Here is a 144,179-nt window from a genome sequence, read left to right as displayed (position 1 = left end):
ATTGATTAATTGCAGTTACTCATTTTGATAGAAAATGTAGCTTAGTCCGGCGAGGTTTGAATATAAACCAAATGTGATATAATTTACATTCTCACATACAAATGGGCTATAGGCTAAATATACAATATTTCCGCTTAATTTACACTTGCCAGAAGGACAGGGCGCATAGTAGGCTTGATCAACTCCGGTCCTCCAGGACCACCAACAGGCGCACCTGATTCTACTTGTCAGGTAATCATCAACCCCTTTAAGTTTAATCAGGTGTTTTTGTCTTTGGCTAAATTTAGGCTGCTACATTTATGTAAGAGTTTTTGCATGTCTGTCGGGAGTGATTTGTTATCATGCTTGCTAAATAAATACCGGAAGAAAGTGGCAAGCTCGACTTGCATGTTGTGCCCGGCCCGCGCAACAGGCAAAGAGCCTGCAGCAGCACTCCGATGTGAAAGACATATACATTGTGCGTGAGTTGACGAATCTATATAAATAAAATAGCACGTGTTTTATGGTGATTAAAAAATGCTGTGGCAAATGCCGCCTCGCGAAACGTTTTCTGGCGGCAATGCTCTGACATGACAGAATTGATGATTGAGACATGGGCTGTTTTTAGTGTCTTACACCATTTAAGCTGAAGTACTTTACCCCACTGCTGAAGCTTTGGCTTCCACCATTTTATTCATTTTAAACCATGTAACTTTTGATGCAAATCAGCTATTTTGACAATGTTCCCAACATAACTTAATGCTGTGCAGTACTTAATCTAGTTAGAACACTATGTTGAGACCGGTCATGCCAAATAGTGTTCGCCAGCCAAATAGTGTGTTGTCGTCATATCAGAGCACACAATGTTTCAATTTGTCACTTTTTGCTTAAAAAGCTCATTACCCTGTTTGGCCTGCCAGAAGTTTGAGACTGTGGCCCTGGAGTTGAAGCTCATCAAATCAAATGTATTTATATAGCCCTTTGTACATCAGCTGATATCTCAAAGTGCTGTACAGAAACCCAGCCTAAAACCCCAAACAGCAAGCAATGCAGGCGTAGAAGCACAGTGGCTAGGAAAAACTCCCTAGAAAGGCCAAAACCTAGGAAGAAACCTAGAGAGGAACCAGGCTATGTGGGGTGGCCAGTCCTCTTCTGGCTGTGCCGGGTGGAGATTATAACAGAACATGGCCAAGATGTTCAAATGTTCATAAATGACCAGCATGGTCCAATAATAATAAGGCAGAACAGTTGAAACTGGAGCAGCAGCACGGCCAGGTGGACTGGGGACAGCAAGGAGTCATCATGTCAGGTAGTCCTGGGGCATGGTCCTAGGGCTCAGGTCCTCCGAGAGAGAGAAGGAGAGAATTAGAGAACGCACACTTAGATTCACACAGGACACCGAATAGGACAGGAGAAGTACTCCAGATATAACAGGGGTCAGGAGACACTGTGGCCCCATCCGAGGACACCCCTGGACAGGGCCAAACAGGAAGGATATAACCCCACCCACTTTGCCAAAGCACAGCCCCCACACCACTAGAGGGATATCTTCAACCACCAACTTACCATCCTGAGACAAGGCTGAGTATAGCCCACAAAGACCTCCGCCACGGCACAACCCAAGGGGGGGGAGGGGGGGGGGGGGCAACCCAGACAGGATGACCACATCAGTGAATCAACCCACTCAGGTGACGCACCCCCTCCAGGGACGGCATGAGAGAGCCCCAGTAAGCCAGTGACTCAGCCCCTGTAATGGGGTTAGAGGCAGAGAATCCCAGTGGAAAGAGGGGAACCGGCCAGGCAGAGACAGCAAGGGCGGTTCGTTGCTCATGGTAAAACAACAGTTGTTTCACCATGGCACATGATCGGTAAGTGTCCCAATTCAAATTTTTCCCTGATATGTTGTTTTGTAATGGTTTCTTTATGATTAACGAGATGTGGTGTGATCATAACAACCTACAGGAACTCAAGTCCTTTTGTTCACCTGACTGAGAATTCATCGCAATCAAATGCCGACCTCATTATCTACCAAGATAATTATCTTCGATCAAAATCACAGTCGTGTATATTGCTTGCTTTGAGGACAATACAGTGACACTGACATGGCCCGCTAACAAAACCTGCGGGCTCTCCTTCACTGTAGCCAACGTGAGTAAAACATTTAAGCGTGTTAACCCTCGCAAGGCTGCAGGCCCATATGGCATCCCCGGCCGTGTCCTCAGAGCATGCGCAGACCAGCTGGTTGGTGTGTTTTAGAGGTCGACCGATAATGATTTTTCAACGCCGACATCGATTATTGGAGGACCAAAAAAAGCCTATACCGATTAATTGGACGATTTTTATTTTATTTGTAATAATGACAATTACAACAATACTGAATGAACACTTATTTTAACTTAATACATCAATAAAAATCCATTTAGCCTCAAATAAATAATGAAACATGTTCAATTTGGTTTAAATAATGCAAAAACAAAGTGTTGGAGAAGAAAGTAAAAGTGCAATATGTGCCATGAAAAAAAGCTAACGTTTATGTTCCTTGCTCAGAACATGAGAACATATGAAAGCTGGTGGTTCCTTTTAACATGAGACTTCAATATTCCCAGGTAAGAAGTTTTAGGTTGTAGTTAATATAGTATTTATAGGACTTTCTCTCTATACCATTTGTATTCCATATACCTTTGACTATTCAATGTTCTTATAGGCACTTTAGTATTGCCAGTGTAACAGTATAGCTTCTGTCCCTCTCCTCGCTCCTACCTGGGCTCGAACGAGGAACACATCGACAACAGCCACCCTCGAAGCAGCGTTACCCATGCAGAGCAAGGGGAACAACTACTCCAAGTCTCAGAGCGAGTGGTGTTTGAAACGCTATTGGCGCGCACCCTATTGGCGTGCAACCCTGATAGGCTTGAAGTCATAAACAGCGCAATGCTTGAATGCACAGTGAAGAGCTGCTGACAAAACGCACAAAAATGCTGTTTGAATGAAGGCTTACGAGCCTGCTACTGCCTACCACCGCTCAGTCGGACTGCTCTGTCAAATATCAAATCATAGACTTAATTATAACATAACACACAGAAATAGAAGCCTTTGGTCATTAATATGGTCGAATCCGGAAACGTTGAAACGTTGAATCAAAACGTTGATTATTATCGCATATACCCTGACTTTGCATGCAATGAACGCAAGAGAAGTGACAATTTTTCACCTGGTTAATATTGCCTGCTAACCTGGATTTCTTTTAGCTAAATATGCAGGTTTAAAAATATATACTTCTGTGTATTGACTTTAAGAAAGGCATGGGTGTTTATGGTTAGGTACAGTCGTGCAACGATTGTGCTTCTTTCGCAAATGCGCTTTTGTTAAATCGTCCCCCTGCGTTGCATGGATTATATGCAACGTAGGACACGCTAGATAACTACACATGGTTGATGATACTACTAGTTTAACTAGTGATTATGATTGATTTTATCTTATAAAAAACAGTTTAATGCTAGCTAGCAACTTACCTTGGCTTCGTACTGCATTTGCGTAACAGGCAGGCTCCTCGTGGAGTGCAATGAGGCAGGTGGTTAGAGCGTTGGACTAGTTAACTGTAAGGTTGCAAGATTGAATCCCAGAGCTGACCAGGTAAAAATCTGTTCTGCCCCTGAACAAGGCAGTTAACCCACCATTCCTAGGCCGTCATTGAAAATAAGAACGTGTTCTTAACTGACTTGCCAGGTTAAATAAAGGTGTGTTAAAGAAAAAAAATCAGGCCAAATCGGTGTCCAAAAATACTGATTTCCGATTGTTATGAAAACTTGAAGTCGACACTAATTAAATCGGCAATTCCGCTTAATCGGTCGACCTCTAGTGTGTTTACAGACATATTCAATCAATCCTTATCCCAGTCTGCTGTCCCCACATGCTTCAAGAGGGCCACCATTGTTCCTGTTCCCAAGAAAGCTAAGGTAACTGAGCTAAATGACTACGGCCCTGTAGCACTAACTTTCGTCATCATGAAGTGCTTTAAGAGACTAGTCAAGGACCATATCACCTCCACCCTAGACCCAGGTGGTGAGGGTACGTAACATCTCCACCCCGCTGATCCTCAACACTGGTTCCCCACAAGGGTGCGTTCTCAGCCCTCTCCTGTACTCCCTGTTCACCCACGACTGCGTGGCCATGCACGCCTCCAACTCAATCATCAAGTTTGCAAACAACGCTGCAATGGTAGGCTTGATTACCAACAACGACGAGACGGCCTACAGGGAGGAGGTGAGGGCCCTCGGAGTGTGGTGTCAGGAAAATAACCTCACACACAATGTCAACAAAACAAAGGAGATGATAGTGGACTTCAGGAAACAGCAGAGGGAGCACCCCCCTATCCACATCGACGGGGACAGTAGTGGCGAGGGAAGTACATTTTAAGTTCCTCGGCGTACACATCACGGACAAACGGAATAGGTCCACCCACACAGACAGCGTGTGTACACATCACGGACAACCTCAGGAGGCTGAAGAAATTTGGCTTGTCGCCAAAAACGCTCTCAAACTTTTACAGACGCACAATCGAGAGCATCCTGTCGGGCAGTATCACCGCCTGGTACGGCAGCTGCTCCGCCCATAACCGGAAGTCTTTCCAGAGGGTAGTGAGGTCTGCACAACGCATCACCGGGTGCAAACTACCTAACCTCCAGGACACCTACACCACCCGATGTCACAGGAAGGCCAAAAAGATCATCAAGGACAACAACCACCCGAACCACTGCCTGTTCACCCCACTATCATTCAGAAGGCGAGGTCAGTACAGGTGCATCAAAGCGGGGACCGAGAGACTGAAAAACAGCTTCTATCGCAAGGCCATCAGACTGTTAAACAGCCATCACTAACATTGAGTGGCTGCTGCCAACATACTGACTCAACTCTAGCCACTTTAATAATGGAAGAATTGATGTAATCAATTTATGACTAGCCACTTTATATAATGTTTACATACCCTACATTACTCATCTCATATGTATATACTGTACGCTATACCATCTACTGCATCTTGCCTATGCCGTTCGGCCATCACTCATTTATATATTTTTATGTACATATTCGTATTCATTCCTTTACACTTGTGTATAAGGTAATTATTGTGAAATGTTAGGTTATATTACTTGTTAGATATTACTGCATGGTGGGAACTAGAAGCACAAGCATTTCGCTACACTTGTATTAACATCTGCTAACCATGTGTATGTGAGACATACATTTTATTTGATAACCACATGTCACTGTCCAGAGCCGCCGGAGTCTCCCGTCCGTCCAGAGCCGCCGGAGTCTCCCGTACGTCCGTCCAGAGCCGCCGGAGTCTCCCGTACGTCCGTCCAGAGCCGCCGGAGTCTCCCCTCCGTCCGTCCAGAGCCGCCGGAGTCTCACCTCCGTCCGTCCAGAGCCGCCGGAGTCTCCCCTCCGTCCGTCCAGAGCCTGGACTGAGGGACGGGAGACTCCGGCGTCTCTGGACTGAGGGGCGGAAGCTCTGGCGGCGCCGGACAGGCGCGGCGCACTGTAGGCCTGGTGCGTGGTGCCGGCACTGGTGGTACTGGGCCGAGGACACGCACCTCAGGGCGAGTGCGGGGAGCTGCCACCGGAGGGCTGATGCTTGGAGGTGGTACTGGATAAACCGAACCGAACCGATGCACCCGCACTGGGGACACCGTGCGCTCCACAGCATAACACGGTGCCTGCCCGGTCTCTCTAGCCCCCCGGTAAGCACAGGAAGTTGCCGCAGGTCTCCTACCTGGCTTCACCATACTTCCTGTGTGCCTCCGCCCAATACATTTTTGGGGCTGACTCTCGGGCTTCCTTGCCAGCCGTGTTCCCTCGTATCGCCGGCTCCTCTCTCCGGCTGCCTCTGCTCTCCTAGCTGCCTCCACCTGTTCCCATGGGAGGCGATCCTTTCCCGCCAGGATCTCCTCCCAAGTGTAGCAACCCTTGCCGTCCAACACATCATCCCATGTCCATTCCTCCTTGTGCTGCTCCTGCTGCCGCTGCTTGTCACCACACCGCTTGGTCCTGTTGTGGTGGGTGATTCTGTAACGGTTTTCTTCCTGGGAAGGAGAGGAGGACCAAAATGCAGCGTGGTTATTTATAAACATCTTTAATGAAAGATGAAAACGTGAACACTATACAAAATAAGAAAACGTGGAAAAACCGAAACAGTCCTAACTGGTGCAAAACACAGAGACAGGAACAATCACCCACAAGATACCTAAAGAATATGGCTGCCTAAATATGGTTCCCAATCAGAGATGACGATAAACACCTGCCTCTGATTGAGAACCACTCCAGGCAACCATAGACTTACCTAGAACACTCAACTGAACACAACCCCATAGACTACAAAACCCCTAAACAAAACACATAAATCACCCATGTCACACCCTGGCCTAACCAACATAATAAAGAAAATACAGAATACTAAGGCCAGGGCGTGACACTGTTCCCTCCATGTCTGTGTGGAGTATTGTTTATTTTGTCAAGGTTGGCACGCTTCCGGCTGGTTTGCGCCTGGTTTTGTTTTATGCCCGTGCTTTGTGGCAGCTGGTACTTTACTTGGGTTTTGTACTTTGTGCTGCCTCACTTGTTCCTTGGGCCTTTGTTTGGTGATGCGGTTGCATTCTGTATTATGATTGCGTAAGTGCTTTGTCCATTCATTTCTGCTCTCCTGCGCCTGACTTCCATGCACCAGCTACACCCACCGTTGACACTACAGCAGAGTTCAATATTATTGTGTGTCAGTCGGTATCCTTACGAATATGAAAATCTGCGTACTGTATGACAGAGATTACTTTATTTTTACCCCTAACGCTTTAAATGTTAGGGGTGGACCTCATTGAACCCTTCACGAAATCCAGGAATGGTAACAGCTGGTGTCTGATGGCAACTGATCACTTCACAAATTGGGTGGAGGCAGTACCCATTAAGGTCAGTAAAGGAAGAGTACGTGCTTAACTCTAAATTCCCTTTTGTAACTCTTTTTAAAAGAGTGCTTGGAACCAAAAATAGATTTTCGTTTTGTATGATACCCATCAAGGACGAGATTAGCGAGGCCACCTCCCAAGGCTATGGTGAACATCTTCAACACCTTCCCCCCCAGGAGGTATCCCGTCCACCAGAACCAGTGAGTTTGGATCAGACTGATGCTCTGAGTCGGCGGGGGACCCGCTATCATCCAGAAGGCGAGGTCAGTACAGGTGCATCAAAGCAGGGACCGAGAGACTGAAAAACAGCTTCTTTCTCAAGGCCATCAGACTGTTAAACAGCCACCACTAACATTGAGTGGCTGCTGCCAACACACTGACTCAACTCCAGCTCACTTTAATAATGGGAATTGATGGAAATTGATGTAAAAAATGAATCACTAGCCACTTTAAACAATGCCACTTAATATAATGTTTACATACCCTACATTACTCATCTCATATGTATATACTATACTCGATACCATCTACTGCATCTTGCCTATGCCGTCCTGTACCATCACTCATTCATAACTTTATGTACATATTCTTTATCCCTTTACGCGTGTGTGTGTGTATAAGGTTGTGAAATTGTTAGGTTATATTACTCGTTGGTTATTACTGCATTGTCAGAACTAGACGGACAAGCATTTCGCTACACTCGCATTAACATCTGCTAACCATGTGTATGGGACAAATCAGATTTGATATAAGGTAGGCTATACCTTCCAAAAGTGTTAAAGTACATATCCCATTTATAACACTGCACTAATCATCACATTTTCTCACAGTAAAGTGTAACCTGTGTGTTTGATTGTTTACGTCTGTCTCCTACCCTGTTCCCTTTAACTCTGCTCCTGTTCTGCATGAGCTAGGGCTTCTGCCCAACACCAGACGTGGATCCACCTGCCTAGTGAAATAAAGGTGAAATAGAACATATATTTTTAAAAACTGATGTCCACAGTTACCAACCACCCTACAACTTTGCATTACATCAGCTACTGTTGTCATTATCAGCTAATAGTTAGTAGTTGTGGATAGGTGCTTTTATACTGATAACAAGTTCAAACAGGTGCCATTAATACAGGTAACAAGTGGAGGACAGATGAGCCTCTTAAATAAGAAGTTACAGGTCTGTGAGAGCCAGAAATCTTGCTTGTTTGTAGGTGACCAAATACTTATTTTCCACCATAATTTGCATATAAAATAATAAAAAATCCTACAATGTGATTTTCTGCATTTTTTTTTTCTTCTCATTTTGTCTGTCATAGTTGAAGTGACCTATGATGAAAATTACAGGCCTCATCTCATTAAGTGGGAGAACTTGCACAATTGGTGGCTGACTAAATACTTTTTTGCCCCACTGTATGTAAAATTATGCGATTCTATGATTTGTAGTAAAAAAGATTGGTCAAAATCACACGATGCGCACCAATTGTGAGTATGCATTGCTTACTAGTTGCCTACTAATTGGTTGATGATTTAATTGGAAACACTTATCTTTCTATCTGTTTTACTGCAAAACATAGAAACGTGCCATTTTCACATATGTTGTTGATGTTGGACTGGTGCTGGAAATGATGAATATGTTGTTGCATTTTTTAGAAATGTCCCTTTTTTTAATTGTTACAACCACACACACATGGACATAGTTGCTTCCATTGAATGGTTTTATATCGGTGTGTTTTTGTCAATGGATGTACAACACTTCAGTTAAGAACAGCATGTGAAAATCTGTCAACAAAACAACTCTTTGCTTCTTCTCTTGCCAAGGCAAAAGGTTGAGAAGGACCGCCTTTTTTAAAAACTTACAGCATATTGTTGTCTGGCATCATTAAAGTGAAGACTTATTTTATCAAATCAATTCTCTGTAATTATTATTACGTGATTAAACTAATCATGTAAATGTAATTAACTAGGAAGTCAGGGCACCAAGGAAAATCTTCAGATTACAAAATTATAATTTTCCTAATATAACTTCTCATATTTTATTGGATCAAATAGTCTTTTAATTAATTATTCTTCACCTAGTTAGTCTCATTACAAACGCCATAAAATGTTGGTTATCTGCACGAACCCAGCCTTTACTAAGAATCGTCCATACATCAATTGTCTTAATCATTTATTTACTAACTAAATAATCACAGAAATGCATAAACAAACACAGATCTGGTTACAAGGAAATGATAGGGGAGGTACACTAGTGGGCTAAGCCGATATGACGGTTTGATGGACAAAGGGAAGTGGGTGTGGACTGAAGGGCGGGAAAGACAAAGTCACTACACAGTTGATAATTATATTAATTGAAATGCTAATCTATTGCACATGAACGCTCACTCATTTGGGAATAATTGCAATCAATATATATTTACGCCCAGTGTGTCGTCATTATCTCTGTTGGAATCGTCAGTCCTTCTGTTGGAAAGTTCATCTGAGCGCCTCTGCTTTCCTGAAGTCTTATGGTGAGAATGGATACTTCAGAGTACCATTCAGAAATATTTTATAGATGTTTCGGCGGTTGTCGGTCTTCTCATCCCAGGTTGACATCTTTTCTAGCTGCAGACAGATTTGCTCTTATTCTGCCGGGATCAATAGTCTCAGAGTTTAACCATTTCCCACCGTGTAGCCAATGCTCCACATGGTATGGTTAGGAATTCAACAACCATTACAACCTTAGCCTATACTGAGGTTTTTGTGGTCTGAACTCAACCTGTGCCCCCTCCGTGTCCATTGAGGTACGCGTGGTCTGAAGAGGATTTCTTCAGGAGGAGGTTTTATTCGTAACAGAAAAGGGCTGTCCCATGAGCCAGATCATGTCTGTGCTCATGGGAGCGGGCCAATGACTTAGTTAAACTTTTAAAGGGAATACAATTCTCTCACATTAACAGTTTAACATCACATTACACCATTTCACAAATAGTTTAATCTTTATTCATTCATTTTATACAACAATTAGACGCAAACCTCATAACAGAGGCACTTATGTATAAACATAACATAAACATAAACTCTGTATAAACAGAGGTCAGGTAATGTGGCTGTATTGTCTTTCATGGGGTCACAAACACGAAGACCGTTTACACATTCTCCAAAACATGGATATTGTTCAGTTCTCAAGTTCTGTGATGTAGAAGAAGTTCCTTTGTTCTACTGTGAAACTCTCTCTCTCTATATACTTCATAGCCAGGAGGAGAGAGTCTCCTCCAGGAATTTACGACCTGAGATAACAGAACCTGGGTGTAGGAGAGAGAGAGAGGGGGGAGCCACTAGCTATACCCAAAGAGGGCCACGTCATGACAATATGATGTCATGGTCTACTTCTCTGCCATGTAAATCTGAATTCAGATCAGGAATAGCTTGTACCAATCAATAGGTAGAGCTGTTTTAGTAACTACATAAGATGGTGTTTTTTTACTTTATTTTCACAAAATGTTTCCGTTATCATTTCTTACAACCGACAAGAACTTTTGAACATCAGATCGGTAGTTATCTCAATTCCGGCTTCAACTTCGACTCATCTGCCCTGGGATCTTTTTGTAATTCCAGGACAGTGGCGTCAGGGAAATTGAGAGGGGGAGGGGTTTCCCTCTTCATCAATAACAACTGGTGTGCTGACTCAAGCGGTGGAAGTGTCGACCCATTATTCACCAGTCTTGGAATACCTGATGGTCAAATGTCAACCCTTCTACCTCCCAAGGGAGTTTTCAGCTGGAATTGTGACTGTTGTATAAATTCCACCTCAGGACAAGAAAAATAACAAGCTAGCACTTAACAATCTGTACAAACCAGCAGGAAAATGTACATCCAGAGGCTGCTTTTCTAGTTGCCGGCTATTTTAATTCCACATCATTAAGACTCTTGATGCCCAACTTCCATCAGCACATCTCCTTCCCGACTAGGTGCGATAAAGTCCTAGACAACTGTTATTCTATCCACAAGCAAGCATACAAGGCCGTCCCTCAGCCGCCATTCGGCAAATCAGATCATGACTCCTTACTCCTGCTTCCTGTTTAAAAGCAGAAGCTCAAACAGGAAGTATCTGTGACTCGCTCCGTTGAGAAATGGTCACCAGAATAAGAGATTATGTTACAGAACTGCTTTTCTGGCACTGATTGGAATATGTTTTGAGACTCTGCCGATAACACTGTCACCGGCTTCATTTGGAATTGCACCGCAACGTTGTCCCCACAGTGAAGGTTTGCTGCTTTCAATCAAAAACCCTGGATTAACACAGAGGTTGGCCCTAAACTAAAGGTCAGTGCTACCGCACACAGGGCTATCTCAAACAACCCTGAGGCTACGTTGAGGACAGGAACAAGTACAAGAAGTCCCACTATTACCTCTGCAGAGTCATCAAACGAGCAAAAGGACAATTTAGGAATTATATTACACAGGCTCCGACGTCCGCAGTATGTGGTAGTCCGTTATGGATTACAAAGGAAGACCGAACCATGATCTGCCCAATGATGCCTCTCTACCAGATGAACTCAATGCATTTTATGCACGCTTCGACAATAATAACATCGTGCCGGGTGTGAGGGCCATCACCAACCCAGAGGACTGGGTGATCTCACTCTCCGAGGCCGACGTGAGAAAGGTCTTTAATCAGGTCGCAAGGCCACGGGCCCGACGGTATTCCAGGGCGTGTTCTCAGAGCGCAGGCATATTCAGTCATTTCAACCTCTACTTTCCTAGGCATCCTCATGTTTTTTTATTTAACTAGGCAAGTCAGTTAAGAACAAATTCTTATTTAAAATCACGGCCTACCCCGGACGACGCTGGACCAATTGTTTTCCGTCCTATTGGACTCCCAATCACGGCCAGATGTGATACAGCCTGGATTCGAACCAGGGACTGTAGCGATGCTTCTTGCACTGAGATGCAGTGCCTTAGACCGCTGTGCCACTCGGGAGCACAGTCATTTTAAAATGACCACCATCATTCCTGTTCCTAAGAACTCTAAGGCTTCATGCCACAATGACTACCACCCTGTAGCACTCACATCTGTAATCATGAAGTGCTTTGAGAGGCTGGTTATGGCACACATCAACTCCATCATCCCAGACACCCTAGACCCACCCTAAACCCACTCCAATTTACATACCACCCCAGCAGAGGAAACGGGGGTCGATACACGGTAGCGGTGCATCTGGCACCAACAGGCTCCTGGACAGCTTCTATCCCCAAGCCATAATACTGCTAAATAGCTAACTATTTAGCTAACAAAATGGGTACCCAGACTGAGTTGACCCTTATCTTTGCACTGTCTCTATGCACACTCACAGGGCCCTACAAACTCATTAACACTGACACTCCAACACACACACAAACAATAATTTCATCATTTGCTCCCACACATAATACATTGATACTAACTCTACACACAGCCACTCACAAACAATCATAATATACGTTGCTGCTACTCTGTTTATAGTATATCCTGATGCCTCGTCACCTTAACCCTATACATATCTACCTCTATCTCTCCAGTATCCCTGCACATTGTAAATATGTAACTGGAGCTGACTGACATTGTATATACAGTTGATGTCAGAAATGTACATACACCTTAGCCAAATACATTTAAACTCAGTTTTTCACAATTCCTGACATTTAATCCTAGTAAATTCCCTGTTTTAGGTCAGTTAAGATCACCACTTTATTTTAAGAATGTGAAATGTCAGAATAATAGTAGAGTGATTTATTTCAGATTTTATTTATTTCATGACATTCCCAGTGGGTCAGAAGTTTACATACACTCAATTAGTATTTGGTAGCATTGCCTTGAAATGATTTAACTTGGGTCAAACGTTTCGGGTAGCCTTCCACAAGCTGCCCACAATACTGAGTCAGGTTTGTAGGCCTCCTTGCTCACACACGCTTTTTCAGTTCTGCCCACAAATATTCTATAGAATTGAGGTCAGGGCTTTGTGGTGGCCACTCCAATACCTTGACTTGGTTGTCCTTAAGCCATTTTGCCACAAATTTGGAAGTATGCTTGCGGTCATTGTCCATTTGGAAGACCCATTTGCGAAATAGCTTTAACTCCCTGATGTCTCCCTGATGTCTTGAGATGTTGCTTCAATATTTCCACATCATTTTCCTCCTTCATGATGCCATCTATTTTGTGAAGTGCACCAGTCCCTCCTGCAGCAATTCACCCCCACAACATGATGCTGCCATCCCCGTGCTTCACGGTTGGGATGGTGTTCTTCGGCTTGCAAGCCTCCCCCCCTTTTTTTCTCCAAACATAACGATGGTCATTATGGCCAAACATTTCTATTTTTTGTTTCGTCAGACCAGAGGATATTTCTCCAAAAAGTACAATCTTTGTCCCCATGTGCAGTTGCAAACCATAGTCTGGCATTTTTATGCCGGTTTTGGAGCAGTGGCTTCTTCCTTGCTCAGGTTATGTTGATCTTGGACTCGTTTTACTGTGAATATAGATACTTTTGTACCTGTTTCCTCCAGCATCTTTACATGGTCCTTTGGTGTTCTGAGATTGATTTGTACTTTTCGCACCAAAGTACGTTCATCTCCAGAAGACAGAACGCGTCTCATTCCAGAGCGGTATGATGGCTGCGTGGTCCCATGGTGTTTATACTTGCGTACTATTGTTTGTACAGATGAACGTGGTACCTTCAGGCGTTTGGAAATTGCTCCCAAGGATGAACCAGACTTGTGGAGGTCTACAATTTTTTTTCCTGAGGTCTTGGCTGATTTATTCAGATTTTTCCATGATGTCAAGCAAAGAGGCACTGAGTTTGAAGGTAGGCCTTGAAATACATCCACAGGTACACCTCCAATTGACTCAAATGATGTCAATTAGCCTATTAGAAGCTTCTAAAGCCATGACATCATTTTCTGGAATTTACCAGAAAACTTCTGACCCACTGGAATTGTGATACAATACTTCTTTAAAAATTATCTCCTAACCGACTTGCTAAAACTATTGTTTGTTAACAAGAAATTTGTGGAGTGGTTGAAAAACTAGTTTTAATGACTCCAACCTATGTGTATGTAAACTTACGACTTCAACAGTATATATACCGTACACTGAACAAAAATATAAACGTTACATGTAAAGTTTTGGTCCCATTTTTCATGAGCTGAAACAAAAGATCCCAGAAATGTTCCATGCGCTCAAAAGGCTTATTTCTCTCTAATTTGTTTGCATCCCTGTTAGTGAGCATTTCTCCTTTGCCAAGATAATCCATCCACCTGACAGATGTGCAATATCAAATCTGATTAAACAGCATGATCATTACACAGGTGAACCTTGTGCTGGAACATAAATGGCCACTCTAAAATGTGCAGTTTTGTCACACAACACAATGCCAGAGATGTCTCAAGTTTTACGGGAGTGTGCATTTGGCATGCTGACGGCAGGAATGTATACCAGAGCTGTTATCAGAGAATTGAGACCAGCCACCTGGACAGCTGATGAAACTGTGGGTTTGCACAAGTGAAGAATTTCTGCACAAACTGTCAGAAATCATCTCAGGGAAGCTCGTCGTCCTCCCCAGGGTCTTCACTTGAATACAGTTTTGCATTGTAACTGACTTCAGTGGGAAAATGCTCACCTTTGATGGCCACTGGCACGCTGGAGAAGTGTGCTCTTCACGGATGAATCCCGGTTTCAACTGTACCGGGCAGATGGCAGATAACGCACATGTCGTTGTTTGGGTGAGCTGTTTGCTAATGTCAGCGTTGTGAACAGAGTACACCATGGTGGTGGTGGGGTTATGGTATGGGCAGGCATAAGCTACAGACATCGAACACAATTTCATTTTATTGATGGCAATTTGAATGAACAGAGATACCGTGACGAGATCCTGAGGTCCATTTTCGCAGAGGTGGTACCAAGTCTTTGTTTTACAAGTCACAAGTCAGTCAAGTCTTAGCACTCAAGTCCCAAGTCAAGACCGTCAAGTATCAAGTCAAGTCTCAAGTCCTAAACTTTGAGTCATAATGTGCTCTTCACCAAATGTAATACCATTTCATATTTTTAACAATAGTAATAGTATATAACATTTACACAAATCATGAACGCTTTTAAAATATCTATATATTTATTACTTTCCAAATCAGTGTTATATTTCCATGGAAATACATGGGTAGCCATGAGAAAGTGATCGACTATCGAGGAGCGCACTCAGGCGATGTAGGCTTGTACACAATCGCCCAACCTTAACACACACACACACTCTCTCTCCTTTGTGTGGTTACAGTAGGCTAACATATGCCAATGGTTTTAGGAACAGCAGTAACATCAGGCAGGATTTAGGCTACCAACTGCCTAGCCAGTTGTAGCTCAATCTTGGATGCAATGATCGTGTTCCCGCACTGACTGACTGTGTGGAGGCTCATTGATTTAACGTTACGTTGCCTACATGATACACTAGTAAAGTAATAAAATATATAGCTGTCTGCTATATTAGCCACTTCTTACCGTTCTTTGTGCAGCTTCAAATGTCGAACAAAGTTGGAAATTGTTGCGCCTCCGTCTGTCATTTTCTTCCCGCATGTTTTGCAAGTTGCAATCCGTTTTTTTGTTGATACAGAGTCGTCTTTATATCCAGAAATAATTATTTTGGGTATCATCTTTCCAAGGGCTCCATCTGAATTCACCCGCCGACATTCCTCTGCACTGCCACGCACAACTTTTTCTCAGCTGGCACAATTTGATTGGCTGCTGTCCGATTCAAACTGTAATCTGTTAAATGAAGAGTTGATGCACTGCACACTTTTTTAATAGCATAATTTTAAATATTTGGGCTTGGGGGGTATCAAGTCAGGTCGAGTCATAAGACTCAAGTCACGAGTCATTGGTGTTAAAGTCAAAGTCGAGTTGCAAGTCATCATATTTCACGGACTCAAGTCCACACCTCTGCATTTTCGGGCCATCACCTCATGTTTCAGCGTGATAATGCACAGTCCTACAGTATGTCACAAGGATCTGTACACAATTTCTGGAAGCTGAACATGTCCCAGTTGGCTCATTCATTGGCTCATTCATCCCCCTCCTCTCCCCTGCAACTATTCCCCAGGTCAATGCTGTAAATGAGAATGTGTTCTCAGTCAACTTACCTGGTAAAATAACAGATAAATAAATAATAAAGTTCTTCCATGGCCTACATAATCACCAGACATGTCACCCATTGAGTATGTTGGGGATGCTCTGGATCGACGTGTACAACAGCATCTTCCAGTTCCCACCAATATCCAGCAACTTCGCATAGCCATTGAAGATGAGTGGGACAGCACTTCACAGGCCACAGCCTGATCAACTTCGGAAAGTATTCAGACCCCTTTCCTTTTACCACATTGTGTTACGTTACAGCCTTATTCTAAAACTAATTAAATAATACATGTTCCTCATCGATCTACATATAATACTAGATAATAACAAAGCAAAAATAGGTTTTTTGATTGTATTAAAAAGCAGAAATACATTTATTTACATATGTATTCAGACCCTTTGCTATAAAACTCGAAATTGAGCTCAAGTGCAAGTCAGGATCGAGGGAAAGATGAACGGACCAAAGTACAGAGAGATCCATGATGAAAACCTTCTCCAGAGAGCTCAGGACCTCAGACTGGGGTGAAGGGTCACCTTCCAACAGGACAACGACCCTAAGCACACAGCCAAGACAACAGAGTAGTGGCTTTGGGACAAGTCTCTGAATGTCCTTGAGTGGTCCAGCCAGAGTGTGGACTTGAACCCGATCAAACATCTGGAGAGACCTGAAAATAGTTGTGCAGCGACGCTCCCCATCCAACCTGACAGAGCTTGAGGATCTGCAGAGAAGAATGGGAGAAACTGCCCAAATACAGATGTGCCAAGCTTGTCGTGTCATACCCAAGAAGACTGGAGGCTATAATCACTGCCAAAGGTGCTTCAACAAAGTACTGAGTGCAGGGTCTGAATACTTATGTAAATGTCATTCTTCATTTTTATAAATTAGCAGTTTTTGCTTTGTCATTCAGCAGAAATAACTTACTGTTTGGCTCTGTAATTTCTCTTTAAATGTCAAGCGATGTCTCGTTAAAACCCCTATAACGGAGTAGTTGAAGCAATAACGAAAATTTGAAAAGGAATTTCTGTTAACTTCCTGAAATGGAATTGACCCCAACCCTGACGTTTACTGTATCTGGAAATGGCAGAGTTGCCTTATATTTAAAATGTCTGTCATTTAGGAAACACTCTTATTCATAAGCATTTACGGTTAAGTGCCTTGCTCAAGAACACAACAGATTTTTTACCTAGTCGGCTCAGGGATTCGAACCAGTGACCTTTCGGTTATTAACAGCTTGGCTACCAGCCTTGCCGGGCATTTGCAGTCACTTTCTCAATATGACATCTTAGTATTGGCTTTTATATGCACATTGTTTTGTGTCATATTCATTGGTCCAGGTTGACATTTTATTCATATTTTATGTTTGAATTAATTTCTCTTTTCCACCAGCTGATGTGTATCAGAAAAATAAAGTATTACCATACCCATCCACTGGTATTCTCTATAACACCAGCGGATGGGTATCAGAAAAATAATCATCACGCACAGCCTTTTATCTGCAACAAGTCAATTTAATGAAAACACATCTCTGGTGGGAGAATGCGGATAATGTTTTTATGCAGATTTTAGAATATTCGCATGAAAATCTGTCACCAATTGGATGGATATCTAGCTACTGACATGCTTCTCTAAAAACATGTTTTTCAGGCTTTAAAGGTTGGACTAAATTTGTTTTCATGCAAACTGTCCAGTTTCTGAGAGAGCCTGATTTCTCTATACTGAGAGCCAGAGTTGAAGTGACCCTGTCTATCTGAATGTTGTGGAACAAACACAATGGACGAGTGTGCGGGAGCTTCTTTTTCCTTCTGTATTCACCACCTGGACTGTGTGCACAACAGGGTGAACCCATGCTGAGCCACGAGATTGATATGCAAATATGATCTCTGCCCTCTGTATTTACAGTATGTGCTGCAGTATCTGGACTAATGTAAACATACATACAGAGGCTCTTTTGTTTTGCCAGCACGTGTAGGCTATAACCTGTTTATGGGAAGGACACAGCCCCTGTTTGTACTGCATGTGAGGATGCTCCAGGTAGGGTAGAAGTTGTCCTTAGATGCAGATCTATGAACAGTTTAGCTTGTAAGAAATCCTTAATTTAAACATTGCAGGAAAAGCACAAAACTGACCTTAGGTCAGTGTCCAGGACAATCAATGAGCAACAGAGAATCTCACTTTTTTAAAACCAGGTAGGCTAGTTGAGAACAAGTTCTCATTTGCAACTGTGACCTGGCCAAGATAAAGCAAAGCAGTTTGACACATATAACACAGACTTACACATGGAATAAACCAACATACAGTCAATAATACAGTAGAAAAAGTCTATATACAGTATGTGCAACTGAGGTAGGATAAGGAAGGTAAAGGCAATAAATAGGCCATGGTGGCGAAGTAATTACAATATACCAATTAAACATTGGAATGGTAGATATGCAGAATATGTGTATATATAAAAATATATATGTATATATGAATGTGCCAGTAGAGATATTGGGGTGCAAAGGAGCAAGATAAATAAATAAATACAGTGTGGCGATAAGGTAGTTGGATGGGACAGAGATGAGATGTGCAATTATTCACTTTAGTTTCATATGGAAGTTCTGGGTGACATTCGGCTTTCTGAATGATGAAATGACAGATCCTGACTTGTGAGATATGATTCTGTAACTTCTTTATCTTAGTGTGAAGCAGTGGAGGCTCCTCGGAGGAGAGAACCATCCTCCTCCAGTGAATTTCAGAAAAATAAAATAGTGGAACATTAAAAAAGGTTTTCAATAAAACTGCTAAATATATTCAAATGACCAAATTATTGATTCAAACATACTGATTTGCAATAAAGGTCTTCATTAGCCTCAACAGCATTCTCTGGGGTAGGACCATGGTGTAGCCAGAGGACAGGTAGTTTCTGCCACCTCTGGGTACATTGACGTCAATACAAAACCTAGGAAGCCCATGGTTCTCCTTCCATAGACTTACACAGTAATAATGACAACTTCCGGAGGACATCCTCCAACCTATCAGAGCTCTTGCAGGATGAACTGACATGTTGTCCACCCAATCAAAAGATTAGATAATTAATCTAGAACTGAAAGCATATGCTACAGCTAGCAAGCACTGCAGTGCATAACATTTGCTGAGTAGTTGAGTCAAAGAGAGAGCGAAAGAAAATAGTTGAACAATTTAACAAATTAATTTAATCAAACGAGAGGGAGACAGAGAGCTAGCTATATTTTGTTGTATCTTTTTCACTTACTTAGCTAACGAATGCAGCTAGGTAGTTTAGTGTACTGAAACACCTGGCTCAGAGAGGGATGTTACGTTAGCTAGCTGGCTATGGCTATCCAACACTGGAACTCTTCCATGTCAATATAAGCTTTTGGTTTAATTAATTTATTGCCAACGGGGCCCGTCGTTTTGACTACTAAACTGCTTTCTGTACACCGTACTGCATGATTGTAGCGGTTTTACTCATTCGTTAGTTCTAGTAGCTGTTTTGACTATGGCATTTGCTAATATGGTGACAATGATGTAGGCTGTGTTAGCAGGTATGGAAGGTTTTACTTTGAAAGCTTTTGTCACCTGGTCACAGACAACTGTTGGGTTGTGCACTAAAGTTTACAAGTGAAGGGAAAATGTACAAGGGGAAGAGTGTGTAAATGTGAGAAGGAATTACAGTATGCAACGAGCAAAATTATCATGCTGTTTGTATGTGGCTGCTGTGAAAGTTAACTGTGTTTGCAGGTGATAAGGGATGTGTTCATTCCGCTGATTCTGTTGAAAACATTTCTTAAAAACAAGCAAACGGAACGAAACAGGGATAAACATATCTGTATTTGTCCAATGGAAACTCTTGTTTGCAACTTTTTGGACTAATGATTACACGCTAGCAGGGGTGTGTATTCATGGATTTCCCCCCAAAATTGACAAAACAAAAAACATAGCAAACAATGTAGCATTCATCTCTCTGTTTCATTATTTTCCTTCAATTTGCAAGAGGCTGAATATATCTCACTGGAGAAAACATCCAAGCTAGCGAAACAGCACCCCTCTGTCTCTGTATGTGTAGGCCATCTATCTGATGCTGTCTGATCCAAAAGAGTATGACATAGTTGCCGCCCTGTAGCATTGAATGCAAGGGAAGCCAGCGAGTATTTGGCCTCTCTTGATTAAAAAAAAAAGTATAAAACAATAACCAATCAGCGTTGAGCTAAACTAAGTGAGGTCAAGTGTGAATGGTCCTGGCACACCAAAAACAAAGTGTCAAGGGAAGCCAGTTTGGATTTGGCATCACATCACATCAAGAGTATATGTAATTGCAGAAAGAACTTCAATTGTTGTCCTCCGGTTGCTAGCTAGCTAAAATTGGGGCTTTCCTAAATTAGCCATGGATGGAGATAGGGATTTGGACTTGTGGTTTTACTTTTATTCTCCATACTGGCCAATGATTACCTGTATAACTGAGATTCTGATCAAACTATTAATTAAATGTGTCCCTGACCTGAGAGGATGGAAGTTCAATATGTAGCTAGATGTAGAAGGCTAAAGTAAACTAGCTAACGTTGCCCATGAAAGGAAGTTAGACTAACGAGCAAGCATTTTAGTCAGGTAGCCTTGGAGAACAAAAAATAAAAGTGTGCATTGTATGACAGAGCGATCGACAGTTTCCTTGACATGAAAGAGAGGTGGATGGCACTCTACAAATAGGGTGAGTCAACGCACACACACACACACACACAAATCAGAACCATGGACAGGCACATATTTAGCTTACATTGATTGGACTAAATTGTTTTAGGTATATTTCAGTTGTCACTGTATTAGACTACGCATGGTTGATTTGATGATGTTGAAATGTTGAAGTTGAAATGGTGCTGAAATAGCAACTTCTGTTTTCTTTGCGACTTGCGGTAACTCTCTGTGGTTCTAAATTAATAGTTGGCCAGTGGGCCGAAAATGACGGAAACATTAACTTGCTTGACCATGCTGTAGGTCATGTAACTAACTGGTTGTTACATGCAATATGCTTTGTGGACTTCACTGGACAGTGGTTGCTCTCCGGTTTTGTGATGAAACAAAGATGTGGTTTAATTTATTCTGCCACTGTCTTTTTACTGTCTCGGCCTTTAGACCTATATATCATGGTCGCAAGGCATATGAACTAACAGGTTATATAGCAAACAACGCAATTATCACAACACACAGGTTGTAATAGGGCTATTTTCTTCCCTGCCTTCCCAGTGATTTTACCCACGAACCGCTACTGCACCCTAGATCAGCTAGATGCAGGCAAGTGTGCAAGGCGGTATTGAATGGCGCAGCGGTCTAAGGCACTGCATCTCAGTGCTTGAGGCGTCATTACAGACACTCTGGTTTGATTCCATGCTGTATTACAACCGGACGTGATTGGGAGTCCCATAGGGTGGCGCACAATTGGCCCAGCGTCGTCCAGGTTTGGCTGGTGTAGGCCGTCATTGTAAATAAGAATTTGTTCTTAACTTGCCTAGTTACATTTTAAACATTTAAAATGTGTCATTGTCTGTCACCTTAATTACTCAAACTTTTCTCTGTAACAACCTCATGGCTATAGGGAAAATTTGAGTATCATGTAGTGACCTAAACCTATCGATGTTACATTGAGCTGGGTGAATGGAATATGAAGAATATGTGGACACTATAAATAGCTAGGTGTCTGGCTAGACTGTAAACTCTCCTTCCAGACTCAGATTAAACATCTCCAATCCAAAATCAAATCTAGAATCGGCTTTCTATTTCGCAACAAAGCCTCCTTCCCTCATGCCGCCAAACTTACCCTCGTAAAACTGACTTTCCTACCGATCCTCGACTTTGGCGATGTCATCTACAAAATAGCTTCCAACACTCTACTCAGCAAACTGGATGCAGTCTATCACAGAGCCATCCGTTTTGTTACCAAATACCCTTATACCACCCACCACTGCGACCTGTATGCTCTAGTCGGCTGGCCCTCGCTACATATTCGTCGCCAGACCCACTTGCTCCAGGTCATCTATAAGTCTATGCTAGGTAAAGCTCCGCCTTATCTCAGTTCACTGGTCACGATAACAACACCCACCCGTAGCACACGTTCCAGCAGGTACAGTGGGGCAAAAAAGTAGTTAGTCAGCCACCAATTGTGCAAGTTCTCCCACTTAAAAAGATGAGAGAGGCCTGTAATTTTCATCATAGGTACACTTCAACTATGACAGACAAAATGAGAAAAAAAAATCCAGAAAATCACATTGTAGGATTTCAAATGAATTTATTTGCAAATTATGGTGGAAAATAAGTATTTGGTCACCTACAAACAAGCAAGATTTCTGGCTCTCACAGACCTGTAACTTCTCATTTAAGAGGCTCCTCTGTCCTCCACTTGTTACCTGTATTAATGGCACCTGTTTGAACTTGTTATCAGTATAAAAGACACCTGTCCACAACCTCAAGCAGTCACACTCCAAACTCCACTATGGCCAAGACCAAAGAGCTGTCAAAGGACACCAGAAACAAAATTGTAGACCTGCACCAGGCTGGGAAGACTGAATCTGCAATAGGTAAGCAGCTTGGTTTGAAGAAATCAACTGTGGGAGCAATTATAAGAAATGGAAGACATACAAGACCACTGACAATCTCCCTCGATCTGGGGCTCCACGCAAGATCTCACCCCGTGGGGTCAAAATGATCACAAGAACGGTGAGCAAAAATCCCAGAACCACACGGGGGGGACCTAGTGAATGACCTGCAGAGAGCTGGGACCAAAGTAACAAAGCCTACCATCAGTAACACACTACGCCGCCAGGGACTCAAATCCTGCAGTGCCATACGTGTCCCCCTGCTTAAGCCAGTACATGTCCAGGCCCGTCTGAAGTTTGCTAGAGAGCATTTGGATGATCCAGAAGAAGATTGGGATAATGACATTTGGTCAGATTAAACCAAAATATAACTTTTTGGTAAAAACTCAACTCGTCGTGTTTGAAGGACAAAGAATGCTGAGTTGCATCCAAAGAACACCATACCTACGGTGAAGCATGGGGGTGGAAACATCATGCTTTGGGGCTGTTTTTCTGCAAAGGGACCAGGACGACTGATCCGTGTAAAGGAAAGAATGAATGGGGCCATGTATCGTGAGATTTTGAGTGAAATCCTCCTTCCATTAGCAAGGGCATTGAAGATGAAACGTGGCTGGGTCTTTCAGCATGACAATGATCCCAAACACACCGCCCGGGCAACGAAGGAGTGGCTTCGTAAGAAGCATTTCAAGGTCCTGGAGTGGCCTAGCCAGTCTCCAGATCTCAACCCCATAGAAAATCTTTGGAGGGAGTTGAAAGTCTGTGTTGCCCAGCAACAGCCACAAAACATCACTGCTCTAGAGGAGATCTGCATGGAGGAATGGGCCAAAATACCAGCAACAGTGTGTGAAACCTTGTGAAGACTTACAGAAAACATTTGACCTCTGTCATTGCCAACAAAGGGTATATAACAAAGTATTGAGAAACTTTTGTTATTGACCAAATACTTATTTTCCACCATAGTTTGTAAATAAATTCATTAAAAATCCTACAATGTGATTTTCTGGATTTTTTTTCTCATTTTGTCTGTCATAGTTGAAGTGTACCTATGAAAATTACAGGCCTCATCTTTTTAAGTGGGAGAACTTGCACAATTGGTGGCTGACTAAATACTTTCTTGCCCCACTATATATCTCACTTATCATCCCCAAAGCCAACACCTCATTTGGCTGCCTTTCCTTCCAGTTCTCTGCTGCCAGTGACAAGCATTTCGCTACACTCGCATTAACATCTGCTAACCATGTGTATGTGACAAATAAAATTTGATTTGATTTGATTTGACTGGAACGAATTGCAAAAATCACTGAAGTTGGAGACTTTTATTTCCCTCACCAACTTCAAACATCAACTATCTGAGCAGCTAACCGATCGCTGCAGCTGTACATAGTCCATCTGTAAATAGCCCACCAAATCTACCTACCTCATCCCCATACTGTTTTTATTTTATTTACTTTTCTGCTCTTTGGCATACCAGTATCTCTACTTGTACATCATCATCTGATCATTTATCACTCCAGTGTTAATCTGCAAAATTGTAATTATTCGCTTCTATGGCCTATTTATTGCCGACCTCATGTCTTCTGCACACACTGTATATAGACTTTATTTTTTTCTACTGTGTTATTGGCTTGTTTATTGTTTACTTCATTTGTAACTCTGTGTTGTTGTCTGTGTCACACTGCTTTGCTATATCTTGGCCAGGTCGCAGTTGCAAATGAGAACTTGTTCTCAACTGGCCTAGCTGGTTAAATAAAGGTGAAATAAAAAATAAAAATTAATAAAAATTAGATTTTTTTTTATTATTGTGTGTGTACGTACATTTGGATCCTGTCCAAAAGAGAGAGATACACACAAAGTTTATCTATACAGCTTTATTTGGACATTAATTTGATAACAGGGTTTAGTCCATATGCGCTGCACACCTTTGTGTGACACTAACACAGGTCAAATTATGTTGTTTACTTCCTTATAGTTATAATTAATAGTCATTTACTTTAGCACTATTAAATATGGAACAGGGTTCTCGAACATTGGGTGTGTCATTTGGAAATCCTCAAAGGTCTTAATTAAGGTCCTGTGATAATGGAGCATTTCCATACAGCATTTACCCCAGTGTTTTCCCCAAGTCTCAGACTTGTCTGTTTCCATCTATTTAGGCCGGCACCCGTGTTTCACTGGGTCATGGCCCCAGTGGACCAGCTCTCACTTGGAGCCAAAGCCAGGCCACTGGTACTTTTCAGTAGTCACTCACATAACGGCCAACTGTGAACTTCAACACCTTCTCACAAAGCAACTGTTTTGCTTATGCAGAGGATGTTGATTCTGGTCTTCACAAGTCCTCACTACTAGGGAAACACAATTCCCCTAGTATAACATAAGGGTGTATGCACTTTTACAATTTGACCCTGAACTCAATGTGAACTGTTATCAGTGACACACCTCTACAAATACTAACTTATCAGTCTTTCTATAGCAATGTTGTTTCCCTAAACTGCTTTGTCATTACTCACAATTGCGTCACACCCTATTGTTGGAGCAAGAATTCCTTCTACCCTTCCCTCACAAAATAAAATCCCACTGGGCACAGAAGTCAATTCAATGTATATTCCACATTGGTTCTGACGTGGAAACAACATTGTTTCAACCAGTGTGTGCACAGTGGGATGGTAATCTCGATCTTTGAAAAGAAAGAGAATGACACTGTAGCTGCAAACGTAGACAGAAATACTAAAGAAAGAAATCATTAGATAGGAAATTTGACTGAAAAATAGAGATCCAGACCAACACAACCCTATAGAATGGACTCAAGGTAATTGAAATGTGCAGTGACCAGTGAGAGCATGTCAAACACACTTCCATGGTCGACCTTTACAAACTGGAAATGTTTGATTTACAGTGATGATGTAAATCATTCTGCCCGGGTATTTAAAAAGTTTCAGGTGGGTTTTTTTTTTACCTGTCACTGGGCAGAACTGGACTTATTGTGTTCATCTGCTGGTGATGAGCATGTTCCTTGTGTCAGGGGCAAGGCTGTGTTTACACAGGCAGCTCAATTCTGATCTTTTGCCCAATTATTGGCAAAAGATCTGATCTGAATAGTCAAAAGACCAATCATTGGGCAAAAGATTAGAATTTGGCGGCCTGTGTTGCTACAGCATAATTTCTGTAGTTAGAAGTGCATTAGGTCGAGGAAATATGATTGACATTACACAAGCTTTATGTTATGCATGGTACGACGTGCTGGCTAGAAAAAAACACTTCAGGCTGTAAGTGAATGGATAAACACTGCAGCAAAGAAAATATGTTTTCCTCAAGTTCCTCTGCATGCACATCACTGATGACCTAAAATGGTCTCTTCACACAGACGGTGTGGTGAAGAAGGCGCAACAGTGCCTCTTCAACCTCAGGGGGCTGAATACATGTGTTGTCCCCTTAGGCACTGCCTGTTCACCCTGCTACCATCTAGAAGGTGGAGACAGTACAGGTGCATCAAAGCTGGGAACAAGAGACTGATAAACAGCTTCTATCTCCAAACAAAGAAAGTTATGTCTATTAGGAAGTAATGAAGTTATCAGAGATCAGATCTCTACCAATGGGAATGGATACCTTTGTTTCCTGGTCGGAGCACCACTGGTGTTTTTTCAAGCTGCAATAAAATGATGCATCCTCCAGGTGAGGCTGTTTTCATATCATTTTACAATCTTAGTCATTCTTTCAGTCTGTGACTGTGAGCCGCATTCTCCATAACGTTTTTGATAATACAGGTAAATAGTGACCACTAGCGACTGTTCAGGCTACTGCTGTGATTGTGTATTTCTCCCTGTTGTTTTTCACCAGGATCTCTATGGGAAACATGGAAAATAGCAACAGGCAGTGTAGTCAGAGTTTAACAGATTGTGTAATACATTAATCATGTTTCCTTAGCGAATCAGTAGCAGCAGTTGCCGCGTTCAAAACAACTGGGAACTGGGAAGTCGGAGATTTCCGAGTTTCCAGTTCCCAGACAACTGAGAACTTGAAAAAAAAACGAGCTTTGATTGGGAAACGTCGTTTTGAACGGTCATCCAACTCAGATTCCAAGACGGAAACTCAGGGATCTTTTTAGAGCGCCAACTTTCCAACCTGAAGATCACTGACGTCATGATTTGACCTCATTTTTTCCAGGGTTCCTAGTTGTCGTGAAAGCATCAAATAGCCTGAACAGTGGCTAGAGGTCGACCTGTTTATTGGGGTAAATAGTGACCACTAGCGGCTGTTCAGGCTATAGCAGCAGGTGCCGTTTTATAGCAGAGCAGCCTCCCACTACATAACAACATTGTTCCAACAATGTTTTACTTGACTTGCTTTAGAATGTTTTTAGTTTAATAAATAGGGTTTCTTCACATTGTGTACATTCATGGGGCGGCAGGTAGCCTAGTGGTTAGTGCTTTGGAATAGTAACCGAAAGGTTGTAAGTTCGAACCCCCAAGTAAAAATCTGTTGTTCTGCCCCTGAACAAGGCAGTTAACCCACTGTTCTTAGGCCATCATTGAAAGAAGAACTTGTTCTTAACTGACTTACCTAGTTAAATAACGTTTTTTTTTAAAGTATGCATGTGAATAGGCTACAAATGAGCATTTCTAAAAGGAGTACACAGAAATCTAAACTGTGAACGAACAGTGTGGTTTATACTGTTGACACCACATGTTTGTTAGTGTGGTGCACGTTTCAATTGGTGATGTTACTCGCTCTGAGACCTTAAGGTAGTTGCTTCCCTTGCTCTGCAAGGGCCGTTGCTTTTGTGGAGCGATGGGTAACGATGCTTCAAGGGTGGTTGTTGTCTATGTGTGCAGAGGGTCCCTGGTTCGGGGCGAGGAGAGTGACAGATGTTAAACTGCACAACACATTGTTTGAATAATATCTGACCTGGGGTGGTGTAACATAAAGACAGACTCATGAAGTATTATTTTCAAAACTTCTCACCTCCGGGCCTTGCTGTCTTTGTCACGGTCACAGGCTCTGACGATCACCTTGCCAGAAAACATGGAAAGGATTAATACCATACAACAATATGAGTTGGTAAATCCTTTGGTGGATGCTCTGTTCTGTAGACTTAGAAAAATAAAAAAAACGTAACATAAATATATATAAACTACCGTTCAAAAGTTTGGGATCACTTAGAAATGTCCTTGTTTTCCATGAAAACATACATGAAATAAGTTACAAAATAGGAAATATAGTCAAGACGTTGACAAGGTGTTAAGGTATTATTTTTCCTCTGAAGGAGGTGTAGCAGGGATCGGACCAAAATGCAGCATGGCTATCTTCATACATCTTTAATAAAGACGATACGTACCGTGAAAACCCTAACCAGCCTTATCTAGTGCAAACAGAGACAGGAACAATCACCCACCAAACACTCAAAGAATATGGCTGCCTAAATATGGTTCCCAATCAGAGACAACGATAAACACCTGCCTCTGATTGAGAACCACTCCAGGCAACCAGACTTAACTAGACAACTATACTACACCACAATCCCATAACCTACAAAAACCCCAAGACAAAACACACCACATAAATAACCCATGTCACACCCTGGCCTGACCAAAATAATAAAGAAAACACAAAATACTAAGACCAGGGCGTGACACGAGGTTATAAATAATGTTTTTTTTATTGAATAGTTGTGTCCTTTCGCCAAAGAATCCTCCATTTGCAGCAATTACAGCCTTACAGACCTTTGGCATTCTAGTTATCAATTTGTTGAGGTAATCTGAAGAGATTTCACCCCATGCTTCCTGAAGCACCTCCCACAAGTTGGATTGGCTTGATGGGCACTTACGTACCATACGGTCAAGTGGCTCCCACAACAGCGCAGTAGGGTTGAGATCTGGTGGCTGTGCTGCCACTCCATTATAGACAGAATACCAGCTGACTGCTTCTTCCCTAAATAGTTCATGCATAGTTTGGAGCTGTGCTTTGGGTCATTGTCCTGTTGTAGGAGGAAATTGGCTCCAATTAAGCGTCGTCCACAGGGTGCGTCATGGCGTTGCAAAGTGGAGTGATAGTCTTCCTTCTTCAAGACCCCTTTTACCCTGTACAAATCTCCCACTTTACCATCACCAAAGCACCCCCAGACCACCAGATTGCCTCCACCATGCTTGACAGATGGCATCAAGCACTCCTCCAGCATCTTTTATTTTTTTCTGCGTCTCACGAATGTTCTTTGTGATCCGAACATCTCAAACTTAGATTAGTCTGTCCATAACACCTTTTTTTCCAATCTTCCTCTGTCCAGTGTCTGTGTTCTTTTGCCCATATTTATTTTTATTGGCCAGTCTGAGATATGGCTTTTTGCAACTCTGCCTAAAAGGCCAGCATCCCGGAGTCACCTCTTCACTGTTGACGTTGAGACTGGTGTTTTGCGGGTACTATTTAATGAAGCTGCAGTTGAGGACTTGTGAGGCGTCTGTTTCTCAAACTAGACACTGTAATGTACTTGTCCTCTTGCTCAGTTGTGCACCGGGGCCTCCCACTTTTCTTTATATTTTGATTAGAGCCAGTTTGCTCTCTTCTGTGAAGGGAGTAGTACACAGTGTTGTATGAGATCTTCAGTTTCTTGGCAATTTCTCGCCTTCATTTCTCAAAACAAGAATAGACTGACGAGTTTCAGAATAAAGTTATTTGTTTCTGGCCATTTTGAGCCTGTAATCAATCCCCCAAATGCTGATGCTTCAGATACTCAACTAGTGTTATTGCAGTTTTATTGCTTCTTTAATCAGAACAGCAGTTTTCAGCTGTGCCAACATAATTGCAAAAGGGTTTTCTAATTAGCAATTAGCCTTTTAAAATGATAAACTTGGATTAGCTAACACAACGTGCCATTAGAACACAGGAGTGATGGTTGCTGATAATGGGCCTCTGTACATGTATGTAGATTTTTCCTAAAAAAATCTTCAGTTTCCAGCTACAATTGTCATTTATAACATTAACAATGTCTACACTGTATTTGTGATCAATTTGATGTTATTTTAAATGGACAAAAAATGTAATTTTCTTTTTAAGTGACCTCAAACTTTTGAACGGTGGTGTATATGGTCCCAGTCCCAACCCAGTTTTGGAACCCTTGGGGGCTTATTTATAGTGTATGTATTGGGCAAAATTACTACTGTGGTCTATTCCAACTGAAAGTGGTAACATAAGGTTATTAGCTATAATTGATAGACTCTCACCAAGTAATAGGTTAATTGACTCTTGGTTTGTTCCTTGTCAATTATGATTGATAAGAATTCTTTACAGTAGGCCTCCCAACTGTACATTTTAGTCATTTAGCAGACTCTCTTATCCAGAGCGATTTACAGGAGCAAGTAGGGTTAAGTTTCTTGCTCATAGACACATCGCCAGATTTTTTTTTACCTAGTCAGCTCTGGAATTCGAACCAGCGACCTTTCGGTTACTGGCCCACCGCCCTTAACCACTAGGCTACCTGTACAAATGCCGCCATACAATTTAGTCATACATTGGAGGGGACTGTAGCCTATTGAAGAGCTAATGAATAGCTATTAATGTGTTTTCTTACCCCAAAAAACACAAGAAGTCATAGGAGTAGGATGGAGAGAGGGGCATATATGGAGCGCAGTGAAGCTGTAAGATTTGTGAGTGTGTGATGTGATGGACGTTGGGGCTTGCATGTATGTATGTCAGGAGCAGAGCTGTGTAATTTAACCATTTCTATCTCGTTCTAAAACACACCGTATTTTACACACACACACACACGTCATAGCCCTATGGTAGACCAGACCCGTACAGAGCCAGAGCGGAAACCCCTCCCGAATCCCAGCTCCGGCAGCCGAGCAAAAGAAAAGAGGAATACCAAGAAATCAGGAGACAAGGAGAAATAACAGGAGGAAAAGAAACTATCATAATAAAGTGAGTGCAGTCTGTCATTGATTGTATCAACTGTCTATTTGAATGGGATCCTGTAGATTTGATATATATTTGCTAGAGAACAAACACTTTCGAGCAATGGTTAAGGATTTTTTTCCTGGAGAAAAAAAATGTCCAGACAACCGAAATTAGCAGGAATAGCTAACTTTACTTATCGGTTTAGCCAGCAAGGTAATAGCTAATACAAACACCGCCCCTCCCTTTAATTTCCCCATGATATTGTTATAGGAACATTTTATAATAAAGCAAACCCTATTTATTAAATGTTTGTTGTCACATAGTTAACAGTTTTCACCCTAAATGTGGGTAGCGTTAGCTAGCTAGCAAGCTAACTGCTAATGCTAAGATAGTTTGCTAGTTAGTTAGCTTGACAATGTGAATCAGATTATGTTCAGATATTTAGATGCTTAGCCTACTCATGCTAGCTAGCTACTGGACCGTGTTTGGTCAGAAGAGGCACATCCACATTAGGAGCTTTGGCGCATGTTCTGTTCTAATGCCTTTGATGCACAACAACTTTCCTCAGGATGGGAAACATGTAGGCATGTATTCAATGGCCATCTTAAGTGCAAATGATGTTGTCAGTTTGCAAACAGTTCATTGTGATTGTTATTGTATTCCATCAATGGTTTTGACATCTATGACAACTTGTTGACATTATAGCCAGTGTTATTGAGAAACAGTTGCTGTGCTGTAAAGTACTGTATCGTGGATTGCCACGAAATGGGCGGATGAAACGGATGCAGCTACAGAAAACCTTCTCACAGCCAGCCAACTGGACTTTACAAAACCCCTTGTCACACTTAGCCAGCTGTGTCCAATATTCTCTCTCCCATCATAGCTAACAGATTGCATTTTGCTAACAAATAGCGTAGCCTAACAGTGTTTGCATATACTGACCACCTACATTAAGCTACAAACATACGCTAGATATGAAATAAAGTCTAGAAAATAATCAGGACACTTTGTCTGTCAGCCTTGTGTTCCATGACCTTTTCATGTCACAGCAGTGAACCGAATGAGGAGGACATTCCTTTGCTAGACTGCTCACTCAGATGGGGTATTCAAGCAGCAGTACCACCACCGCTGTTCTGTAGCGCGCAGCAAATCCTTGTTGAGTTTAGCTAACTCCCACTGATGGTACCCTCCGCCAGCCCATCACCCACCCACCCTAATTGTGTTATTGCTGGTGAGAAAGAGGATTATAACAACATCACATTAAGAAGACATTTCACTGTCATACTCCTGTGTACAACTTCAACTACACGGGTTGACTCACAATTTGTGGCACACGTTAGAGAAGGAGACCCAGATGTGAAGAATGGCATTGTGGCCACCAATTTACTGAAATTGAGATCGCTGTTCATCTTCAAGTCATTGACTTGTTGTTTGACAAGTTTTCTACAGCTGTGGGCTTATAAAATGTAGGCTACTGGCTGAATGTCTTTATTGTACCCAAGGTTGGTTGTTGTGTCACGAGACACTGTCAGGTCAAAGCAGTGTTTTCCATTAGCGCCGTCTCTCGGCTAATCAGCCGGTTACAGACTCATTTTCAGCCAGTTACATTTTCCATTTCATATTAAAGCAACTTTTTGGGCGACCCAACCAAATTCACGTGGATATGTGAGTTATAGATCTGCCATTCTCGTTTAAAGCAAGTCTAAAATAATTGGTAGATCTATTCTATATGCTCTAGTTCTATGCTTCCCATTCTTTAGTTTAGTTTTTGCATCTTTTACTTTTGGTTTTGTACACAAGGTGAAAACACTTTGTTTATTGAAATGATATTTAAGAGCGATGTAGATGGCGCTAAATGCCGCTCTACATTATACATTGCTCGTTTTTGTCGCAAACTATTAGAATTTGAACAACCAGAAAATGAAGGAGCGGTTTCTGCATATTGCAACTTTAATTAGGCAACTTTTGATGTAAAAGTTAGTCCGTCGAGCCCTCTCTCGCTAGAATGAACGATATGAATGTTTTAGGTTTTAGCGATCTATTGATAGGATAGGTGCCTGTAAGTCACAAAGCAAGTGATTTACAGGGAGATGCAGCAGAGAGGCAAAGTGAGACGTTTCACTCTTTCCAAAATCTGTCCAATGTCTGCCAAATTTGTTTCTATGGACTTATTTTGGACCTAAGCATGTCACCTACCTTCCCGCCTTTGGGACATTGACTCCTATTAATACGGCAGAGACATGAGCATTCTGTCATTATATAAGAGTGCCTTAGGAAAGTATTCAGACCCCTTGACTTTTTTCACATTTTGTTACATTACAGCGTTATAATAAAATGGATTAAATAAAATAAAAAGTCCATAACAATCTACACACAATACCCCATAATGACAGAGCGAAAACAAGTTTTTTGAAATGTTTGAACACTTATGTAAATAAGGTATTTCTGTTTACAATTTTTTATAAGTATTCAGACCCTTTGCTCTGAGACTCGAAATTGAGCTCGGGTGCATCCTGTTTCCATTGATCATCCTTGAGATGTTTCTACAACTTGATTGTGGAGTCCACCTGTGGTAAATTAAATTGATTGCATATGATTTGGAAAGGCACACACCTGTGTATGTAAGGTCCCAAAGTTGACAGTGCATGTCAGAATGCCAAGCATCACGTCTGGAGGAAACCTGCCACCGTCCCTATGGTGAAGCGTGGTGGCAGAATCATGCTGTGGGGATGTTTTTCAGGGGCAGGGACTGGGAGACTAGTCAGGATCAAGGCAAAGATGAACGGAGCGAAGTACAGAGAGATCCCTGATGACAACCTGCTCAGGACCTCAGACTGGGGTGAAAGTTCACCGTCCAGCAGGACAACGACCCTAAGCACACAGCCAAGACAATGCAGGAGTGGCTTCGGGACAAGTCTGAATGTCCTTGAGTGGCCCAGCCAGAGCCCGGACTTGAACCCGATCAAACATCTCTGGAGAGATGAAAATAGCTTTGCAGCAACGTTCCCTGTCCAACCTGACAGAGCTTGAGAGGATCTGCAGAGAAGTATAAGAGAAACTCCCCAAATACAGATGTGCAAAGCTTTTAACATCATACCCATGAAGACTCGAGGCTGTAATCGCTACCAAAGGTGCTTCAACAAATTATTGAGTAAACGGTCTGAATACTTATGTAAATGTTTTTTTTACATGTTTTGCTTTGTCATTATGGGGTATTGTGTGTAGATTGAGGAAAAAATAAATGTAATACATTTCAGAATAAGGCTGTAACCTAACAAAATGTGGAAAAAGTCAAAGGGTCTGAATACTTTCCGAAGGTACCGTACATATCTCTGGTTGCAGTTGTATTTCTTTACACGGAGGAGGGTGCTTGTGAATTTGCATGTCCCATGTAGTGTAAGTGTTAACGATGAGTCAATCTACGACTTAGCCTAATTATTGTTTTCTGACACATTAATTATTTTTTTGAGTGTTTCACATAGCCAGGCATGCGGAGTCGTGGCGCGTAGTAGGCTATTTACTGTGAGTTGATTGACAATTGAACAGCAAGTGTTGATTAGTTTATAAAAGTTGTCGAACTGACTGAATAAAGTCCATATCCTATATCCCTTTGACAGGTTTACTTTCCTAGAATTCCAGACAATGACTCGTATTGTCAGTCAGTGTAGCCTTCCGAATCGCATCGGTGAGAGAGTTGTTTATTTGGCTCCCTAATTTGCGTTTGCTACTGGTAGGATTTTTGCCGATTTATCTGCAGATGAATTCTGAAAACCATTTGATGAAGATGATGAATCATCACTGCATGAATAGTAGGTAGTGAAGAGCCTCATTCTGGTCCAAATATGACAATTAGTGCCCTCATGGAATCCAGGCATTAAAATGGAATTCAACAATATTCAAACATTTACTGACCTTAGCAGGAAATCAACTAAATGTATAGAAAAATTGGGCAAATGTTTTAATTTATCATAAGACATGAACAGAGTGCCTCAGGGATGTATATTTCCTGCAACTTTCTGAAGAAGCAACAAGTGTGTGTGCGTAGTGCACATGTCTACCACTTTGTGTAGCCATTAGCGATGATGCTAATGAAAACGGTCTTCTGGTAGATGGAAAGGTTTTCCCAAAAACCTTCTCAATTAAATGTTGATACAAAGTAGCCTAAGCTTACCTGGCAGAATGATATCATGATTATTTTCATCAATCCAGTGGGTATTTGTTTTGCAAACTCTACCATCAAAACACTGCTAAACAACAGCCTCTTGCTAGTTGCACACTTAAATTAAGGGTAATTTACATCCCAAAATCAAAATTGATCTGATTTTTCCCAGACCTCAAAAGTGGTCTCCTGATGTGGTTAAAGCATTGTTGTGGACTTAGAACATCCAATTTTGTTTTTCTATTAAAAAAGTGTTGGGGGTTTTCTGGAGCGAAAAACTGAGGAAACGGAAATCAGGAAAATCAAAACCATACATTTTATTTTTAAAGATAATGTGGGTTATTTACTTAATTTTTCTGTTTTAATAATATACGTAATTTTAAGAACAAACATCATTGTGGTAATTCATATCTTGCAGTAAAACTGTAAATCAAACTTTAATCTCAAGAGAAGAGGGGTTTAATGTTCTCTTATTTAGAAAGTAGTCCTGATCATATAGACCTAGACAGTATCCAAAACAAAAATAAACTGAATATATACATTTTCAGTAATTAAAATGGAAAAGTCGTGTCTTTCTACACAATACCACAACACATTTTTCTAATATTCAATCATTTAGCTGTGTATTTCAGATGAAATCAAGGCATTAGAATGTACCAGAGGCCACCAAAATGTAGCTTCTTCTGCAAACAATTTGGGCCCTGAGGGCGGCTGGCTACTTTTTCTATTTGACTAACTACTATATGTACTTTTAGAAAACACTGGTCAAAAGTGATCAGATTCATGACACAACAAGTCTGATCAAAAATAACTCTCTTCTTGCACTTTCACTAGGCGGCCAGTCAGAGGCTATTTCTTTATTGTGGGTGACTCACTATGTTATGCAAGCCTTACTTTTCAATGTTGTCTTTCTAGGCCTTATAGTTTTAAGTATTGATCCGTACCTGCCTGATAGTGGAGGAACCCCTTCCATGTGAAATGTTTGAAGGTCCACCATCCCTTCAACCATTTTGTGTCAGGGAAAAGTTGCTGCCATGATATGTTGTCTTATGTCTCTCTTTATGTAGTGTTGTGATGTGTTTTTGTCCTGTAATTGTAATTTTTTATTTGTATTTTTAATTCCAGCCCCTGTCCCTACAGGAGGCCTTTTGGTAGGCCATCATTGTAAATAAGAATGTGTTCTTAACTGACTTGCCTAGTTAATTAAAGGTCAAATAAAAAAGGTGAAGGCTTTCATAGCTCAGACACACCAAATGGGCCGCAGGTGGTTTTATCCCCCCCCCCCCCCAATATATACAGTGGGGATAACAAGTATTTGATACACTGCCGATTTTGCAGGTTTTCCGAAGTACAAAGCATGTAGAGGTCTGTAATTTTTTATCATAGGTACATTTCAACTGTGAGAGACGGAATCTAAAACAAAATTCCAGAAAATCACATTGTATGATTTGTAAGTAATTAATTTGCATTTTATTGCATGACATAAGTATTTGATCACCTACCAACCAGTAAGAATTCCGGCTCTCACAGACCTGTTAGTTTTTCTTTAAGAAGCCCTCCTGTTCTCCACTCATTACCTGTATTAACTGCACCTGTTTGAACTCGTTACCTGTATAAAATACACCTGTCCACACACTCAATCAAACAGACTCCAACCTCTCCACAATGGACAAGACCAGAGAGCTGTGTAAGGACATCAGGGATAAAATTGTAGACCTGCACAAGGCTGGGATGGGCTACAGGACAATAGGCAAGCAGCTTGGTGAGAAGGCAACAACTGTTGGCGCAATTATTAGAAAATGGAAGAAGTTCAAGATGACGGTCAATCACCCTCGGTCTGGGGCTCCATGCAAGATCTCACCTCGTGGGGCATCAATGATCATGAGGAAGGTGAGGGATCAGCCCAGAACTACACGGCAGGACCTGGTCAATGACCTGAAGAGAGCTGGGACCACAGTCTCAAAGAAAACCATTAGTAACACACTATGCCGTCATGGATTAAGATCCTGCCGTCATGGATTAAGGTCCCCCTGCTCAAGCCAGCGCATGTCCAGGCCCGTCTGAAGTTTGCCAATGACCATCTGGATGATCCAGAGGAGGAATGGGAGAAGATCATGTGGTCTGATGAGACAAAAAATTTAGCTTTTTGGTCTAAACTCCACTCGCCGTGTTTGGAGGAAGAAGAAGGATGAGTACAACCCCAAGAACACCATCCCAACCGTGAAGCATGGAGGTGGAAACATCATTCTTTGGGGATGCTTTTTTGCAAAGGGGACAGGATGACTGCACTGTATTGAGGGGAGGATGGATAGGGCCATGTATTGTGAGATCTTGGCCAACAACCTCCATCCCTCAGTAAGAGCATTGAAGATGGGTTGTGGCTGGGTCTTCCTGCATGACAACGACCCGAAACACACAGCCAGGGCAACTAAGGAGTTGCTCCGTTAGAAGCATCTCAAGGTCCTGGAGTGGCCTAGCCAGTCTCCAGACCTGAACCCAATAGAAAATCTTTGGAGGGAGCTGAAAGTCCGTATTGCCCAGCGACAGCCCCGAAACCTGAAGGATCTGGAGAAGGTCTGTATGGAGGAGTGGGCCAAAATCCCTGCTGCACTGTGTGCAAACCTGGTCAAGAACTACAGGAAACGTTTGATCTCTGTAATTGCAAACAAAGGTGTCTGTACTAAATATTAAGTTCTGATTTTCTGATGTATCAAATACTTACAGTGGGGCAAAAAAAGTATTTAGTCAGCCACCAATTGTGCAAGTTCTCCCACTTAAAAAGATGAGAGGCCTGCCATTAATACAGGTAACGAGTGGAGGACAGAGGAGCCTCTTAAAGAAGAAGTTACAGGTCTGTGAGAGCCAGAAATCTTGCTTGTTTGTAGGTGACCAAATACTTATTTTCCACCATAATTTACAAATAAATTCATAAAAAATCCTACAATGTGATTTTCTGGATTTTTGTTTTAGACTCTGTCTCTCACAGTTGAAGTGTACCTATGATAAAAATTACAGACCTCTCTCTACATGCTTTGTAAGTGGGAAAACCTGCAGAATCGTCAGTGTGTCAAATACTTGTTCTCCCCAAGGTATATAGTACCAGTCAAAGGTTTGGAGACACCTACTAATACAAGGGTTTTTATTTATTTTTTACAATTTTCTACGTTATAGAATAATAGTGAAGACATCAAAACTATGAAATACCACATATGGAATTATGTAGTAACCAAAAAAGTGTTAAACAAATATTTGAATATCTTCAAAGTTGCCACCCTTTGCCTTGATGACTGTTTTGCACACTCTTGGTATTATCTCAAGTTAACTGCCTTGTTCAGGTGCAGAACGACAGATTATTACCTTGTCGACTCAGGGATTTGATCCAGCAACCAACTGGCCCAACGCACTAACCACCTGCCGCCCCAAAGTTAATTTGTGGATTTTTTTTCTTCTTAATGCGTTTGAGCCAGTCAGTTGTGTAGTGACAAGGTAGGGGTGGTATACAGAAGGTAGCCCTATTTGGTAAAATACCAAGAATAGCTCAAATAAGCAAAGAGAAACGACAGTCCATTACTTTAAGACATGAAGGTCAGTCAATCCGGAAATGTTCAATAACTTTTAAAGTTTCTTCAAGTGCAGTCACAAAAACCATCAAGCGCTGTGATGAAACTGGCTCTCATGAGGACCGCCACAGGAAAGGAAGACCCAAAGTTACCTCTGCTGCAGAGGATAAGTTACCAGAGGATTAGAGTTACCAGTCTCAGAAATTTCTGCCCAAATAAATGCTTCACAGAGTTCAAGTAACAGACACATCTCAACATCAACTGTTCAGAGGAGACTGTGTGAATAAGGCCTTCATAGATCAAATTGCTCCAAAGAAACCACTACTAAAGGACACCAATAAGAAGAGACTTGCTTGGTCCAAGAAACACGAGTAATGGACATTAGACCGGTAGAAATCTGTCCTTTGGTTTGATGAGTCCAAATTTGAGATGTCTTTGTGAAACACAGAGTAGGTGAACGGATGATCTCTGCATGTGTGGTTCTCACCGTGAAGCATAGAGGTGTGATGTTGTGGGGGTGCTTTTCTGGTGACACTGTCAGTGATTTATTTAGAATTCGAGGCACACTTAACCAGCGTGGCTACCACAGCATTCTGCAGCGATACGCCATCCCATCTGGTTTGTTTTTCAACAGGACAATGACCCAACACAGGCTGTGTAAGGGCTATTTGACCAAGAAGGATAGTGATGGAGTGCTGCATCAGATGACCTGGCCTCCACAGTCACCTGACCTTAAGCCAATTGAGATGGTTGGGGATGAGTTTGACCACAGAGGGAAGGAAAAGCAGCCAACAAGTGCTCAGCACATGTGGGAACTCCTTCAAGACTGTCGGAAAAGCATTCCTCATGAAGCTGGTTGAGAGAATGCCACGAGTGTGCAAAGCCGTCATCAAGGCAAAGGGTGGCTACATTGCGGAATTTAAAATATATTTTGATTTGTTTAACACTTTATTTTTTTGCTTTCTACATGATTCCATATGTAGTTATTTCATAGTTTTGATGTCTTCACTATTATTCTACAATGTAGAAAATAGTAAAAAATAAAGAAACTCTTGAATGAGTAGGTGTGTCCAACATTTTGAGTTTTAGATATATCATTTTTTGGGTAAATAAAATTAAATTGTTGGACATGACTGTGAAAACACCAGGAAAGTAGCTCCAAATGATTCTAATTTTGGAAATTCCCACACATAATAGAGAGACACGTGATCATATACAAGTGTAAGCCAGGTTTGAAATTATTGTTTGGGTCAAATATTATATGTTTGGGCATCTTGCGGCCAATTTGCAGTCTACAAATTATTTGTAATTATGTTCCACCCCCCTGACCATCCTCTCAAGAAAAGATTGGCTCCTGGTAGATCCCCTAATTATGGTCTAAATTCCAATGTTAGCTAGCTACGCTAATGTTGCTATTTTGTAGAAAGCACTTATTGATACTAGCCAGATGGCCACAGCTAGATAACTACCTAGCAAGATGATGAAGAAACAATGTAATTCACTCTCCATAATCCCATACTGCCAGTGCCAGCCAATAGCCAAATGTTTAGCTAGCTAGTTAACATTAGCATATTCGCAAGCTTGCACAACATAGCTAGCTAAGGATACGGCACTAACTTGGCAGCTAACACAGGCATCTGTTTTATGGAAACTAATCCATTGTGATTTTAATTATAATGTCAATACTAGCTACAGTGGTTAGCTTGGGGGAAGTATTTATTGTTGCATGTATTGTGTCTGTGCACTTAGCTAGCTGCCGTCCCATAGCCTATAGTTTTCATAAATGAAGTGTGACCCACTCATGACATTTTGTCTCAATATCTGTCAGTTACTGACACTTATTTTCTGTCTTTAGTTTTTTGAGCTAAACCTGGCTGCTCACAGTTAGATCTACAGCTTGCAAAAATTCACATGAAAAAACAAAACAACCAGGGTTGTTCCATGTCATTTCAGCAAGCTGTGACAACCACCATCTCAGATTGTTCTGAAATCATTTCTGTAGTTAGAAACAGATAAGATGATCATTCCTGCAACTTTATTTTGCTGAAATGATCTCTTAGAAATTAAGCTAATTGAAACCAAACAACTTCAATGACTAATTTCTCTGAACAATAAAAAAAAAACATCACCAAATACACTGAGAATACATTATATAGGATGAAGAGACAATACTCCAAACTGCAGCGCCATACTAATTGTCTAACATAAAGAACTGAGAATATATACTCATTATTGGTGTGGGAGGTCAGTGGATGGCTTTTGACCACTTCTTTGAACTCCTCATGTCTTACTCATTGTTAGAAAAAAGTTTAGTCCAAATCAGATGTTCGGTACTACAATTCTTGAATATTATATGAATCCTATAAATTACAATGGCCAAATGGGTGCAATCAATTTGCTTAATTTCTTAGAGAACAAATTATATTTCAACAAAATAATGTTGCAGTAATGCTAATCTGTTTCTAACTACAGAAACGGTTTCTGAACAATCTGAGATGGTCCGCGTCAATCTTCTTTCTTGTGCTTTTAGAAGTGCAATGACTCACTATCCAGTTTTTAATTTTTGTCATATAGGCCTAGCCTAAGATGTTTGAGAATAGGTAGCCGCCCCTAAGCATTTCCGTATTGTAGGCTACTCAGTGTGTCTCGTGACTTGAATAGGCCTACGTCTTTCTGATTATAATCACGTTGTGGTTTCCTTTCAGCCTTCTTCTCATGATGCTTGTTGGTGGCAGTTACGTAGGTCACTGATCACTTGAACACTAGCCTGGTGTGCTCCTGAAGATGATCCCTCTATCTTATCTGACTTAAAGTGGGTGTTCTAGAAAACGCTCTGTGTGGTGTTCTTTTTGGCTACAAGTAAGTGTTCAAAGCCACCATTAAAGGGAATGTAAGTGTTCACAGTAATGTGAGGGACAGGTGATCAAGTTTTACAAAATTGCATTGCTATTGTTACAAAGGTTACAAAGCACTGTCCCTGTTTATCTAGTAGACTTTTAGTAGTCTACTGTGTCAGTTTAATAGGGTTTGTTATCATTTTTGAGGTTATGTTTATTATTTCAACTGTGAAAGATTTGTATCTGATCCAGCTTCTGTAATTGCATTTTGAACTTTGAACTGGTTTTGGAATAAACCAGAGACATTAGCTATACACTCTGTCTCAGTGCTCACACTGTACAGTAGAGTCATTTCCCTCATCTTCTTTTATAGCCTGTGACTCGTGGATGGTAAAATGACATCTTTTAAATTCCTTTGGCAGTGAATTAATAAATGAATATTTGACTGTGAACACATCTGCCATGTCATTGACACTTATACCACTTGATTTTGCACAGACAGCCTAAATACAATTCACATGATCTTCTGTACTGTTATAATTTTGAGAATACAGAACTAAAAATGTTTTCTGATTGTGGAGGACGTTTTGTGTTGGCTTTAGTAGCCTCTGTTGTACTTGTCCTAGTGTTCATGCTATGACCCATTTATGACACAGGTTTGTCTACTTGCCGAATAAGGCTGTTTCAGATTAGGTTATAGGCTTTTCTTTTTAGGTTATACTACTCTGAATTCTAGCCGCTCCATTCTCATAAGGGGTTCTATTAAGAGTTTTCATATATTAGATCAAGGCACACTATTTGAAGACGTTCCCTTCCAATTAGGCGATGGCATATGGGGATGGCATGTGTGATCTGACTGGGATATACACAACAACATTCCCAATAGAAAGGCACATTTTTCTAGTCTCTGGGGCGTTAGTGCATCTTTGACAAATGGTGTTTACCCCACTATTTAACTTCCAAAACTGGTAGTTCAAGTTTGAAGATGTTCTTGGAGTCTACTTTATTTATCAGCACGTTAAAAGTCTTTAGTGTGAGACACTGGAGCAGAACAGAAGGCATCTGACTTGGAGATAATAAGCTTTCCCCCCGAGGTTTAAAGCCAGATTAAATAGGCAGTCTAGTAGTAGCAGAGGCAGAGTGATTGTCTGTCTTTTTTATAATCTGCCTTGTCTCTGAAGGCTTACGTCCCTATCTCACATTAGACTAGCCTACTTCCTGTTGTTGTACTGTAGCTACCGTTTCTGGTCTCTATTGACTTTGTTTCAATGTCTTACTGTGGTAGGCCTATAAATAGTTACCTGAGATGAGGGATGGTGAGGTTAGGTAGCCTACATTAATTTGTTACGATTTTCTTTTGGCCTCTTCACTGTTGGCCCACCCACTTCCTAAACTAAGCTGGTCGCCCTCCCCTTCCTCCATTGTGCGTCTTTATTTCAGAAAACTCTGCCTCTGCAACAACCTTCTGATGCAAGTCTATAAAGGGTTAGGCTAATCAAAGGAGTTCCTTTTATTTAGGCTAATTCATAGAAAACCTTCCACCTGTCTGCAACTAATGACTAACCAACATTCAACAAGCAGTTTGCCTTTGTCGACCAGGACAGGTGCTATCAATTTGCTGTAATTTGTGCAAAATGTTTTACACATTTATTATAGTTTCTGTATGTGCCTCACAGGAGGTTGGTGGAAGCTTAAATTGGAAGGATGGGCTCGTGGTAATGGCTGGAGTGGAAAAAGTGGAATGGTATCAAACACATGGTTTCCAGATGTTTGATACCATTCCATTTACTCCGTTCCAGACATTATTATGAGCCGTCGTCCCCTCAGCAGCCTCCAATGATTTGCCTCGTTCCAGGAAAGATGCAGAACTGAGGGTGACTATCCATCCTCCCGGCCCGGTGAAGTGTGAGACTAAATAGCGTGTCGTGAGGAAAAGGGGAGAGGGACGATGGGGTTCGGACGGGACCTGGGGAACTCCCACGATGGGCTGTTGAAGCTGCAGGACTGGGAGCTGAAGCTGCTGGAGACAGTGAAGCGCTTCATGACGCTACGGGTGAAGAGCGACAAGGAGTACGCATCTCTCCTCCTCAACATCAGTCAGCAGGTGGACAAGCACGACAACTGCTCCCAGATGGACTACATCAGCAACGTCTCCAAGGTTAACACAAACGCATATCAATTCAGAAATACAGATATATTCATGTGTACAGTACAGACACAAGTGTCAACACAGACTACATCAGTAATGTCTTTAAGGTGAGATAGAAGATGGTGCTTTGCTGAACCTCTTTCACTCCCTCAATCTCTCCCTCCATCTCTCCCCCTCTCTCTCTCGCTACCTCTCTCTCTCTCGCTACCTCTCTCTCTCTCGCTATCTCTCTCTCTCTCTCGCTATCTCTCTCTCTCTCTCGCTACCTCTCTCTCTCTCTCGCTACCTCTCTCTCTCTCTCGCTACCTCTCTCTCTCTCTCTACCTCTCTCTCTCTCGCTACCTCTCTCTCTCTCGCTACCTCTCTCTCTCTCGCTACCTCTCTCTCTCTCGCTACCTCTCTCTCTCTACCTCTCTCTCTCGCTACCTCTCTCTCGCTACCTCTCTCTCTCTCGCTACCTCTCTCTCTCTCTCGCTACCTCTCTCTCTCTCTCGCTACCTCTCTCTCTCTCTCGCTACCTCTCTCTCTCGCTACCTCTCTCTCTCGCTACCTCTCTCTCTCGCTACCTCTCTCTCTCGCTACCTCTCTCTCTCTACCTCTCGCTACCTCTCTCTCTCGCTACCTCTCTCGCGCTACCTCTCTCTCTCGCGCTACCTCTCTCTCTCTCGCGCTACCTCTCTCTCTCTCGCGCTACCTCTCTCTCTCGCGCTACCTCTCTCTCTCGCGCTACCTCTCTCTCTCGCGCTACCTCTCTCTCTCGCGCTACCTCTCTCTCTCTCTCTCGCTACCTCTCTCTCTCGCTACCTCTCTCTCTCTCTCTCGCTACCTCTCTCTCTCTCTCTCGCTACCTCTCTCTCTCTCGCTACCTCTCTCTCTCGCTACCTCTCTCTCTCGCTACCTCTCTCTCTCGCTACCTCTCTCTCTCGCTACCTCTCTCTCTCGCTACCTCTCTCTCTCGCTACCTCTCTCTCTCTCTCTCTCGCTACCTCTCTCTCTCTCTCTCTCGCTACCTCTCTCTCTCTCGCTACCTCTCTCTCTCTCTCTCTCGCTACCTCTCTCTCTCTCGCTACCTCTCTCTCTCTCGCTACCTCTCTCTCTCTCGCTACCTCTCTCTCGCTACCTCTCTCTCGCTACCTCTCTCTCGCTACCTCTCTCTCTCTCTCACTACCTCTCTCTCGCTCTCTCGCTACCTCTCTCTCTCTCTCGCTACCTCTCTCTCTCTCTCGCTACCTCTCTCTCTCTCTCGCTACCTCTCTCTCTCTCTCGCTACCTCTCTCTCTCTCTCGCTACCTCTCTCTCGCTACCTCTCTCTCTCGCTACCTCTCTCTCTCTACCTCTCGCTACCTCTCTCTCTCGCTACCTCTCTCGCGCTACCTCTCTCTCTCTCGCGCTACCTCTCTCTCTCTCTCGCTACCTCTCTCTCTGTCTCTCGCTACCTCTCTCTCTCTCCCTCGCTACCTCTCTCTCTCTCGCTACCTCTCTCTCTCTCGCTACCTCTCTCTCTCTCTCGCTACCTGTCTCTCTCTCTCTCTCGCTACCTGTCTCTCTCTCTCTCTCGCTACCTCTCTCTTTCTCTCTCTCTACCTCTCTCTCTCTCTCTCTCGCTACCTCTCTCTCTCTACCTCTCTCTCTCTCTCTCTCGCTACCTCTCTCTCTCTCTCGCTACCTCTCTCTCTCTCTCTCTCTCTCTCTCTCTCTCGCTACCTCTCTCTCTCTCTCTCTCGCTACCTCTCTCTCTCTCTCTCTCTCTCTCTCGCTACCTCTCTCTCTCTCTCGCTACCTCTCTCTCTCTCTCTCTCTCGCTACCTCTCTCTCTCTCTCTCTCGCTACCTCTCTCTCTCTCTCTCTCTCTCTCGCTACCTCTCTCTCTCTCTCTCTCGCTACCTCTCTCTCTCTCTCTCGCTACCTCTCTCTCTCTCGCTACCTCTCTCTCTCTCTCTCTCGCTACCTCTCTCTCTCTCTCTCGCTACCTCTCTCTCTCTCTCTCGCTACCTCTCTCTCTTTCTCTCGCTACCTCTCTCTCGCTACCTCTCTCTCGCTACCTCTCGCTACCTCTCTCTCGCTACCTCTCGCTACCTCTCTCTCGCTACCTCTCGCTACCTCTCTCTCGCTACCTCTCGCTACCTCTCTCTCGCTCTCTCGCTACCTCTCTCTCGCTCTCTCGCTACCTCTCTCGCTCTCTCGCTACCTCTCTCTCTCTCTCGCTACCTCTCTCTCTCGCTACCTCTCTCGCGCTACCTCTCTCTCTCTCGCGCTACCTCTCTCTCTCTCTCTCGCTACCTCTCTCTCTCTCGCTACCTCTCTCTCTCTCTCGCTACCTCTCTCTCTCTCTCGCTACCTCTCTCTCTCTCTCGCTACCTCTCTCTCTCTCGCTACCTCTCTCTCTCGCTACCTCTCTCTCTCTCTCGCTACCTCTCTCTCGCTACCTCTCTCTCTCGCTACCTCTCTCTCTTGCTACCTCTCTCTCTCTCTCTCTCGCTACCTCTCTCTCTCTCTCGCTACCTCTCTCTCTCTCTCTCTCTCGCTACCTCTCTCTCTCTCTCGCTACCTCTCTCTCTCTCTCGCTACCTCTCTCTCGCTACCTCTCTCTCTCTCTCGCTACCTCTCTCTCTCGCTACCTCTCTCTCTCTCTCTTGCTACCTCTCTCTCGCTACCTCTCTCTCTTGCTACCTCTCTCTTGCTACCTCTCTCTCTCTCTCTCGCTACCTCTCTCTCTCTCTCTCGCTACCTCTCTCTCTCTCTCGCTACCTCTCTCTCTCTCTCGCTACCTCTCTCTCTCTCTCGCTACCTCTCTCTCTCTCTCGCTACCTCTCTCTCTCTCTCTCGCTACCTCTCTCTCTCTCTCTCGCTACCTCTCTCTCTCTCTCTCGCTACCTCTCTCTCTCTCTCTCTCTCGCTACCTCTCTCTCTCTCTCTCTCTCTCGCTACCTCTCTCTCTCTCTCTCTCGCTACCTCTCTCTCTCTCTCTCTCGCTACCTCTCTCTCTCTCTCTCTCGCTACCTCTCTCTCGCTACCTCTCTCTCTCGCTACCTCTCTCTCTCGCTACCTCTCTCTCGCTACCTCTCTCTCTCGCTACCTCTCTCTCGCTACCTCTCTCTCTCTCGCTACCTCTCTCTCTCTCTCTCGCTACCTCTCTCTCTCGCTACCTCTCTCTCTCTCTCGCTACCTCTCTCTCTCTCTCTCTCGCTACCTCTCTCTCTCTCTCTCGCTACCTCTCTCTCTCTCTCTCGCTACCTCTCTCTCTCTCTCTCTCTCTCTCTCGCTACCTCTCTCTCTCTCTCTCGCTACCTCTCTCTCTCTCTCGCTACCTCTCTCTCTCTCTCGCTACCTCTCGCTACCTCTCTCTCGCTCTCTCGCTACCTCTCTCTCGCTACCTCTCTCCCTCTCTCTCTCTCGCTACCTCTCTCTCTCGCTACCTCTCTCTCTCTCGCTACCTCTCTCTCTCTCGCTACCTCTCTCTCTCTCGCTACCTCTCTCTCTCGCTACCTCTCTCTCTCTCGCTACCTCTCTCTCTCTCGCTACCTCTCTCTCTCTCGCTACCTCTCTCTCTCTCTCGCTACCTCTCTCTCTCTCTCGCTACCTCTCTCTCTCTCTCGCTACCTCTTTCTCTCGCTACCTCTTTCTCTCTCTCGCTACCTCTCTCTCTCTCTCGCGCGCCACCTCTGTCTTGCTATCTCTCGCTCTCTCTCTCGCTACCTCTCTCTCGCTACCTCTCTCTCTCTCTCGCTACCTCTCTCTCTCGCTACCTCTCTCTCTCGCTACCTCTCTCTCTCTCTCTCGCTACCTCTCTCTCTCGCTACCTCTCTCTCTCTCTCGCGCCACCTCTCTCTTGCTATCTCTCGCTCTCTCTCGCTACCTCTCGCTCTCTCTCTCGCTACCTCTCTCTCGCTACCTCTCTCTCTCTCTCTCGCTACCTCTCTCTCTCTCTCTCGCTACCTCTCTCTCTCTCTCTCGCTACCTCTCTCTCTCTCTCTCGCTACCTCTCTCTCTCTCTCTCGCTACCTCTCTCTCTCTCTCTCGCTACCTCTTTCTCTCTCTCGCTACCTCTTTCTCTCTCTCGCTACCTCTTTCTCTCTCTCGCTACCTCTCTCTCTCTCTCGCGCCACCTCTCTCTTGCTATCTCTCGCTCTCTCTCGCTACCTCTCGCTCTCTCTCTCTCTCTCGCTACCTCTCTCTCTCTCTCTCGCTACCTCTCTCTCTCTCTCTCGCTACCTCTCTCTCTCTCTCTCGCTACCTCTCTCTCGCTACCTCTCTCTCTCTCGCTACCTCTCTCTCTCTCTCGCTACCTCTCTCTCTCTCTCGCTACCTCTTTCTCTCTCTCGCTACCTCTTTCTCTCTCTCGCTACCTCTTTCTCTCTCTCGCTACCTCTTTCTCTCTCTCGCTACCTCTCTCTCTCGCTACCTCTCTCTCGCTACCTCTCTCTCTCTCTCTCTCGCGCCACCTCTCTCTTGCTTTCTCTCTCTCTCTCGCTACCTCTCGCTCTCTCGCTACCTCTCTCTCAATCCGCTCCCTCTCTCTCTCTCTCTCTCTCTCGCTACCTCTCTCTCAATCCGCTCCCTCTCTCTCTCAATCCGCTCCCCCACCCTCTCTTCTATCTTTCTCTTTTCTTCCTCTCCCATCTCTCCAGTCTTGGGCCCACATGGTCCAGCAGACAGAACAGCTGAGTCAGATCATGAAGTGTCACGCGGAGGAGCTGAACTCTGGTCCTCTGCACAGACTCACTATGATGATCAAAGACAAGCAGCAGGTTAAGAAGAGCTACCAGAGCATCCACACACAGATCGAGTCCGAGATGAACAAGGTACTGTATACACACAAACACACTCACACACACATTAAGCCTACTCCTGCTTTAAACATTGTCTTTCCTGTATATTGACTTTATTTGTGGTGATATGGGGCATTGTTGACAGGGTGTTTCACACGTGTGGTGCTAAAATGCTAATCCTGCAGTTAGATCAGGACAGGTTTGTTTTCCTTGACTAGACCAGATCTTTCCAAACTGGGATACGCCAAATAAAAATGTAATTCACATATATACACACAAAATATTTGTGTGTGTGTATATATGTATGTGTGTGTGTGTGTGTGTGTGTGTGTGTGTGTGTGTGTGTGTGTGTGTGTGTGTGTGTGTGTGTGTAAATACATACATACATACATACATACATACATACATACATACATACATACATACATACATACATACAGTGGGGCAAAAAAGTATTTAGTCAGCCACCAATTGTGCAAGTTCTCCCACTTAAAAAGATGAGAGGCCTGTAATTTTCATCATAGGTACACTTCAACTATGACAGACAAAATGAGAAAATTTGGTCAATAACAAAAGTTTATCTCAATACTTTGTTATATACCCATTGTTGGCAATGACAGAGGTCAAATGTTTTCTGTAAGTCTTCACAAGGTTTTCACACACTGTTGCTGGTATTTTGGCCCATTGCTCCATGCAGATCTCCTCTAGAGCAGTGATGTTTTGGGGCTGTTGCTGGGCAACACAGACTTTCAACTCCCTTCAAAGATTTTCTATGGGGTTGAGATCTGGAGACTGGCTAGGCCACTCCAGGACCTTGAAATGCTTCTTACGAAGCCACTCCTTCGTTGCCCGGGCGGTGTGTTTGGGATCATTGTCATGCTGAAAGACCCAGCCACGTTTCATCTTCAATGCCCTTGCTGATGGAAGTAGGTTTTCACTCAAAATCTCATGATACATGACCCCATTCATTCTTTCCTTTACACGGATCAGTCGTCCTGGTCCCTTTGCAGAAATACAGCCCCAAAGCATGATGTTTCCACCCCCATGCTTCACAGTAGGTATGGTGTTCTTTGGATGCAACTCAGCATTCTTTGTCCTCCAAACACGACGAGTTGAGTTTTTACCAAAAAGTTATATTTTGGTTTCATCTGACCAAATGACATTATCCCAATCTTCTTCTGGATCATCCAAATGCTCTCTAGCAAACTTCAGACGGGCCTGGACATGTACTGGCTTAAGCAGGGGGATACGTCTGGCACAGCAGGATTTGTGTCCCTGGCGGCGTAGTGTGTTACTGATGGTAGGCTTTGTTACTTTGGTCCCAGCTCTCTGCAGGTCATTCACTAGGTCCCCCCGTGTGGTTCTGGGATTTTTGCTCACCGTTCTTGTGATAATTTTGACCCAACGGGGTGAGATCTTGCGTGGAGCCCCAGATCGAGGGAGATTATCAGTGGTCTTGTATGTCTTCCATTTCCTAATAATTGCTCCCACATTTGATTTCTTCAAACCAAGCTGCTTACCTATTGCAGATTCAGTCTTCCCAGCCTGGCGCAGGTCTACAAACCCAGACAGGAAGATCACATCAGTGACTCAACCCACTCAAGTGACGCACCCCTCCCAGGGACGGTATGATAGAGCCCCAGTAAGCCAGTGACTCAGCCCCGACACATAACCTACTGGAGGCTGAGACAGGAGGGGCCAGGAGACACTGTGGCCCCATCCGAGGATACCCCCGCACAGGGCCAAACAGGAAGGATATAACCCCACCCACTTTGCCAAAGCACAGCCCCCACACCACTAGAGGGATATCTTCAACCACCAACTTACCATCCTGAGACAAGGCTGAGTATCGCCAACAAAGATCTCCGCCACGGCACAACCCAAGGGGGGGGGCGCAAACCCAGACAGGAAGATCACATCAGTGACTCAACCCACTCAAGTGACGCACCCCTCCCAGGGACGGTATGATAGAGCCCCAGTAAGCCAGTGACTCAGCCCCTGTAACAGGGTTAGAGGCAGAGAATCCCAGTGGAAAGAGGGGAACCGGCCAGGCAGAGACAGCAAGGGCGGTTCGTTGCTCCAGAGCCTTTCTGTTCACCTTCCCACTCCTGGGCCAGACTGCACTCAATCATATGACCCACTGAAGAGATGAGTCTTCAGTAAAGACTTAAAGGTTGAGACCAAGTTTGTGTCTCTTACATGGGTAGGCAGACCATTCCATAAAAATGGAGCTCTATAGAAGAAAGCCCTGCCTCCAGCTGTTTGCTTAGAAATTCTAGGGACAATTAGGAGGCCTGTGTCTTGTGACCGTAGGGTACGTGTAGGTATGTACGGCAGGACCAAATCAGAGAGATAGGTAGGAGCAAGGCCTTTGTAGGTTAGCAGTAAAACCTTGAAATCAGCCCTTGCCTTGACAGGAAGCCAGTGTAGGGAGGCTGGCTTCCTGTCTACATATATGTGTGTGTGTATATGTATGTGTGTGTATATATATATATATATATATATATATATATATATATATATATATATATATATATATATATATATATATATATATATATATATATATATATATATATATATATATATATATATATATATATATATAGTTTTTTTCCCCCCTTTATTTAACTAGGCAAGTCAGTTAAGAACAAATTCTTATTTACAATGACGGCCTAGGAACAGTGGGTTAACTGCCTGTTCAGGAGCAGACCTTGTCAGCTTGGGGATTTTAACCTTCCGGTTACTAGACCAACGCTCTAACCACTAGGCTACCCTGCCGTGTGTGTGTGTAATGTGTGGGGCAAAAAAGTATTTAGTCAGCCACCAATTGTGCAAGTTCTCCCACTTAAAAAGAAGAGAGAGGCCTATAATGTTCATCATAGGTGGGGGTTTAATATGGGTGTGCCTCATCATCACTTCAACTATGACAGGCAAAATGAGAAAAATCCAGAAAACACATTGTAGGATTTTTTATGAATTTATTTGCAAGTTATATACACATGATTATTATTATTTGTGGCCTGTCCTATAAGAGCTCTTTGTCATTACCCACGAGCCAGGTTGTTACAAAAACTCACTCATTCTATGTTTAATAAATGTATTGTATAGTGTGTGTGTGTGGCAGGCTTACAATGATGGCAAAAAACAACATTTGAGAGTGCGCTGACCCTGGTGCTAGAGGGGGTACAGCTGGAGGTTGATTGTTTTGAAGGGGTACGGGGACCACTGTACTAGAGGATGTGATGATGCTTCCGATATGATCTCTCCTAGGTGACAAAAAGCGACCTAGAAAAGTTAAAAGGCACCTACAGACAATTAACAAAGGATGCCCACAGTGCCAAAGAAAAATACAGAGACGCAATGGTGAAAGGTAAGAATTTCTCCTAATTATTTACAGAAAAATATACGTTTAATGTAATGATTCATAGTAGTGCAGTTGATCTTGGAGGAAATGTATGAAGTCTTATTTGAGACCAGCTGAAGTGCATCAATACATTAATCACCAAACCCTGCAGAGGGAGTTCATATGACCGACATATCTTGGGAGGCGGATGATGAGGCACACCCATATTAAACCCCCTCCAGACAAACCAGCAGTACAGCACCTGTTGGGTTTGTTTTCAGGCAAGGAGCCAGAGAAGGCGAGGGAGCGTTACGACAAGGCCACCATGAAGCTTCACAACCTCCACAACCAGTACGTGCTGGCGGTGCGGAGTGCCCAGCTCCACCAGGAGCACTACCACGACACCACGCTGCCCCTTCTGCTCGACTCCCTGCAGAAGATGCAGGAGGAGATGATCAGTGCACTGTGAGTGTGTGTGTGTGGCTCCGGCAGAGATTAACAAGGGATACACTACGTAAAGATTAATTCAATGAGTTTGAGAATATCTTGAAGGTTAAAGTAGATGAACAAGTAGATTGTGCTTTGTTTCGTTACGTCTCGACCCTTAGGTTGAACCCTGATGATGGTCTAAGGGTTGAAATGTTGAACACACTTGGGTGCGTATGCCACTGTGTGCAGTGTTCCTTCTCTGCAGTGTCCATCCCAGACGTCCAGCAGCACACTGCAGGTTATGAGTCATCAGATCTGTGACGCCCTAACAAGTCAGGCGACGTAAACATTCTTTGGAAATTGTAATACGTAAATTAATAACTATTTGCAAGGGTTCTTCTTGTTGTCGCATGGGATTAGATCCCAGCTGAGGCTTAATCCCATAATTTCATAGGGATCGTAGGATTACTAGGAGGCGGGGGCACACTCTTGTTCAGAATGTCCTGCTTAAGCTGTTTTTAATCACAACTTTTTAAAGTCTTAGACAGATGTTAACAGGAGAACAATTCGGAGTTCCTCCACTGAAATTATATTTCTGTTGAGTGAGAAATACAATGAGTTTTAGAATGACAACGTGTCTATCCCTGTTCATAAACTCTTAGAGCTGTCCATCTGTGTGATCCTCGAGTCACGCAAATGTGTGTTTTTAAACCTTTCATATACAGAGCATACGCTTACCTCAATTTTAACCTCGATTTATGCATTTAAAAAAATAAATAAATAAATCTGACTTCTGTCATTTTCAGGAAGGGGATTTTGGAGGAATACAGTGAAATCACCAGTCTCTTAACTGATGAAATAGTGAAAGTCCACAAAGAAATCCACACCTCCATCGACCAAATTGATCCTGTATCAGAGTATGAACACTTCATTGAGGTTCACAGGTAGGCTTTTAGTTCAAGGCCTTTGAAATGTTAACTTTTTATGCTTCAATAACAGTACTTTATTCAATTTCTAATTTTGGTTAACATGAAGTATCATCATCTTCCAGGTCTCCAGAAACCAAAGAACCAAATGTAGAATTTGATCTTTCACTGTTGGAGGAAACCGAGAATCTTCAAGCAAACGAGATCCTATGGAACAATTTGACTGCAGACAGTTTACAAGCGATGTGAGTAGAAAATGTATGATGGGAGGAGAGTATTGCCCTCATTAACCTTGTCTCGTTCTCTGACGTTTTGAAAAGGTGAGAGGAGGGTGCGAGGAATCCAGCCGTACAGCATCTCCTATTGACTAAGGATAGAGTTTGTGCCTCTGTTGGCTGACTGATTGTGTCAAAGGTCAGATACACTTTAATCCACTGTATCTCCTTCCCCAGGCTGAAATCCACATCAGATGAGCTGGGCCTCACTCAGCAGAGCCTACGCACCAAGGAGGATCTCATGCAAGACTTGGAAAACAAGCTTGATGAGTCCACCAAAACATGTGAAAAGAAGTCAGAGTACGTTGCTACCATAACAATACAGCTCTAATGATTATTTCATTCTCGATAAGCATCTCCCATAGCATGTGTTAGATGTTTTCCTCAATCTTATGGCTTTCAGTTGTACACGTGCCATTAAACAATAACAGAGACCGTTGTTTCTAAGAAGCCCGATTGGCCATGATCTAACTCTAGGAGCATGAATGATGTGAAGGTTCATTGAGGCGGACAGGGTACAATAGACAGAGCTATGTCTGTAGCACAGGGCTCAGCACAAATTTCAGGGTCTGCTGGATTATCCCCTGTAAAATACGATGATATTATCAGGCCTGTCCAGTCATCCCCATGTGAAGTCTCAGCTACAGGTGTGATTAAGGATGAGGACTGGTTGTATGGCCTAGGCTAGTTTTTATCCTGTCTGAAGTTCTCTTTTTCAAAACATTAATAAAGTGATGGTCATTTGATTAGGACAGTTGAGAAGTTGTTTTTTGTGCCTTTAGGTTTTATCCCTTCTGTGGCAAGTGTCACTTTTAAAAACGGACCTCTGCTTCCACAGCAATGTTTGTTGTGTGTTTGACTAAACTGTTTTGAGAAACAGCTCAGCGGTTCACTGTAGGCTATATATCCCTCTGGTGGAACGCAAACTAGAAAATCATTTTCCACATCCTTGTTCCGAGAGGTGGATTAAGTAGTTGTAATACTGTTTGATTTCAGACTAGTGCCAGAGCCTGACCTCTTTCTCTCTCTCTCTCTCTCTTTCCCTCTCTCTCAATCTCTCTATCTTTTCACTCTCTCACATTGTCTCTCTCCATCTCTCCGCTTCTCTCTCCCTGTCTCTCACACCACACTCATTCTCTCTTTCCATCTCTCCCTCCATCAGTGCAGTGCTGCTGCTCAGTCAGAAGCAGTCTCTGGAGGAGCTGAGGCAAACGGTCCAATTGTTACGCTGCACAGAAGCCAAGCTGGGCGCCCAGAAGGACCTGCTCGACCACAAGATGCAGGAGAACGAGGGCAAGGAGCCTCCCCCCATGGTTAACTACGAGGACGACGCGCGCTCCGTCAACTCCATGGTGAGTGAGTGGTTATTGTTGTGGAGTTGACCGTTGTTGGTTTTTGAATAGGAAGGACTTACTTGTCAAGTCGGAATCCAATCTGATATGTGATTGTGAACCATGGTGAAACGGAGGACATCAGTGTGGATTCAGGGATATTACTTCCTTTGTAATCAGAAGGAATGCAGCACTTTCCACTCAGACTGTCCTACTATGAACTCCTCTTTCTTTGTCTCTGACCTTTTCAGAGATACTGAATAGGGTTTGTTGATTAAAAATGTAGCTTGATGATTTTGTTAGCCCTAGATACTTTTGCGGCTGATATTTACTTCTATACACTTACACATACTGGTACTGTGTCAGTTTACTGCTTACTATTCATTGTATAGTTAAAGGCCAGAATGTTTTTGTCTTCTGCTGTCTCCATGAACATACTCATTCAGGCAAATCAGTTGTTTTTTAAATCTAAAGGACGCTGTTGTGCTGAATCTTTGAACTTTCATTAAAACTTTAAAAAAACTTTCATCAAATGTCACTGAAATGTCAATCTAAAAATAGATGTATCTCTGTGTCAGTTATGTTGCAGATGGTGTCGTTATAAACCAGCTCAGAAGAAAAACACTGATAAACGTTGCATACCAGTTTTCCACTGGTTCATTCATTTCAGTGAAATGGGAAACATGTTTCACCACCGTTTGAGATATTTGGCTTTGAATGGGGCAGTGTATGATTGTAAGATAAAAAGCATTTTGTTGACTGCAGTATGTGGTAGATGATATGGTGGTGCTGTTGAGCCTCCTTTCAACTCTAGCTCTCTCTGCAGAGAGTTGGATGAGCAGAGGAGGGCAGTGTAAGCACATTGTCATAGCTTTAAACCTCTATACACCATAGTATACTGTATTCGGCTTGCTCAACTGTTTATTCTCAACAGATTTTCAACCATATGTCTGTATTTTCAGGACAAAGGCAAAGACAGGACATCAAAGTTTGACACCTTACGTCATTCCTTAGCCGGCATCCTCCGCTCTCCCAAATCAGTCCTTGGCTCATCATCGGTAAGTTCTGAAGTCTGTTAAAAAAACAGGTTTTAAAAGTATTGTGTTCTTGTGTAGTGAGTGTGGAAACTATCCTGTGTGTTAGCAATTGATGTTCTTCATTAACACAGACCCCAAAACAAATCAGGGGAGAAAAATGGGTTTATTTGAGAAGGACAAATCAAGATGATATGCTGGGAGGTAGATGTTCAGTCTCCTCTGTCCGCAGCATTTCTCCACAGAACAAAGGAACAGGATGCCATTTATAACCCCTCACCCTAGCCTGGGGTTGACCAATCAGAAGTCCTTGCAGTACCACTGGGCCAATGGCCAAATAACCAGTATCCTGCTCCCAACTCAATGTACAGACCAATGACAACGTGGTACACGTAGCTCTGAGTTCAGGAGTGACATTCCACAGATTCTAAACAGCTGTTGAACTGAAACCCAACTCCTATTTACAATTCCCTATTGACCATTAATTCTAGTACTCTCATCCTCTGCGTTGTGTATTTATCTTCAAAATATTCTAATGTGTATCATACATATTGCATCCAAATTATGCCTGTTTGATCTGAGTGGAGTGACAGATCTTATAGCTCTCTTGACTAGCAATTGAACAGGAATTGATGATTGATCCCTAACTTTCATTTTCAAATCATCATCATATAATATCATGTCATATCATTCCATTGTGCGTATCCAGCAGTTTTTCGACGTGATCCCAACTAGTGAGAAGCCCCTGGGGGACCAGGAGTGGTACCACGGGGCCATCCCCAGGACCGAGGCCCAGGAGCTGCTCAAAGAGCAGGGAGACTTCCTGGTCCGGGAGAGCCATGGCAAGCCTGGCGAGTACGTCCTGTCTGTCTTCTCAGAGGGACAGCGGAGACACTTCATCATCCAGTTTGCAGACGTGAGTTCTACTTGTTCAGTTCTGAATAAACTAAAGGCGTTTCTTAGCCTGGTCCAATATTTGTTTGAGTCATGTTTGGCATGACAAGGAATTGACATGATGGCACAAACTGATCTGAGACCAGGCTAGGTGTTTGTCTCACTGCAGAGCCACTAGGTTTCAGCAGTAAACGAGACGAAATATAAAGGTGTAGTCAGGTATATTTGATGTGATGTGCGTCAGCCAATGGTTGCTTTGTGTCTGTTACTAAGACACAGAGACGAGAGATCACAGGCACCTTGGTGGAAACAGAAATTAATTGGCAAGGAATTGAGTTGAGTTTATTTTATTTTTACAGGGACAGTGCACATTAATCAACGTTTCAGTAAAAGTGCCGGTTTTAGCCAGCCGGCTAATTTTCAACCGCAGTCCCTGGGCAGGTTATTAAAAACAATTACAATATAGATAATAGCAACATAGGACAAGTAAGACGTAGCATACAGACAGAGCAACATAGGACAAGCAAGTCGTAGCATACAGACAGAGCAACATAGAACAAAAAGCAGCAAGACAAAATTCATAAATTCTATGGTTGATGCCTTTTTAATTTAATTTGTTCAGATGACGGCTAATAGTAATTGCTTGTAAAGTTGTTTCCGTAACACAAAAGATGATGATTCGAAAAGCTTCCAACTCAACTTTGTAATGAATCAATCCCATGCTCTCTGCCTCCTCTTTGTCCACAGAACCAGTATCGTTTTGAAGGCACTGGCTTCCCGACCATTCCTCAGTTAATTGAACACCATTACACTTCAAAGCAAGTTATTACCAAGAAGTCTGGGGTGGTGCTTTTAAACCCAGTCATCAAGGTAAAACATATTTCCTCTCCTATCTTTGTTCATACACCCTGTGATTCAGATCTAAAGTCAATGAGTGGTCTCACAACAGGGGTGGGAATGTAATTATTGCCAAAGCCATCAAGCTGTCATGGAGGCCTTTAATCACACTGTGAAACTCATCAATATGCTTAGGTTGTACATTATCTTGTGGTGTTTGTGGCAGGAAGCTAATAGATGGCCAGGAATAAGCCCTTTTGACATCAACTAAATATTGTAGTTTGAATCAGTGAAGTGCTGTGATCACAGTTGAACAACTTTTTGTTGGAAGTTCTAACTACACTCTTCTTTTTTTTCTTTTTTTAAATCAAACATTAAAAAAAATCTCAAATGTATTAGAATAGAGCTTCTCAGACAGTTACAATACCAGTTACAATACCAGTTACAATACCAGGTTGTTCTCTTTGGAAGGACAGTGATCATTCTGTGCTCCAGAAGACACCTTGCTATTTTACCCATTGACGATGGTAGTGATGGGGGAAAAATATGTACAGTAAAATATCCGATTTATTATTTTTGACAACCTGTATCGTTTTGACAATATCACAATATAATTTTTGCGCTAGTTGGCTGTACCTGCACCAGAACTCCAGTATGTTCTCCATATTCTTTTTAAATAAGGATCCAATTTGCTTTCAACACTTTTTTTCCCATTACTGATCAAAACTTGTTTTCTCATGGCTCTCATCCCTCAGCAGCAGACATATGGTGAGTGATGTGATTGGTACGTCGAATCGCAATAAAATCACAGTATTGTATCGCAATACATATCGCATCGGCACCGAAGTGTCTTGATAATATCGTATCGTGAGGCCCCCTGCCTAATTGACAGTATTAACTCCTGGTTTCCAGACCTGTATGGTGTTTTTCAGGACACATTTCTCATGTATAATAGTGCAAATGTCTTTTTAATATCCGCTCTGTGTTGCAAGAATAGGCCAACACTGTCAATAGCCAGGTTTAATCATAGAGAAGACCTCGAGTCCTCCTCAGCTAGCCCGCTGGTGATGAACATAATGGTGTTTTAATTGCCTCAGCCATCACCAACACGGGGCTAATGGTTGTTGTCATTACTACTGTAATGGATCTGCTGAAGCCTAGGAATAATACGTGTTTTTAAATGGTCTTTCTTCAAGCACTTCATGGCAAAGCGGTGAAATTTGACCATTAGGCACCACCTCACTCTTGGAAGAATGCGATTTGGATTTGATCATTGTGTTATTGGATGAGACATTGGAATGTTATGTTGAGCTGGGCCAAAGATGGAAAGGCTTCTCTGATGTTTTTGAGGCACCAAGGTTTTTTGTGGTTAATTTTTTTTTTTTTGTAATTGTGCCTCAGATTATAGTAATTCTGAATATAAAGTAGTCGGTCGGTGCTCCAATGTTACACAGTAGCTTTTGTATGGATTTCATTGTACTGTTTGTGGATGTTCTGTGTCTTGTGTTTACAATTGCCTATGTTTTGTTCTATCTTTTGTAGGATAAAAAATGGATACTCAACCATGAGGATGTTACTCTTGGAGAGCTTCTTGGCAAAGTGAGTGATTTTAGATATCCTTTTCATTTTCACCACATCTGTAGGACAGATATTATCTTGGATTAGTTTTGACATTCATCATCATTGATGTCAATATATGTTTGATTAAACCAACTTCTGTTACTGTATCTCTGTTTTTCTTTGTTCTTAGGGCAACTTTGGTGAGGTATTCAAAGGAACATTGCGGGACAAGACTCCTGTGGCAGTCAAAACATGTAAAGAGGATCTTCCACAGGAGCTGAAGATTAAGTTCCTATCAGAAGCCAGGTTAGACGACAAAATCACAGTTTTATTTGTCACATGCGCCGAATGTCCTAGTTCATGTCAAGCCAGGTGAGAGGATCACATGTCCCAGTTCCTATCAGAAGATGAAAATGTCTGCTGTCAATCAATTGCAGGTCCCATCGAGTACCTTGAAACGTCTGTTCACTCATCTCAGCAGCACACCAGCCTGCATACCACTGCTGGCTTGCTTCTAAAGCTAAGCAGGGTTGGTCCTGGTCAGTCCCTGGATGGGAGACCAGATGCTGCTGGAAGTGGTGTCCTCTGGTCTAAAAAAAAATATCCCAATGCCCCAGGGCAGTGATTGGGGACACTACCCTGTGTAGGGTGCCGTCTTTGATGGGACGTTAAACAGGTGTCCTGACTCTCTGAGGTCATTAAAGATTCCATGGCACTTATCATAAGAGTAGGGGTGTTCACCCCGGTGTCCTGGCTAAATTCCCAATCTGACCCTCAAACCATCACGGTCACCTAATAATCCCCAGTTTACAATTGGCTCATTCACCCCCTCCTCTCCCCTGTAACTATTCCCCAGATTGTTGCTGTAAATGAGAACGTGTTCTCAGTCAATTTACCTGGTAAAATAACGGATAAATAAAAATAAAATCAAACATTATTTCACTTCACACGCTTTTAATCTGGTGTTTAGAGATTTGACAGGTATGTAATTATCTCATACTGGTACTTTCTTGTTTCTTCAGGATCCTCAAGCAATATGACCACGCAAACATTGTGAAGCTGATAGGCGTCTGCACACAACGACAACCTATTTACATTGTGATGGAGCTAGTCTCAGGTAAGTCCAGTAGCATAACTTTTTAGGACTCGTTATTAGTGTGCAATTTCCAAAGTAAATTGTGTTTACAACACTTACAAATGTGAATATACATTTTATATCCTATTTGAAGGAGGGGACTTCTTGTCGTTTTTACGGAAGAAGAAAGAAGACCTGAAGATCAAACAGCTGGTGAAGTTTTCTTTAGATGCTGCTGCAGGAATGGCTTACCTCGAGCTCAAAAACTGTATCCACAGGTATGGAGATCTTCGCCTGTTTTAGCGTTGTCAACATCAATCTGGAATATTGTATGTTTATTATTCTCCATAGAGTATTCCAACTAGGGATAGGCGACATTCGTTCAAATTTGTGATGGTATTTTATATTTTTGAATATTAAAAGTTCTAAATATACTTGAAGTAGTTTATAACCCTAGGGTGGCAACACAGCAATTGTAAGTGATTTCAATGGGGCTTTCTTCATTCTCCATATACAGTTCAATCCAACTTTAAACAAAAATAATTTTCAGTGTTTTCATCCATTTCTGCATTTCCTGCACTTTTGTTATAATTTCCACACGTTGCCACGCAAGTGTAACGGATGTGAAACGGCTAGCTTAGTTAGCGGTGGTGCGCGCTAAATAGCGTTTCAATCGGTGACGTCACCGATTGAAACGCTATTTAGCGCGCACCACCGCTAACTAAGCTAGCCGTTTCACATCCGTTAGGCATGAAATGGGCAAAAATCTAGGCCTAGTTAGTTTTATAGTTGGAATATAGTGGGCAGCACCTTGAATACGTTGTTGTTTGACATGAGAACGAATTAATAAACCAGGGATTAATTATTGAGAGGGAAGGAACCAAAGTGTTTCCAGGGGACTTTCTGTCCTCATGAGGACTCCAGGGGACTTTCTGTCCTAACATATTCATGCTTCGCTTATAGAGAGAAATAGTAATGGCATCTTTTTGTAGGCCCTAACTCAACCATGGCTCGTTGGTCAAAGCCTATGGGGAAATTAATGGAGTTTTTGGAAGGTTTTTGAATAAATAGGGGTGTGAACGCTAAAACGTTTAAACAAAGTTGGGATCCTTAGTGTTAAGAAAAATCCCTAACTGAAAACAATGTTGTTTTTTCTTCACTTAATTAAAATCACAGTTCAGTTATCACAAAACATTATTTTATTGTTATAGCCAATAGGCTATAAAGACCTGGGGAAGTTGTGTAATTCAAATTAAACCAGAGAGGAAGAGACTACTTGTATGTATTTGCAAGGCATGTAGTAAAACAAGACGTTGCGAGATGCAGATTACCAAAACATATGAGTACGCTTCTGCCTTCTTCTGCCTCTCTCCTTTACTCTGGCTTGCCTGCTCTGTCTCTTCACTAAGGCTGCAAGTGTGTGTTCAGTCTAGCGGTCATACATATTTAATAGGACTGTTATTCTGCATTGTAAATTGATGTGGAATTTTTCGAAGAGTCAGCTGAATGTGTTATCGTGTTAAAGAAAAACCCGATGTTAGAAATTGCAATTTAAACGTTAAGCAAAATTGTCCCTTTGTCACACCTCTAGTGGTAAACACAGGCTTATGAGATATACATTTTGTTCTATGAGTTCATCTTCATCAGCTAATGTCAATTTATGTGAATTTTGAAGCATTTATGTTCTCAAAAAAGCACACCAATGCTTCATAATTCATAAATGTCATGTTAACTGACTGATATTATCTCATAGAACAAAAGGTATAAGAACTCCTAATCCTGTGTTAACCTCAGACCTTATTCTTCAGACCTATTCTTTGCCCATAGGGATGGCTGAATGAACCAGAAGAAACTTATTTCCGGGTTTTTGGACTAAAAGCTGGCGAACTCTATTCCTCTCTGATTTAGACGATGCCGGTGCACAAACAACATGCTTGTCTAGACCTACACCAGCACTGGTACCAAAGTTTGATAACTAAACCAAGATAGACCACAGCCCGTTGTTTCAAATGGGAACACATGAGTCATAGTGGGCAGAACAAGCAAGGAGCTGGGCAGAACCAAGCACGAACTTGCAAGATCCGATTGGCTCAGCGTAGCAAACATTTGCATATTTATTTTAGGGAACGCCTACTCTGAAGAACGCGTGTGCAACTCAATTAGCCATGCACTCCTTCTAAACTTTAGCAAAGGGTAAAGTTGACAACTTAGTCCACTCTGTTCGTAACAGATTCTAGTTTTGGGAACAGAACTGTGTTGAGATCAAATGTTTAATCGAAATCCATCTTGGTCCAGCTTCTGCCACTGCCTGACACTTGGCTTCGTGGAAACGCTAAGCGGATACATACACATCCGGTGAAATATCTGTCTACCATGCTATATTAGCTAGCTACGTTTGCTGAAGTACATTTAGCAAGCTAGCTAGCAAGCCAGCTAATGAACAATTAGCATTAGTGGCTAACACAATTGATTTTATCCACAAGGCACAACTTGCTAAGAAAAGACAAACTAGCAGACGGTAGTTTGCAGACAGTAAGGTACACAAACTAATAATGTAACTATAGAAAGCTTGTGGAAATCAGCACTGTTGTCACCAATCTGAACATGCAGAGTGAATGGTAAGAAAGAGCTCGTGACTCCATGGTTGAGCAACCACATGCTCTCCCTGAGTGACGGGGCAGGGCTTGGTGTGGGAAGCAGGAGCACGGGTAGAAGAGAAGACTCAAGTAGCAAACGGAGTAAAATATTAAAACGGACATTACACATGGCAAGAGTTGCATATCACATTTAACAAATTAAACACTGAAATACCCTTATAGATGGTAAAGTAAAAGCCTAAACCAGTCCATGCATTAAGACTGGTATGTAGTAAAATACGATATACAGCCCTAATTCCAACAAATAGCCCTATCTGTCTATTGTTCAAGAGATTGCTCATGCTTTGAATAGAATTTCAGTTAAGTTCTTATTTTTACTTCTATATATGATACTCGACTTCATACATGAAACTGTTCTTAACCTAGCATGAAGTCTACTAGGCTGGTCATTTTTTTTTTTTTTTTTTCACCTTTATTTAACCAGGTAGGCAAGTTGAGAACAAGTTCTCATTTACAATTGCGACCTGGCCAAGATAAAGCAAAGCAGTTCGACACATACGACACAGAGTTACACATGGAGTAATCAAACATACAGTCAATAATACAGTGGAAACAAGTCTATATACGATGTGAGCAAATGAGGTGAGGTGAGATAAGGGAGGTAAAGGGGAAAAAGGCCATGGTGGCAAAGTAAATACAATATAGCAAGTAAAACACTGGAATGGTAGATTTGCAGTGGAAGAATGTGCAAAGTAGAAATAAAAATAATGGGGTGCAAAGGAGCAAAATAAATAAAATGGGGAAGAGGTAGTTGTTAGGGCTAAATTATAGATGGGCTATGTACAGGTGCAGTAATCTGTGAGCTGCTCTGACAGCTGGTGCTTAAAGCTAGTGAGGGAGATAAGTGTTTCCAGTTTCAGAGATTTTTGTAGTTCGTTCCAGTCATTGGCAGCAGAGAACTGGAAGGAGAGGCGGCCAAAGAAAGAATTGGTTTTGGGGGTGACCAGAGAGATATACCTGCTGGTATATCACCCACCTGAGTTTACAGTCTAACCAGACACCTAGGTTTTTGTAGTTGTCCACGTATTCTAAGTCAGAACCGTCCAGAGTAGTGATGTTGGACAGGAGGGCAGGTGCAGGCAGCGATCGGTTGAAGAGCATGCATTTAGTTTTACTTGTATTTAAGAGCAATTGGAGCTTGCCTGGAAGGTTGTTAACACAGTGTCCAAAGAAGGGCCAGAAATATACAGAATGGTGTCGTCTGCGTAGAGGTGGATCAGAGACTCATCAGCAGCAAGAGCGACATCATTTATGTATACAGAGAAGAGAGTCGGTCCAAGAATTGAACCCTGTGGCACCCCCATAGAGACTGCCAGAGGTCCGGACAACAGACCCTCCGATTTGACACACTGAACTCTACCAGAGAAGTAGTTGGTGAACCAGGCGAGGCAATCATTTGAGAAACCAAGGCTGTCGAGTCTGCCGATGAGGATGTGGTGATTGACAGAGTCAAAAGCCTTGGCCAGATCAATGAATACAACACATCTGCCACGCTGATCCTCAACACCGGGGGCCCCTTAGGGGTGCGTGCTCAGTCCTCTCCTGTTTACCCATGACTGCATGGCCAAGCACGACTCCAACACCATCATTTAAGTTTACCGATGACACAACAGTAGGCCTGATCACCGACAAAGATGAGACGGCCTGAAGGGAGGAGGTCAGATACCTGGCAGTCTGGTGCCAGGATAACAACCGCTCCCTCAACGTGATCAAGACAAAGGAGATGATTGTGAACTACAGGAAAAGGAGGACCAAGCACGCACCCATTCTCATCAACAGGGCTGTAGTGGAGCAGGTTGAGAGCTTCAAGTTCCTTGGTGTCCACATCACCAACAAACTAGAATGGTCCAAACACACCAAGACAGTTGTGAAGAGGGCACGACAACTCCTATTCCCCCTCAGGAGACTGAAAAGATTTGGCATGGGTCCTCAGATCCACAAAAGGTTCTACAGCTGCGCCATTGAGAGCATCCTGACTGGTTGCATCACTGCCTGGTATGGCAACTGCTCGGCCTCCGACCGCAAGGCACTACAGAGGGTAGTGACTTCGGCCCAGTACATCACTGGGTCCAAGCTTCCTGCCATCCAGGACCTTTATACCAGGCGGTGTCAGAGGAAGGCCCTAAAAATTGTCAAAAACTCCAGCCACCCTAGTCAGACTGTTCTCTCTGCTACTGCACGGCAAGCGGTACCGGAGCGCCAAGTGTCTAGATCCAAAAGGCTTCTTAACAGCTTCTACCACCAAGCCATAAGACTCTTAAACATCCAATCAAATGGCAACCCGGACAATTTGCATTGTCCCCCCACCCCCATTTTATGCTGCTGCTACTCTCTGTTTATTATCTATGCATTTTGTCACTTTACCTCTACCTACATGTACATCTTACCTCAATTCCCTTGACTGCCCCCGCACATTGACTCTGTACCGGTACCCCCTGTATATAGCCTCGCTACTGTTATTTTTTTATTGCTCTTTAATATATATATATATATATCTATCTATCTATCTACAGTGCCTTGCGAAAGTATTCGGCCCCCTTGAACTTTGCGACCTTTTGCCACATTTCAGGCTTCAAACATAAAGATATAAAACTGTCTTTTTTTGTGAAGAATCAACAACAAAGTGGGACACAATCATGAAGTGGAACGACATTTATTGGATATTTCAAACTTTTTTAACAAATCAAAAACTGAAAAATTGGGCGTGCAAAATTATTCAGCCCCCTTAAGTTAATACTTTGTAGCGCCACCTTTTGCTGCGATTACAGCTGTAAGTTGCTTGGGGTATGTCTCTATCAGTTTTGCACATCGAGAGACTGACATTTTTTCCCATTCCTCCTTGCAAAACAGCTCGAGCTCAGTGAAGTTGGATGGAGAGCATTTGTGAACAGCAGTTTTCAGTTCTTTCCACAGATTCTCAATTGGATTCAGGTCTGGACTTTGACTTGGCCATTCTAACACCTGGATATGTTTATTTTTGAACCATTCCATTGTAGATTTTGCATTATGTTTTGGATCATTGTCTTGTTGGAAGACAAATCTCCGTCCCAGTCTCAGGTCTTTTGCAGACTCCATCAGGTTTTCTTCCAGAATGGTCCTGTATTTGGCTCCATCCATCTTCCCATCAATTTTAACCATCTTCCCTGTCCCTGCTGAAGAAAAGCAGGCCCAAACCATGATGCTGCCACCACCATGTTTGACAGTGGGGATGGTGTGTTCAGCTGTGTTGCTTTTACGCCAAACATAACGTTTTGCATTGTTGCCAAAAAGTTCAATTTTGGTTTCATCTGACCAGAGCACCTTCTTCCACATGTTTGGTGTGTCTTCCAGGTGGCTTGTGGCAAACTTTAAACAACACTTTTTATGGATATCTTTAAGAAATGGCTTTCTTGCCACTCTTCCATAAAGGCCAGATTTGTGCAATATACGACTGATTGTTGTCCTATGGACAGAGTCTCCCACCTCAGCTGTAGATCTCTGCAGTTCATCCAGAGTGATCATGGGCCTCTTGGCTGCATCTCTGATCAGTCTTCTCCTTGTATGAGCTGAAAGTTTAGAGGGACGGCCAGGTCTTGGTAGATTTGCAGTGGTCTGATACTCCTTCCATTTCAATATTATCGCTTGCACAGTGCTCCTTGGGATGTTTAAAGCTTGGGAAATCTTTTTGTATCCAAATCCGTCTTTAAACTTATTCACAACAGTATCTCGGACCTGCCTGGTGTGTTCCTTGTTCTTCATGATGCTCTCTGCGCTTTTAACGGACCTCTGAGACTATCACAGTGCAGGTGCATTTAAACGGAGACTTGATTACACACAGGTGGATTGTATTTATCATCATTAGTCATTTAGGTTAACATTGGATCATTCAGAGATTCTCACTGAACTTCTGGAGAGAGTTTGCTGCACTGAAAGTAAAGGGTCTGAATAATTTTGCACGCCCAATTTTTCAGTTTTTGATTTGTTAAAAAAGTTTGAAATATCCAATAAATGTCGTTCCACTTCATGATTGTGTCCCACTTGTTGTTTATTCTTCACAAAAAAATACAGTTTTATATCTTTATGTTTGAAGCCTGAAATGTGGCAAAAGGTCACAAAGTTCAAGGGGGGCGAATACTTTCGCAAGGCACTGTATATATATCAAAAAATATATATTATTCAGTTTATTTTAGTAAATCATTAAGTTTTATTTTTTCTTAAGTGCATTGTTGGTTAGGGACTTGTAAGTAAGCATTTCACTGTAAGGTCTACACCTGTTGTATGTGACAAATAAAATTAGATTTGATTTACAAATCTAACTGAATTTAAACCCCATGAAATGTCTTCCCCTCTGTAATGCCAGTAGGCCCCCTAAAGTAAGATATGTGAGAGGACAACATGTATCTCTCTCTGCTTAATGCAGTTTACAACACTGTCACCTTTGATGGTAACACACCAAGCCCTGAGCCATATCGCTCTATCCTGGCCAATTTGAGATTGTGTTTTCAGGTCAAAACTAGTTTCTCCAGCAATCCAGACAGTTGCAAGAAGAGAGAGAGAGAGGTGCTGCAGCTGCTGCTGCAATCAGTCTTACATTTATCTCAGCACAGCGGGGCTATCAAATCATCTCCGGTGCATTGCTCTTACTTATCTCACCGGGGCCAGTCTCCCTGAGTGACAGCCTAATTTAGCCCAACTCTGTGGCTCGGTGCCGGCAGTCAGCAGAAATGACAGGAGAAGCGCTTTGAAAAATACAGGCGTAGCTGTAGGCCTCTTCTCACAGAGGGGCTGCAGATGAGGGCTATGAAATTGAAATGGGAGGGATGCAGGGCGCAATCTGTCCTGCGAGTGTGTACACATGGACGTCGCACCCACGCATATACATTTTCACATACTTACACACAACCCTGTAGTGTACACACACACACACATTGTACCGGGTCATCCCAGCCACCTGCAGCAGGGCCAACCAAATCTGGTGGATGACTTTTCTCTCTGCAAAGTAGAAATGTTCACATGATCAGATTACAGACAGTATGGTGACCTTAACATGGACAGTGGTAGTGGAGCTCCCCATCTGTTACAAATGTGGTTGGTTTTAGGTGTCCTGATTGCCTACTATTTCAGTCATTTATTTCATGGCATATTGCTAATATGAAAATGTTAATGTCCATGATGAGTATTCCTGTCGGCCAATATGGCTAGCATCTGTCATAAACAGTCTCTCTCTCTACCACTAAATTTAACTCTACCTACATCTACATATTACCTCAATTACCTCGACTAACCGGTGCCCCCGCACATTGACTCCCTACCGGTACCCCCTGTATATAGCCTCGCTATTGTTATTTTACTGCTGCTCTTGAATTATTTGTAACTTGTATTTTTTACTTAACACTTATTTTTCTTAAAACTGCGTTGTTGGTTAAAGGCATGTAAGTAAACATTTCACTGTGAGGTCTACACATTTGTATTCGGCGCATTCACAAGTAAACATTTGTTGGAGGAGGATGGAGGGAGAGTGGAAGTGGAATTATATTATTATTATTGGGGCGGCAGGGTAGCCTAGTGGTTAGAGCGTTGGACTAGTAACCGAAAGGTTGCAAGTTCAAACCCCCGAGCTGACAAGGTACAAACTGTCGTTCTTCCGCTGAACAGGCAGTTCCTAGGCCGTCATTGAAAATAAGAATTAGTTCTTAACTGACTTGCCTGGTTAAATAAATAAATCCCTCTCCCTTTAGGGATCTGGCGGCTAGGAATTGTCTGGTGGGAGAGAGCAACCTGCTGAAGATCAGCGACTTTGGGATGTCAAGACAAGAGGACGATGGGATCTACTCGTCGTCTGGCCTCAAACAGATCCCCATCAAGTGGACGGCTCCAGAGGCTTTGAATTATGGTAAACTTTCTTTTTCACCAATTTCTTTATCAAAGGTTAACAGAAATAACTCAATAACAATGTTCTTGATTTGTAGCTCTGCAGGAGGTATGATCAATTCTTCTTGATAACACAGCATTTCTTCTTCAATACTTGATGGCTGAGACAGTGGGGTTGTGTTTGGTCGTTGTTCCAGGGAGATACAGCTCGGAGAGTGATGTGTGGAGTTTTGGCATCCTCCTATGGGAAACGTTTAGTCTAGGAGTGTGTCCTTACCCAGGGATGACCAACCAGCAGGCCAGAGAGCAAGTGGAGAAAGGTAAGAAGACATCCCTCCAAGGATTCAGTGTTGTGTTGATCTCCCTAATTTGCCAGAATATCTCTATTAGCCTGGTAGCCGGATCTGTTTGTGCTTTAGCCAACTCCTCTGTTGCTTATTGTCAGGCCAGTAGACAGAGGTGTCTGTTCTCCAGTATTTTTTTTTACCTCTTGACAAGATAATTCATAAGTGAACCCTCCCTCAGTCATCAACAGATTGTACCTTACGATTTTTCCTGTTGTGAGGGTCTTGCTAATGATATAAGACGGCACAACGCTACACAGCCAAAATTTGTGGATTATGCTATTTCAGCCACACCCGTTGCTGACAGGTGTATCAAATTGAGCACACAGCCATGCAATCTCCATAGACAGACATTGACAGTCGAATGGCCTTACTGAGGAGCTCACCTTTGCAACATGTCAGTTTGTAAATTTTCTGCCCTGCTAGAGCTGCCCTAGTCAACTGTAAGTGCTGTTATTGTGAAGTGGAAACAGAACGGGATCACCTAGCGCGTAAAAATCGTCTGTCCTCGGTTGCAACACTCACTACCGAGTTCCAAACTGCCTGTGGAAGTAACGTCAGCACAAGAACTGTTCGTCTGGATGAGAGAACTCAAAGGATTACTTTAAGGGGGTTGTCTGTCTGTCTGTTCTTTTGCATTGGAGTTGGCCCTATAGAGACAATTACTTGAACTACAAGAAGTCATGAAGAGAACTGCGTTGGATGGTCATTTTTTTCTCTAAACTTATACCCCTGAATATACTGCCTCGATCCATCCTAGGAAATTAAATGTCATTTTCCCTCTGTCTGTCTTTCCCCCCATCTTAGATTACAGAATGTCCTGTCCAACAAAGTGCCCTGAGGAGATTTACAAAGTCATGCAGAAGTGCTGGGAGTACAAACCTGAAAATCGGCCAAAGTTTGCCGACCTTCAGAAAGAACTGGCCTCGATCAAGAAGAAATAGCAACCTGGTAGGGGAAGGTGGACCAGGTCATGACCCCCTTACAACCTGAGAGAAACACCACAGAACGTTACAGCCTTGATGCTACTTGTCGTGATTGTACTCACGGTGTATACTTTGTCACAAAATCACTGTGTTATTTGCCTAGGCAACTGTTTTGAGCCATTATCAAGGAGAGAGATCTCTGCTTAGCTTGGATCATTGTCAAAATATGACAGTATTATTATTTTTTAAACCTGGTGTTCCTTTATTTCTGTTCCTTTCTCTTACTGAACCTCTGCAACTAAAGGTGTTTTGAGACATAACCACACAAACATGTGTACAATAGATACAATTCATCATGCTCCATTGCACATATGACTTCTGTCGTTTTGCTATTGGTCATCACTCGGGCATAGCCACGATAATGAGAAATGTCACAATTTCTAGTTTTTTTTAGGGCCCTGAGTTTGGTCCTGTTAAGGTTAGATGAGTAATATGACTTGAAAATGCCAAGGAGTCTGGCGCTCCGTAGAGACAGATGGGGTTTGAGAACCAGTTCCTACCCAAGGACGTAACAGTTTATACCTAAGGGTATAGTGTCCTGTTTTTGTCCCGAGCTTGACTTTTCCACATTCAGCAAGACCTATTTTCTTCTTCCTCTAAAGTCTTATTGTGATGTGACAGTTTGATTTGAGATCTGTCAATCATTTCTGTCCAAAGATTTCCTAAAGTATTCTCTTCATGCCCGCTATTTAATGTAGAAAACCTTTGAGTTTAACATACAAGGATAAGTGCAATTTGTGACACCCTTTTCCTATAATTGTTTGGGCTTTGTGATGTAGAAATATTGCAGTAAGGCCATTTATTTAGAATTAATATAATTTTACTTATAATTCTTAAATGTTTCAGACCCTCCAGAATGCTGACTATTTTCTACATTTTAGTCTCTGTTACAAGCTCAATACTCATAATTTGACAATTAGAATGTACCATAACTTTACTATCTGACTTGAAATGTGAATTTAGCATTTTCTGTCAAAAACAGTCTAAAACAGTTTAAGGAGCTCCATTTTTCATGCATTCATTTTTGTGGTATTTTTTTACTTCAATTTTTGTTAAATAAAACTACTGTTCTAAATTGTTGATAGACAATTGAACAGTGATTAGCAATGAACAGTGAACTTGTTTTCATTAAGTATACTTAGGGCCAGGAGTTGTATCTGACCATGCGACATGACCAAGAGAGAACTCTGGGGCCTAGTCTATACCTATGGTCTACAGTTTTCCTGGCAAGGTAATTCTCCGTTCCCTAATATAGTATATTCGCTATTCCAGCCACTCCTGTATGATGTCATTTCTCTGAGGGTGCCATGTTGTTTCTATGTCAACCAAGCTCCTTGCCATTTGTGCTGACAGCCCAAGCGTGTCTTCAAAAGCATCTTCTGTGAAGTAACACGTCACATCCATCCATCAGTTTCACTCCTATTAGAATGATGGAACTCTTGTCTTTCAAAAAACATTCCCCCTGTATTTTGTAAATACTTGTAGATGCTATAACTTTTATTTTATGCAAATGTAGGTCACATTTTGTGTGTATCTCTATTGGAAGTGTTTCTTCCAATGATGTATTCGATAAAGAAAACATTGTCTGTTTTGCTTCTGAATCTGCATGGATTGTTTGTACATTTTTAGTATATGTATAAAAGATTTTTGGAAAAATCCTCTTTCCTATCTATTATACAATGTCTCCTGCTCATCTATCCTGTATCCTCATCTTACTGTGTCACAAATTACACCCTATATAGTGCACTAATATGCCAAAGGTAGTGCACTAATATGGCGAATAGGGTGTCATTTGAGACAGACTTTGGTTCATTGACAGGAGTAACAGTTTTTTTCTTAATTTCTCCAGTCAAATTACCTCCTGATATTTAAAATGTTTTGTATTCCAGACAACCTAGCAAGAGAAAGATGTAGAATGAATAGGCGAAGGGAGCTTACATCTTAACTACTGGTTGATGAGCACAAGATATTTCTGTTTAACACTTTTTTCAGTAACTCTTATTTATTTGAGACACTTAAATAGTATCATGAGTATTTTATATTAATTTGTCTCCTGTTAGTGCATTAAAATATTTGCCAGTATTTTCTTTTTATAGAATTTGTTCTATAGTTTAAAAAAATATATATTTGTATTCTTCTCATGCAAAGTGACCAAGTCTAGATTTCTCCATGAGTAGTTGAAAAATAATGCTCTACATTACTGGCCAATATATGATACAGACCATTATTACACTTGTGTTGAATGGAATTGTCTTTCAGTTTGTCACTCATTTGTTTTTGAGTGAAAGTGTATTTAAGCTTCACAATTCAATGTGAAAGTATTGTGCTGCATTAACATTAGCATTCTGGTATGTACTCCAAGGCCAGCTTCACAGCATTTCAAGGTGCAGTCGCTTCAAAGTATTCAGACCCCTTGACTTTTGACATTGTATAATGGGTTAAATAAATCTCAGCAATCTACACACAATAACCCATATTAACAAAGCGAAAACAGGTTTTTACATTTTTCTTGCCAATTATAAACATTATTACATAAGTATTCAGATCCTTTGTTATGAGACTTGAAATTGAGCTCAGGTGCATCCTGTTTCCATTGATGATCCTTGATTACTCTACAACTTGGGGTCCACCTGTGGTCAATTCAATTGATTGGACATGACTTGGAAAGGCACACAACCGTATATAAGGTCCCACAGTTGACAGAGCAAAAACCAAGCCATGAAGTCGAAGGAGTTGTCCGTAGAGCTCAGAGACAGGATTGTGTTGAGGCACAGATCTGGGGAAGAGTACCAAAATATATCTGCAGCATTAAAGGTTCCCAAGAACACAGTGGCCTCCATCATTCTTAAATGGGAGAAGTTTGGAACCACCACCACTCTTCCTAGAGCTGGCCTCCCGGTCAAACTGAGCCATCAGAGAAGGGCCTTGGTCAGGGAGTTGATAAAGAACCCGATGGTCACTCTGACAGAGCTCCAGAGTCCCTCTGTGGAGATGGGAGAACCTTCCAGAAGTGCAACCATCTCTGTAGCACTCCACAAGTCAAGGCTTCATGGTAGTGGCCAGATGGAAGCCACTCCTCAGTAAAAAGCACATGACAGCCCGCTTGGAGTTTGCCAAAAGGCACCTAAAATATTCTTAGACCATGAGAAACACGAGTCTCTGGTCTGATGAAACCAAGATTGAACCTTTTGGTCTGAATGCCAAATGTCACGTCTGGAGGAAACCTGGCACGATCCCTACGGTGAAGCATAGTGGTGCCAGTATCATGCTGTGGGGATGTTTTTCAGCCGGCAGGGACTGGGAGACTAGTCAGGATCGAGGGAAAGGTGAACGGAGCGATCCTTGATGAAAACATGCTCCAGAGTGCTCAGTAACTCAGACTGGGCCGAAGGTTCACCTTCCAACAAAACAACGACCCTAAGCACATAGCCAAGACAACGCAGGAGTGGCTTCAGAACAAGTCTCTGAATGTCCTTGAGTGGCCCAGCCAGAGCCCGGACTTGAACCTGATCAAACATCTCTCCTGAAAATAGCTGTGCAGAAATGCTCCCCATCCAACCTGACAGAGCTTGAGAAAAATGGGAGATACTCCCCAAATACAGGTGTGCCAAGCTTGTCGCGACACTCAAGGCTGTAGTCGCTCCTAAAGGTGCTTCAACAAAGTACTGAACACTTATGTAAAGTTTATAAATGAGCAAATATTTCTAAAAACCTGTTTTTGCCTTGTCATTATGGGGTATTGTGTGTAGATTGATGAAAAGCTGTAACGTAACAAACGTGGGAAAAGTCAAGGGGTCTGAATACTTTCCAAATGCACTGTATGTGCATTACTGAGCTCCTTTCCTAAAGCATATTGTTATTTGATGTGTGTGTCAGACTAATTTAAAGAGCTGGGATATTTATTGCCACAGACCTTATTTTGATTGCACTTTTGGCCATGTTAAAAAGACACAGACACAATAGTACTGTTGTGTTTAGCCCAACATGCTTCCCTATGAATAAAGACCATATCTAAAGTAACAAGTGAACAATGCACTGGATTTGAATGAGTATCACATTGTTATAGTTAGCCCATACTATGTCATAAGAATTACTGTAGCTAGTGTAGTTGTAATCGAAAAATGTCCTTGAATGTGTTTGCTATTACACACCTGTATGTCCCTTGTTAGATTTAGCTTTCACAATCATGTCCTGTCATTGTTTATACTTTGTACTTCCAATAAAAAAAAACAACATTCTTGGCTCTTTGAATTCAACAGATCACGTTATTTCTGATTTAGGAAGGTGGAGAAATTAATATACACCATATCTTTGAAATCCTTATTCAGAATACATATTTGATGATCCGCTTACATTGTGAGAAATAAAGGTGGTATGCTAACTATCTGAATGGCTTCTACAGTGGAAGTATACAAACTCTTCGTAAGGAAGTTATTGGTTTTGATAGTTCAAGACTTACCCACACTACAGCCTTTATTGAACATGGGAACCAAAATGATTTTGAAGTTAGTACAATGTGAGGGACATAAGCAATGCTTTCATCTGTATTAAAAAAAATGTGCAAGTAAAATCTTAAATGCTTTAACGAAAATCTAGGATAAACAAAGATTGCAATTTCCTAATTTTATATCCTTCATTAAAACATACATTCGTAACAAAGACTTGACATTATACAGATAATATTTTCTCAGAAAATAAGCCTGAACTGTCTCTCAGACATAGATCTTGAACTTGTTTACATGTGCAGAACTAATTCAATATCATTCATAGAGTTACATTGCAGAGAGCGACAATGAAAGAAAAAGTAATAAGAATTATTTTTCATTGAAGCGTTACAGGCCTCTTTTCTGGCTGCTGATTGGTAACCAGTGGATTCACCGCATTCCGGCTGCGCTGTGATTGGACGGTGGGATGTCCTGATCCGACACAAACGAGGTGTTAGCAGTGGTCTCCATGACAACAGGCGACAGTATGTGACGACAGACAGGGCAAGTCCCAGACTAGAGAGAAAAGATACCATAACAGTCAGTATAAACATTTCCATATCATCACTCAAAATACATTGACACAGACCAGGAGCTAAACTGAATATAGGCTGATGCCACCACCCTCATCACTTAAATTACATGATTATGTGTAGTACAGGCCATGTACATAAAGGCTTTAGGAAGGAGAGTCTGAATGGGCTTCACAATAAGTTATTCTCCACACACAGAGGCCCTCAGTCAGTCACACATACCTTTTGGAGCCAGAGAGTCACGCAGATCTTGTGGAACATGTGGTGGCACGGCAGCTGGGTTGCAATCTCGTCTTTGACGTACTCACCACAGCAGATGGCACAGCAATGTTCCTGACCTAGAGAGGGAAAGGAAAAAGGCGAGAGAAAGACAAGGATAAAGAGAGGCGCACAAGAAGAACTAATCATAATGTCCGAGAGTGGCGTTGGGCCATTTGTCACTACATGTTCTGCAGCCCCGGCCTCATCCACTCTGTTCTGTATTCACAGCCCCACACGTTTACATTCCATCAGGCTCCATTCACTCGATCCACAAGCACACAGATGGAACCGCTCGCTCCGACACGGCATGACAAATGGCGGCCATCTCGACACCTGCTTACCGCAATTTATTCCCGGGGACACACGGCGTGTCAAACTTGACGAGACACCGGACACATTTACATTATGTGCCCATCATTCATACAATGCATTGCTTTACGCACGGCGAGTTATTTCTTATCCTGACACCACATCGCCTTTCTTAATCAACATTGGATCAGTAACAGCAGAATATTTACATATGGAATGCATCGATGTGTTGAGACAAACAGCCTGCAGATGTCTTTATGATCAATTTCATGCAGACTTATGAGCACAGTGCTCTGAGTCTATATATTAGCAGCTGGTTTCCTTTAGTGTCAGTCTGGACTGGATTGCCGGTCCAGCCGGCTAATAGTAAAAATTAGTGCAAGACTGAGGGTGGGGATTTACAGAGTGGACAGTCCCACTAATTATATGTCTTTTGATCCTGATACAAAAGGCACTCCATGTTGGTATTAACCACTGCATTAGCTAGGCCATTTACACTAGCTAGCACATGTCAACATTAAAATAACTCATCTTACTCCTTCCACCACTGCAAATATGGGTTTGCTTGATCTTTTTCAAAGAGTATTGTGAATTATGACATTGATGGCATCCTTGAAGGTATTGCACATTAAGCAGCATTTCACCTCTTACACCCAGAATGACGGAGTCTCTTGTTGCCAACGCTAAAATGGGAAATTGCACACAGCCAATTCAAAGGAAGCAGAGGGAAGGGCTAGTCTGTTGGGTCCTACCACTGTGGTCTTCTAGCAATGTGAACTTACCAGTGGGGTCCTCCAATATGGTGATCTGAGGCAGACACTCTATAATCTGTTCTGTAGCCGGAGGGTGGGCCTGCTCCACATCAATGGCCAGGGACTCCAGGTGGGCTAGAGCTGCCTGTGAACCACAACAACATCAGGTGCCAACGTCCCTATGTATTTACATGGATGGGTACAATGTAATTAAAGTGTAGGTAGGTAAACATTGTTAAGAATGGGTACAAGACAGCAACAAGTTATTAGTAGTATGTACGGGATATGCATGGTATACATCGTCCAACGAAATGCTCACTTGCAGGTTCCTTCTGGACAATGCAACAACAATAAGAAAAATAAAATATATTCTAGGATAAGTATTATACAGGAAGGCACAATTTATAGTACAATATTTACACCAGCAATATAATACGTCTGGTAGCAGCAGTTGTGATGTGTGCTAAGGTGGGGAGAATCAGAGCAGGTGGTCTGTCCAGTTCATGTGTTCAGCAGTCACATGGCTTATAGATAGAAACAGTTTTTGAGCCCATTGGTATCAGACTCATGCTCAGATACCGTCTGCCAGACGGTAAAGGAGTAAACAAGCTCATGGCTGGGATGGAGCAATTCCTGTACCAAGCAATGATGCGACCGGTCAGGATGCTCTCGATGGTGCAGCGGTAGTATTTGGAAAGGACCGCCTTAGGAAGTAGAGACACTGTTGTTGGTCCATGACAAGTCCTTGTGATGTGGACGCCGAGGAATTTAAAACTTGTATCTCTCTACTACAGTCCCATTGATGTGGATTGGGCAATGTTCCCTCTGTTTCCTTAAGTCAACAATAAATTATTTGGTTTTGCTGACGTTGAGGGAGAGGTTGTTCTCATGACTCCACAATGCCAGTTCACTTACCACCTCCCTATAGGCTGACTCATCGTTGTTGGTTATCAGGCCTACAACCGTGGTGTCGTCAGCAAGCGTGATAGAGTTGGTGAGGGGCAAAGTTCATGCAGTCGTAGGTAAACGGAGTGCAGCAGAGGGCTGAGGAGGAGTTGTTGCCAATTCTCACAGCCTGTGGTCTGTCCATCAGGAAGTCCAGGATCCAGTTGCAAAGGGTAGTGTCGAGACCCAGGGCTCTGAGTTTGGTGTCGAGCTTGGAGGGAACAATAGTGTTGAATGCTGAACTATTGTCAATAAAACAGCACTCATGTAGTTGTTCCTTTCCTCCAGAATGTGTTACTGCCATCTTCCGTGGATCTGTGGGAGCTGTAGGAAAATTGGAGTGGGTCCAGTGTGCCTGGCATGCTGGCTTTGATGTGGGCCATGACCAGCCTCTTGAAGCACTTCATGATGACAGAGGTTAGCGTGACGAGTGTTTTTCTTTGGCACTGGGACGATGGTCTCCTTAAAGCAGGTGGACACTACAGCCTAGGCCAGGGACAGTTTGAAGATGTCCGAAAAGACGCCCGCCAGCTGGTCAGCACACACTCAGAAGATGCAGCCAAAGATGCCTGAGCCGGCGGCTGTGATTCTTCACACTTGAGTTTCTCACGTCAGCCTCGGAGAGTAGAAGCACCTGGTCACCCAGAGCAGCGAGAATCTTCCTGGATGGCTCTGTATTGTCTGCCTTGAAGCAAGCATATAGAATGTGTTAAGTGCATTGGGGAGTGAGGTGTCAGTGGGTACCGCACAGCTGGATTTACCTTTGTAGTCTTTGATAGTCTGTAGTCCTTGCCACATGCAATGTGAGTGATTGGACGTACATCAATTCAAGATTGAGTCTGTCTTTTTGCCTTCCTAAGTCGGAGTTCGCTCTGCTGACATTGAATGCTGCAGTACAGGCTCTCAGCATTGTACGGATACCTCCGTTCATCCAGGGTTTTTGGTTTGAGTATGGGTACATCATCAACACACTTCCTAATAAAGCCTATGACTGACAATGTGTATTCCTCAATGTTGATGGATGAGTCCTGGGTTGACGAATCTTTGAACATATTCCATTCAGTATTCTCTAAACAATCCTGCAGCATTGAGTCTGCCTCCTCTGTCCAGCACCTCACTATTATCTGTGTTGGTGGCTCCCTCGAGTTGCTGCTTGTAGGCAGGGAGTAGGAACCTAGAGACGTGATCTGATTGGCCGAAGTGGGGCGGTGGAAGGCTTTGTACGCATCGCGGATGTTTGTGTATACATGGTCAAGCACAGCGGATCCTTTTGTGGGGAAGGATACAGGTTGGTAATATTTTGGGAAAATTTGCTTTAGGCGAGCTAGGTTCAAGTCACCCAAGTCTTGCTGGTTAATGATCTTGTACAGTTCGCTGAGTGCCACCTTGGTGTTTGCTTGTGGCGATATGTACACAGCTGTGATACCACACGTGAAATTCCTCTGCATATAGTGGGAGGGGGCGGTAGTTTAGCATCATAAACTCCAGGTCAGATGAGCAGGAGCTCAATGTGTGAACATAGGATGGCACAATCTTGAAAAGCACACTTGAAGCAAAAACGTTTAGAGATGGAATGGTGAACAAATATGATCCTAAGACCTTTCTGTCTGCACTTATGTGTCATGTGGACTTGATTAGAGTGACTCGTGTCATAGTAAGAGTCTAGGGTTTTAGCCTTACCTCCATAGCTTGGGCCAGACGCTCTTCAAGAGCCATGTATGTGAGGAGCTGAGGATCCACATAGGAGATAGCCTGGGCCATCCCAAAGCCCTCTCCAAAGTCATCTAGCAACCTAAGATGAAGCAAAAAAAGTATTATTTTTCAGATAACGTTATTCCTGGTCAGGAAACCTCCTGGCCCTGCATACATCTACCACGTTGCAAATGTCAACTCATCAAAGTACATTACAGGAGTAAAACGTCAAACATTATACACACCTCCAGAAAATGAACACAAAATCACAATAGAAATCTATCCATCTATCTCTCACAATTTGGAGTTAAAACTCCAAATTGTTCCCCACCTCCACTCAGCGTCCAGGTCCTCGCTCAAGCTGGAGTCATCCTCCAGGTTGTTGTTCCCATCCAGGATGAAGAGGCCTGGGTGGACAAAGTGACTCATGCCATCTGGGTCTTCGTCACTACTGCTGCCCGTCTCCTCGTTGTACATCAACCACGGTATCTCTCCCTCCTCCAGAGGGGTCGGCTCCCTGCACAGCGCGCACACACACACACGGGTTGATCTCATTGGGCACCAGACTGAAGAAAACTGACAAACAGGGAGAGACTTGTCCAATAAGAAACAATCATTTCCATTTTGTGCCGCCCTAAATGGACATGACCAACTTTTCATCTTGCAAATGAGAATCAAAAATAGTATGCACTGGAAATGTAGGCTATGCAGACAGGTATTTATTTCTGTGTATTGTTAGATATTACTGCACTCCTGGAGTTAAGAACAAGCATTTCGCTACACCCGCAATAACATCTCCTAAATATGTATGTGACCAATAACATTTGATTTGATCAAATGATATACATGTACAGTAGTTGGCATATCTTAGCTAGTTAATCATCAAATCATTATCCATGGAAATGATTCAGCCTACCTCAACTGATTTAATTTATTAATGTAAGACCTTGCTTGGAGACTGTGCTGCTGTGCCACTTAATCGTTATTCCAGCCCACACCTTGGTTCCACATCACAGCATTAACACATGGAGGTGTCTGAGGGTTGGCTGTGCTTACCAATGACATTATACACTATAGAATATATAGTATACATTATATATACGTAAGTTAAATGCACTGGTCCCCCAGTCCCAATTTCAATACTTCCTCATTTAACTACTCATATCTGCATTACTCTAGATTAGTACATGCATTTAGGCCACTCCCAAGCCATTGATAGCATTTATCATAAGTGACCGTATAACGCTGTATTATGTTGCAGGTTATCAGGAGTGACCCGTATTTTGCTGCTTACTCAGGGGGCAGGCTGAGCTCGGGGACGTCCTCAAGACCGCTGCTGTGCAGTTCGTCTAGGCCGGGTAGCGTCACCCAGCTCTCCTGACTGGAGCCACGCTCCTTCTCCAGGCCAGAGTCCGACGTCCACAAGGCTGACCACTCCCCCTCGCTGCACTCCGAGCTACAGACACACAACACACACATGCGTCAGTCCACCTAGTAAGCACCCCCACCTAATCTGCTTAGCAGAGGTCTCAGCAGTAAAAACACAAGCGCTTCGCTAGCAACCTCCGCTTCCTCAACCCTCAATTGACACTATCAGGACAACAGACAGCTTCGTGTACACACTTTCACAGAAAGGCAACAATAGGATTGTGAGTTGCAAAGTCAATGATCATCAGATACCTAGAAAATGCCTTGTCTAACATTTATGTATAATTCCAAATGCAGATAAACTATAGTGGAATGTTAAACTGATATTTTCCTATCACAGAAATCTGACACTTATGATTAGATCACACTGACCATTACATATATATCCCACTGACCATTTTTTTATATATATATATATATATATATATATATATATATTACTAATATATACACACACGGTCTTGTACTATTTTATTACAATCTAAGAGCAATAAAAGGGTGATATGTAAAAATGACAATAAAGGTATATTAAACCTTTCCTCTGCCTTCATGAAAGGAACACCCGTCTCATTGAAGTCCTCCAGCTCTTCCCAGATGTCCTTTTCATCATCAGAAATACATTTGCTACAAGCTTCTCCATATTCACCCCTCCTCTCGATAGGGCTAAGCCCATATGAATCAGTCGGAGGGTAATCAAAGAGAAACTCCTGGTTTGGCCTTTCCGTTTGTGTCAGGAAGAATGGTGGTGCGGACACACACTTGGTCTTGCTGGCCTGTTGTGCTGAGCCACAGTGTGCCTCCTCGCCATGAGAACTCTTCCACTTCTCCAGGTGTGTTTCACTAGTCTGCTTACGAATTTTGGGCCTAACCACCATCTCTGACTGGGTCCCCCTCTGGTCGTTGTTCCCCAGCTCAGCAGGACCTTTGGGGCCAACAGTTGCTAGGTCCTCTGGTGTTCGGAACTCAGTGCTGATTTCCAGGTGATCTGTTCTGTTGTGTTCTGATATATTCCACTCAGGAGGGATTTCTTCTGTGTTAGAATCTGATCTAGGATCTGTTCTAGAATCTTTCACTGACTCAGTGTCTCTGAGGGAACAGTCTGTCGTCCCTTCACTAGATTGTGTGTACAAATACGAGTGCAAACCGCTGAGATAGTCAAACTCTTTACCCAGCTCGAAGATCATGTCATCCAGTCTTTTCTGGAGACCGTGAGATGCGTCGGAACCTTGTCCCCCCTCCTCCTCGCCGCCACTACTGTCCGGCTCGTAAGCATCAATATTTACAATGCTCAATATGCTGGAATTAGAAGGGTTGCTGTCCTCGTCCTCGGGGATAGGCCATGCACTAGCTTCTGCACTTTTCTTCGAGACACCATTTTGGTCCTGGTCTGAGGCTACAGGTTGGTCACTCTTTTTGTAGTGGATGGAGTGGGCTTCCGATGACTGCCTAGAAGTTGACTGTTTCTTGTGGGGAGGATCTTTGCCAGATTTGATTTTCACCTCTGGGTGAACCGAATTCGATGAGACAGGAAAGATGGCGTGAAGCATCGAGGAGATGTTTCCTTTTGAAGCTAGAAAGGAGAAAGGCATTTAGTTACAGCTAAAACATCTACTATTACCATGACTTGCCAATACACAACTATTATACTTGCTAAATACTGACATAGCATGCAGCAGCTCCAGCCAGCCACCATTTATGGAGCAGATTGGGGTTTATAGGCTTAGCTGCTCACACTGAATTCCATGTCACAGGATAAATGGATCCAAACCTGCCCCGGTGCAGTGGGTGCAGCACTTACTCACATGCTGCTGCTCACTACAGGAGTTGCTTAGTGGTCTGCCATGATGTCAAAGAAATAATAAACATAACTTCAATTGATTTGTTGACCTTGATATCATGTAGAAATATAGGCCTGACTCAAATAGCCTACAAGCTTGTTCCTCAGCTATTCAATACACTGCAAATGGGACTTAGTGGTATTTATCTACTGCACCGTGAACGTACATATGGAATGCGCTCTACGGACACCGTCCATTTCCGTATCGGGCCAATCCTCCACGCTGGCTGGGTTCCTGTGCTTGGCAGAGGTTGGACGGAAGCTAACGTATGCATGCCTCCTGCCGTATCGCCTTCCTGTGATTGTCTGATGTCCACCAGGTGGTTTGGGCCAGGCTGGTTTGCCAGCTTCCTGACCCATCACTACAGAGAGAAAATAACAACATTGCAACTTTTAATTTGGAGCCTTGTGTTTCAAAGAGTGACTGATGGTCTACTTTCAGGTTCGATTAAACCTACTGGTTGATTCGATGCCAGCAAAGCCAAAAATATTTTTGGTACCTCAGATTATTCTGGCAATTCTCACGTAGAAACTTAATTGAAAGGAAGAATGTTAAACATGCTTTCTACATTTGCATTGCAAACATCTTTTTTTTTAGATCCTGATGAAAGTGACTTCAGCCCTAGAGTACAGTCGCTAAGTATTAACAACCCCTTCCCTTTTATCACATTGTTATGTTACAGCCTTATTCAAAAAAATGTATCCCCCCTTCAATCTTCACACAATACCCCATAATGACAAAGTGAAAATAAACAGAAATACCTTATTTACATAAGTATTCAGACCCTTTGCTATGAGAATCGAAATTGAGCTCAGGTGCATCCTGTTTCCATTGATCATCCCTGAGATGTTTCTACAACTCGATTGGAGTCCACCTGTGGTAAATTTAATTGATTGGACATGATTTGGAAAGGCACACACCTGTCTATATAAAAGGTCCCACAGTTGACAGTGCATGTCAGAGCAAAAACCAAGCCATGAGGTCAAAGGAATTGTCCGTAGAGCTCCAAGACAGGAGGCACAGATCTGGGGAAGGGTACCAAAACATTTCTGCAGCATTGAAGGTTCCCAAGAACACAGTGGCCTCCATCATTCTTAAATGGAAGAAGTTTGGAACCACCAACACTCTTCCTAGAGCTGGCCACCTGGCCAAACTGAGTAACCGGGGGAGAAGGGCCTTGGTCAAGGAAGTGACCAGGTGCCCAATTGTCACTCTGACAGTAGTGATGCACCGATAACATTCTTGTCCAATACCGATATTTTCCTTGCCAAAAAACCTGATACCAATATTTACATTTTTGTGTCCTTTTAAGCACTCTAGTAGTTAAATAGTTAAGACACAGAGGTCTAAGGCACTACATCTCAGTGCAAGAGGCTTCACTACAGTCCCTGGTTCGAATCCGTGATTGGGAGTCCCATAGGGCGGCGGCGGCACACAATTGGCCCAGTGTTGTCTGGGTTTGACCAGGGTAGGCCGTCATTGTAAATAAAAAAAAAATGGTTCTTAACGGACTTCCCTAGTTAAATAAACGGTTACACACACACACACAGAGAGAGAGATCAAAAAGTTGTTGGCATTCACGTATGACCCCATTACCAGTAAAACATAATCAAAACCTATTTCTTTCACTTGCTGTGCTGTTTCATTGTTCATTTGTTTCATTCTCAACCAGGATTTCATCATACATGTCAAGCAGTGACGTTTCAGCTGTCTGTCCATGGCTTCTCTTCCTCGGTGTGCACTGTCAATGTGTCTGTTTCCATCTTGTCCAGCGGTGTATGTAACATTTCACGTAAACCCTGTTTCTTGTCTGCATCGAACATCCTTGATGAAAACCTCATCCAGAGAGATCAGGACCTCAGACTGGGGCGAAGGTTCCCCTTCCAACAGGACGACACTAGGCACACAGCCAAGGCAACGCAGGAGTGGCTTCTGGACAAGTCTCTGAATGTCCTTGAGTGGCCCAGCCAGAGCCTGGACTTGAATTTGATCGAACATCTCTGGAGAGACCAGAAAATAGCTGTGCAGCGACACTCCCCATCCAACCTGACAGTGCTTGAGAGGATCTGCAGAGAAGAATGGGAGAAACTCCCCAAATACAGGTGTGCCAAGCTGATAGCGTCATACCCAAGAAGACTCAAGGCTGTAATCGCTGCCAAAGGTGCTTCAACAAATTACTGAGTAAAGGGTCTGAATACTTATGTAAATGTGATCTCAGTAAAAAAAAAATTAAAAAGTACACATTTGCAAAAATGTCTAAAAACCTGTGTTTTGCTTTGTCATTATAGGGTAGTGTTTGTACATTGATGAGGAGGAAAAACAACAATCAATTTTAGAGCAAGGCTGTAACATTACAAAACATTGAAAAAGTCAAGAGGCCTGAATACTTTCCGAATGCAATGTATACATGCCTCCTGTAAGACCCTATGATCTGTGAACTGTACATGATGATGCAGACATCTTGGTTCATAATATTTATAGTGTGCTCTAACATATGCAGTATGTCTAAATTCTGAAATAGAATTTCACATGACATGTATTCATTCAACATAAAAAATATGAATGTTAATATCCAGGTTGTATCACAACCGGCAGTAATTGGGAGTCCCTTAGGGCGGTGCACAATTGGCCCAGCATCAGAGTTTGGCCGGTGTAGTCAGTCATTGTAAATAAGAATTTGTTCCTAACGGACTTGCCTAGTTAAATAAAACATCTCAAAAGTATCCTTTTTGATTTTGTTCATTTGAAGACATTGTTTGGAACAATATACTCTACAAGTACATCAGATTTCCAGTGGGCTCACTACTAATTCTGAAGATTTGATACATTTTATAAGCACCACCAACACAGTGACTTGGAAAATGGATTCAAAGGGGACTCCCTTCTGCTGGTAATTTGTTGAATGTTTAATCCTAAAGGAGGGCTGTGATTGGTTAATGACCTCATTTCTATGTATCATATCATATATCATATGGGTCATATCATTAAAAGGGCCAGAGAGCTCACTCTGGAAATTTGACGTGTTTGAAGAGTATATTGTCACAAATATGTCTAACAAATAAGCTAAATCAAATGTGGTACTTTTGAGATACATATGTATTTATGTTGAATAAATAAGAAACATTCAGAATCTAGATATAGTCCATATTGTCAAAATATACCTATTTGTCTAAAAAGAGTTAGTGTGAGAATACCTGCATTTTTAAAAAAAAATGTATAGCTTTGATCCAGATACAAGAAACACTGCTGCAAACCATAACATTAGTGGAGGCCTTCTTTACACTTAAAAACAGTCTGGAAAAGTTAGCAAATAAAAGCAAAACAACAAATTGGATTAACATGACATGAAAGCAAAGTAAACATTCATGGACTTGCTAAAACAATTGTTCAACTAGCTACAGATGTGACCAAAATTGACATGAAAGGGGAGAAGGTTTTATACTACCAAATTCAGTACTAACAGTTAAATTATCCCAACAAATGATAGGTCTATATGAAGTGATTTCAGTGGCAACAAAAATTGCATTTGAATGCCATATTTCTTTATTTGTATTAGGATAATGAATTGAATATTTTTGAATATGTAATGCACAAATTGAATCATGGAATTCAGAAATGTAACTTTCATTCCATGATTTGAAACTGAATTGAATAAATATTGCATTTCATTTTAAAATTCAATCCGTTCAATATTGATATTTGATTTCAATATGGTAGATGTTGCATTCATCGTCTGTATCAAGTTTACAACTGATAAACTTGAAATTATCAAAGTTTCATATATAAACATCTCAGATGAATTCATATTCACTTTTAAAATGCAGCTCATAAAATGTAGATTCAAAACCAGAGACAACATCCTGGAGAACAGAGAATCAAACACTCACTGTGGTAAACAAACTTCTGGCCGTTTTTGAAGCCAATGTGGCATGTTTAATTTATTTCCTACCAATAAATTTGGCTCTAGCTATTATGACACCATTTTTGAATGCTAAGACTCTCTGGCGGATTGGCGTGCCTTATGTTCCCCTCTATGATGATCACAGGCTGAGTTAGAAGGCCCCCCCCCATAAGAATATAGTTGAAATGCCCTGTCATAACCCTTCTACTGATAGCCTTTCCACTCCCTATTTAATCTTGCTCTTGTGACGGTTTATTTATCCCAACCTGCTACATGAATTATCCTAAACTGCAGCGTTAATTGGCCTAACCTGATACAAAAAGTCAAATCTGACGTTAATGTGACAAGAACTAGATCCCTTCTAGCCATGACCTCTTGGTGACTGACTTAGTTCGAACCTGGTCTCCTGCATGTCACAAGACTGTAAAGGACACCGATTTTGTTGATACAATTATTTTACAAGCTAGCTTGATAGCAAGCTAATAGCAAACAAACACTTTGTTACATTTAAGCAAACTAGACAGCAATGAAACGGAATAAGCAATAGCGTAGCTAACTACATAATTATTGAAACCGGCTTGCCATTGTTGTCTAGCTAGCTTGGTTGCAAAGTTGTTTTACTGACGTCATTCGCTAGCTAGATAAATTGCACAGCACCCAAGACAAATAGCTAGTTTACGATAACAGAAGTCAATCTAGTCAGCTGGTTATGTGGCTGCTAGTTGACAGATTAATAGGGTGTATTTTCAGAAAATAAGATTCGTGTTTAGTACACGAAAAAAACCCTTGGCCTTGGCCTAACGTTAGCAAGCTAACGGTATCGTGTTATGCTGGCTAGCTTGTCAAAAGAGCTTCTTCCTCGTCCAGTTAGCTAGCAATTTCCAAACGCCAAGGGACAAAACGGTCCACTTGTTATTAATCAAACATTACCGGTCCCAATATTGCTTGTTTATTTTAACCTATAGCGACAGCCATTATTCAAAGTGATCTCTGTATTACCTGTCCCCCAGGCTTTCTCTCCGTCCGAAACTGCGAAAAAAAAGAGTAAGCTAACGTCATCGGCAAACTTAGTGTCATATGATAGGATTTGTCCAATCAGTTTCCAAAACAGCACTGGCAATCGATAGCCTCTTAGGGATCCGCCCCCTTTTTTCAATTTTCGCCTAAAATTACATACCCAAATCTAACAGCCTGTAGCTCAGGACCTAAAGCAGGGATATGCATATTCTTGATACCATTTGAAAGGGAACACTTTGAAGTTTGTGGAAATGTGAAATGAATGTAGGGTAATATAACTCATTAGATCTTGTAAAATATAATACAAAGAAAAAAACATGTGCTTTTTTGCATTTTTTTGTACCATCATCTTAGAAATGAAAGAGAAAGGCCATAATGTATTTTTAAATTTTTTATTTACCTTTATTTAACCAGGTAGGCCAGTTGAGAACAAGTTTTAATTTACAACTGCAACCTGGCCAAGATAAAGCAAAGCAGTGCAACAAAAACAACAACAGAGAGTTACACATGGAATAAACAAACACACAGTCAATAACACAATATAAAAATCTGTATGCAGTGTGTGCAAATTAAGTAAGGAGGTAAGGCAATAAATAGGCCAGTAGTGGCGAAGTAATTACAATTGAGCAATTTACACTGGAGTGAAACATGTGCAGATGAGGACGTGCAAGTAGAAATACTGGTGTGCAAAAGAGCATAAAAACAAAAACAAATATTATTCTAGCCCAGGCGCAATTTAGAGTTTGGCCACTAGATGTAACCAGTGTACGTGCAAACTTTTAGACTGATCCAATGAACAATTGTATTTCTGTTTAACATTTTGTATCAAGACTGCCCAAATGTGCCTAATTGGTTTATTAATACATGTTCAAGTTCATAACTGTGCACTCTCCTCAAACAATAGCATGGTATTCTTTCACTGTAATAGCTACTGCAAATTGGACAGTACAGGTAGATTAACAAGAATTTAAGCTTTCTACCAACATCAGATGTCCTGGGAAATATGTCCTGGGAAATGTTTTTGTTACTTACACCCTCATGCTAATCACATTACATTATCTCAACTGTCCCGCGGGGGACCCACCGATCCTGTAGAGGGGGATTTAAACTGTGCGTCTACTATAATAAGAGAGACGAGCAGGACACCTCGAGAGCACCCTTACCTGCTGATCTATACATTACGTCTCCATAATCTAGCATGGGTAGGATGGTCATCTGAATCAGGGTTAGTTTGGCAGCTAGGGTGAAAGAGGAGTGAATATGATAGAGGAAACCTGAGCGAAGGGCAGTGTACCATCTAGCCATACTCCCAAGTACTTGTATGAGGTGACTACATCAAGCTCTAAACCCTCAGAGGCAGTAATCACACCTGTGGGGAGAGGGGCATTCTTCTTACCAAACCAAGTGACCTTTGTTTTGGAGGTGTTCAGAACAAGGTTAAGGGTAGAGAAAGCTTGTTGGACACTAAGAAAGCTTTGTTGTAGAGCATTTAACACAAAATCTGTGGAGGGGCCAGCTGAGTATACGACTGTATCATCTGCATTTAAATGGATGAGAGAGAATCCTACTGCCTGAGCTATGTTGTTGGTGTAAATTGAGAAGAGCGTGGGGCCTAGGATTGAGCCTTGGGGTAATCCCTTGGTGACAGGCAGTGGCTGAGACAGCAGATTTTCTGACTTTATACACTGCACTCTTTGAGAAAGGTAATTAGCAAACCAGGACCAATACCCCTCAGAGACACCAATACTCCTTAGCCAGCCCACAAGAATGGAATGGCCTACCATATGAAAAGCTTTGAACAAGTCAATAAAAAGAGGAGAACAACATGCTTAGAATCAAGGGCAATGGTGACATCATTGAGGACATTTAAGGCTGAAGTGACACATCCATAGCCTGAGCGGAATCCAGATTTAATAACAAAGAGAATACTATAGACATCAAGAAAGCCAGTCCGTTGATTACTGACTAGTTTTTCCAACACTTTTGAAAAACAGGGCCTATAACAGTTAGGATCAGCTTGATCTCCCCCTTTAAATAAAGGACGAACCGTAGCAGCCTTAAAAAGGTCAGAGTTTGGCTTGGCGATGATAGGGGCAGCAACCTTAAAGAAGAAAGTGTCTAAACCATCTGACCCAGATGTTTTTTGGGGGGTCAAGTTTCAGGAGCTCCTTTAGCACCTCGGACTCAGTGACTGCCTGTAGGGAGAAACTTTGTAGCGGGGAAGGGGAAAAATAGGGAGAAGCATCGGGGATAGTCACATTAGAAGCGCGGTGGCTAGGAAGCAATGCAGGTGTAGAAGCACGGTGGCTAGGAAAAACTCCCTAGAAAGGCCAAAACCTAGGAAGAAACCTAGAGAGGAACCAGGCTATGAGGGGTGGCCAGTCCTCTTCTGGCTGTGCCAGGTGGAGATTATAACAGAACATGGCCAAGATGTTCAAATGTTCATAAATGACCAGCATGGTCAAATAATAATAATCACAGTAGTTGTCGAGGGTGCAACAAGTCAGCACCTCAGGAGTAAATGTCAGTTGGCTTTTCATAGCCGATCATTAAGAGTATCTCTACCGCTCCTGCTGTCTCTAGAGAGTTGAAAACAGCAGGTCTGGGACAGGTAGCACGTCCAGTGAGCAGGTCAGGGTTCCATAGCCGCAGGCAGAACAGTTGAAACTGGAGCAGCAGCACGGCCAGGTGGACTGGCGACAGCAAGGAGTCATCATGCCAGGTAGTCCTGAGGCATGGTCCAAGGGCTCAGGTCCTCCGAGAGAGAGAAAGAAAGAGAGAATTAGAGAGAGCATACTTAAATTCACACAGGACACCGGATAAGACAGGAGAAGTACTCCAGATATAACAGACTGTTCCTAGCCCCCCGACACATAACCTACTGGAGGCTGAGACAGGAGGGGCCAGGAGACACTGTGGCCCCATCCGATGATACCCCCAGACAGGGCCAAACAGGCAGGATATAACCCCACCCACTTTGCCAAAGCACAGCGCCCACACCACTAGAGGGATATCTTCAACCACCAACTTACCATCCTGAGACAAAGCCGAGTATAGCCCACAAAGATCTCCACCACGGCATACTGTAGGTACAGTATGTACGGCAGGACCAAATCGGAAAGATAGGTAGGAGCAAGCCCATGCAATGCTTTGTAGGTTAGCAGTAAGACCTTGAAATCATCCCTTTCCTCAACAGGAAGCCAGTGTAGGGAGGCTAGCACTGGAGTAATATTATAACATTTTTGGGTTCTAGTCAGGATTCTAGCAGCCGTATTTAGCACTAACTGAAGTTTATCTAGTGCTTTATCCGGGTAGACGTGGGTGAACAGGGCGTACAGGAGGAGACTAAGCACACACCCTTAAGGGGTAGGTGTTGCCCACCCTTACCACCTGGAAGTTCAAGATCCAGTAGCAGAGGGAGGTGTTTAGTCCCAGGGTTCTTAGTATAGTGATGCTCTTGGGGGCACTATGGTCTTGAACGATGAGCTGTAGTCAATGAACAGCATCCCCACCTAGGTGTTCCTACCATCTTTACTTCCACGCATGCAAAGCGCTACCTCACCCTCCATTTGGCAAATCTAAATCAGAATTATATCCCCCTGATTCATTGTTACAAGCAAAAACTAAAAAAGTAAGTACCAATACGAATTTGGTCTGATGAAGCAGATGCTAAGCTATAGGACTGTTTTGTTAGCACAAACTGGAATATGTTCGGAGATTCATCCGATACCATTGAGGAGTTTACCACATTAGTCACGGTGTCACGGCTTTCTTCCTGGGAAGGAGAGGACCAAACCGCAGTGTGGTGTGAATGCATCATTTAATTGATGACGACAAAATAAAAACACGAAGTAAACTGTACAAAACCAAATACACAAATAACGACCGTGAAGCTATCCTAAGAACTGTGCTGACACAAGCAACTAACATAGACAATCACCCACAAACAAACAGTGAAACCCAGGCTACCTAAGTATGATTCTCAATCAGAGACAACTAATGACACCTGCCTCTGATTGAGAACCATACTAGGCCGAAACATAGAAATCCCCAAAATCATAGAAAAACAAACATAGACTGCCCACCCCAACTCACGCCCTGACCATACTAAAGAATGACAAAACAAAGGAAATAAAGGTCAGAACGTGACAGTACCACCCCCCCAAAGGTGCTCTGAAGGAAGGCTCTGGCAGCGCTGGACAGAGGAGCTCTGGCGCCTCTGGACTGAGGGGATCTGGTGCGTCTGGACTGAGGGGCGGAAGCTCTGGCAGCGCCGGACAGGTGGGAGACTCCGGCAGCGCTGGAGAGGAGGAAGGCTCCAGCAGCACTGGACAGGCGGGAGCACCTGTAGGGATGAGACGGAGAGACAGCCTGGTGCGGGGGCCTGCCACCGGAGGGCTGGTGCGTGGAGGTGGTACTGGATAGACCGGACCGTGCAGGCGCACTGGAGCTCTTGAGCACCGAGCCTGCCCAACCTTACTTGGTTGAATGCTCCCGATCGCCCTGCCAGTGTGGCAAGGTGGAATAGCCCGCACTGGGCTGTGCTGGCGAACCGGGGACACCATGCGTAATGCTGGTGCCATGTACGCCGGCCCAAGGAGACGCACTGGAGACCAGATGCGTAGAGCCGGCTTCATGGCACCTGGCTCGATGTCCACTCTAGCCCGGGCCGATGCGAGGAGCTGGTATGTACCGCACCGGGCTATGCACCCGCACTGGCGACACCATGCGCTCCTCAGCATAACATGGTCCCAACTCATGCCCTGACCATACTAAATAATGACAAAACAAAGGAAATAAAGGTCAGAACGTGACACACAGGTTCATTAATAACTGCATCAACGACATTGTCCCTGCAGTGACCATAATTACATATCCCAACCAGAAGCCATGGATTACAGGCAACATCTGCACTGAGTTAAAGGCTAGAGCTGTCGCTTTCCAGGAGCGGAATACTAATCCGGAGACATAAGAAATAATGAACCATCAAACAGGCACAACATGAATACAGGGCAAAGATCAAATCCTACCATAAGGGCGCTGACGGTCGTCGGATGTGGCAGGGCGTGCAAACTATCATGGATTACAATGGGAAACCCAGCCAAAGGGAATCCTTTCCAGGTGGGAAAGGGCAGTGTGGAGTGCAATAAAGATAGCGTCAACTGTGGATCTGTTGGGCCGGTATGAATTGGAGTGGATCTGGAGTGTCTGGGATGATACTGTTGATGTGAGCCATCACCCGCCTTTCGAAGCATTTCATGGCTACAGATGTGAGTGCTACAGGGTGATAGTCATTTAGGCAGGTTATCTTGGGCACAGGGACTATGGTGGTCTGCTTGGAACATATAGGTATTACAGACTTGGTCAGGGAGAGTTTGAAAATGTCTGTGAGGACACTTTCCAGCTGGTTTGCGCAAGCTCGGAGTACACTTCCTGGTAATCCGTCTGGCCCTGAGGCCGAGTGAATGTTAACCTGTTTGAAGGTCTTACTCACATCAGCTACGGAGCGTGTAAGCTCACAGTCGTCCGGAACAGCTGGTGCTCTCATACATGGTTCAGTGTTGCTTGCCTGGAAGTGAGCATAGAAGGAATCTAGCTCTTCTGGTAGGCTCGCATAACTGGGCAGCTGGTGGCTGGGTTTACCTTTCAACCCCTACCAGGCAAGCTCCAAGGCCAGAACTCTTTGACAGCCTCTATGCTGGCTGCTACTCCTCCTCAGGAACAGCCTGCTGCTAGGTGAGTCTGGTGTCCCTCTTTAGTTCACAATGCTTCATGACTTCATTAGAGATACATTTTTTTGCAGTTTTACAGCAAATATCCTGCAATTCTGCCGATTTATTTTTGCTATGGGGTGGAGATAATTTCTGCAGTTTTACAGCTAATCTCCTGCAATCCTACGCATTTTGTAATGACTTATGCCATATGATATCTGAGTGAGAATGACTAACAAAATCATTGTGGGCCCCCTAAAGGTCATGGCCCCTGGGCACCTGCCATGCATGCCCAATCGGTATTCGGCCTTGATTACTACAAGCTTAGATAGCTGGCTAGACTAACTACCAATCTATAAATTGTTAAATGACATGGCTAACTGAGTGAGTGTCAGTGACTGAAATAACAAGAGAAAAAGTGCTGACGCACAACCAAATTTCGTAATTGCACCAGGTGTATTCTGCTATTCTTACTGTTAATATTAAGTTGAGACCCCGACTAAGGTCCTACATTTAAAAAAAGTAATAATAATAATTGTTGGTTTTTTGGGATATGTCGCCGCATATCGGCCAGGGCCCCTAATCGGACGCTTATGTCACTTATGTCTAGAACTGGCCCTGCACACCAGGCTAAAGAGGCTTCATAGAAATTGGTTCCTAAATCAGCTTGAGTTCCAAGCAAGGGATGGGGATCTTTGAAGCTTTCTCCACCAGAGAAAATATTAGAAGAAACATTTATATTGAAGAACATTTGCAGCAAGATAATGATTAATGAGGCAAATCTTTAAACAAGTAAATTAATTCTGCCAAATGTAGATGACTTGACCTTGATGATACAATTACAAAAGTTTATCAAAAACAAGTATTTCGTGTTCTTATTATTAGTATTACTATTATTATTACTTTATTAAGCCTAATAGAGATAAACAGATAATTAACTCTCCAAATTAACCCATTCATATATATTTTTTACCTGTTAGATTTTATACAAATTATGCCATATTTTTCGTCACAAAATGATGTCAGAGTAGGCGTATACAAGTTTCGGTTCTCCTCTACCCTACTGCTACTGACTGTGGCCTGGAGAATGAAGGGAGACGCTTCTCAATTGTAAGATTACTTTCACAAAGGAAACTGGTAATGCTAAGAAAATATTAATTGCGCCTTCGCTTTTCTCAATCCATAATTGCTGACTTAAATTTGTGTCGTTTTCAACTTGTTTGCCTCTAATATTACAATCATGAGGGAGTAAGGAATTAATATTTGTCGGTGCATGGAGCTTGTTCATTTCCACAAACGCTCCTGATTTTTCCAATGTTATGGTGTCACATCTGGAACACTTTCTCTCTTTTTGAATTCCAAATGTTGAAAATATGAACGAGATCATGTAGTAGTGAAGCTGGCATTTGGAAAGCCGTTAACATCAGGACCGGGTGCTGAACATGTCCATGCAGCTGTTTTCACAAGGTGTCTAAATGAGTGCTTTCTGGAGTTAATGGCCAACTTTTCGCTACACCAATGAATTATTGGAGTGGAGACGGATTTCTGGAAGATGCAATAGCTGAATATGATAGGAACTAGGAAGGGCAATGAATGCAAACCTATGGATTTGGAAACGTTCCATACGCGTTGTGCTCGCTCTGGTCTAAAAACTCATCCCCCACTTTACCTGTGCGTCCCAAATGAAAAAAGTTGTGAGTCGGTAGGCGGCGCACGTTCACACCTATGTTTTTCACTTCCTTACTTCATTTGAACAGAAAACAAATGCAGGAATGAGACGGGGTTGTCGGCACTGGCCAACACGATCTACTGAATCACAACTATTTCGCAGTGAAACTTCGCGACTGGGACGCAGTATCTTGTTCCAGCCATGATTCAAGCTACCTTTGGGTGACATACCCAGCTTTTTAAAGCTTGTTGTTCATAGAAGGAGTGAATGTGGACAATTATGTTAGTTCCGTCCTAACACACTAAAGAAGAATGAATAACTATTTTGGGGGGGAATAGCATTAGATTTTTCTGATCCTCACCGCAGAGTCAAGACATCGATCATTCCCTGAGGGTGATCTACATAACTATAGGTTACATTGCGGTCAGTCAATGTGATCAGCTTCGATTCACCTGGCAGTTTCGATTGTAAATTATGATGAAGCTCAGTCGGCAATTCACTGTTTTTGGAAGTGCCATATTCTGTGTTGTTATCTTCTCATTGTACCTGATGCTGGATCACCTGCAATTAGACCATACAAAAAGTCCAAACAACGGTGGGGATAAATTGCAAAATGTAAGTTTTTCCATTTCGTTGGCTGTTTGATTCAGATAAACTACTTATTTTCTCGCGTTTTGCAATCTAGATCAGACATGCATGTATAAGATCGTAGCGTATAACTTGAATGCAACGTTGTTTTTACATGGTTGAACAAATATCAATGACTTTGTAAAGTAGCCCATTTCCTCAATATCATATCTATGTTGTGTAGGCAATCACATAGAGAACTGGCGTTGATTGGCTGCTGTAGGCTTCCTAATTAGCCTACAATGTTATAACGTTACATTGTAGGCCTATCCAAGGTTCAAGACAATGTAAACACATTTTCAACTGTAGCCTGTACAGTAGGCTACATACTATCGTTGTGTTACATGATAGAGTCATTGTCTTGCAACAGATATGGTTCCAATGAACACACACACACAAAAAATGCATATTGAGATCTTATCGTGGGCCGGGTTGTGTGTTGCATAATTCCATTCCTGAATGAGTGAAAACGAGTCTTCCTAAGCATACGGGTTGCCTCCCACAATATTAACAATGTTCCAGTATACACCAATATTATTATACACCTGTTATACACCCAGTGCTGTTGCCCTAGGTCTGAGATCTCTGAGACCAAGTGAAAACTGGTAAAAGTGGTAATGTTTGTGTAACAAGAAGGTGACTGTCCACTTGTTTTCTATATAGTAGTCATTTCCACTTCCTGTCATTTAAGTCTTAAAAAATAACCCTATATACTCTTTGTATTTGTCGCCGTGGATGACATAGGTCCTCATTTTGGTAACCCAACAATAATGTTACATTTATAAAGGTTAATATTAATAGGCTCATTATAGCTCATTTATAAACATTCATTGCATAATTATATGCATACTGTATTGTATAAAGCCAGTAAACTTGTTCTCCCCTGTCCCTCCTTCTCGTTCATCAGGGCCAGTTGTCCATCCTGCAGGATAAGATTGACCGCTTGGAGAGACTACTGTCAGAGAACAATGAGATCATAGCCAACATCAGGGACTCTGTGATCAATCTGAAGGAGTCGGTCAAGGATGGCCGTGGGGGTCTTGACGGCGGGAACATGAGCCAAGGGCCCTATCTAGAACTGCTGGCTTCGCCTCCACTGGTCCTCCCTATTGACTCACAAGACTGTCAGTTTGCGACAAGGGAGTTCTCCAAGCCAGCAGATGGGGTGCAGGTAAGAGTTTTATAAGGTGGATACAATGAGAAACAAACAGTTCAGGTATTCGTGTAGCAACATTGTTGCAGGGTTGAACTGCGATCGTATCTGTTCAACATACTCCAGGGAAAGTTTGAAGTAAACAAACCTCCATGCACACAGTTAACTGCCAGTGTTTATTTTTATTGAACTCTGAATTTCACCTCTTTTAATAAGATACATCATTATATAAAGAGACACCATAATGATGTCATTACCATGATGCCAACCTTCCATGCTGAATTGCTCCCACCATCAGTGTGAAATATGAAGCCTTGTAATAGCCATGGGGACGATACTTATTGCAATGTGTCGTGGTTATGGTGTTGAAATGAAGGACAAATGTTAAAACCATTACACTACTATTACACTAGCATTACACTATGTGCCAAGAATATGTTGTTGAATATTTTTCCAATTAATATTATGAGCACAATGCATTAGTATACAGCTCGAATGAATTCAAACAGGTGTCATTTGAAAAGGTTTGGTTATATTATCTGGTCTGGTTGGACTATCCTTTTCCTTTCCAGGTTGTCCATCAAGTCAGGTGAGGTATTGAATGCCAACTCATCGGAAATGTTTCTGGTTGTATATGTGGGAAACGTAAGAGGGGACTGCAGTTTGACTTGAAAGACAGGTTTCTTTAGGAAGAGTTAATACCTTTAGTTACAGTTAAGTCACTCTATACACAAGAATGTCACAGATCCGAAAGAAACCTTTCACTCCTGTGCTTAAATAGACAAAATGAGACACCATATGTCTGTATATACATCAGGGCTCATCAACTAGATTCAGCCGCGGGCTGATTTTTTCATGAGAGGATGGTCGGGGGGCTGGAATATAGTTACAAATCATTTGTAGACTGCAAATTGACCACAAGAAGCCCAAACAGATATAATGTTTGACTTAAACATAATCATTTCAAATGTGCTTACATTTATATACGATCACGTGTCTCTCTATTATGGGTGGGAATACTTGGGAACAGATTTCTTCAATTAAAATCGCTTGGAGCTGATTTCCTGGTGTTTTTACAGTCTTTTATGTCTAACAATGAAAATTCCCCAAAATAATAATACAAAATAATGAATATATATATATATATATATATATATATATATAATTACAAAAAAATTATACATTTGTTTATGAATATTTTTTGCTCAAAAGACAAATAAATAAAATCACATTTGGCCAACTGCCAGTTGGGGAACCCTGATATACAATATATCTTATCATATTTGTTCTTGACATCAATCATGATAACAAGCTCATTTCTATGATTTGTATTCCTGTTATTAAAATCATGGCTTTCAGTGGCTCTCGTACCACAGAGCAGACAGACATTATTTAATCTTGTCCTCTCTGTATCACATTCCATTCATTCCATCATTTTATTTGGCCAAAAGACAAAGAGACATTTAAGTTAGTGTGAGTCCCAAAGAAACACCAAGCGGTCTCAGTTTGCAGCAGAATTTCTATCTCTCACTTGCATTCTTCTGACCTGCTGATGTCACAGATATGACTGTTATCGTACACATATTTTCAGGAACAGATTCACTGCTTTCTTTCTTTTCTCTGTGGTGGATTAGGCACTTAACTGCCACGGTGACTTAAATTAAACACAAAACTGAATCAAATACATGAAACTTCCTTGAACAAATTCAAGAGTACATAGCCTAATAAAGTAAGGCTTTGCTGCAAACCAGACATTTCAGTCATTTATTTAGCAAATGCTCTTATCCAAAGTGATCATCGAATCCACAACCCTGGCGTTGCAAGTGCCATGCTCTACCAACTGAGACAGGCGTGGCCCTGTTTACCTCAAGAATATCCCACTATTTGGTTTTTTTTGTTTATTTTTCAGTTGCTAGATGTGTATGACCTCCTGACCTTTGACAACCATGATGGGGGAGTGTGGAAACAAGGCTTTGATATCACCTACCAGGAGAATGAATGGGACAGCGAGCCACTGCAAGTCTTTGTTGTGCCCCACTCACACAATGATCCTGGTAAGCAGTGCACTACTTCTGAGCATTAAACGGACATTACACTCCAAAATCAGGTTGTAGTTCTTCACAATCGATGGCGTGGGACATGTATTTATCTTGACACAAGACTACTTTAGAAGTTTGAAAACAGTTGCAAAATGTTTATTTTGGAGTATATTGTCCCTTTAAAGCTAACCTGGAAACACTGGACATTGTTCTGTGACTTCTTTAATGCTTTGTTTTCTCTACTTAATGCAGTCACACCTTGTGCAGACAGGAAGCAAGGCGTGGGCCGCTCCACAGCAGTGTCAGGATTCATATTTCGCTCCTTCCTGGGTTAATTGTGTTTCCTGGTTTGTGAAGGGGAACAAGCATTATACCACAGCACATAACATAAAGCATAACAAGCATTATAGACGGGTCAACTGACAACGTCACGAAAACGATGCATGCGCTTCAATGGGGCAAAAGGCTGTGTGTTGTGATTCTGGATGGCCAGATAGCTACCAACAATGACAAGAAGCTGCCATGTGGGGAATCGTAGGTGACTCATTTCTTGTTTTGAGGAGGTTTGATTGATGTCACGTCTATGCTAATATGGCTACAATTCGCTACCTAGCTAACCAACAACTGTAACAATGTATTTGAGAGACAACAGGTGCTCATTGTGCAAATGTATTTATGTTTTCAATAAGTATTGCAGACTAAATATAGTTTACATGTTGTCAACAATCTTAGCCAACCCAGTCTGTTTTGCACCATAGTTGTGCACATGTCTGTGTTGTTGCTAAACAACCAACCCGTCTATACCACAATATAAACTGGGTGGTTAGAACCCTGAATGCTGATTGGCTGACAGCCGTGGTATATCAGACTATATACCACAATATGGCACCAGGTGCCTTATTGCCATTATAACCTGGTTACTAATGTAATTAGAGCAGTAAAAATAACAGCTTTGTCATACCCTGATATACCATGGCTGTTAGCCAATCAGCATTCAGGGCTCAAACCACCCAGTTTATAATGTGGCATAGACGTGTTGCTTAATTATACAACATGAAGATGTGTGTGGGGTGGCACCACTACTGTAACAATGGAGAAAGAGACCTATCCTATCGGTTTTGACCATCAGTGTGTTTGACCTTTCATTATAAAAGAGGGCTTTCTGCTTCCTTTCATTCAAATGGCCTGATATTTATTGACAAGATGACATAGAGCAATTGAAGAAAGTCTTGTCCTGTTACCTTTAGAAACAATAATTACAGTACCAGTCAAAAGTTTAGACACACCAACTCATTCAAGGGTTTTTCTTTATTTTTACTACTTACTACATTGTAGAATAACAGTGAAGACATCAAAGCAAATCAAAGAAGCCACCCTTTGCCTTGATGACAGCTTTGCACACTCTTGGCATTCTCTCAACCAGCTTCATGAGGAATGCTTTTCCAACAGCCTTGAAGGAGTTCCCACCTATGCTAAGCACTTGTTGTATGCTTTTCATCCACTCTGCAGTCCAACTCATCCCAAACCATCTCAATTGGAATGAGGTCGGGTGATTGTGGAGGCCAGGTCATCTGATGCAGCACTATCACTCTCATTGGTCAAATAGCCCTTACATAGCCTGGAGGTGTGTTTTCGGTCTTTGTCCTGTTGAAAAACAAATGATATGCGCAAACCAGATGGGATTGTGTATTGCTGCGGAATGCTGTGGTAGCCATGCTGGTTAAGTGTGCCTTGAATTCTAAATAAATCACTGACATTGTCACCAGCAAAGCACCCACACACCTCTGTACTGGTTCCCCCTGTATATAGCCTCCACATTGACTCTGTATTAGTTCCCCCTGTAAATAGCCTCCACATTGACTCTGTACCGGAACCCCCTGTATATAGCCTCCACATTGACTCTGTACTGGTTCCCCCTGTAAATAGCCTCCACATTGACTCTGTACCGGAACCCCCTGTATATAGCCTCCACATTGACTCTGTACTGGTTCCCCCTGTATATAGCCTCCACATTGACTCTGTACTGGTTCCCCCTGTATATAGCCTCCACATTGACTCTGTACTGGTTCCCCCTGTATATAGCCTCCGCATTGACTCTGTACTGGTTCCCCCTGTATATAGCCTCCACATTGACTCTGTACTAGTTCCCCCTGTAAATAGCCTCCACATTGACTCTGTACCGGAACCCCCTGTATATAGCCTCTACATTGACTCTGTACTGGTTCCTCCTGTATATAGCCTCCACATTGACTCTGTACTGGTTCCCCCTGTATATAGCCTCCACATTGACTCTGTACTGGTTCCCCCTGTATATAGCCTCCACATTGACTCTGTACTGGTTCCCCCTGTATATAGCCTCCGCATTGACTCTGTACCGGAACCCCCTGTATATAGCCTCTACATTGACTCTGTACTGGTTCCCCCTGTATATAGCCTCCACATTGACTCTGTATTGGTTCCCCCTGTATATAGCCTCCACATTGACTCTGTACTGGTTCCCCCTGTATATAGCCTCTACATTGACTCTGTACTGGTTCCTCCTGTATATAGCCTCCACATTGACTCTGTACTGGTTCCCCCTGTATATAGCCTCGTTACTGCTGCTCTTTAACTATTACTGCTGCTCGTTTATTGATCTTTTTTTAAACTTATTTATTTTTTACTCAACACGTATTTTTCTTAAAACCGCATTGTTGGTTTAAGAGCTTGTAAGTAAACAATTCACTGTAAGGTCTACACCTGTTGTATTCTGCGCATGTGACAAATACAATTTGATTTGATTTGATTTGAAGCTGTCAATAAGGCAAAGTGTGGCTACTTTGAATAATCTTACTTTTTAATTTGTTTAACCCCTTTTTGGCTAGTGCATGTTTCCATGTGTTATTTTATAGTTTTGATGTCTTCGCTATTATTCTACAATGTAGAAAATACTAAAATGTGTAAATATGTACTGCTACTGTGTATATATATCAGAAAAAGAAAACAATTGATCAGACGCATCAGAAGCCTGTTTTTAAAAATTTCCTCAAAAGTACATTTTGCACAGAAACACAGCCTTTTAATGCTGTGTTTGCAGTGTGACTTAAATGCGTAGTCCCTCACTAGACATTCCAGAGACTAAGGCGTTAGTGTAGGCACTAAGAGCAGTCAGTGCTGGGCGTTTGTCACATCACGTGTAAGCACAGAAGCAGCATCTGAAGTCCAGTTACAGCCAAGGCCAGCCTATTCTTTGTGCCTGAGATTGGGTAATTCTTCAGTAACCCAAGCTGGCTTTCTGGTTTAACTGGGCTGGTTCTCCCTTAGAGTTGTATACAGTAGCTAAAGACAATACTCACGCCCTTGCACAGTTTAAAAGCACTCATGTCTGTGTGCCTTCTACTGAATTATTTATCCTATTTTATCTTGCAGTGGAAATACTTTTTTGAAATCATTGATTTTCATTGGAAATATGATGACATTTTTTTGTTAAATCAATGGATGTGGCAAATTGATTGAACCACATGTTCTGCTCATTCACCTGATTATGATGGCTTTATTGACTCAGTTTATTAACTCTATGGCAGACACACACACAGACAGATAGTCTACAGTTGTAATGTATGCTCTACCACTTTGTACGCTCTCAGGATGGCTGAAGACGTTTGACGACTACTACCGGGACCAGACCCAGCACATCCTGAACAACATAGTAGTGAAACTCCATGAGGACAGCCGCAGGAAAATGATCTGGTCCGAGATCTCATACTTCTCCAAGTGGTGGGACAACATCGACAACCAGAAGAGAGACGCTGTCAAGAGGTAGTCTGTCTGTCTGTCTGTCTGTCTGTCTGTCTGTCTGTCTGTCTGTCTGTCTGTCTGTCTGTCTGTCTGTCTGTATGTCTGTCTGTCTGTCTGTCTGTCATTCTAGCTTCAAGGTGATACTGAAATCAATATGAGCAGCAAATCACTTCTGGTTTATGTTATTGTGTTGTTGATATAGCTTGGCTCTGTAAACGTGGAATCTAATTCCTCAGTGGATTTACAATAAGATTCCGATGCTCCTCTGATATTCCCATTTTAATTAAAGCAAGGTTATGCCTTGCTTAGGGCCAGCGGTTTTATAGCGTTTCTAAAAAATGAAATGAAATGAAATTAGAAGTGACCCACTGGACCAAAACTGGTCAAATCAAAGTCATTTTAACAATATAATATAATATAATATATAATATATGTTATAACTAGGGTTGGGTAGTATTCAGATGTTCATACCGTCATACCATTTCTGGACCATACCGGGGTATACGCTATTACCGGAAGTGCACGCAAGAAGCACTATTTTTTGACGCACAAAACAAATTAGGCAACAGGGATCTTGATCCAGGAAGGGATTGAATGTCTCTGCGTTAACCAAGAAGCTTGATCTTGACATCTAGACACTTAGCTAGCAAGTTAGCAAACCAAATGCATAGCTGGAGCCCTGAGCCGGGTATGATTTATTTGACACTTAGATTTAGATTTCTTAAAATGAACTTACACTGAGTGTACAAAATTGTAGGAACACCGTCCTAATATTGCTTTGCAGCCCTTTCCCCCTCAGAACAGCCTCAATTCATCAGGGCATGGACTACAAGGTGTGGAAAGCTTTCCACAGGGATGCTGGCTCATGTTGACCCCAGTGCTTCCCACAGTTGTGTCACGTTAGATGGTTGTCATTTGGGTGGTGGACCATTGTTGATACACGGGAAACTTGAGTGTGAAAAACCAATCAGCATTGCAGTTCTTGACACACTCAAATCAGAGACTCGCACCTACTACAATATCCCATTCAAAGGCACTTCAATCTGTGGTCTTGCCCATTTACCCTCTGAATGGCACACATACACAATCCATGTCTCAATTGTCTCGAAGCTGAAAAATCCTTCTTTAACCTGTCTCCTCCCCTTCATCTACTATAATTGAAGTGGATTTAACCTGTCTCCTCCCCTTCATCTACACTGATTGAAGTGGATTTAACCTGTCTCCTCCCCTTCATCTACACTGATTGAAGTGGATTTAACCTGTCTCCTCCCCTTCATCTACACTGATTGAAGTGGATTTAACCTCTCTCCTCCCCTTCATCTACACTGATTGAAGTGGATTTAACCTGTCTCCTCCCCTTCATCTACACTGATTGAAGTGGATTTAACCTGTCTCCTCTCCTTCATCTATACTGATTGAAGTGGATTTAACAGGTGACATCAATAAGGGATCACAACTTTCACCTGTATTCACCTGGTCAGTCTATGTCATGTCTATGTCATGGAAAGAGCAGGTGTCCCTAATGGTTTGTACACTCAGTGTACAGCAGTGGCATAGCATGCACTCCTGCAGCTGCGGCAAGGGGAAATACCCCGGTATACGGTATAAACGGTATATTGCCCAAGCCTAGTGAAGGCGTAAGGGAACGTAAGGGATTTTCGTAATTTTTCACATAACTTTTAAAATAAATCCTAGTTTACAGTAAAAAAAATATTCCTCTGCCTGGTAACAGGAGTAAATTGGTTTGAATTGCCTTAACCAGCCAAACTGACTATGGTCCTGAGGTCATCAAATCAATTTTGTTTGTGAGAGGCATATAAGTTAACACGGGCACATAGGTAAACACATGTTCTCGCTCAATCTGCCTCAGTCTCTTTAGCCACTTTAATAATAAAAAATAGGATGTAATAAATGTATCACTAGTCACTTTAAACAGTGCCACTTTTTATAATGTTTACATACCCTACATTACTCATCTCATATGTATATACTGCACTCTATACCATCTACTGCATCTTGCCTATGCCGTTCGGCCATCGCTCAGCCATATATTTATATGTACATATTCTTATTCCATTCCTTTATTTTTGTGTGTAAAAGGTAGTTGTTGTGAAATTGTTAGATTACTTGTTAGACATTACTGCATGGTTGGAACTAGAAGCACAAGCATTTCGCTACACTCGCATTAACATCTGCTAACCATGTGTATGTGACCAATAAAATTTGATTTGATTTGTCCCCTTGGGAATGTAATGGTTGCCAGTCAGGGGTTTCTCTGGAAGTGACATGGAGGGGGATTCAGAGGGTTCTCTACTTCAGAAAACAGCCCCAAAAGCAAGAAGCAGGGTGTCACAAATGTTGTGTGTAAATGCTGTGTGCATTGGCCATGCTCACAACGAGCTACTGACGGGTAGGGTTCAGCAGCTAGCCTTGGGGGATACACAAACTGTGTATGAAATGCAATAAACAGTTCAGCTGCAGGTTAGAATTCCAATTAGGAGCACAAGCAAACAGCCTTAAGGTGAAGAATGGAGAGAGATCTAACACAAATATATATTCACTATTGATTTGATGCGCAGGGAGTTCTAAGCAAACCAGATCCATTTTTTTTGTTGAGAATATTCTGTGTTTACTATTTTTTTGTTGAGTGTTATTGCTTATGTAATAACTTATTTTCTTGCATGTTTTATTTTATGTCAGCAAATTGAAGGTCTGGCGCTTAATGATAAAATGTTCCCTGTTACAGTACACGGAGAAGCATCGCTCGAGAAATTGGAACGAACGACCTCATTAATTCTTTAGAACTTTTAGAATTGGAAAGGAACATGTTTTTGAGCGGCGTGTTTCGGTTTGTTGAAGGGACTTGTCCATCCGTCCTCGTTAGGATGCGGTGTTGCTATCTGCTCAGTGAAGATGGCACCTGCTTTCACCACTCCAACTCTTCAACACCAGGACAGACCTACACGACACACCACTTCCACCAGTCCGATCGTAGAACAATGAAGGAAACCTTCTGGTGATTGAATGATGCCAGAGAAATATCACATTTCCGTGGAGAGAAAATAAAGAGCAATTTCAACTTGTTATTACAAAAATTGCTGAGTTGTTGTCCATTGTTTTTCTTATCCATGCTCTTATTTAAGGGGCTTGCCAGGGACACGTTAGGGAAGTCTGCAATTGAAATATGCTCGGCGAACAGAGAAAAGATGCTGAATCGCAATCATAGCAAGGTTTCCTGTCCTAAAGAGAGATGGGAGTAACTCCCGAGGTTGTTGATTTTACTCTTTGGACTTAGGAGTAAGACAATTCAACAGCTACAGAGGAGAAGATGGTTCTTGTTGTCGCAATAAGTAGGGCCCAGATTTTTTTTCTTAGCCACACACGAGGTGATGTCTCTTGCAACTAAGGGTGCGTTCGTAAATTCACTCTGGCTATCTACACCGATTTCAGAGCACTCTCGTCTGAGTGAGCCAGAGCACAGAATAACTGATCAATTTACAAACGCGCAACCCTCTTCTGAATATGACCGGTGTCAGTAAACATCTGCAAAAAAAGCATTATTAAATTGTTGTTCTCTCATTTGTGTTTGGAAGTAGCTAGCAAGCTAGCCAACTTTAGTCAGTTAGCTTGGGTGCCTGACTCACGTTGTGAGGTCACAACACTCGAATCAACCCTACTCCTCGGCCAGAGTGTCCAGTGTGTGCTATGAACGCTCTGAGATTTACAAACGGACAGTTCCTCTGTGGAGATTAGAGAACCTTCCAGAAGGACAACCGTCTCTGTAGCACTCCACCAATCAGGCCTCTATGCTACAGTGACAACGCTCTGAATTTATGAACCCCCAGAACGCACTCTTACAAACACACCCTAAGATCTATTACACCTTTAGAAAGTCTTATTTTTAGGGTGGCAAAATTCCGGAAACTCTCCCAAAATTCCCCGGTTTTCCAGAAATCCTGGTTTGAGGTTTCCTAGTATTCCTGTTGATTCCCTTGGAATTCCAGGAATCTTCCAACCAGGATTTCTGGAAAACTGAGGAATTTGGACAAGTTACTGGAATTTTGCAGGCCCCTGACCATATAACATCCATTTTGTAATCTGGTATTTTACAATTACTATATATTTTTTTACAATTAATATGCATTCAACCTACAATTTTGAATGGAAAAAGAAGCTCATAAATTGATAAAGCTGCATGGTTTTTGTATAACCTTTTTTTCTTTCTTTTGGCTTTGAGCTATGAAATGGTAATTGACTGAGCTGATTGTCTTAGAGCCTGAATGATAATTTTCCTCTATGTTGTTTAGTCTGTTTGAGCAAGGCCAGTTGGAGATCACAACGGGAGGCTGGGTGATGCCTGATGAAGCCAACTCGCATTACTTTGCATTAATTGACCAGCTATTGGAGGGACACCAATGGTTGGAGAGAAATGTGGGTGAGTGCATAAAATATCAGGAGTTAGTTATCTGGAAAGAGATCATACAAAGGACATTTGTTGGCAAGCACAACATATTGGTTATTTTGCATGATTCAAAGAAAATGATTAGCACACTTTAACCATCAGAGATTTTATCTTTTGATTTATATGTCAAAAAAATGTATTTATAATGCCCTTTTTACATCAGCCAATGTCACCAAGTGCTTATACAGAATCCCAGCCAAAACCCCCAAACAGCAAGCAATGCAGAAAAACTCCTTAGAAAGGCAGGAACCTAGGAAGAAACCTAGAAAGGAACCATGCTCTGAAGGGTGGCCAGACCTCTTTCTGGCTGTGCTGGGTGGAGATTATAAGAGTACGTGGCCATTAATCGTTCTTCAAGATGTTCAAACGTTCATAGATGACCAGCAGGGTCAAATAATAATCGCAGTAGTTGTAGATTGTGCAACAGGTTAGCACCTCGGGAGTAAATGACAGTTGGCTTTTCATAGCCGAGCATTCAGAGGTTGAGAAAGCAGATGCGATAGAGAGAGAGAGAGTGTCGTGAACAGCAGGTCCGGGACAGGGTAGCACGTCCAGTGAACAGGTCAGGGTTCCATAGCCGCAGGCAAAACAGTTGAAACTGGAGCAGCAGCACGACAGGGTAGCATGACAAGGTATGAACAGATGAACCCAGTGGCAGCTGGTGACTTAAAAAGTTATGGAGGATGACTGATGCAAATGTGTTGATTCAGAGTTCAGACAACCTTTTAATTATGCTAATGGTTGACCTGTGTAACCAATGTTTATTTCAAGGATTTTTATGTAATGTTTCATAGTTTTTTATTGTTTATAATTTTTCCTCAAAAAAGGAGGACTGTTGCCAACCTCCTCTGCATGAACCTGAATTCTCCCTCTATTCTCCCCTGTTAGGAGTGAAACCCCAGACGGGCTGGGCTGTGGATCCGTTTGGCCACTCCCCTACCCAGGCGTACCTGTTGAAACAGGCTGGCCTGGCCAACATGCTCATCCAGAGGGTGCACTACTCCGTCAAGAAACACTTTGCCAGTCAGAAGACCCTGGAGTTCTTCTGGAGACAGAACTGGGGCAAGTAACCAAACTAAATGTAGCCCTGTGGCTCTCCCAGGGTGCTCTTCCAGAGTCTGTGTTTCCCCTAGCTAGAAGGTAAGGGGTCCTGCCCCACTTATACAATTGTAGGGGAAACACAGCTCAGTGTTTACACTACTGTAGCATTCAACATGCAGGAGATCCAGTCCTCACGCCTCTGTTCTCAGTGGTTCAGGTACTATCTTAGCCATTAAATTAAGCATTTAGCATATACAAAGTCCTAGTTCTACTGCAAGTCTATGGACAGAAACAAAATAACATGACCTCAGAGTGACTAGTACATACTCATGTAGTCAGTAGAAAACAAATCCTTCCAATTCCTGTACATATTTGGTGTGACAGATGCTATGGATGGTTTGATGCCGTGTGTTGAACTCTGGGCAGTCAGCTTGTGTAACTAACAGCACTCGGATAAGCGACAGCAGCATCTGCTGCCTACAGTATTGAGCCGCTCAGACCATAAGCAGGGGGATTTCTCATGTCCATAAATAATTATGTGGGTGCTTTTATTAGTCCAATTTAACACATGTACAAGTGTGTATTTGATTTTTTATGCATATCCCAATTCCCCCTGAGACATGCTCTGAGAGTGGGGTCACAGCCTGGTTTAGCCATTATTAACAGTGACCCTGGAGAAATTAGGGTTAAGTGCCTTGCACAAGGGCACGTCAACAGATATTTCACCTAGTCGGCTCGAGGATTCGAACTAGCGACCTTTTGGTTACTGGCCCAACGCTCTAACCGCCAGGCTACCTACCTTACAGAAGTGTCATATGAAGGCATGCTCCTTTCTCTTTGGTCTCATCTTATAGCATCTGTGGTAGAAGGGATTCTCTTTGTATGGACTGAGGTCTGCATGGCTTAAACATGTCTGGCTGGTACATCATGCAATGAACAGACCTGGGTTCAAATGTGCTGGATTCCTTTCTATTTGCATTTGATTGAGCCTGACAGGCGTGCCAGATGGGCGGGTTTGCACTTTTGCGACAATTCCGTTGGTTCCATTGCTCCAGGCCAGCTTGAAAGAAAACAAACAGTTTGAACCTTGGTCTGGTGATGAGCTTGGTGATTTGTAAGAAGAATGTAGACCACAGCCTCATGACTAGAGGGATGGAGAGTTTGGAGGTCAAAGGTCTGATTCACATTGGCCATGAACCATCTGCTGTGTGTGTGTGTGTGTGTGTGTGTGTGTGTGTGTGTGTGTGTGTGTGTGTGTGTGTGTGTGTGTGTGTGTGTGTGTGTGTGTATGCGTGTATGCGTGTATGCGTGTGTGTGCGTGTGTGTATGTGTGTGACAGGGAGCAGTTGGTAATAGAACAGGTATTAGTTAGTTAGTGGTTTCATGCAGCTATGATGCATCTAAACGGGTGATTACTCAAACCTCTAAGCCAAATGATGTAGTACTCATTCATGCTTTTCACTAGGTAGACAGACGCCTAAATAGTCTGCAATGCCAAAGAGAGCGTCTGTCTGTACAAGTTGTTATTTACGTCATGAAAATGATCAAATACTGTTATGATTATTTAATAGCAGACAATGATGAAAGATCAGATCAGGTTATGTTCTGTTTGTATGGTTTCATGTTATCCTCAGTATTATAGAGTTGTGTTGAGTACTTCTTGATGAAACATTTGTACTGTTTGTTTGGCAATGTGGTGCAGTTCTCCCAGTATGGCCAAAGGGGATACACACTCTAATTATATAACTTAGACTCTGGACAATGTTTTGAAATATATTATCTACATGAGTAAAAGTCTTGTGGGTTTTAAGTTGAAAGACTTGAATGAAATTAAAGTTGAATGAATAGTTGAATAACAGTCTGAGAATGTTGTTTTACCTAGCATACTCACTATACTGGTCAAATAGCACTAAAATATGCTATATTATAGAAGCGTTCTGGACACTGTCGTCTGTATGCTCGTCACCCTCTATATTCCCTTCAGGGTAGGATCAATTCCATTTAATTTCCAGTCAATTCAGGAAGTACAACGATTCCAATTCCAGTTCTCTTCCAATACTTTTCAATGAGGAACACTTGGAATTGGAATTTGGTTTACTTTCTGAATTGACTAGAATTTAAATGGAATTGACCCCAACCCTGATTCCCTCTATTCAATATAATATGCAGGGGTCCAATACATGTCATGGAAAACTGACATTGCTGTAGTGGTTGGAAACGCCTCTCTGTGGTCTTGTTTTGAGAGACAGACATCCTGTGGAATAATAGAGAGCATGGCTAGAAATGTGCCATGTGGGAGATGACAGGAAGTGGGCCCCTCCCACTGCTGGACAAATAGGATTTAATTTCTCTCGCCAATTAGTCATCAGTTCAATGCCAGATCAGATTATATCCACCAAAGTTATTTAATATCATTGTCATCGACTAGGCATGAGTTTTAATTCTAACAAAGTATAAATGTTAGTACTTTTGAAAAGCGCATGCATGACATGGCCAGTCTCTTTGAGATAGAAATGCAATTACATGCTAGCTATATGTTTACAGTCCATGTTCTGAAATGTTGTCTTTGCACTGTCAAATGCAAGTACCACACATGAAGTACCTGTAAGAAAAAATACATATATTTTATGTTCTATTTTAATATTCTATTTTATTCTATTTCAAATCAAGTCAAATTGCATTTGTCGCATATAAATATTGTTAACGCAGGTGCAGCAAAATGCTTATGTTTCTAGCTCCAACAGTGCAGTAATACCGAACAATACAAAACAATACACACATCCAAAAAAGAAAAGGAAAGAAATTAAGAAATATCAGAATGTTGTATTTCATGTTCTATCTGTGTACAGACCCAGCCTCCAGCACGGACATTCTATGCCACATGATGCCCTTCTACAGTTATGATGTTCCCCACACGTGTGGTCCCGACCCCAAGATCTGCTGCCAGTTTGACTTCAAAAGACTTCCTGGTGGGCGGGTCAGCTGTCCCTGGAGGGTCCCCCCTCAGCCAATCACGGATGGAAACGTACAACAGAGGTGACCAATTACATAGAAACGGATTGAGAATGATATACTGTATTATTATTATAATAATAATTATCTATAACCACTGGACTTGGCTGTGAAATACAACATTCAAATTACAAAATCTTTAGTGTCCCATTGGATTTACTTGAGGCAGGAAATTGTCTTTGGCTTGAGGCTCACAGTAAAAAAAAAGGCTTTCCTCTCCCTGGTACAGAATATTTTTTACAAACACTGGTTTATGTGGTAGACAGACAGTCCACATTCTCTCCATGTTGATGGTGTTATGGTGTCTCCATGTTGATGGTGTTATGGTGTCCTCAGTGTGATGGTGTTATAGACAAGGATCAAACACGTTGTGTGAACAAGATAAGACATTGACGCCACTGTAGGATAATCTGTTGTGGTAATAGGAATTTCAGATGGCGTCTGTTTTTCTAACAGAAGGCTCTGATGATAAGTGGACTTTCTGATTCAGTAGCAAATCCAAGAGGAACTTGTTTGCACCCAGTGTTCCCTTGGTGTCTGATTGCACAACATGGCCCTAACAGATAGCGGCAGATGGACAAGGGTTGGACTAGAGAATTGGGAGGCATTGAATGTCTAAAAAGTAATATATGGAAATACACAAGCAACTCCTTTCCACACACACACACACACACACACACACACACACACACACACACACACACACACACACACACACACACACACACACACACACACACATATGCATTTTTGTTGACAATTACAGCTTAATATGTCATGAAAAATTGTGACTCCGTTGTAGTAGTCAACTCTTTTTCCCCAAATCCCAAGGGTTCAGATGCTGCTGGACCAGTACAGGAAGAAGTCCAAGCTGTTCCGAACCAAGGTGGTGATGGTCCCCCTAGGGGACGACTTCCGCTATGCAGAGGCCTTGGAGTGGGACCAGCAGTTCCAGAACTACCAGAAGCTCTTTGACTACATGAACTCTCATCCAGAACTACACGTCAAGGTCTGACTTGTGACTCGGGTGTAAGGTTTTGATGCAGTGCATAATTGGAATGACTGATGCCCGATAGTGTAATGGTGTGTTTCGTTGGCTCCCTAATTCCTGCCCTTCTTGATTTTTTTGTGTGTGTCCAGCTATTGCAATGGTACACTGCTCTCAATAAAGCAGAAAAGTAAACTACCCTACAGCATTGATAGATCTATTTTCAGTTTGCCTCTCAGGTACTCTATCATAAACCTGCTTTATATTCCAATGGACATATTCTGTTCTAGGCTCAGTTCGGCACCATCACGGATTACTTCAACGCTCTTCGTAAATCGGCCATAGACCCCGGTCACGCTAGTGCCTCTTTACCGGTGGTCAGCGGCGACTTCTTTACCTACGCAGACCGAGATGACCATTACTGGAGCGGCTACTTCACCTCCCGACCCTTCTACAAACGCCTAGACCGCGTGCTGGAGTCACACCTCAGGTAGAAGCACATGCAGTTTCTTTTCTGCAACTTATTTGTCCTTCTTTATTTCTTATTTCTCATTTTCCTATTTGCAACTTATTTTTACATTTCAGTAATCATCCAACACAGATGACATTTATTTTGTTACAATGAGTACAGTTTCAACATAGAAAAGTGAATCACCTTAAGCACCAGATTGCTTGTCTGGTTAAGGTTGCAGGGTACACCAGGGAATTCCAATTCAGCTGTCAATTGGCCAAACAATAGACCAGGCAACATGGATTATTTACTTATCTAGACTAGAGTTGTTGCTGGGAAACAGCCAAACCACAAGGCTTGGTCTATCTAGAACTAAAGTATGCCAATATATATGTGTATATGCCATATATACAGTTGAAGTCGGAAGTTTATATACACCTTAGCCAAAGACCCATGAGCTGAAAGAAATAAAAAAAAATAAGTCATTCTCTCTACTATTATTCTGACATGTCACATTCTAGAAATAAAGTGGTGATCCTAACTGACCTAAGACAGGGACTTTTTACTGTCTTTGGCTAAGGTGTATATAAACTTCCGACTTCAACTGTATATATGGCATATAAACATATATATTAGCATACTTTAGTTCTAGATAGACCAAGCCTTGTTGTTTGGCTCTTTCCCAGCAACAACTCTAGTCTAGATAAATAAATCATCTATGTTGCTTGATTACTTCAATGCTCTTCGTAAATCGGCCATAGACCCCGGTCACGCTAGTGCCTCTTTACCGGTGGTCAGCGGCGGGACACCTTTACCTACGAGGGAATTCCAATTTAGCTGTCAATTGGCCAAACAATAGGCCAAGCAACATAGATTAATATTACACTTTTTTTGGTTACTACATGATTCCATATGTATTATTTCATAGTTGTGATGTCTTCACTATTATTTTACAATGTAGAACATAGTAAAAATAAAGAAAAACTCTTGAACAAGTAGGTGTTCTAAAACTTTTGACCGGTAGTGTATGTTGTTTAAGATAAGGGAGGACACTTTTTTATGAGCATGGCCTTATTTCTGTTACCGCAAATTGGATGGTCCAGGCTGTATCACATCCGGCCATGATTGGGAGTCCCATAGGGCGGAGCACATTTGGTTCAGCATCGCCCGGGTTTGGCCGGGGTAGGACGTCATTGTAAATAAGAATTTGTTCTTAACTGACTTGCCTAGTTAAATAAAGGTTAAATAAAAAAAAACATTTGAAAAAATTATAATGACTGTCATTCATATTCCATTCACCAAGCTCAATGTAACGTTGATATGTTTAGGGTACCTCATGATACTCATGAAGTTGCTCCAACCTAGCTTACGAATGACAGTACATACACTACATGACCAAAAGTATGTGGACACTTGCTTGTCAACCATCTCATTAGAAAGTCATGGAAATTAATACGGAGTTGGTCCCTCCTTTAGTGCTATAGCAACCTCCATTCTTCTGGGAAGGCTTTCCACTAGAGCAGGTATTCCCAAACTGGGGGTACGCACAATGCCGTCGGGGGTATGCCAAATATTTGTAATCTTCACATTTTCAAACAGTCCATTGATATTTTCCAACGGGGTTATACATTTGGGTGAGTTTTTTTCTCTCGCCTGAGTAGCCTCGTTTCACTGCCAAAAATAAAATTGAACCGTCTAGTGTTCAACGAAATAACAACACTATGTCAAATACAGGTGGCCTAGTCAAATAATTAATATCCAATCACATTAACTGTTACTCTCTCACGGGAATTCCACTAACGGTCCGTATGTAGCCAAACGTAGCTGCTGTGAATTCCGCTTGCTCTAAAATGTATAAATGGTTAAAAAAAGTAAGGCCCGTGTCCAAACTGCGTCAGTAGTACGGCTACTACCAGCAGTATGACACCTGCACCTGTCGACGACACAAGTTGTTCTGCTTCCACGAGCACATCCCATGCTAGCATCAGTAATTCTACATTTGTCTTTAACCCAGCTAGCATAGACAGTGACAGTTGTGAATCTAATGCAGCCGAAGAGCTACTGCCCCCTTACCTGGGAAAGCACTGAACAACAGACAGGGACGTTGGACCATCGAAGAGGCGCAAATAAGATGAGAACTACATTGATTTGTCATTCACTTATATAGGTAATAGTGCCTTTCCTCAGCCACAGTGTGTTATATGTGCAAAAGCACAACTCAATGAAACCTTCACTTTTGCGTAGACATTTAGAAACAAAACATGCCAATTTGAAAAATAAGCCACAGGAGTTTTTTGAGCGAGAATTAAGACGACTTTTGAGTAGTAAGACATGCATGAAAGCAACAGATACCATTAATAAGAAGGGGCTAGAAGCATCTTACATGATGAGCTACCGAGTGGCTAGGACAGGCAAGCATCATACTATTGTGGAGGACTTCAATCTTCCTGCTGCCGCGGATATGGCTGGGACAATGCTGCGAGAAAAGGCCCAAAAAACGTTACAGACAATGCCTTCATCAAACAACACTGTTTCAGCCTCCCGAGTGACCCAGTTGTCTAAGCCACTGCATCGCAGTGCTAGCTGTGCCACTAGAGATTCTGAGTTCATGTCCAGGCTCTGTCGCAGCCGACTGCGACCGGGAGACCCATGGGGCGTCGCACAATTGACCCAGCGTCGTCCAGGTTAGGGGAGGGTTTGGCCGGCAGGGATGTCCTTGTCCCATCGCACACTAGCAACTTCTGTGGCGGGCCGGGGGCACGCTGACATGGTCACCAGGTGTACAGTGTTTCCTCTGACACATTGGTGCGGCTGGCTTCCGGGTTAATTGGGCATTGTGTGGCTTGGTTAGGTTGTGTTTCAGAGGACACACGGCTCTCGACCTTCGCCTCTCCTCAGTCTGTACGGGTGTTGCAGTGATGAGACACGACTGTAACTATCAATTGGATACCATGAAAATGGGGTTAAAAAAAAAAAAAATCACTGTTTCACGTCGTGTCAGTGCCAAGAGATGATTTGAAACAAGTACTGTTTCGTATACAAGCCAGTGAATTCTATGTGTTACAGCTGGATGAGTCAAAGGACATGGCGGGCCTGGCACAGCTCCTGGTATATGTCTGTTACAGCTGGATGAGTCAACAGACGTGGCGGCCTGGCACAGCTCCTGGTATATGTCTGTTACAGCTGGATGAGTCAACAGATGTGGCGGGCCTGGCACAGCTCCTGGTATATGTCTGTTACAGCTGGATGAGTCAACAGACGTGGCGGGCTGGCACAGCTCCTGGTATATGTCTGTTACAGCTGGATGAGTCAACAGACGTGGCGGGCCTGGCACAGCTCCTGGTATATGTCTGTTACAGCTGGATGAGTCAACAGACGTGGCGGGCCTGGCACAGCTCCTGGTATATGTCTGTTACAGCTGGATGAGTCAACAGACGTGGCGGGCCTGTCACAGCTCCTGGTATATGTCTGTTACAGCTGGATGAGTCAACAGACGTGGCGGGCCTGGCACAGCTCCTGGTATATGTCTGTTACAGCTGGATGAGTCAACAGACGTGGCGGGCCTGGCACAGCTCCTGGTATATGTCTGTTACAGCTGGATGAGTCAACAGACGTGGCGGGCTGGCACAGCTCCTGGTATATGCCCGTTACGTTTATGGGTTAATTAAGGAAGACCTCCTCTTCTGCAAACCACTGAAAACCAGGACAACATGAGAGGATATTTTTAAAGTACTGGACAGCTTTGCGACATCAAATGGACTTTGGTGGTTAGATGTGTTGGTATCTGTACTGATGGCGCAAAAGCCATGACAGGGAGACATATTGGAGTGGTAACGCGCGTGCAAGCAGTTGCTCCCGACTCCACTTGAATACACTGCAGCATCCACTGAGAGGCTCTTGCTGCCAAATCAAATCAAATCAAATGTATTTATATAGCCCTTCGTACATCAGCTGATATCTCAAAGTGCTGTACAGAAACCCAGCCTAAAACGCCAAACAGCAAGCAATGCATGTGTAGTAGCACGGTGGCCAGGAAAAACTCCCTAGAAAGGCCAAAACCTAGGAAGAAACCTAGAGAGGAACCAGGCTATGTGGGGTGGCCAGTCCTCTTCTGGCTGTTCCGGGTGGAGATTATAACAGAACATGGCCAAGATGTTCAAATGTTCATAAATGACCAGCATGGTCCAATAATAATAAGGCAGAACAGTTGAAACTGGAGCAGCAGCACGGCCAGGTGGACTGGGGACAGCAAGGAGTCATCATGTCAGGCAGTCCTGAGGCATGTTCCTAGGGCTCAGGTCCTCCGAGAGAGAGAAAGAAAGAGAGAAAGAGAGAATTAGAGAGAGCACACTTAAATTCACACAGGACACCGAATAGGACAGGAGAAGTACTCCAGATATAACAAACTGACCCTAGCCCCCCGACACATAAACTACTGCAGCATAAATACTGGAGGCTGAGACAGGAGGGGTCAGGAGACACTGTGGCCCCATCCGAGGACACCCCCGGACAGGGCCAAACAGGAAGGATATAACCCCACCCACTTTGCCAAAGCACAGCCTCCACACCACTAGAGGGATATCTTCAACCACCAACTTACCATCCTGAGACAAGGCCAAGTATAGCCCACAAAGATCTCCGCCACGGCACAACCCAAGTGGGGGCGCCAACCCAGACAGGGAGATCACAACAGTGACTCAACCCACTCAAGTGACGCACCCCTCCCAGGGACGGTATGAAAGAGCCCCAGTAAGCCAGTGACTCAGCCCCTGTAATAGGGTTAGAGGCAGAGAATCACAGTGGAAAGAGGGGAACCGGCCAGGCAGAGACAGCAAGGGCGGTTCGTTGCTCCAGAGCCTTTCCGTTCACCTTCCCACTCCTGGGCCAGACTACACTCAATCATATGACCCACTGAAGATATGAGTCTTCAGTAAAGACTTAAAGGTTGAGACCGAGTTTGCGTCTCTTTAATGGGTAGGCAGACCATTCTATAAAAATGGAGCTCTATAGGAGAAAGCCCTGCCTCCAGCTGTTTGCTTAGAAATTCTAGGGACAATTAGGAGGCCTGCGTCTTGTGACCGTAGCGTACGTGTAGGTATGTACGGCAGGACCAAATCAGAGAGATAGGTAGGAGCAAGCCCATGTAATGCTTTGTAGGTTAGCAGTAAAATCTTGAAATCAGCCCTTGCCTTAACAGGAAGCCAGTGTAGGGAGGCTAGCACTGGAGTAATATGATCACATTTATGGTTCTAATCAGGATTCTAGCAGCCGTATTTAGCACTAACTGAAGTTTATTTAGTGCTTTATCCGGGTAGTCGGAAAGTAGAGCATTGCAGTAGTCTAACCTAGAAGCCAAGAGAATGCCTGACAGGTCGAAAGACGTGTTGGACACTACCGTGAAAATGGTTAACTTTGTTAATGCAAGGCCCCTGAACTCTCATGTATTTTATGCACTATGCAATGATATGGGCCATGTAACGCTTTTACAACATACAGAAATGCACTGGTTATCAAGGGGCAAAGTATTGCCCCTTTTTTTGAGAGACGAGCTTAAAGTTTTCTTTACTGACCATCATTTTCACTTGTCTGACCGCTGGCATGATGACGAGTTTCTCACACAACTGGCCTATCTGGGTGATATTTTTCTCGCCTGAATGATCTGAATCTAGGATTACAGGGACTCTCCACAACTATATTCAATGTGCGAGACAAAATTGAGGCTATGATTAAGAAGTTGGAGCTCTTCTCTGTCTACATTATTAAGGACAACACACAGGTCTTTCCATCATTGTATTTTGTGTGCAAATGAACTCAAGTTTACGAACAATGTCAAATGTGATATAGCAAAGCACTTGAGTGAGTTAGGTGCGCAATTACGCAGGTACTTTCCCAAAACGGATGACACAAACAACTGGATTCGTTATCCCTTTCATGCCCTGCCTCCAGTCCACTTAACAAGAGAGCCTCATCAAAATTGCAACAAGCGGTTCTGTGAAAATGGAATTTAATCAGAAGCCACTGCCAGATTTCTGGATTGGGCTGCGCTCAGAGTTTCTTGCCTTGGCAAATCACGCTGTTAAGACACTGATGCCCTTTGCAACCACGTACCTATGTGAGAGTGGTTTCTCGGCCCTCACTAGCATGAAACCTAAATACAGACCGTGTGTGGAAAATGATTTAAGACTGAGACTCTCGCCAATACAACCCAACATTGTAGAGTTATGTGCATCTTGTCAAGCACATCCTTCTCATTAATTCACCATTTTAAAAGTTATATTTGTAAGATGGCTGAATAAAGAGCAAAATTATTGATAATTATTATATTATTATGTGTGCCCTGTACTATAAGAGCTCTTATAGTACAGGGCACACATAATAATATAATAATTATCAATAATTTTGCTCTTTATTCAGCCATCTTACGGAAACACCGTGCACCTGGCCACCTTGATTAGCGCACACTGCGCCCAGCCCGCCACAGGAGTCGCTGGTACGCGATGAGACAAGGACACCCCTACCGACCAAGCCCTCCCTAACCCGGGCGACGGTAGGCCAATTGCGCGTCGCCCCACGGACCTCCCGGTCACGGCCGGTTACGACAGAGCCTGGGCGCGAACCCAGGGACTATGATGGCACAGCTAGCGCTGCAGTACAGCACCCTTAACCACTGCGCCACCCGGGAGGCCCCGGATGTTGAATGTTTGAAAGGTTATGGGACTATAACAAGTTTGGGAACCACTGCGCTAGAGCATTAGTGAGATTGGGCACTGATGTTAGCTGATTAGGCCTGGCTCGCAGTTGGCGTTTAAACTCATTCCAATGGTGTTCGATGGGGTTGAGGTCAGGGCTCTGTGCAGGCCAGTCAAGTTCTTTCATACCCGATCTTGACAAACATTTTCTGTATTGACCTCAATTTGTGCAGGGGGCATTGCCATGCTGAAACAGGATAGAGCCTTCCCCAAACTGTTGCCATAAAGTTGAAAGCTCAGAATTGTCTAGAATATCATTGTATGCTGTAGCGTCTAGCCAGAACCATGAAAAACAGCCCCAGACCATTTTTCGTTCTCCACCAAACTTTACAGTTGGCACAATGCATTTGGGCAGGTAGCTTCAGCACTTGTCGGTCCCATTCCGTTGTTGCTCCTAGACATTTTCACTTCACAATAACAGCAATAACACAATAACATCCTATGACGGTGCCACGTTCAAAGTCACTGAGCTCTTCAGTACGGGCCATTCTACTGCCAATGTTTGTCAATGAAGATTACATAGCTGTGTGCTTGATTTTATACACCTGTCAGCCATGGATGTGACTGAAATAGCCGAATTCACAAATTTTAACGGGGGTCCTACATACTTTTGGCCATGTAGTGTAGGTGCACAGGTCGAGAGAAATGTGACAAGACATTGACACAATCAATACTGCCTTGCACAATCTTACCTGCATCTAGCTGATCTAGGGTGTAATCATTAGTCTAACAGTTGCAAATGAGAGTTTCTTTTGGACAAATTCAGGTATGTTTATCCCCGTTTTGTTCCATTTGCTTCCATTTAAGATTTTAAAAAAACAACAGAATCAGCGGAATGAATACACCCCTGATCATACGCAAAGACAGTTCATAGCAGCCACATTCAAACAGCATGATCCTTTTGATCGTTGGATAATTCCTTCTCGCATCTACGCGTTCTCCTCCTCTCACCTTTTCCTTTCGCTTGTGGACTTCAGTGCACAACATGTCAGTTGTCTGTAACCAGGCGAAAAAACCTTTCCAAGCCAAATCTTCATATCATAAACACTAACCGCTACACACAGCCTACATCGTGGTAACCATATTAGCTAACGTCAAGTCAACATAGCTACCCGAACTAAAGTGTTCGTAAAGCCGCTGCAATCATGCTGTACAGTGTACTGTTAGAAAGCAGTTTAGCAGTTTCACCAGCGGGCCCCGGTGGCAATAAATTCATCAAACCAAGAGCTTACCTTGACTTGGAATAGTTCCAGTGTTGGATAGCCATAGCCAGCTAGGTAACATTAAATCTCTCTCTGTTGGAGTAGGCTAAACTCTCTAGCTGCATTTGCTAGGTAAATAAGTGAAAATGAAAAAAAATATGAAATATAGCTAGCTCTCTCTCTCTCGCGCGTGCTTCTCCTTAATTTTTGAATAAAATAATTAGTTCAAAACTGTTCGGCTATTGTCTTTCTCTCTCTTTGAGTCACCTACTCACCCCATTTTATGCACTGCAGTGATAGCTAGCTGTAGCTTATGCTTTCAGTACTAGTTTCATTCTCTGATCCTTTGATTGGGTGGACAACATGTCAGTTCATGCTGCAAGAGCTCTGATAGGCCTGGAGAATGTCCTCCGGAAGTTGTCATAATTACTGTTTAAGTCTATGGAAGGGAGTGAGATCCACGAGCCTCCAAGGTTTTGTATTGAAGTCATAAAATAAAATAGATCAGATATACAGTGTAGAAATTGTTAATGTTGCCCATTATCAGCAACCATCACTCCTGTGTTCCAATGGCACTTTGTGTTAGCTAATCCAAGTTTATAATTTTAAAAGGCTAATTGGAAAACCCTTTTGCAATTATGTTAGCACAGCTGAAAACTGTTCTGATTAAAGAATCCATAAATCTGGCCTTCTTTAGACAAGTTGAGTATCTGGAGCGTCAGCATTTGTGGGTTCAATTACAGGCTCAAAATGTCCAGAAACAAAGAACTTTCTTCTGAAACTCGTCAGTCTATTCTTGTTCTGAGAAATTAAGGCTATTCCATGCGACAAATTGCCAGGAAACTGAAGATCTCGTATAACGCTGTGTACTACTCCCTTCACAGAACAGCGCAAACTGGCTCTAACCAGAATAGAAAGTGGGAGGCTCCGGTGCACAACTGAGCAAGAGGACAAGTACATTAGAGTGTCTAGTTTGAGAAACAGACGCCTCACAAGTCCTCAACAGGCAGCTTCATTAAAAGTACCCACAAAATACCAGTCTCAACGTCAACAGTGAAGAGGTGACTCCAGGATGCTGGCCTTCTAGCCAGAGTTCCTATGTCCAGTGTCTGTGTTCTTTTGCCCATCTTCATCTTTTCTTTTTATTGGCCAATCTGAGATATGGCTTTTTCTTTGCAACTCTGCAGCGATGCTCCCCATCCTACCTGACAGAGCTTGAGAGGATCTGTAGAGAAGAATGGGAGAAACTCCCCAAATACAGGTGTGCCAAGCTTGTGGCGTCATACCCAAGAAGACTTGAGGCTGTAATCACTGCCAAAGGTGCTTCAACCAAGTACCGAGTAAAGGGTCTGAATACTTATGTAAATGTCATAAATCAGTGTAGATGAAGAAGAGGAGACAGGTTAAAGAAGGATGTTTAAGCCTTGAGACAATTTAGACATGGATTGTGTATGTGTGCCATTCAGAGGGTGAATGAGCAAGACAAAATATTTAAGTGCCTTTGAATGGGGTATGGTAGTAGGTGCCAGGCACACCGGTTTGTGTGCGTCAAGAACTGCAACGCTGCTGGGTTTTTCACAGTTTCCTGTGTCTATCAAGCGTGATCCACCACCCAAAGGAAATCCAGCCAACTTGACACAACTATGTGAAGCAATGGAGCTAACATGGAACATGGGCCAGCATCCATGTGGAACACTTTCCACATTCTGTTGTGTTACAGCCTGAATTTAAAATTGATTACATTTTGATGCTGTGTCACTGATCTCGACATACGATGTCAAAGTGGAATTATGTTTTTAAATTATTATTTTTTTGTAATTAATAAAACATGAAAAGATGAAATGTCTTGAGTCAATAAGTATTCAATCCCTTTTTTATGGCAATTCCAACACAACACATCACTGAGTACCACTCTTCATTTTATCAAGCATGATGGTGGCTGCATCATGTTATGAGTATGCTTGTCATCAGCAAGGACTATGGAGTTTTTTAGGATGAAAAGAAAAAGGAATAGAGCTAAGCACAGGCACTGGGAGACAAATTCACCTTTAAGTAGGACAATAACCTAAAACACAAGGCCAAATATACACTTGAGTTACTTACCAAGAACGCATTGATTGTTCTTGAGTAGCCTAGTTACAGTTTTGACTTAAAATCAGCTTGAAAATCTATAGCAAGACTTGAAAATGGCTGAATATTTTTTTCATAATAATGTGCAAATATTGTACAATATAGGTTTGCAAAACTCTTAGAGACTTACCCAGAAAGACTCACTGCTGTAATTGCCGATAAAGGTGATTCTAACATGTATTGACTCAGGGGGATGAATACTTATCTAATAAAAATATATTAGTGTTTTATTTTCCTTTAATTAAAAAAAAGGTGACATTTTTCTTCCAATATGACATTACACAGGATTGTATAGATTGTTGTATTTAAAAAATAAATAAATAATTCCATCCATTATAATCCCACTTTGTAACACAACAAAATGTGGGAAAAGTAATGGGTTGTGATTACTTTCTGACAGCACTGTATATGCTAATGAGTGAATGAAACAAATGCAAATGTGAATTAACAATTGCTTTAATTGCTTAATTTTTTTGTGTGTAGAAGAACAAGCTGTAGGATGAAAAATAACTGTGTTTTGGCACGGGTACAGCCGACTAGCCCTAGCTAACGCTACCTAGCTAACACTATCTTACAAATCGATACTTGGAGTCAAAGTATCGATAAAATATAGTCCAAAATAATGTTGCGATATGTAACTAACATTTTTCCCCCCCAATACTACTGTCACCTTGCCGGAGGGGGTTAAACCCCCAGCAGGTGCAACCAAGCCAGACAGGTTGAAGGGTAGGAGGCAGACCAAGCAGTGTCTGGCCCTGCAGGTTGGGGGTTGTGCATGGGGCTAATTCCACCACATAAACAATAACTTGCTACAGAAACCTTTACTAAAGAAAGAAACAGACTGGATCAAAGGCAATGACCCAGGGGAGATCTTCTCTCTCCCGTGACTGAAGGATAAAGGCTAGTGCTAACTTAAAAGCCATTAAAGTCAAGTCTGTCTGGTCAGTGTTTGAGGTTATTAGATGGTGGACCATTAGATTGGCTTTCATTTCTTTCTTCATCAACTGTCTAAAACACTTTGGAGTGAGAAGACCAAACTTGAATATTTTATTGGATTGATACTTCAACATTCATCAATACGCAAGAGTAGTTGATGAGAAACATTTCATAAAAAATGTAAATGAACGTTTTTAACAATCCTATTATTTTAACCAAGCCTTTCTAATCAGGCCCAGTTGGAGATGTGGTTATTATTCAAGGTTCATTTATGGTCTATCTCAGTTGCTTCAAATGTAAAAATAACAATTATCTGTTTAATGCACAGTGGATTAGTTTCATCATGTCTTTGATTGGGTTACAGTATTCTTTATTTGGATCCCTGTGAACTGACACCTTGGCAACCGCTAGTCTTCCTGGTATCTTCTAGTCAAGTGTTTCTACTATAACTAAAAGTACCAGGTACCCAAACTTCTGGCCAAGAGTTTTGCTACTCTCTACTGATACGGGGTAAAGACCCTCAGTCACGGTGTTTACACCTGTATTCTCAGCAGGTATTGATTTCCTTTGTTTTGACTGTTCAGATAAAGGCATAATCTTACTGGATCCCTGGTGTGAGACAGTCAAGGTGGTCAGTGCAGGAACTAAGCACACAGAGATGACTGTGGATAAGAGGTCTGTCTGTCTGTCTGTCTGTATGTATGTCTGTCTGTCTGTCTGTCTGTCTGTCTGTCTGTCTGTCTGTCTGCGTGCGTGTGTGTGTGTGTGTGTGTGCAGCATTGTGTTTGATCAGACTCAGTAGTAGAGCAGTAATGAGTGTCTCCTCTCCTGCCCCGGGTCCCACTGTCTACAAAGCCTTTAACCAGCAGCACAGGCAGGGTTCTGGGGCCTCAACACTGGGGTCTCTCCCTCGCCACCACAGACTGTCTATCTCCCTGTGAGCCCCCACAGACAAAGCCCTCATTACAGACCAACCTCCAGACCCTCCACATACACATAGCATCTCACACACCATTGCCCAGAGCAGAGAAATACCAAGTGAGAAAAGTTCCAGCAGGGAAATAACACGTGAGAAAAGTTTCAGCAGAGAAAGAGTTTAAGTCCATTTGAACTTTGAATCTGTTCTGTCCTGCTGAGGTCTCAAGATTGTCTAAGCGTCTATTCTTATGCTTGAACTTCATAACAGAAAGGAGTTTATGTTAGATTCAGTATACCAACATATACTGTATGGATGGATTCGTGCATTGTCTTCAAACACATGACTGTATTTGCATTTGATGGTGTCTAAATTTAGGAAGGGAAATGGGTAAATTCGTTAAATTAGTCTTAGTACTCAACCGGTGACTGCTTTCAAGCTGCAAACAAGACTGTGCACAGTATGTGTATAGATGTAGGTCTGCCTGCTCTCCTCCTCAATGCTCTTAAAGAGTTGTTCCCTTCAAAGTCATTGTCTTGTTCTGTAAATATGTCTTTCTCTGTGAAAGGAGGCAGCACTATTGGCTTTTTACATGGTATGTTTGGGTCAGTAGCCTCAGTCTATTGTTTTATGTGACAAGCTCTCAAGATGCAGTCAGTGCATTGAAATCCTAGGGCTCCCCAGTCCTGTTCTTGTTCAAAGACTTAGAGATAGGTACATGATTGTCCTTAGATTGATCAAATATTTTGGTGTTCGTGTTAAAACGTGATTTTATTAGAGATCTACCACAAACAAGAGGTGTTGCTCTGCCATTGTCAATCTAGAACAATCTAGATGGACACAGTTAGACACATAGGACATAGTACGGTGATCAAGATGCACAATCAAATATCGAGAGAAAAAGCAGTAAACAAGTTACACAGCAGTAAAAAACTGGCCTATGACTTTAAGAGTGCTTACATTGATTCTCTCAGTTCCATCCCTCAGCTCTATAAACAAGTGGCAGGGCTTCCACTGGGCTGAAACAATCTCAGAATTAGAACTTGTAACACTGGTTGTCTCTGATTCCCTGATAACAACTAACAGTTAGTTTCACAAGGCTGGAGCAGTTTAAGAAAAGCCTCATCTGCCAGCTGTTTTCCTTGATACTTTAGGGATAATGGGAAAATCTCTATTTTGTGAGCCGAGCAGCTCATTTTTCATTGCTGTAGCTCGGGGGTTAAATGGGTTCAATAACACAAGCTGAGACTCTGATTGCAAACAAATACTGGAGATTTCCAACTGTAGTCAATTTGGAGTGCTTTACTTATCTCTTGGTCCGTGATGAACCCCTATATCAACAACTATTTGTCAATTAGTGAACATGGGTCGTGTTCAGGACTGCACAATGTTTTGCAACAGTATTTTTTATTTTTTGTTATTGGTCAAATTCAGATTCAAATGACATGGCATCTCACCGTTTAAAACATTTCAGACACAACCCATGTCTGTCTTTGTCTTGGTGCCATGGAAAGGAAAACTCATGTGAAGAAAATAACTATTCCCTTTGTCTGTCCTTCAGGGCAGCTGAGATCCTTTACTCCCTGACCCTGGCTAATATTCAGAGGTTTGGGAAGCTGAATGATTTCCCAGCTGTGGAGAACAACAGACTGCTCACTGAAGCCAGGAGGAACCTGGGCCTGTTCCAGCATCATGACGCCATCACAGGCACCGGCAAGGACATGGTAGTGATCGACTACGGTACCAGGTGTCACTCTGGTTTATGACTTTTATTTGTTTTCATTGTCTTATTTGATTGGGAGAGATGCAGTGGAGACATGGACACACTGATTAATCATGAGTTAAAGTGATTGCACTGACATGGTTTAGTGATTATACTGTATTCAGCGTTGGGACGTAGACATTGGTTGAATGAAAGTGAAACACTATTTGACTCGGAGCTTTGACTGCTTTCCTCTGGGCATTTACTAAAAACAATTCTCTCTTCTCAGGTTGTTTCATTCCATTTTGAATTTGAACCAAGTGATTGTCAACTCCGCACACTGGCTGGTGTTAAAGGACAAAAGTGCATACAGTCACAATCCGTCAAAAGCCTTTCTTCAAATGGTGAGTAAATGTCAGTGTTTTAATTTCGGTGTTGAAACAAGGGTGTTGGTTGTGCATAGCAACATTTTCAGATTAGTAGAGTGATTTTCAAAGGGTGACGGTTGATGGTGGTGGTACAGGGAGTGAAGGGCATGCAGTAGCTACCTTTTGAAGTGTTTATTTACCATACTCTACCTTCGACAAAATCCCTCCAGCAGGCACAACATCAGGATTTTAATATGCAAATTGCCCCGGCAGGAAGTCAACATCAATTTTCAGAGAAATGTAACCTCTTCCACTTCGTTGTTTTGCTACAGCAGCTGAAAATATGCTTGATATGAATCTCACTCACCCCAACCTAATGAAATTTGTATTGGGAAGTGAATGAGCCTTAGACGCTTAAATAGCTTCTCAATTCCCAAAAGGAGCCAATAAATACCACAACAACAAAATTAAATACATTTTTCAAATGTGTCTCAAAGAATTGAAAATAGTCTGTGGACTGTGTGTTGGTGTAGCTACACCAGATGTGTTATTTTGCAAATCAACTCAATCTCATGCAAATTTCTCTCAGGATGACATCCAGCCTTCTCAAGATGCCCTGCCTCAAAAAAACGTTCTGAAAATCAGCTCACAGCCTAGGTATGTCGCTGTAAAAATATTACTCCCTTTTCCCTCACAACATTCTGGCTGATATTATGGCCCCTTATGACCCCACATTCCAAATATGTCTTAGAAAAGTATAGGAAGTTATAGTCTGGTCAGGTTGATCAGTTTTGTCTGGATATGTGTCTGTACTTTCAGACTTATCAGATCAAAACATTAGCAGCTTGTACCAACAGATATTTTTCCCCCAGGTCTGTGGTCGTCTACAACCCCACGGAGCAGGACCGCACGTCAGTGGTGACCGTGTACGTGAACACGCCCCACGTGTGTGTGATCACAGACCACGGTCACCCCGTCCCCGCTCAGGTTAGCGCGGTCTGGGACGACTCCACCACAGCTTCCACAGAGGCCTTCCAGGTATGAGTGTCTGTTACATTGTTTTGTTATCAATTATTTTTGTATATCCTTTATTTATCCAGGTTAATTCCCTGCATCAATTGTTTTTTATTAAGCTTCAAATTCAGATACATTCATGAATGATAATATGAGTATCAGGTAGTATCAGGTAGTATCAGGCAGTATCAGGTAGTATCAGGCAGTATCAGGTAATGTCAGGCAGTATCAGGTAATGTCAGGCAGTATCAGGTAATGTCAGGCAGTATCAGGTAATATCAGGCAGTATCAGGTAATGTCAGGCAGTATCAGGTAGTATCAGGCAGTATCAGGTAGTATCAGGCAGTATCAGGTAATGTCAGGCAGTATCAGGTAATGTCAGGCAGTATCAGGTAGTATCAGGCAGTATCAGGTAATGTCAGGCAGTATCAGGTAGTATCAGGCAGTATCAGGTAATATCAGGCAGTATCAGGTAATGTCAGGCAGTATCAGGTAGTATCAGGCAGTATCAGGTAATGTCAGGCAGTATCAGGTAGTATCAGGCAGTATCAGGTAGTATCAGGCAGTATCAGGTAATGTCAGGCAGTATCAGGTAATGTCAGGCAGTATCAGGTAATATCAGGCAGTATCAGGTAATGTCAGGTAGTATCAGGTAGTATCAGTCAGTATCAGGTAATATCAGGCAGTATCAGGTAATGTCAGGCAGTATCAGGTAATGTCAGGCAGGCATTATCAAGTATTAACATGCAGTATCAGGTAGTATCAAGCAGTATTAGCTAATATCAGGCGGTATCAGGTATTATCTGGCTGTATCTGGCAGTACCAGGTAGTAAGGCAGGCAGTATCAGGTCATATCAGGCAGTATCATGCAGTTTCAGGTAGTATCAAGGCCTATAAAGCAGTATCAGGTAATATCAGGCAGGCAGTATCAGGTATTATCACCTAGTATCAGGTAGTAAGTATCAAGCAGTATCAGGTAATATCAGGCAGAATCAGGTAGTATCTTACAGTATCAGGCAGTATCTGGCAGTATCAGGTAGTAATGTAGGCTGTATCAGGTATTATCACACAGTATCAGGTCATATCAGGCAGTATCAGGCAGTATCAGGTAGTATCAGGCAATATCAGGTAGTATTAGGTAGTGTCAAGCAGTATCAGGTAATGTCAGGCAGGCAGTATCAGGTATTATCACGCAGTATCAGGCAGTATCAGGTAATATCAGGCAGTATCAGGTATTATCAGGCAGTATCTGGCAGTATCAAGTAGTGAGGCAGGCAGTATCATGCAGTATCAGGTCATATCAGGCAGTACGTTTCAGGCAGTTTCAGGTAGTATCAAGCCTTTTCAAGCAGTATCAGGTAATATCAGGCAGTATCTGACAATATCTGGCAGTATCAGGTAGTAAGGCAGTTAGTATCAGGTATTATCAAGCGGTATCAGGTATTATCACGCAGTATCAGGTAATATCAGGCAGTATCAGGTATTATCACGCAGTATCAGGTATTATCAAGCGTATCAGGTAGGCTTGTCACGATACCAACATTTACAAACGATCTGATACCAGGCCAAGTATCACGATGCCGGCTATCATTGGGATACCACGGTGGGAAAAAAATCAGTAACCTAGCATCCTGTTCGCCCCTTCCCGGATGCTTGTCACGGAAATTCACAACTTCTACTCAATACAGCACATTGAATTTAACTTACCTGTGATTTGAGTGCAGGAATGGAAGTTAACAGACACATTCACTCACTCACGCTCCCTCCCTCCCACACACACACACACACACACGCACACACACACACACACACACACACACACACACACACACACACACACACACACATACACACACACACACACACACACATACACACACACACACACACACACACACACACACACACACCACTCTCTCTCTCCCACAAATATACATACACACACTGATCCCAACTTTTAAACGTTAAGCACCAAACAGTATTTAAGGAGCACCAGAAATAAATAAATTGATGATGTAGTTTAGTTTTACATTAGATGAATAGCAGACCCTTTTCCTTTCTTCCTGTGCCTATAAAATTTGCCTAGACCTACTGTCAATTTACCAGATTGTTAGCTGAACAACGTTGTTTGTTATCAAACCAATAATTAGCGACCTGGGATTAGTTTAAAACAGACTGCGACATGGTTTGTGAAATGATATCAAATGCGCGTGAATCCCAATAGAAAGAAAAAAGGCATCTCTGGTAATATGGTGCTTTGTGTGCTATATTGTTGTCTACACCTTCATGCCCTTTGTGCTGTTGTCTGTGCCCAATAATGTATGTACCCTGTTTAGTGCTGCTACCATGTTGTGTTGCTACCATGTTGTTGTCATGTTGTGTTGCTGCCATGCTGTGTTGTCATGTGTTGCTGCCATGCTATGTTGTTGTCTTAGGTCTCTCTTTATGTAGTGTTGTGTTGTCTCTCTTGTCGTGATGGGTGTTTTGTCCTATATTTTTATTTCATTTATTTATATTTTTAATCCCATCCCCCGTCCCCGCAAGATGCCTTTTGGTTGGCCGTCGTTGTAAATAAGAATTTGTTCTTAAATGACTTGCCTAGTTAAAAAATAAATAAAATAAAAACATGGTCATATTGTTTTAACTGTTTAGGCTAGAGACAAGCTGATTTATTTGCTGTAAAGCTGCAAGCATGCCTGACACTCAGAGGCTGCATGGCAGTGAACTTGCAAAGTCTTCTCAGACTAGTCAGTGCTCTTGGTTGTAACAATGTATCAACAACATTGCTCACTTTGCACGCTGCTCCAATTTAACAAGTGTACAAATGTAAAAAGACTCATCAGGATCTGGGTTTGCATCCATGCTCGCTATCACGGCTAAATTATATATTTTTAAAACTGACGGAGGAATAGACGCGCATGAAGAGCAGATGGAGAGAAGCAGGTGAGTGAGAACTGGTAGGAGATGTAGAGAGAAGCAGGTGAGTGAGAACTGGTAGGAGATGTAGAGAGAAGCAGGTGAGTGAGGACTGGTAGGAGATGCAGAGAGAAGCAGGTGAGTGAGGACTGGTAGGAGATGCAGAGAGAAGCAGGTGAGTGAGAACTGGTAGGAGATGCATAGAGAAGCAGGTGAGTGAGGACTGGTAGGAGATGCAGAGAGAAGCAGGTGAGTGAGGACTGGTAGGAGATGCAGAGAGAAGCAGGTGAGTGAGGACTGGTAGGAGATGCAGGTGAGTGAGGACTGGCAGGGGACGCATAGAGAAGCAGGTGAGTGAGGGCTGGCAGGGGACGCAGAGAGAAGCAGGTGAGTGAGGGCTGGCAGGGAACGCAGAGAGAAGCAGGTGCATGAGAGCTGGTAGGGGACGTCGAGAGAAGCAGGTGAGTGAGTGCTGGCAGGGGACGCAGAGAGAAGCAGGTGAGTGAGGCCTGGCAGGGGACGCAGAGAGAAGCAGGTGAGTGAGGGCTGGTAGGGGATGAGGCTTGATGATTACAGCTGACACATGTGATATGCGCATGAAAGTGAAGTGGATATGATTGGACCTGTGAATTCAAGAGACTAGTAGCTGATGCTTCAATTCAACTGAATTTCTAAACCAAACCGACTTTATAAATATTTTATAACAGGCGCCAGCAGGTTCTTTAGATCGGTAGGGCTGAAAAAGTTGGTAGTATCATATGAAACTGTACTACGGTATTCTAAAATGTTGGTATCATAAGTATCATGACGTTTTGGCATTGTGATATTAACGTGGTACCAGTATACTGTTCAACATTAGTATCAGGTAGTATCGGGCAGTATCAGGTTATTTGAGGCAGTATCAGGTAGTATCAGACAGTATCAGGTAGTATCAGACAGTATCAGGTAGTATCAGACAGTATCAGTCAGTATCGGGCAGTATCAGGTTATTTGAGGCAGTATCAGGTAGTATCAGACAGTATCAGGTAGTATCAGTCCGTATCAGGCAGTATCAGGTAGTGTCAGTCAGTATCGGTCAGTATCAGTCAGTATCAGGCAGGTAGTGTCAGGCAGTATCAGTCAGTATCAGGCAGTATCAGGTAGTGTCAGGCAGTGTCAGGCAGGTAGTGTGGCAGTATCAGTCAGTATCAGGTAGTATCAGGCAGTATCAGACAGTGTCAGGCAGTATCAGTCAGTATCAGGCCGTATCGGGTAGTATCAGGTAGTATCAGGCAGTGTCAGGTAGTATCAGGCAGGTAGTGTCAGGCAGTATCAGGTAGTGTCAGGCAGTATCAGGCAGTATCGGGTAGTATCAGGTAATTTCAGGCAGTATCAGCTAGTGTCAGGTAATGTCAGGCAGTATCAGGTAGTGTCAGGCAGTGTCAGGCAGGTAGTGTCAGGCAGTATCAGGTAGTGTCAGGTAGTGTCAGGCAGTATCAGGATGGTAGTATCAGGTAGTGTCAGGGAGTATCAGGCAGCTAGTGTCAAGTAGAGTCAGGGAGTATCAGGCAGGTAGTGTCAAGTAGTGTCAGGGAGTATCAGGCAAGTAGTATCAAGTAGTGTCAGGGAGTATCAGGCAGGTAGTGTCTGGCAGTATCAGACAAGTCTGTGTATGGATGCAGAAACCCAAAGCTGTGGTCTTTTTAGTTTGGAATAGAGATTGATCACCAATGTATTACCATTTTGTGGTGAAACAGAGACGTTTTCTGTTTATGCTTTCTTTTCACTTTATCTCATGTATTGGTGTTTTCTCTCCCGGGCAGTTGTCCTTCGTAGCTCAGGTGCCAGCGCTGGGTCTTGGGCTGTACCAGTTGAGTACGGCTGTGAGCGGCGGGGCGGAGACGGCAGAGTATGTTTTCCTCAGGCAAGGCGGCGAACTATCCGTCAACATGAAGCACTTCACCGTCAACATCCCCCAGGACGCCTCCACCCCCCTCAGCATCCACAACCCCCACATCCAGATCTGGAGCTCCCCCACCACCGGCCTGATGGAGGTAAGCCATGCACAGCACAGCATAGCAAAGCTTAGCACAGCTTAGCACAGCACAGCATAGCAAACAGGGCCTAAAATGAACACCCAACACCTGCCAAATCCGGCTAGATTTTGGCATCAGTGGGTAAGACGTTCATTTCACCAGCCATGTTGGCGAGTGGCCAGGGCTCCACAGTGCAAGCATTTCACTCGCATTTGTGAATATAAAGCATGATCACATTTATAGTAAAATAAATGCTGCAGTTGCTGTTTTCAAAGTATTTCTGCAGTTTTGTTTTATAACTGCTAAATTAATCGCATAAAGTCAAAGAACTACAAATCCCATATAGTTTATCTTGTGCTGCAACACTGCCTGGCTTGGGGCTGTGCACACGTGAAGAGCTAAGTGAAAGATTTATTTTTAGAAGTGCTGCACACAGGCATACAAGTCGGTCTAACTTACGTGAAACTAAAGTTTACTGAAGTGAGACTTTGTCCTTGTATTTCTTGGCTATTTACATGGTCTTGTTCACAAGCTAGGTCGTTTTTTCGATGTTTGAGTTTCAACTGTTAGATAAAATAAGACAATGCTTCTACTAGTCAAACTCAATCTCACAGACACAAACATGACTCCAGACACGCTGCCGCGGTAACCTTGAAACTTTTTGTCTCATCTGTGATATTTTGGTTAAAAGACACAGGTCACAAAAAAAATTCTGAAATAATATACCACATGACTTTTTACTAGTAATACATTTCTTGTTTTAGAAACATTACAACGCATGCTCATATGATTTTTTGTGTGTTTTGTTGGTGTAATTTTAGCAGGGGAAAAATATTTTGGTTGGTAAAAAATCTGAGTGGCTTGTAGATTTTTAAAACTACCTACCACAGTGGTTGGTGGACCAAAAAGTACATTTTATGCCCTGATAGCAAAGCTTAGCACAGCATAGCACAGCACAGCAGAGCACAGCATAGTTCAGATCACAGATGTTTTATTGTCACATACACCAGATAGGTGCAGTGAAATGTGCTGTTTTACAGGGTCAGCATTAGTATTACGGTAATGCATAGCACTGCACAACACAGCATAGCATACATAGTAAAGCATAGCACTACACAACAGGGCATTGAACCAGAGTCATAAAGCGTATAGTGACTGTGACCCTGGAATATATCACACTTCTAGACTGTCAATGGGGCAGACCGGGTATCAAACCAGGGTTGTCTGTGTGACACAAGACTACATTATTCCTCTGAGCTAAAGCCTAGGCATTAGTTGTGGGATGTCATACGAGCCTTCCGGTCTCAGGCATGAGTACTCATCACATTGTTCATCAAATCAGCTCAGCTACAACAACACACGATACAGAAGGTGTCTTATTATTATACCGGTAGCTCTGTTCGCTCTCATCATTGATGCCAAACTGTCAGTGTAATGGTGATGATGTACAGTGGGCCAAAAAAGTATTTAGTCAGCCACCAATTGTGCAAGTTCTCCCACTTAAAAAGATGAGAGAGGCCTGTAATTTTCATCATAGGTACACTTCAACTATGACAGACAAAATTTGAAAAAAAATCCAGAAAATCACATTGTAGTATTTTTAATGAATTTATTTGCAAATTATGGTGGAAAATAAGTATTTGGTCACCTACAAACAAGCAAGATTTCTGGCTCTCACAGACCTGTAACTTCTTCTTTAAGAGGCTCCTCTGTCCTCCACTCGTTACCTGTATTAATGGCACCTGTTTGAACTTGTTATTGGTATAAAAGACACCTGTCCACAACCTCAAACAGTCACACTCCAAACTCCACTATGGCCAAGACCAAAGAGCTGTCAAAGGACACCAGAAACAAAATTGTAGACCTGTTCCATGCTGGGAAGACTGAATCTGCAATAAGTAAGCAGCTTGGTTTGAAGAAATCAACTGTGGGAGCAATTATTAGGAAATGGAAGACATACAAGACCACTGACAAATTTCCCTCGATCTGGGGCTCCACGCAAGATCTCACCGCGTGGGGTCAAAATGATCACAAGAACGGTGAGCAAAAATCCCAGAACCACACAGGGGGACCTAGTGAATGACCTGCAGAGAGCTGGGACCAAAGTAACAAAGCCTACCATCAGTAACACACTACGCCGCCAGGGACTCAAATCCTGCAGTGCCAGAAGTGTCCCCCTGCTTAAGCCAGTACATGTCCAGGCCCGTCTGAAGTTTGCTAGAGAGCATTTGGATGATCCAGAAGAAGATTGGAAGAATGTCATATGGTCAGATGAAACCAAAATATAACTTTTTGGTAAAAACTCAACTCGTCGTGTTTGGAGGACAAAGAATGCTGTTGCATCCAAAGAACACCATACCTACTGTGAAGCATGGGGGTGGAAACATCATGCTTTGGGGCTGTTTTTCTGCAAAGGGACCAGGACGACTGATCCGTGTAAAGGAAAGAATGAATGGGGCAATGTATCGTGAGATTTTGAGTGAAAACCTCCTTCCATTAGCAAGGGCATTGAAGATTAAACTTGGCTGGGTCTTTCAGCATGACAATGATCCCAAACACACCGCCCGGGCAACGAAGGAGTGGCTTCGTAAGAAGCATTTCAAGGTCCTGGAGTGGCCTAGCCAGTCTCCAGATCTCAACCCCATAGAAAATCTTTGGAGGGAGTTGAAAGTCCGTGTTGCCCAGCAACAGCCCCAAAACATCACTGCTCTAGAGGAGATCTGCATGGAGGAATGGGCCAAAATACCAGCAACAGTGTGTGAAATCCTTGTGAAGACTTACAGAAAACGTTTGACCTCTGTCATTGCCAACAAAGGATATATAAGTATTGAGATAAACTTTTGTTATTGACCAAATACTTATTTTCCACCATAATTTGCAAATAAATTCATAAAAAATCCTACAATGTGATTTTCTGGATTTTTTTTCTAATTTTGACTGTCATAGTTGAAGTGTACCTGTGATGAACATTTGCAGGACTCTCTCATCTTTTTAAGTGGGAGAACTTGCACATTTGGTGGCTGACTAAATACTTTTTTGCCCCACTGTAAGTGTTAAATCCCGCTGTCTTCTGACTGACACCCTCAGAGATTGAAGCTGAAAGAGAACGGCTCAGAACACCAGATCAAGGTGGAGTTTGCATGGTACGGCACAACCAGCAACCGAGATAAAAGCGGAGCCTACTTGTTCCTGCCCGACGGGGAAGCCAAGGTAATCTGACACCTTTATTAAACGTGATTGATGCTCCTTTGTCAACGTGTTTCATTGTAGCTGTACTGAAACCCTGCGAAGAATAACGGCTTCAGCTCTTACAGTTGTTCTGCTCCCCCAGTTTCCCGTTCTCTCTTCGCACCCTTATTTGTGCTCCCTTACCAGCATGCTCTCTGTAGGAGGTATTATTGGCAGAGGATGGATGGGACATGGTGTTAGGAGTGATTTGATTCCCATTGATTTTCTGTTCTCCTCCAGATGTACTCTCCCGCCCGGTCTCCAGTGATACGGGTAACCAAAGGTTCTGTGTTCTCTGAAATCACCACTACCTTCGATCACGTGACACACACTCTACGCCTGTATAACGTTCAAGGTAAGGATGGAAATTGTGTGTGTGCGTGCATGCATCTACAATTGTAAACAGTGGTGGGAAAAGTACCCAATTTTCATACTTGAGTAAAAGTAAAGATACCTTAATAGAAAATGACAAGTCACCCAGTAAAATATTACTTGAGTAAAAGTCTACAATTATTTGTTTTTAAATATACTTAAGTATTGTAAGTAAAAGTATAAATTATTTCAAATTACTTATATTAAGCAAACCAGACGACACTATTTTCTTGTTTTTAAAATGTATCGATAGTAGGGGGACATTCCAACACTCAGACATAATTTACAAACGAAGCATTTGTGTTTCGTGAGTCTGCCAGATCAGAGGCAGTAGGGATGACCACTGATGTTCTCTTGATAAGTGTGTGAATTGGACCATTTTCCTTTCCTGCTAAGCCTTCAAAATGTAACAAATACTTTTGGGTGTCAGGGGAAATGTATGGAGTAAAAGGTACATTATTTTCTTTCCGAATGTAGTGAAGTAAAAGTTGTCAAAAATATAAATAGTAAAGTACAGATACCCCCAAAAACTACTTAAGTAGTACTTTAAATTATTTTTACTTAATTAAGTACTTTACACCACTGATTGTAAAATCAACTGAAAAGCAGTACATACATGCATGGGACCTTGGATAGGTAGAGAGTAGCCTACATGTATCAGAGATAGAAAAACAGAACCTTAAGATAGCAAAAGATCCTGAAATGTTTCTCTGTGGGAGAAGATCCAAAACCCTATTCATCTTTTCATCTGTCTGTAGATGAGTTACATGAAGATTCACTCAGAGAGAGAGAAAGAGGTTTAGTCAGTGCGATACCATTGAACGGTTGCTTTCATAGAGAAAATGAGTGATGTTGGGTTGCGTGCTTGGTGAGAAAGAGGAAGCTGCTGTCATGCTACCCAGGAGACAGAGACCCTGAGGGTCCACATGTCATCTCACAGAAAAACAGTCCTTAATTGGACCCACCCATGCTGATTTTACTTAAGATAGAGAGAATGGTTTCATTGCCTATTTTGACCTGAGGTACAGCTACAGTATACAGCTTTTAGGAGATAAGGTTGCGGGACTTATTACTAGAGTTACACCATTATGTTGGTCTCATATTACTGTATTTGATGGCTCAATGTTCAGACTCAATTTTTGATTATAATTGTATGAAAAACTGCGGCAAATTTGTTCAACAGTTTTTTTTTTCGCCCGGTGGATTAATTCAATTGGGTATGTAAAATGATATCAAACAATGTAAGATATATTCCCCAAAAAATAATTTTGTGTACTAGGAGACCTTCTGTAATAAGACTATCATTAATACCGTCATTGTAAATAGGAATTTGTTCTTAACTGACTTGCCTAGTTAAATAAAGTTTAAAAATAAATACAAAATAAAAAAATACCTCAAGCCAGGCCAAAGAAAAAGGAAACTTTTGAATATGTCCCATAGTCATGAATAGGAACCCAGATAAAAAAAATATTTGTCACTATAATTTTGGTCGAAAATCCAAAAAGTTATAAAATGTGAGTAAAGAAAGATCCGGACTATGTTTTACCACAGACCTTTCCTATAACTTATCTTCCCTGAGAAATGTGTAGCAGCACCTCTGCCTGAGTAATACTGCAAGCACCACAGCATAGCGGGTGTTCAGTGTAGGCTCTATGATTGAGTTGTCGTTCTCTCTCTCTCTCTCTCTCTCTCTCTCCCTCTCCCTCTCCCTCTCCCTCTCCCTCTACCTCTACCTCTCTCTCTCTCTCTCTCTCTCTAGGTGTGGAGGGCCAGGCAGTGGAGATCTGTAACTTGGTAGATATAAGGAGGGAGTTCAACCATGAAATTGCAATGAGGTTAGCATCAGATGTGGACAGCAAGGATCGATTCTTCACAGACCTCAATGGATTCCAGGTACTGTTACTGTATGACACAGATCTCTGTTTCTCTCTCTCTTTCACTCTCTCTCTTTCTCACTACCACTCTCTCTGTTCAGGCACGGCAGTGCCGTTCAATGAGAGAATGTTCATTTGTTTCGTACACACGGAAGGATAAGTGTAGAGGTTAATCGTTCACAGCTGTACAATTAGTTTATTATTGTGTCATTTTAACGTTAAATGGCTCCTCGTGTGCTTTAGTATGTTTTTAAGTTATCTGAAAGAGGGCAGGAGATAAAACTGACATCCGTCCCCTCGCCACGACCTGGGCGCGAACCAGGGACGCTCTGCACACGTCAACAGTCACCCTCAAAGCATCGTTACCCATCGCTCCACAAAAGCCACGGCCCTTGCAGAGCAAAGGGAACCACTACTTCAAGGTCTCAGAGCAAGTGACATCACCGATTGAAACGCCACTAGCGCACACCACGGCTAACTAGCTAGCCATTTCACATCGGCTACACTCACCCCCCTTTTGACCTCCTTCTCTTTCCGCAGCAACCAGTGATCCGGGTCAACAGCATCAATGTAACAGTATAGACTTTACGTCCATCCCCTCGTCCCGACCTGGGCGCGAACCAGGGACGCTCTGCACACAGACAACAGTCACCCTCTAAGCATCGTTACCCATCGCTCCACAAAAGTCAAGGCCCTTGAAGAGCAAGGGGAACCACTACTTCAAGGTCTCAGAGCAAGTGACGTCACCGATTGAAACGCCACTAGCGCGCACCACCGCTAACTAGCTAGCAATTTCACATCGGCTACACAAAGAAACATAGAAAACAGAACCATGTACAGTATACTAGCTATAGCCCAGAGCTCTGCAGTATACCAGCTACTGTCACACATTCCAACCCAAGAAATACTGTTTCTTGCTACTGAACTGGCTTGTGCTTGGTCAATTATGACATGATTAGCAATTAACTATGATAGAAATGGCTATTTTGTAGCATTAGCTTGACATTGGAACTAGCTGAATGGGGAAATATTAGCTGTCCAAGTTCCCAGAAGGGACTTCCTTGACGTCTTCCATTTTGTGTCATGACATAAAGTTTTGAATTGTAAACAAAAGCTGAAACGATTTGAATTTGTTTGTGGGAGAATCTTCAGACAGATCAGTATTTGAGCGCCTTTGCCAATTAGATACGCTGCCGTAGAGCCCCCCCCCCCCCCCCCCCCTCAATCTCTATTTGCATTTTTGGCAGTCTGACCTTGATTTCAGGGATTAAGAGGGATTTACTGCCATCAGAGATGAAACGCAACTCAATGCTTAACGCAAATTAAAAACAACAACATACTTGAACAGCTTCCCGCAGCCATTGTAGTCAAAACAAACTGGTCGGCTTAATTAAGATAAAGATCCCACTCAACACACCTGTTCTCTGGTGATTCAGTATGCTTGGGGCCAGGAGTTTTTCCCCTACAAGAAAAATTCTGGGTCCTCGTTAAAGTCTAGGGCTCTGAGTTTTTCCTGGTCAGGTCACATGGTCAGGAAGTACTCCTGATGCTATGTCATAGCACTCTTGTTTCTCAAGTACCCGCATTGCGCGTCGAGGCTCATTGAACTTCAGTCCATAGCGTCACTGTATAAAGCGTGGGTATTGTGTAACCATGCTAGGTATGTTGTCTGCAGATACAGCCCAGAAGAACCATGGCCAAGCTTCCCCTTCAAGCCAACTTCTATCCCATGACCAGCATGGCCTACATCCAGGACCCTGGTACCAGACTGACCCTGCTCACTGCACAGTCTCTGGGCTCCGCCAGCCTTGTGAGTGGTGAGTGCAAGCCGGTGGATTTGTTTTCTGTTGTCTATTGGAAGGGCATCAGTACTTCAATTCTCCGGGAAAGATGACATCCCTGCTCGATTCTAAGCTTGCCATCTGTATACCAGTGGAGGCTGCTGAGGGGAGGACGGCTCATAATAATGTCTGGAAAGGAGCTAATGGAACGGCATCAAACAAATAGAACCCACATGTTTGATGTATTTGATACCATTCCACTCATTCCACTCCAGTCATTAACACGAGCCAGTCCTCCCCAATTAAGTTGCCACCAACCTCCTGTGGTGTATACAGTACATAATGCCATCAGCTATTTCGGCACCAGGATGTGAAAAGAGAGGGAGAAACAGTACGACTCGATTTAAAATGAGTAAAGTTTCTATCATGCTGTTTCTGGCCAAGCTTTAAAAGACATAACGTTCTGTACTTTGATGAATTTCTCCTATGTGACCAGAAGACACCGTGGTATGGAAATATTTCTGAAGATAACTTTTGATCTTTTCCCCTCCAGGCCAGTTGGAGGTGATTATGGATCGTCGGCTGAACCAGGATGATAACCGCGGGCTGGGCCAGGGTGTCCTGGACAACAAAGTTACCCCCAGCACTTTCCGCCTGCTCCTGGAGAAGAGGGCCAAGACCGATGGGGTACTTTCAACAGGAGTTTGAGATTGAGCTCTGTAGTTTGTAATTCTACTGTAGTTTACTGATGTTCACTGACTTTTGAAGGTCAATAACGGAGACTTGATTAACACTAGAAAAGCCTTGCCTCGGGGGACCCCCCCCCCCCCCCCCCCCCATTTGAGCCAATGACTCGTTTTTTGGAGTATATGTATATAAATATATGCTATTGGAAAAAGTGTAATTTGATTGTGTTTATTAAGGTCTTAAGTAACATTATAATATGAAATAACAATTATTTCAAATAACATAATGGCATTTTCATTAGGTTATGTTACTTTCGGCTATATGGAAAATACACTAAAACACCAGAATTCAAGAGTCAAATCCATCACAAAGAAACCATTAGAATTTTGTTTTGGCAGGTCTTAAGAAACATTATCCAAATAAGGAAATGTTTTTCAAAAGAACAGAATAACATATTTTAAGTTGTATTACCAGTCTTTGCTTAGTAGGCTGAGCTGTGCTGCTCATGTGGTAAACAAATGGAACAGTGGTTATTCTTGGAAAAAGTGATACTTTGAAATAGAGCTCACCTCTTGAATTTTGAGAGTTATTTGACAAAGGTAAGTGTTTTAGAAACTTCAGAATCCACTCTTTCTGATACTAGATATAAATCAAAACATCTTACTTGCGTGTGACTCTGTAGGATTTTAAAAAATGACTTTTTGGCGCTCCGTTTCCCTGCCTCTGTGTCAATTCCATGCTGTGCCCACCTCTTCATCTACAATTTGTCAATTGATAATATTGTCACCCATCAGACTATTGTCAATTTAATCTTGTCTTTAGGCTAACTCTATTATTATATGTGTGAAATGAATTTAGAAATACTTTTGGTGTAGTTTCGATGGGCCATCAGCTACACAGGCTTAGTAACGGGGAATGAGGGCAGTGGGAAAAAATGACATGTTGACATGACATTTTGTTAGCGATATTAAGATTTTAACAATGACAGAGTGTTATATAGACTTATTTAGGAAAAGTCAAGGACGGGGGGACATGACTTTAAAAATGGCAGAGTAAAAAAAAAAGTACATTTGTTTTGCGTTCACATGACGCTCTCATCTTTTGTAGTGTTAAGACATTCAGGTTAAAACATGGTCATGTATTACTTTATGATTATTCGTCTCTTTTTCCCCAGAGTATTGTCCTAATGTCCCTGGCTCTGCTTTGATATTTCTAGGGGGAGAAACCCTCACCCCTCAGCTACCCGTCTCTGCTGAGTCACGTGTCGTCGTTGTACCTGAACCACCCTCTGATCTCCATGGCTGTCAGCACGGAGGCACAGTCCCTGTCCTTGTCCGCCTTCACCCCGCTGGCCTCATCGCTGCCCTGTGACATCCACTTGGTCAATCTACGCAGCATACAGTCCAAGGTAATGCTACGGAGTACTTCCTTACAACAAGCTTATGCTTTACATTGTTACTCGTATATATGTGTCGTAAGGCTTTAATTACATTGCATTTACATGTTGTTTTGTAGTGATTTAATCATTGCTTTGTATTTGCATATCCATGGAGTTGAGACATGAACCGTTCCAATTATGTAGCTAGTAACAAAAAACGCTCAGATCATTTGCTACTGTATGTAATAATATTTTAATACAACGTTGTTATTAGAGTAGTTACAGGGTTACTACACCAGAGCAACTTCATAGAAAGACTAAGAGTTACCAAGTTTTCGAAAGCGATGACTTTTACCGCTGTGTTCTCATAGTCATGCTGTTTATTAAGATCCACCTTGGCTGTATTGATTTAAACCTACCTGGTTTCATCTCTTGTTTGTTAGGACAAAACACACACTCAGCACTCCTCCATTAATTGTCTTTATATCATCCCTGTAAATACACTACATCTCTGTGTTGTACATCTTCTATAATCTCCTACTTTGTTGTCGCATGCCCCGTTAACTCTGATGATAGAGCTGTCTCTCATGTCAAAGATCGAGCTAATTGTTCCGCTAAGAAGGGGAATCTGCTGACCAATTTGCTCAACTATCGATTGTAAAGACACGCTCTGACATCCAATTTGACTCTGAGAACAAATCAAAAGAGGAGACGGTAGCGTGAAATGTGTTAGAGACGAGGGCTTTGTATGGAGTTACACGAATACTCACATGATGACACCACTGCCACTACTACCAGCCCACTTAGTATGCACTGTGGCATCTCTCCATTTACTCAGCCAGGGACTGTGGATGGAAAATAAACACTATTTCTGGAGGGAGGATGAAATTGACTTGGACTTGTGCTGTCAGCTAGTAAACTACAGTAGTTACCCTGTTTTAGAGTCAGACCTGGGTTTAAATACGATTTGAAATCTTTGAAATACCTTAAGCCTTTGCTCTCGCCTTCATGGAGTTCCAGATAGGAGTGTTTGCAGTGTTGAAACTACTCTATTGGTCCATTAAGCCAGTCAATTTTTGAATAGTATGTGAACCCAGGTCTGTTTCAGAATCAGCTCCTCGAACATGGCTGTGGAAATGCAGCTGACCTGTGAAAGGGTGGTCTCTATAATTGCTCCAGTGTTGAGGCTGGGGTGGGGGGCGACAGTTGGGGTCTTTGTGGGGACTAAATAATTTGTCACTGGTCCTACAGGAGGACGGGGGTGGTCCGTCGGACGAGGCGGCTTTGATTCTGCACAGAAAAGGCTTTGACTGCGCCTTCTCCAATAGGAACACAGGGCTACTGTGTGCCACCACGCAGGGGAAGGTAAACCTGCCACACACATGCCGACACGCTGACACACACACAGGAGCACACAGGCACAGGCATAAACACACAGAGAGACACCCGTGCATGCATGCACACAAACACGCACATGCACATCAAAATGAAAGAGATATACTGAAAAAAAATTAACTCAACATTTGAAGTGTTTCATGAGCTGAAATAAAAGATCCCAGAAATGTTCCATATGCAAAAAAATAATTTATCTCAAATGTTGTGCACAATCTGTTTACATCCCTGTTAGTCAGCATTTCTCCTTTGTCAAGATAATCTGTCCATCTGACAGGCGTGGCATTTCAAGAAGCTGATTAAACAGCATGATCATTACAGAGGTGCACCTTGTGCTGAGGACAATAAAAGGCCACACTAAAATGTGAAGTTTTGTCACTCAACACAATGCCACAATGTCTCAAGTTTTGAGGGAGCGTGCAATTGGCATGCTAACTGCAGGAATGTCCACCACTGTTGCCAGAGAATTGAATGTTCATTTCTCTACAATAACGTTGTTTTAGAGAATTTGTCAGTACGTCCAATCAACCTCACAATCGCAGATCACATGTAACCAATCCAGCCCAGGACCTCCAAATCCGGCTTCTTCACCTGCAGGATCGTCTGAGGCCAGCCACTCAGACAGCTGATGAAACTGAGGAGTATTTCTGTCTGTAATAAAGCCCTTTTGAAAAACTCATTCTGATTGGCAGGGCCTGGCTCCCCAGTGGGTGGGCCTATGCCAATTAATGTGAAAACCATAGATTAGGGCCTAGGTAATTTATGTCAATTAACTGATTTCCTAATATGAACTGTAACACAGTGAAACCTTAGAAATGTTTTGCATGTTGCGTTTATATTTTTGCTCAGTATACTCAAGCCTATTAATATCTTCTAAAATAGTAGGATCTTTCATCATGATCAAAGCCGGCGTTAAATACTTTTATTAAACCATCAACTCCTTTTATAATGGGAATATAACGTCACTGTTCATGTTTGGTTTGGTTCTCGCACAGATCCACACGGAGAAGCTGTTTTCAGAACTGAGATTCCAGAGCATCATCCCCGTATCCCTGACTCTGATGCATACGACTGAGGGAGGGTCGAGCAAAGAGGAAATCAGACTGAAACCAATGGAGATCAGCACATACCGCGTGCAGCTGACATGACAGCTGGCCAGAGAGCCTAGTGCCTAGTCTGCCACGGCACATGCCCAAAATCTGGCCTCTGTTCCTGTGCCGAAAAACATTGTCAGCGAGGCTATGCAGAAGCCTAGGGACATAGTACATCCTTGGAACAGACGGAAGGAGGGAAAGAGGAAGAGAGAAAGAAGGAGAGAGGGAGGAGGATTAGGAAGGAGGGAGGAGGGGAAGAAAGGAGGAGAAGGAAATGGAACTTGATTAAGCTTCATTTTAAAAGTGCAGTATGATATTGTTTGAATCCAGTATCCCTAGTTATCCTGCAGTTTCAGGTTCTGTATGTGTTGTGAAGGTTTGTGTTGCAATTTCACTTGAACTCACTCTACTGAGAAGACCACAGGTCCACATTTCCTTTTCCACTAATATGATTTTGTACAATGTGATTCCTTGTCTTGTTTTACCAAGGTATGGTTTCAATCATAGTGAATATTGCTTAATGTCCTTGGCATGCCGAAAAAAAGATTTGAACGACAACTGATTCTAAATATATATTTTTTATATGTTTCATTGCAAGTGAGATGCAGTTTTTATTTTTCCAAAGAGCAAAAATGTGCCTTATTTCTCAATTTCATAATGAGCCCAATGTACATATGTTGTTCCCCTTGGAGAAAAATGTACGTTAGAATTTACTATCAATGCGAAATTACTGCAGCAAATAGTTATATAATTGACATGTGACATCACATTCATTGATATAGGTCTGTTATTGTG

At 42.5% G+C, this 144,179-nt stretch overlaps 3 protein-coding genes across 7 annotated transcripts; 2 read left to right on the top strand and 1 right to left on the bottom strand.

Annotated features, from left to right (window-relative positions):
* Nucleotides 1–30,378: 30,378 nt before the first annotated feature.
* On the top strand, nucleotides 30,379–71,215 carry LOC110537052 (tyrosine-protein kinase Fer). 5 transcript variants are annotated; one of them, XM_036937030.1, is made up of 19 exons: nucleotides 30,386–30,546; nucleotides 42,934–43,236; nucleotides 47,856–48,029; nucleotides 51,270–51,369; nucleotides 51,624–51,807; nucleotides 52,578–52,715; nucleotides 52,823–52,942; nucleotides 53,150–53,272; nucleotides 54,135–54,324; nucleotides 55,266–55,361; nucleotides 56,050–56,253; nucleotides 56,979–57,101; nucleotides 58,611–58,667; nucleotides 58,819–58,934; nucleotides 59,651–59,745; nucleotides 59,858–59,981; nucleotides 68,078–68,232; nucleotides 68,408–68,530; nucleotides 69,362–71,215. In XM_036937030.1, the coding sequence occupies exons 2-19, from the start codon at nucleotides 43,027–43,029 to the stop codon at nucleotides 69,496–69,498; spliced, it is 2,469 nt and encodes an 822-aa protein (XP_036792925.1). In that variant the 5' UTR covers nucleotides 30,386–30,546; nucleotides 42,934–43,026; the 3' UTR covers nucleotides 69,499–71,215. The 5 variants fall into 5 exon arrangements, with proteins under 5 accessions (XP_036792926.1, XP_036792925.1, XP_036792923.1 ...); XM_036937028.1 differs by having other exon boundaries at nucleotides 42,878–43,236; nucleotides 56,047–56,253; XM_021622770.2 differs by having other exon boundaries at nucleotides 30,387–30,546; nucleotides 56,047–56,253.
* Nucleotides 71,216–73,974: 2,759 nt separating this feature from the next.
* On the bottom strand, nucleotides 73,975–86,799 carry LOC110537050 (E3 ubiquitin-protein ligase Praja-2). The gene is made up of 9 exons (XM_021622765.2): nucleotides 86,683–86,799; nucleotides 81,949–82,143; nucleotides 80,479–81,514; nucleotides 79,811–79,972; nucleotides 78,848–79,033; nucleotides 78,505–78,616; nucleotides 75,910–76,024; nucleotides 74,780–74,895; nucleotides 73,975–74,540 (listed from the first exon to the last, which is right to left on the bottom strand). The coding sequence occupies exons 2-9, from the start codon at nucleotides 82,139–82,141 to the stop codon at nucleotides 74,415–74,417; spliced, it is 2,046 nt and encodes a 681-aa protein (XP_021478440.1). The 5' UTR covers nucleotides 82,142–82,143; nucleotides 86,683–86,799; the 3' UTR covers nucleotides 73,975–74,414.
* A 6,810-nt stretch (nucleotides 86,800–93,609) lies between these two features.
* On the top strand, nucleotides 93,610–143,959 carry LOC110536799 (alpha-mannosidase 2). The gene is made up of 22 exons (XM_036937026.1): nucleotides 93,610–94,695; nucleotides 95,615–95,878; nucleotides 97,770–97,914; nucleotides 101,526–101,697; nucleotides 105,984–106,111; nucleotides 107,027–107,200; nucleotides 110,029–110,215; nucleotides 111,023–111,200; nucleotides 111,470–111,669; nucleotides 125,125–125,310; nucleotides 125,555–125,669; nucleotides 126,223–126,290; nucleotides 126,506–126,671; nucleotides 131,366–131,596; nucleotides 134,666–134,788; nucleotides 135,047–135,161; nucleotides 136,938–137,071; nucleotides 138,728–138,869; nucleotides 139,387–139,520; nucleotides 140,737–140,928; nucleotides 142,150–142,263; nucleotides 143,286–143,959. The coding sequence occupies exons 1-22, from the start codon at nucleotides 94,555–94,557 to the stop codon at nucleotides 143,436–143,438; spliced, it is 3,462 nt and encodes a 1,153-aa protein (XP_036792921.1). The 5' UTR covers nucleotides 93,610–94,554; the 3' UTR covers nucleotides 143,439–143,959.
* The last annotated feature ends 220 nt before the right edge of the window (nucleotides 143,960–144,179 follow it).

Source organism: Oncorhynchus mykiss, chromosome 12 (assembly GCF_013265735.2).
Source record: "Oncorhynchus mykiss isolate Arlee chromosome 12, USDA_OmykA_1.1, whole genome shotgun sequence".
Taxonomy (NCBI): domain Eukaryota; kingdom Metazoa; phylum Chordata; class Actinopteri; order Salmoniformes; family Salmonidae; genus Oncorhynchus; species Oncorhynchus mykiss.
This window is presented reverse-complemented; position numbering and strand designations above follow the sequence as displayed.

Coding starts and splice junctions, on each gene's coding strand:
- LOC110537052 (XM_036937028.1), top strand. CDS start 43,027: ATGGGGTTCGGACGGGACCTGGGGAACTCCCACGATGGGCTGTTGAAG. Junction 48,030..51,269: donor TCGAGTCCGAGATGAACAAG/GTACTGTATACA, acceptor GATCTCTCCTAG/GTGACAAAAAGCGACCTAGA. Junction 59,746..59,857: donor TGTGATGGAGCTAGTCTCAG/GTAAGTCCAGTA, acceptor TCCTATTTGAAG/GAGGGGACTTCTTGTCGTTT.
- LOC110536799 (XM_036937026.1), top strand. CDS start 94,555: ATGATGAAGCTCAGTCGGCAATTCACTGTTTTTGGAAGTGCCATATTC. Junction 111,201..111,469: donor ATCCAGAACTACACGTCAAG/GTCTGACTTGTG, acceptor ATTCTGTTCTAG/GCTCAGTTCGGCACCATCAC. Junction 131,597..134,665: donor CCACCACCGGCCTGATGGAG/GTAAGCCATGCA, acceptor TGACACCCTCAG/AGATTGAAGCTGAAAGAGAA.
- LOC110537050 (XM_021622765.2), bottom strand. CDS start 82,141: ATGGGTCAGGAAGCTGGCAAACCAGCCTGGCCCAAACCACCTGGTGGA. Junction 81,515..81,948: donor CCGTAGAGCGCATTCCATAT/GTACGTTCACGG, acceptor TCTCCTTTCTAG/CTTCAAAAGGAAACATCTCC. Junction 79,973..80,478: donor TTCATGAAGGCAGAGGAAAG/GTTTAATATACC, acceptor GTGTGTCTGTAG/CTCGGAGTGCAGCGAGGGGG.